The following is a 144,179-nucleotide window of genomic DNA, read 5'->3' as shown; positions in this document are numbered from 1 at the left end:
GTTTTTTCACCTAAACCCAAAACAGTTGAGTCTGCCTAATTTCCTGTGGCTGTTTTCAAAGAATATAATAGCAACAGGCACTGCCAGACGAAAAACGCTAAGTACAAAAAGCAAACTAGAAATGAACGCTGTCAAATCGTAAAGCAACTGGAAGCTGTTCTAATGGCACAGCAGCACTTTTTACGAGACCCTGCGGATCAAATATAAATGCTACAAATGAGAGCTACAAGGTCGCAATGCTCATCGCCAAGCAATGGAAACCTTTCACGGAGGGTGAAGACTGTTCAAAGAATGCCAGGGTGAATAGTTGGCCCTCACACATTTACAGGCTTTCAAACCTTGCCTGCCACCCCTGGGCTAATGTAACCTCCTTGGGGGCCAGATCCAACCTGTGGCCCATATTACTGACATAGCTGTTCCAAAATATTTGTGGCTCCTTTATTGCCTATGCTTTAAAAAGAGAAAAAACAGGCTGATGATGTTTCACTACAGTTGCATTTGACTAATTTTGTGTGCAGAATTCAAGGTCTGTTTCGGTGGCGACCTCCTGTTTGGTAAACGCTCGAGGTTTGCACAACGTCACCTGTAGCACTTAAGAGAATTCCAGTCAATATCACTCCTAATGGAACGCCTTTTATCTGGCTCTGACAGGGCCCCGGCCTTCCCGATCGATGCCCGGTTAAACGATCGTCGAAAACCTGACCAGCGGCTACAGGCGATTGTGAAATATTCGCACGAGACAGGAATGGAATATAAATGTGGTTGCTCCCGCCCTCCCCCGCCTCCCGGACGGGCACTAATGTGTTCCGAAATGGCCTCTTTTCATGGTCGGACGAGCGGGCGGCGGTCGTGCCCTTTTGCTCGCCATTCCCGGCGGGCGACCGCACAAATAAAAGCGCACCTGACAAGCCAGCTGCGACTGTCAGGGATCGGGATGTACTCGGGGCGAGCAGCTCCGGCCTCAACAAAAACAACAGCAGCGGGAGGGGGGTCTTAAAAGTTTGAAGATGAGCTAAGAGATGTGATTGAAAACAGCTGGGTGGTTAGCATGCAGCCCCACGCTGTGGAAGTAATGGTTTGATTCCAGTCACTGCGACCTCCCTGTGTGAGTTTGCATGTTCTCCCTGTGCCTGGGCAGGTTTCCACCGAGCACTTTGGTTACCTCCCACATTCCAAAACCATGCACGTCGGGTTAATTGGCTGGTCCAAATTGTCCCTACTTGTGAATGAGTGAGTTGTCTGTCTCTGTGTGCCCTGTGACTGGCTGGCAATTACTTCAGAGTTAACCCTTCCTTCTGCCAGAAGATGGCTGGGATAGGCTCCAGCACCCCCGCGACCCTCGTGACGATAAGCCGCACAGAAAATGGATGGATAGATGAACACAACTGCAATTGAATAAATAGTTTTCTTGTCATTAACCAAACGTCAAACAAATTTGGACAGATTCTCCTTTTAGTGTAAGAAAGAAATTTAAAGAGTGATTGGCTAGCTATGCGCTAGCATCGGGTGTCCCTGAATGGAGACAGATTTCTGCGATGATTGAAATAAAACCGTCCTGAATGTAGCGATTTCCCACGAGTTGTTGCTCCAAGTCATCTGTTTCATGGATAATGGACCAGGCACAAGATACAGGGTCCGCAGCGGTGGCTTTGAAGAGTTGTTAGCCTAGTCGTAGTAGGCCAGATGAGTCTTTTCCCAGACGCCACCCAAGTTACTTCTGGAACCCGATAATAATAGCATGAAGCACCTGCTGAAGATCACAATCTCGTTGCCCTCTTCTGACTTTCCTTAGAGTCCAATTTAATTGAATAATTTATTTTCACTTAAACAAGCTCCTAAAAGCTAACGGTCGCTATACTTCCTAGATTGTTTACGGAGGCAGCGCCCACCCACTCTCAGTTTACACCAGACTATCAGAGCTTCACACACAGTAAGAACAGCCTATCACAGTAGAAAACGCAGTAACACCCTCCCAACAGAGCACCCTCTCTAACATGTCCCAGTGGTGTGCTGTCTAACAGAACACAATGCACGATACAATGATATTAATGACAATAAAGACAATAAAGACAAAATCAATTCAATTCAAAGTACACGAAGGAGTTAACCAGCATTATAATCAAACCATTTTAACCAAACCAATTCACGTTTTTTTATGGTAAAATAAGAAACAAAATACTTAAAATGATCCAAACAATTTGCCAATGGCATCGCCGCACGGCGCAAATTAACACATAGATCAACAAATAAAACACTCATTTGCGAACTGTGTTCAATCTCAATCGACTACTGCAGCAGTCAATAATGATTAAATTCAAACATAAAACAAAAACATTCTCAGAACAAAACACAATACCTGTATATTGTTCATGGTTCATGGATTCCTTAACCCAGGGGTAGGCAACCCAAAATATGAAAAGATCTATATTGGACCAAAAAAACAAAACAAAAATCAAATTTGTCCAGAGCCACAAAAAACTAAAAGCTTTTTGTAAGCCTTATAATGAATATAAAACATGCCGTACGTATCAATATTAGCTTTGGTAGCCTAGTATCAAAAAAACTTAGTGAGATGCAGAGCATCCTCTGGATAACGATACACCACGTGACACCTTTGTTGTAGGACACAGCCTAAAGTTCAACTTCATTACAATCTTAATGAATTACAGTATGTTTCATTGCTTTAACAACATTTTAAAAATGCAATAAAGAAATCCATCACAACACACAACTCATCACAGGCAATTGAGTATTTTGGCACTGAATGTCCTTGATAGGCTTTTTGGTTATGGTACTTGCCACTTTTTCTTCACTGTTTTGGTGGAAAGAGGCATATCTTTAATTTTGATATGTTGATGCATGACTCTTTCATGTAGTCACCATCTGTGAACGTTTTTCCCACTTTATAATCTGGGTTGCAACAAAACTTGTGTAATTTGGAGAAGCAATCCACTTCTTAATCTATTTTTGCGTTCACCTAATTTCTACATGAGTGATTTTTTTCTCACTTCCAAATAGCCACACCGCCACACATATGGCATGCTTTTCCTGCAAAGTTCTTTCTACATTATTCTTTTTTATTGTTTGAAAAATTCTCGCTACTGTCATGATTACCAATTTGGATGACCTGTGCCTGCTCGCTTGGCGCCAGCCGCTGCGGGCTATCTTATTGGCTCCCTGTCCCTTTTTAAGCCCAGTCCTGTCACTCTCCTTTTGGTCAGTCCGTCTGCGAACCTTTGTTGTTACAAGGCAAGCCTTTTTGACGCTGACTCCCACCTGTCCCGTTTTTGCACCTGTTTTTCCACCTGCCCGTTCCTGATCTCCCCGTCTGTGTCCGGCTACGACCTACTTTGATCCCGACCACGTCTGCTCTCCCGTCCCGGCCTACTACCCATTTTTGATCCCGACCACATCTGCTCTCCCGTCCCGGCTTACGACCCGTCTCCGACCCCGACCACGTTTTTGCTCTCTTGTCCCAGCTATCAACCTGTTTTTCCATCCCTGACACCGGCATGGCCCGCTACGGAAAACCCATTTCCATATTTGGATCACAATCCGATTGCGAGAGCGACTTGCTTCCCGCGTCCAGCGAGCACCGGATCGTGGGCGCAGCCCTTCCTCTTTCTTTCAAAAAAACAGTTAACGTTACGCAATTGGGTCCTGATTCTGTTCTGGTTGTGACATCTACAATGCAAACATTCAGGTGATCTATCCACATTGGCAATAAATGTAATAATTTGGTCCGAAAAATGTTGAATCCTCCGGTTTGTCCTCTTAGAGCAGGGGTCGGGAACCTATGGCTCGCGAGCCATGTATGGCTCTTTCTACGAGTATCTGTGGCTCAGAGACAGATTTGATTGCATGCAAAATTTCTCCATCTTGTCCAAAATTTGTTTCATCTATCCTATTAAGTTACACGCAAAGCCAAACCAAAGCTTACTGACGAAAGATTACTTTGCAGTATATATGGCACGTTTTTCACTACAATTTACAGTCAAGGTGTCACACAAAAAAAATGGGGGGAAAAAAAAACTCGTTTTAGCTGTACAACGCTAAAGAATCCTTTATATAAAAGTTCACTATGTAATCTGTGTTCAGTGTTCAGATACCTTATGATGAATCCACACAACTGTAAATACGCCAAAACACCGGAAGAGAACTTAGTCATTTGATTGGGTGAGTGGGAGGGATGGGTGGAGCTATGCAAAAAGTACAAGCACTCCTTCCCATCTCTCGCCAAAGGTAAGCACATAAGGCTCCCTATTCTCAGAATGTTGTGACGTTTTTACAAAATAAATGCTTGCATCTGGTTTTGAAACCAATATGTATGATAAAAAAGGGTCAAAAGGAGTTTAACCGATCTTGAGTCATTGCAAGAAAGAGACAAGTTTAAAGTGGTATGTTTGTTGATTTTGGGACAGGGGCTCTGGCATTATTCTCTTTTCATCATTTTTATCAAATCATCAAAAATAAATGTGCTGAAGACTAAGCTTTTGTCTGGGGCGCGGGTTTAGCAATTTAGTAAATTTGTCTCATAATATATGGTGTGGCTCTTTCCCCAAATAAAATTAATATTTTTTGCTTTTATGGCTCTTTGAGTCAAAAAGGTTCCCGACCCCTGTCTTAGAGGAACCATATTAATTTTTTTTTTTTTTAATTCAATATGTAAACATTTTTGAAAAGGCACCAGAGAGCCACTCGGCAGCGCTAAAGAGTCGCATGCGGATCCTGCATTTGTGCATCATGATTTTATCCCACTCCTGCATATATGTTAATGACAATTCAGTTAATATTGACTGCTGCACTAGTTGAATAAAATTATTTAATATGTGTCACAATGAGTTACTTTTCTGTACTCGACATTTCAAATATAAGAAATGGACGTGAATCGAGTTCATATTGGTTGTTTAGGAGGTAGAGCGCTCGTATTGAGATCAAGATATCGCAGGTTCGATTCCCAGCTCCTCCGTGTTATATGTCGAAGTGTCCTTGGGCAAGACACTGAATCCCTAATGCCCCCAATAAGCAGGTAAGCACCTTGCATGGCTGCCTGGCCGCTATTGGTGTGTGAGTGTGTGTGTGAATGGGTAAGTGTGAAGCACATTGTAAAGCGCTTTGGGAGGTCTTCATTGACTTGAAAAGCGCTATATAAATGCAGACCATTTACCATTTAAAAATTTTAAAAATCCGGCACAAAAACAAAGTTTCCTTCCTATATTTGCTCATGTGGCTTTTAATCAGACACGCTCTGTAGTCTGGAATTTTAAATGTTAATTTTTTTCTTTTTAACTCAAATATCAAAAAGTTTTGTTCAAACAACATGCTACTGTTTGGCAATCATTGTACCTGTTTTAAAGATGGGCTCCAGTTCTAGGTTCAGAGTTAGGCTAAACATAGATAGGTCCTGCCAGTTTTAGGAAGGAAAGGAAAACAATGAAGTCAGCAAGAAAAGCCGGGTTGGAGATTGGGTAACCTCCCACTCGAGTCGTTTAAATGGCCTGCGCGCGTCCGCCGTCCACGTTGCGTGTTTTTCGGCTCATTTATCAAACAAATGATCCGCATCACGCTACGCTTTGCCTTTATCACTCCCTGAAGAAACACATAGACACACAGGCAGTGTCTTTTTCATCTCACCCATACAGGCTATAAAATAATTGAGACCCTTTGAGTATGGGGCCAGCGTGTGCACGTTAGCCAAGATGGCAGGCTTCGCCTGGGAATACTGACTCTATTTTTTTCCACGCCCGATGGTATCATGCCACATAGCTGGATGGATTATAATGATGATTATTGATTGCACTAACGTTCAAAATTTTGAGGTTTTTTAGAAATGCACTTAGTTTTAAAGTACTGTTTTATTTAAATTAAAATATCATGAAACCAATCAGGATTAACCCGATACATTACAGTTAACCTGGAAAGTGACTATTTTAGTTGTAAATGTCAGGTTATTAATTCAATCTCTACATAGGTGTATAGAAACCCATTTACACAGTACATTGTGTTGGCTAATAGTGTCAGAAGGCTAATGGTTTATTCGAACAGTACAGTTATGATGACACAGCTGAAAGCAGTTTAGCTGGAAAAACAAGTAAACCAACCTTCCTTTGAGCTTGTCGAGTATCTAGAGCATCACATTTGTCGCTGTGATTAAAGGCTGTGAAAACTTTCAGAATGGCCAAATAAAAGAGAGAACATTCACGTAAAACTCGACAGTTTATTGTTGTTGTAAAAGGGAAGGGTATTTTTGCGAGATATTGCCAGGAAACTGAAGATCTCCTTCCATCTAGTGTACTACTCCCTTCTGAGAACAGCACAAACAGGCTTTGGGCAGAGTAGTAAGAGAGGAGTGAGCACAATCGGCAACAGGACAAGTACATTAGAGTCTCTTGTTTGAGAAATAGATACCTTGCAGGTCCCAAACTAGCAGTTTGGTTAAATAGTAAACACAAAACACCAGTGTCAACATCTACAAAGGAAAGGCCAAATTTGAGCCAGGGAGGGGGTAAAAAGCTGGTCTTTCAAAGACAAAGCTAGCTAGTTCTTGCCCCAGAACACAACTAACCCAGATTGTGTCAGTAAAGACAACACTAGTTTTCGAAACAGAATAAGACAAATGTAGCTCAATACGAAGAAAACACATGTGCTCGCATTAGAACTGAAGAAGACTTGGCTTGGAAAAATATGATTCTTAGTGTAGAAGACAACGCTGGTTTTCTGCTATTAGTATATAACATGACAATGCTGTTTTGAGAATGCTCCATGCACAATGGTCATGACATTGACCAATGCAAATTTTTTACTGTCTTACACAAAACAAAAATACATATTTGAACTTGCCTCAGCACGTAAAGAACGTGAACACTTTTATCGTGAACGTACTTCCAGATCACCTCACTTGAAAACAAATGTAATACAAAGTCCGTGGAGATTTCTTGCAACCAAAATCGTTATTCCGAATAGTATGAAGGACAATATGCAACAAACCGAAAAAAACGCAAGTCAGTTTGAGGAGACGCCTTCGGCTGCATCCGTCCATGAAAATCCACTCTGAACGCACCACTAAATTTTGACAATTACACACCTTGTTTGGCCCATTATTGAATCCGCGAAGAGCACAGGTCTGACGCTCCATCATCTGCATCGGGCGGTCATAAGAACTGAATTGTTCTGATTTGGGGGCGATGGACCCATGTGGGGGAAGTAAGAAGTGGAGACAGGGGGGCTCGTGAAGATGGATGTTATTCAATAACAAAATGAGGTACAAAGTGACAGACAAACTAACAAGAGTTTACAAAATGACAAAAGGTCCAAAAAAGAAACTAGAAACAAAAAGATGAAAATGACCCAAAAATGTGTGCTGATCAAAAAGTCCACAGAAATTGGTGAGAATAATTAGGTACATGTGTGTGGATATTGGACACTCTTGTGCCCAGTTTCAAACACGCTGACCGCCCCCTGGTGGAAGGATGCACACCAGACCCTAACTTAATCTCGACCACAGGGGACGGATATCAAACGGCACAAGAGAGAAAACCCATTAAACAGTTTATGGAGGCTGCAGCAATAGAACAGATGATGGTCATTGCCTATTGCCGGCAAGGTAGGAAACCAGGTGCGGCCAAAGAGGCTTTCTCCTCGCTGCCAGAAAACCAGGTGCTGCTGAGACAGGAAACTAAGCGTGGCCGAGGGACATTCCGTCCACAACCGAGACAAGAAAACGGATGCGAACGAGGGCTTTCTGCTTTCCATCAGGACAGGAAACCAGTCACGGCCAAGGAACTTTCTCCTCACTGCCAAGACAGGTAAGAAAAAACTGCAACCGGAACAGGGATTCAGAGGCCTCCTCCTTGGTACCTTGGTGGTCAGGTCATTCTTTAACAATTCAGGGGTTATGGACCCATGCGGGATAAGCAGGAACTAGAGGCACGGGTTCAGGACAAGGGATGGCTTTTAATAACAGAAGAAGGTACAAAGTGACAAACAAACAAAGGTTCACAAAACGCTGTCCAAGGGTCCAAAACAACAAATCAGAAACAAAAGAAAACAGACCTGGCTTTGCAGTGGAATGAAAATGACCCAACAACATGCGCTGTTCAAAATATCCTTATAAAATGGTGAGGATAATTAGGGACAGGTGTCTGGATAATCTACACACCTCTGCCCAGTTCCAAACACTCTCAGCACCCCTTGGTGGAAGCAGGTTCACCAGACCCTAAAATGAGTCTACCTACTCGGACGAGTTCGACATGTGTGTCCTAGAACGCACGTGCCTGCGTCGAAATGCCAGCCAGCTAATGATTTGGACGTTGTGCCTTATTTTCATGCGCTGGTGAAAAAGAAAAGATGAAGGAGGAGGAAGCCTGCACTTGGAGCAGATTGCAGGGTTGTAGATAAGAGGAATGTTTTATCACTTCTTTTCAAGCCAGGGTAAAGCCCCTCCAGTTAACAAGGAGAAACCCTTGTTGGGACAATCCCCCTCCCGCTAAAAAAATGATTATGACAGGTTTAGTGTGGGTACGGCTTGTGAAATTTTAATAAGACTCATACGGCCTCGCTCTGATGAGCGTCTCGTTAACTGCAAGGATCCTAACAAAACTGTCAAAGAAGGCACAAGTATTGACACAGCCATTGATGGATGGAAGACCTAATCAAGTTCAATTGTCCCAAAATAGCATTGGTTTGAGACTTGTTCAGCTGTGCAATGTGAACACTTAAATTATTTTACCATCCATTTCAAGCGTGCATGATTTAAATAGATATGTCGAATGCCATATAATTCAGAATAGCTTGTGTCGCTAGCGTGCTAGCATGATAAAAAAAAAAACATGTATATATACAGTATATATATATATATATATATATATATATATATATATATATACAGTGCATCCGGAAAGTATTCACAGTGCTTCACTTTTTCCACATTTTGTTATGTTACATCCTCATTCCAAATTGTATTAGTTTAATCTCTTATCTCAAAATTCTACACAAAATACTCCATTATGACAATGTGAAAAAGTTTTTATTTATTTTTTGGGGGGGAGCTCTGGATGGTAATCAAAAGGAAGGAAGAAAAATGGGGGAGAAAAAGGGGAAATGATCCAGTGCACAGCTGTGTTGTGACCAGTCAAAAAGAGTGATGGCAATTCCGACTCTTTTTTAGAGAAGTGGGTCTTCGGGATCAAATCACTCAAAAGGTTTTGGCTCCCAAATGGCTCTTTTTTTGTTGCTTTAATTCATCCATCAATCCATTCATTATCTGCACTGCTTATCCTCAGTAGGGTCACGGGGGTGCTGGAGCCCATCCTAGTTATTTTCAGGCAGCGGATAGGGGACACCCTGAACTGGGTTCCAGCCAGTCGCAGGGTACACAGGGACAGACTCACTTGCTCGTTCAGACCTAGGGACAATTTAGACCAGCCAAATAACCTGACATTCAAATCTTTGGAATGTGGGAGGAAACCAGAGTGCCCGGAGAAAACCCACGCAAGTACGGGGAGAACGTGCAAAGGAAGGCTGGTAGCTAGATTTGATCCCATGACCTCAGAACTGTGCCTGAGACGCGCTAACCACTCAATCACCGTGGAGCCATCGAGGGCTGTATAGCGCCATGTAGAGCCATCGCGGCCCGGGCGGGGGGCGCCGGCCTTTGCGCCTAGCGCCCGACCTTCTTGGCTTGTCGCGATGTCGTGCGTATCGCGCCCGAAAGTACCCGCGCCGCGGGTTAGGGGCTCGCTCGCGGGAGCGACCCAACGGCACCTGCGGTGCGGCATAAGTAAAAACCCTGTCGTGAATTTGTCTACGATCGTCCCGGGCGGACGTAAAATCGCCCAGCTGTACGACTCTTAGCGGTGGATCACTCGGCTCGTGCGTCGATGAATAACGCAGCTAGCTGCGAGAACTAATGTGATTTGCAGCTGTGATTGGCTGGCAACCAGTTCAGGGTGTCTCCTGCCCACTGCCCGGAGATGGCTGGGATGGGCTCCAGCCCCCCCGCGACCCTAATGAGGATAAGCCGTGCAGATAATGAGATGAGATGAGATTTTTTTTCTAATGTTTTTTGTTTTTTTTGAAGGGGCGTCGCTACTTCACAGATTTTCACTTTTTGCAGGTGGTTTTGCTCCCCATTAACCGGGTCTAAAAAAAATAATAATTTAAAAAAAAAAATATATATATATATATATATATATATATATTTTTTTTTTTTTTTTTTTTTTTTGGGAAGGTGCGCCACTACTTCGCAGATTTTCACTTATCGCGGGTGGTTTTGGTCCCCATTAACCGCGATAACCGAGGTCCCACTGTACACAATAACCGTGTGCCTCATTCACTGCCATTGGTGGTTATATAAGTCAAGGATTCAACATAATTGGGCTAGCAGTGACCCATTAAAACAATATACCGTATTTTTCGCAATACAAGGCGCACTCTCCAAAAAATTGGCTTTTGTCATTTATTTTTCACATTTTAGGCGCACTGGACTATTCGGCGCATGGAATAAAAACTGCAGTTAGAGCTAGGATAGCACAAAAATAAACGAGCACATTTAAATCCAAATAAAATAGTTCATGGAACACGAATTAATAAATTACATCTGGTTTCACCACTAAAATAATTCATTCATTTATTCTTCGTTCTGATATATTTGCTTTTTTGGCAGCTAGTCCCGAATAACCAGAATTCTTTTTTTTATAGTTAATTTTTATTCTGACAATGGCCTAAACCATTACTTTTATGAGGTCACCGTAAAACTAAAAAGGAAGTACAAAAAAGTCCCGATAGCTTGCTAGCTATACAGATACATTCCGAGCTAAGATAAGACATGAAAACAACAATTAAAACAAGAGTAGGTAATTTTGCACGGTTGAACAGTTATCATAAATAAAAATCTTCATTCAAGCAATCACTTAAGGTTTCATACTTACGGACAATTATTGTCCATAGCTACAACAAAAGAAGATTTACAATGAACGCTATGCGCACCCCATGTGTTTCCATTTCGCACAATTAACATGTTTACTATAAGAGGTGACTCGAAAACCACTCTTTATGTTTCTCAAAGGCAGAACAGTTACTGTATGCTGTATCATTTACAGAGGCCCTTCGCTACTTTGCGCTTGGGGTATCGCTGGTTAATTGATTTTGCAGATTTTGAATTGAATTGTCTTTATTGTCCCCGCGACCCTCAGTTTTTCTTCAGACATACTAGTAAAGTACAGTACATATAAATTGAAATCGAACGTGTGCGAATTATCGCTAAAAGACGTCACCTCCAAAATTCATGGGTTGTGTTAAGGGTCATGTGATCTGTACTTGAAATAAAAAAAACAAAAGCTTCATTATGGAAGGTGGAATCCGGCCTGCTCCAGGCTTTTGTGTATCACTGCGGGCATCGATTGAAATTACATCGCCACGGCGGCAGATTCAATATTTAGCCGTGTATGAATTATCTATTAAACATGAATGAAGCACAATGTAGCGGGCGTGTCGTCGTGACGAGCTAGACGCTTGCACAGCGCTTTTCTTTTCTTCTTTTTCCGTGTTTGAACTCTGCACAATAAGGCGGCCGTGAGGTGCATCGATGCGTGAAAAAAATAACACCCCGTTTTACTGTCACAAGCTATTCGTTAGCCTTCTATTTGGTGCTACTGATAAGAAGACATTACGAGATGATGAAAAGCGCATCAGGCTCAGTCTATTCACACTGTTGCTATGCAAGCTGTCTACACAGAGAGCGTAGATGTCCCCTTGCTGGGAACGGAAAGGTCCTGACTGGCTGCAAAATAGGGGACTTTTTTGGCAGGAATTACCAATCAATGCACAATCGTCAAAAGTGAGAACCATGTAGATCGTAAAACTATCCAGTAGACAAGGCACGTCAAACATACAGCCCAGCCTTTTGGATGATTTAATCCAGCCCGCCTACATTTTTAAGCAATTTCTAACTGATCTTGGAAGCCCCCCAGTGGTCGATGGGCCCTACACAGTTGAGTAACTCGCCTATGCCTTGGGCTGGCTCTGATAAGTATTGGTGTCGATTTGCTTTGTGGTTTATATTAAAAAGGTGCAAAAATGCGTACTCAAGAAGAGGGGATTCCAACCATTTTTAAGGTTGGAGCTACTTATTACTAATTAGCGCAAAGGGCACCCAGTTTATATGCATTTCCAAAACAAGAATTTATGTTGTTACTATGTTATTACAGGCTTAATTCTTGGAAGTACGGTTAAGTAAAGTCTGTCAACCTCTCAAAAAAATCAGTTTACTAGAAAATCATACTGATGAGCTCTTATCAGAACAGGTCTGCGGGCACCTCAGTTTCCTTAGGGGGCACCCTGGTGCCTGCGGGCACCAAGTTGGAGACCCCGACTCTGGGATAGCATATAGGGGTGTTGAAAACTCCCCCACATGTCCCATTGTTCTGAGGTCGCAACATTGTTTTCGGTTTCTTTATTTACCGTATTTTCCGGACTATGATTCGTACTTTTATTCTTAGTCTGGCCAGAGGTGCGACTTATACTCCGGTGACACATATCTGCGAAATGTTTGACACATTATTATATTGTTGATTTTTTTTTTTTACCGATACCGTAGATCACTTCACATGTTATTTTCACACAAAACCGCAAGAGGGCGCTGATGCCTGTCTTGATCATTTCATTTCAACCTTGACTGCGATGTAAAAGAGGAGGGAGGAAGACAGTACCATACTCGTCTACCTCTGTGACAGAGAAGATGAAGATTTGATCAGATTTGGTGATTTGGAGTGATAGTTTGGTAGGAATGTTCTTTATGCTACAGCTATCTGAATAACTACCAATATGTTATTTCGCTGCTGACGAACGTGTGTAAGATAGGCAAGTAAGTGTAACGTTAGTGAACCGTGTTCTCTATTTTATTTTTAGTTTAAATTGCCTTTGAAGAAGTATGTATGGTTAGGTGTTGAATTTAAAACATATATTTTCCCCCAAATTGTGGTATGTACAACTTATACATGTCTTTTCCTTCTTAATTATGGATTTATTTGGCTGGTGCGATTTATACTCCGGAAAATACGGTATGTCAAAAAAAGAACCTAGTCTCTTCTAGGTCGTTTGTATGCAAACTCGTGATTTTTTTTAAATAAGTGCAAACCAAAAGCCCCCTCTGGCCACTAGGGGACAGAAAATGATAAACTTTTAGCTGTGACTGGTCAGACAACACACCGTCATGTCAGATCAACTGCATTTCCACTGCCATGCCAGGTTGGGTCTTTTTTTATTCTAGTTTCTTGTCCAGAAATATTCTTATAGTTAAGTGTCTACTTTTTTGTTTGTTACTTTGTTCCTTGCTTTTCAATTTCAGTCATTTTCTTTTGTTTGGATTATGTAATTTTGGTTTTGTTTGGACATTTAATTTTTTTGGGGTGGCCCCTTGTTTGTTTGTTACTTTGTTCCTTACGTCTCCTTTTCTGGTTTGGACTTTATCAGGTTTGATTTTGTTTGGACATTTTGGTGTTTTGTGACAACTTCTTTGTTTCTGGTTTTGTTATTAAATACCAATTTTTTTCTTTGACCACTACTGCCTCAGTTTATTCTTCCTTTCACATGGGTCCATACACAAAACCTAGCCTAGTCATTTGATCTGATGTAGTCTCATCTTATCTTATTTTTTATTCATTTCAAACCAGTACGACAATGAAGGCAAAAAATATATATTTCTTCAATCCAAGTCAAGGAAAATCTTGTATCAAAAACATTTAGGAAGTTACAAGTTATTGATAGAAAGGTTCCTACTGGTGAAATTGTTTAGCAGATATTACCAATTAATGTAATATTATTTCATGTGAGAATGTGCATCATCAAACATGTGGAATCCCAAAGAAATCATTCTACTCAGTTAATGTATTGCAGACATGACAAGTCGATAAAAATTATTCAACAGAATAACTGAAAAAGAATGTCTTATGAGGGGCTAGAAATTCATTTAATTTGCTGGATAGAAGCTGTTCATAGTGCGTGGAAATCCATCTATCATAAAAAAATAAAAATACATTACAAATCGGTAAATTCATTTGAGAAACTTAACCTTTAGAACGTGTCATTGAGCAATCCCAAAGTGAATATTGAATGATTTAATGATTGTGTTATAGGCCACCTAATTCCAAAAAAATAATTTGTTACAGTTACTAATTATATATTCCAAAAAGTAAATGAGTTTGTAACTGAGTTACTCCATAATAAAAGTAACAAGTTACCAGGGAAAGTAACTATTTACGTTACTTTTTAAAAAGTTGTATGTCAAAGAATTTGACATTTTGTCAGCAGTTTTCGAGTAATTTGAAGAGAGAAAAACAGACAGGTAGGTGAGTTATAGAATTTTGGCATATTTATTAAACTTAGCAAAAGATTTAGCTTTCACTTGAAGTGCAACACAAATAAACAGTGAAAAATGTAATGAAATAACAATCAGCATGTACATAAACGCGCACAAAAACATACACAGAGACGCACAAAAACATACGTAAACACACGAAAACATATATTTGAAAATGTATGTAAAACACACTAAAACATACTCAAACACACAAACGTACACCAAAACATTACATTTACATTAATACACACAAAAACGTATGTAAATACGAAAAACAACGTATGAAACACACACAAAAACGTACGTAAATGCTTGCACGAAAAAGTATGTAAAAACTCACAACAACGTATATTAAGAAGCACAAAAAAGGTATGTAACATTTCGCTTGTGACCCTCCGTTATGGTAATAGCTATGTAACAGCAGGGGAAAAAATTGCTGGATTATCCCATTATTGATAAAATAACACCCTTATATAATTTCATCATTTAGAACAGCATTATTCCCAACACTGGTCATTCGAAGGAATTAAAAGTGGAAAAGGTTGAAACTGACAATCAATCCCTCCAAATCACTTTGGAGCTAGTGAAACCAACCAACTTAAAGACATAATTAGTCGACTGGGAGTACTCAGGATTATACACACCAACAGACCTTACCAGTCGATCGATGGGGATACGAGACTTAGTGTACAGCATGTGTGCGTAGCTAATAAGGTATCCGCTTCCATTATTCAGTATACCTTTTCTTCATTAATCAAACATTTCATGTGGGTTGTCATGTTGACCGGGCCACACAACATTATACGCAAATCAATATGCATCACATGACCATGCACTAATACGCCATATGCGCCGATCAATGTGCATCACATTACAAGCACTCTCAAAGCTATGACGTTGCAGCTTGAAATGAGCACTTTCATTTTTAAAGCGCCATCAATAGAACAACATGAAAGACTTTCTCATCCCCGGGGAAGCTTTTACATTACCACTCAGGTGTGTGCGAGTCTACCGCCGTGTGTGTTCCTTTTCTCTTTGCGTGCTTACCAATCCATAGAAAAAACATCACACCTCTGTAGCATCCACTCTGCAAAGTAATAGACTATCGACTTATTGTTTCATAAATGCGAAACGTTTTTTTTGAGTGAGGTTTTATTTCAAAGTCCTTGTTTGACTTGCTATCAAGAGCTTAGTGGTGTAAGAAATATAGAGGACCATTGCTGCCACATGTAGAAATGAGTGAATAAAATGTATGGTGTAGAAATAAATCTATCTATCTACCCTGGTCATATCCCTCGAGAGGGGGGACCGACAGCAAGACAAACACATACACAAAAACAAAGAAAAGAAAAAGAAAAAAGGAAAAAGTAGCAAAAAAACACACACAAAAATTGACCGTGGCCAACCCAAATGCCCTAACAGGTTAAGGACCTCGGCTCCGAAGTTGGTCATGCTTTCGTCCCTCTAGATGAAATAAACCATTATCTCCCATATACCATTATCTGCACCACTTATCGCGGGGGTGCTGGAGCCCATCCCAGCTATCTTCAGGCAGTGGGCAGGGGACACCCTGAACTGGTTTCTAAACTGGTTTCTAACCAGTCGCAGGGACTACAGGGACAGACAATTCGCTCCCTTATTTACACCTAGGGACAATTTGAACCGGTCAATTGACCCGACATGCATGTTTTTGGAATGTGGGAGGAAACCAGAGTGCCCGAAGGAAAACCACGAAAGCATGGGGAGAACATGCAAACTCCACACAAGAGGTTCGATTTCATGACCTCAGAACTGTGCCGCACACGCACTAACAACTGCGCCGCTGTGCTGCCCATCCAGATGAAATAAATGAACACATAAATCAGGGGTTGTCAAAGTCATTTTAGCTCAGGGACCACATGGTAAAAAAAAACATTCTTATGAGGGCCAGACTCGTAAATTAATGACATTAAAAGTGTGCCTTAGCTGGAATGCTGGAGGCCTTTAGTTTGTGTTTTTATAAGTAGACATCAATGGTAGCTAAGTAGCTCCAAAAGTCTGTGAAAGTCTCTCTAACAGAGAGATACACATTGATACACACAGCACCTGGTACGGTTGTGACAGTGTAATATACTATTACAAATAAGATAATAATAATTGAAAGAATAATTGAAGAACTTCTTATTTAAAAGATAAATATGTCAATACAGAAGTTGACATTTTTGGATGTGTTACAACTGTCCCCGTACCTATCAGCCAACATTGTCTCCAAGAGGTTGTTAGCTAGCATTAGAAAACACATAAAGGATTGAAACCAAAAATATAGATATTACAACCATGTGCCAGAAATGTGTCAATCTTTAGCATAGTTGACATGAAGTTAAAAAAAGAAAGAAAACGTTTGAACTCTTACCTGAATATGTGTATTCTGACCATAAAATTGAGACAGTATTAGTATTAAAACGTTTTGTGTGAGGACAAAATAGAAAGGGGAGTTGCATGAATAAAACTCTCTTCAAATTGGTCAAACTTTGACAGCTACAACTGTCTGTGTGTTACAGATGGTCCTGCTCTACCGTATATTGTGATTACATGGCCAAGATTTTGTGGCGAACAATCGAGAAGCAATAATCACCATAGTCAGGCTCTCCAGAGATGCTCCAGCGTTACCTGGTGGATGTGAGATGCGAAAACATTTGGCAGGAGAAAAAAATAATCCTGTAATGTTGAGGGCCCCAGTTTGAGCGCTAGAGTAGTGTTTCCAAGGTCGGAGTGTGCCCCTTTTTTAGCCCGGGTGTTTTACACCCAAAGCCTCCCCACTTAGCTATGGAGGTGGGATTTGAATGAATAGAAAAGCAGCGATCTCTTATGATGTATTTTTATTGGGAGGAAATTCAGGTATATGTTGATAAGTTAACAGAAAACACCTTGCCATTTTAATTCAAAGGAAAACTCCATAAATATTCTGATATAGATGAAAACATATTTGCCCATGCATATCTTTAGTAATTTAAAATCTAAATTATGTTTTTCTTACCAACAGATCTTTAGGCTTTACACTTTATGAAGTAGCTTCAAGACACACATTTTAAGTAGGCTACCTATAACATCAAAATCCCACTAAGCATTCCCTGCATTTTTTATGACAATGTCATTATCTATAGACGCGAGAATTTCCTTTTTGGTGTACATCAGCATGAAGGCCTCCAAAAGTTCCTGAGTCAGTGAGCTTCACATTTGCAACCTGAGTACAGGAAAGGCTCAACAGAAACTTAAATGGCAGCCCAATGGCATGGTAGGCATTTATGATGAGGTTACATTGTAAGAGGACCTTATTTTTCTTTGGAATTTTTTTTCTTTATTCTTCTTTTTTTTCTTTTTTCACCAAGCCTTTTTTCAAGCATTTTTTCTCTTTTTTACATTTTTTTCTTGCTTGTTCCTTCCTTTTTCCCGTTTTCCATGTCTCCTTGGTTCTTCTAGCCGTTCACTTCATTTTTGTTCCTTTATTATTGCTTCTTCTTTTTTTCTCTCTTTTGCCTGGATTTTTTTCTTCTGTTGTTTCTTTTTTTCAATGTTGTCTGCTTTTCTTTTAAGCTGTATTTGCCTTTGATTGTCCCCCAAATGTAAAGTTGTGCATAATGTTTGATAATGATTTACAGTAGGTGGATTAAAGCAACAAAAACAGTCTGGAGAGGCTTTTGGGAGCTCTTTTTAGTGAGCCGAGCCGAAAGAGCCGCTTCTCAAAAGAGACAGAATTTAGATCACTATGAACTTATTTGAGTAAAAGAAGCTAAGTTACTGCAAAATTCTGCAAACACGTGGCACAACACATCCTGTGAACACAGATGACAGGCAAAAAGTGCAAGATGAGTGAAATGAATGTTAACAGTACATCTTTTGATGCGTTTCTTTTTCTTTTCCGGACTTTTCAGCTCCAGGTAGCACCTTTCTGCCATCCATCGTACCTGATGCATACCATTTGTCCTGTTTTCTGTTAATTTCAAGGAAAAAGAAGAATGGTGGTGGGCCAAATAAACTACACATTTAGGAGGGGGGAATTACTCCAGACGGTAAAACTCCCCATCTTCTACAACATTGGGGTTGCGCTGAATGTGGCCAAACAGCTGACCGGAGAATGAATGCATGAGTAAGGTTATATAGTGACGGATATATGTTCAAATTATTTTTCTCATTCATGCAGCCCAAACTCCCCCTTGACATGAGCCGGCCCTTCGAGAAACCTCCTGTTCTTCCCAATAAGCCACTCCGGCATTGAGTGTTTCTAAACCTTTTTGGAGGCAAGGCACACTTTTTTTAATTGAAAACTCTCAAGGCACACCATCTGTCAAAAGTGTTTAAAAATGATTCCCTGTCCCCGATTCGTGTGTTTTTAAAGCTAAATTGATCATGTTGTGGGCAGCACGGCGGCGCAGTGGTTAGCGTGTGTGCGGCACAGTTCTGAGGTTATGAGATCGAATCTTCCTGTGTGGAGTTTGCATGTTTGCAATGCTTGTGTCAGTTTCCACCGGGAACTCTTGTTTCCTCCCACATTCCAAAAACATACATGTCAGGTTAATTGGCCGGTCCAGATTGTCCCTAGTTGTGAATGAGCGAGTGAGTCTCTGTGTGCCTTGCGATTGGCTGGCAACCAGTTCAGGGTATCCCCTGCCCTCTGCCCCTGCAACCCTATTGAGGATAAGCAGTACAGATAATGAATGAATGAATGATCATGTTGTCTGAATTGACAGTATAACGTTTTTCTTATCATTTTGTGGTCACTGTGGCTCAGGATATCTCATCTCATCTCATTAGCTGCACCACTTATCCTTAGTAGGGTCGCGGGGGTGCTGGAGCCCATCCCAGCAATCATCGGGCAGTGGGCAGGGGACACCCTGAACTGGTTGCCAGCCAATCGCAGGGCACACAGGGACAGACAACTCGCTCGCTCATTCACACCTAGGGACAATTTGGACCAGTCAATCCACCTGAAATGCATGTCTTTGGAATGTGGGAGGAAACCGGAGTGCCTGGAGGAAACCCACGCAAGCACGGGGAGAACATACAAACTCCGCACAGTAAGTCCGGTATCTGGATTTGAACCCACACAGGAGGTTCCCAAGACCGGCTCAGGATGTAATACGGGTAAATTATTTTAGTAAACTTTTTGCTGTATTTTATATTTTATTATGTTTTTTATATTTTTTCAGATTGTATTATATATATTGCTTATCCAGAAAACTTCCACTAAAAATGAAACTATCTGTAAGTGGAACTTTTTTTTTTTACTTCGTTCTAACTATTTTTTAGAACAATAATTAGAATCAAGAAAATATATGCAAGATTATTACTTTAATTGATATATTTTATTTTGCATTGCAAACTGAAACGGCTTCATCAAACAAAACAAGCTATTGAATTTGCTGTACTAACTTATGAATATTTTTAAAATTTATTAAAAGGGAAAACAATCTGCTGTCCCCTACTAGTAGGAATGAATGTTAGTTACATGGCTAATCACTGAAAGAAAGCAACAATTCATACAAGGATAAGATTGTGCAATTATTTGCAGCACATTAAAATAGGTCTCACGACACATTAGTGTGCCCCAGCACACTGGTTGAAAAACGGCAGCTAGAGGAAATGCGGTGAAAAAAAACATATTAAACTAACGCTAAATGTGCACAGCTTTATGTATTAATGTATACGCCAGTGGTGGGTGTATTCACCATCTGCTAAAAAAAGAGAGAGAAAGAGAGAGAGAAAGAACTGCTATTGGTTGTTTTCCACAAACGAAAGAGGCACGCGTGGAACTGCAAAAGGTTAACACTGACATCTAGTGGTGAGCAGCAGAATGACAAGAAAAAGTAATAGAATACATTATTAGTATTGTAATCTATGGCACAAGCAGAGGTGGGTAGAGTAGCCCAAAATTGTACTTGTCATCCAAATAATTACTTGAATAAAAGTTTATTAAAAAAAATATATATAAAAAAAAAACCTTGGCATAATAAACTACTTATGTACTGTGTAACTGTCGCTAGCCATCATGGGGCCCTAAGCAAAAATGGATTTGGGGCCCCCCATTACTTGATCATTTGCATACCTACTACATCCCATTCCATATTCTACTCCGTCATCCCAACTACGCTTAAAATATCATATGTGAGATGTCTATCTTGTAGTTAGATTGTAATCCACAGTGAATAAGGCCATGTAAGCAGACTTGATTTGATTTGCAATTTATCAGAAAAAAAGTATTTCATATTAATATTTGGCAAAGTGAGCAACTTAGATGGTTTCTTGTGAGCCTCTGTGTAGTAGCCATGACCTTTGATTTTTGCAATCCGGAGATGGAATAGGAGCTTGCCCTGTCCACTCCACGCATCGGCCCGGTGGCACAACAACACCTGTATTGCAGTACCTCCGGGAACGGTGCATTCGCAATAATCGCAGCAAGGCTTTAGGGCTAGGACCTTAGCTTGGCCTTTTGGCTGAGAGTAAGTGTCCCGGCTCCTAGGCTTTGTAGCGTATTATGAACTGACTGATAACGGATAATGGATAATGAATAATGAAGATAGAACAATAACCCTTAAAAACCCCTTACTGGCTACACAGGGATCAATACGTAAAACCTCAAAGGGCGCCAAGCATCTTTTACCAATAGTTTATAATATAAATGGTACAAAATTTAACTACAAAAACAGCCTGGGGTTGATCGACACTAAATGCATTAACGTGATATAGTACAAAGTGGGACACTGAAAGTCATCCAGGCCATTTAAAAGTAACAAAATAAACCAATTATTTACTGCAACCACAATCAAAGTATACAAATTTAAACCCAAAAGAAATACTTAAATAAATATATAAATGTACGGAGGTACCTAAAAAGAAGTAGCATAAGTTATTTTGGTTTTAAATTAACTGTGACAACAAATGTACAAAAACTGACTTTAAACTACTGGTAATACTTAATACTTAAATGAATGTGTGATAGCACAGAGGTACATACAGTACATGAAATAATTTAAAATATAAGATTTTGGGGGGAGGGATTAACTGTTACATTAAATGTACAAAATCTCCACAAGGCACATAAAAAGCTCGTGGATTTCTTTATAATTTCTTTACAATCCTAGCCTGCAGACCCTCATTTGCACTTCTCCTGTTTGCGCCGGCGGCATGGCGGCTGAGGAATTAGCGGCCCCTGAGTGCAGTGGTCCAGCATTCAGTTCCAGCTGCCGCACCCATTATGTAGGGAGTTTGCATGTTTTCGCTGTGCCTGTGTGGGCCTTCAAGCACTCCAGTTTCCTCCCACATTCGAAAAACATGCATGTCAGGTTAATTGGCCAGTTCTAATTGTCCCTAGGTGTGAATGAGCGAGTGAGGTATCTGTCTCTGTGTGCCCTGTGACTGGCATGCAACCAGTTCAGGGTGTACCTGCCCACTGCCCGAAAGACAGCTGGGATCGGCTCCAGCACCCCCGTGACCCTACTGAGGATAAGCGGTGCAGATAATATATTTTTTAGAGAAGTGGGTCTTTGGGATCAAATTACTCAAAAGGTTTTGGCTCCCAAATGGCTCTTCAGATTTTTTTGTTGCTTTAATTCATCCATCCATCCATCCATTATCTGCACTGCTTATCCCCAGTAGGGTCACGGGGGTGCTGGAGCCCATCCTAGTTATCTTCAGGCAGCGGATAGGGGACACCCTGAACTGGGTTCCAGCCAGTCGCAGGGTACACAGGGACAGACTCACTTGCTCGTTCAGACTTAGGGACAATTTAGACCAGCCAAATAACCTGACATTCAAATCTTTGGAATGTGGGAGGAAACCAGAGTGCCCGGAGAAAACCCACGCAAGTACGGGGAGAACGTGCAAAGGAAGGCTGGTAGCTAGATTTGATCCCATGACCTCAGAACTGTGCCTGAGACGCGCTAACCACTCAATCACCGTGGAGCCATCGAGGGCTGTATAGCGCCATGTAGAGCCATCGCGGCCCGGGCGGGGGGCGCCGGCCTCCGCGCCTAGCGCCCGACTTTCTTGATATATATCATTATCTCATTAGCTACACCGCTTATCCTCAGTAGGGTCGCGAGGGTGCTGGAGCCCATCCCAGCAATCATCGGGCAGTGGGCCGGGGACATATATATATATTTATATATATATATATTTATATATATATGTGTGTGTGTGTGTGTGTGCAGCACGGCGGCGCAGTTGTTAGCGCGTGTGCGGCACAGTTCTGAGGTCATGAGATCGAACCTCGAGTGCGGAGTTTGCATGTTCTCCCCGTGCTTGCGTGGGTTTCCTCCGGGCACTCCGGTTTTCTCCCACATTCCAAAAACATGCATTTTCAGGTGGATTGGCCGGTCCAAATTGTCCCTAGGTGTGAATGAGCGAGCGAGTTGTCTGTCCCTGTGTGCCCTGCGATTGGCTGGCAACCAGTTCAGGGTGTCCCCTGCCCACTGCCCGATGATTTCTGGGATGGGCTCCATCACCACCGCGACCCTACTGAGGATAAGCGGTGCAGCTAATGAGATGAGATGAGTTATCCCACTCGCATAGTACCTAGATATGACCTCAAAGCGTCTTGAGTAAAGTGGGAAGTCGTGTTTTCCGACCTCAGACCGGAGAAAATATAATTGGAATGACACTAGGGGTGTCCTAGTAGCAAAGTTGGGGTATATAGCTTTTCTCGTGGTCGGAGTTTCGAGATTTTCTGGAATGCAGCATTATTGCCATTGGCCAACTGAACCGGAAACGGCTCTTCGTCACTTCTCCTGCCTTCTGGCGGGGAGGCTTCAAGAGCCATTTCACAACAACGCACAAGGAATTCCCACAGAGTTTTTAAATATGTTTTATCTTAATTCATTGGTCTAATTTCAATGTTCGTGAGGTAACCAAGGCCGTACATCAAATGGAGCGACCAGCGAGGTTTGTTAGCGTGTGAAAGTGAGCCATTTTTGAACTTTTCCACACTGATCGCGTTTCATGTTTTCATGCTCATAGAAAAACAAAGAACGTCAATTATTGCGAGAACAGAGATGTCGATGACGACGGTGGGTACCATTTGTGAAAATGTTAAATTGTCCGAGTAAAGTAGAAGTGTTTCTGTCCCGAGTCCATACCTGTCAACCTCCACGGCTCCATGCCCTTACAAACTGTCGTATTTTCCCTTACAAAATACACAAAAAAATCTTACTCCAAATTTGTTTTCCAAACGTGTTTATTTATGTAGTTGAACGTGTTATATTGTACACGTGTTTCGTTATATCATGTATATTGTTAATTAACATTTTCTTGTAAGTTGCTCGACATAAATTAGGTTTATTATAAAAAAGTTCAAAGATGAAGTAGCTTGGACGTTCACTGTAGAAGGAAAAATACATGCAAATATAATTAAGTAGAATAATACATTTTAACACCATTACATGCGTGTATAGTATTATTCAAATTATAATTCATTTTCTGCATTAAATTATTGTTGGTAATATACTGATTAAAGGGATAAGCACAAACCTGTCTTTTACATTTTCTCATTTTATATTTCCTTTTTTTTCTTAACTTCTTTATACAACAATATTTCGTAATATAATGCATCAAAGCAAGTGAGTCGTTTGAGAGCCGGCTCTCTTTAACAGGGATCAGAATTTTCCGCGGATCCGTGGATTTCCGCTGTTTTTGAACCCCAAAGGCATTCCGACTTTTTCACTTTTTCTCTTGCGTAGCAAACAAATTCAAAATCCGACTGTCTCACTCTTTCCTTTATTGCTCTGGCGCACCCTGGCGGCCGTTAGAAAAATTGGCCGCATTGTTGCTCAAGCTGCAGGGACTGAACTGCATTTGAACTTATCTTGCAGTATTTACTCCGCCCTGCTTTATTCCTGGACCCTGGCTATTTCAGCTGAAAATGAAAATCTCCATTCTGATCCCTGCTTTAATGAGTTGTGCCGAAAAGTCCGGTTCTCTAAAACAACACGGACTTCCTTTCGCTACACAACTACCACGGAATGATGCATGATGGGAAATCCGCAGGTGGCAGACGCATGCGCACAGTAGCATCGAACTGCTGGCTCCGTTTGCAACGAAAAAAATGATACCGAGATAGAGGCTACCGCAGCGAACTCGTTTGACCTGAGTGATTTGCTGTTTCGTGATGGGTGGTGTAAACCTGATAGTACCCATAATTGACAAATTTGCGTTTTTACGTACAGATTTTTCCGTACAAATTTTCTTGTATGTCGTACACGTCTTAAAATGCATAATAAACGTACTTTGTACGGCAAAAACGTACAGGTTGACAGGTATGCGGGTCACTGCTACATTAGCCAGGTAGCTTGCGTCTTTTCCAGCATACGTCATCACCGGATCAGCAGAACAAGTTCGAATAGAGATAGAGAAGATTTGTAGGTGGAGTCGCAATTGACAAAAACAGCATGCCCAGCTGTTGTGTGTATGGGTGCACAAATCGCAATTTTGTATTTCCCAGAGGAAACAAGCCTCCAAAAGCACAAATAGGACAGTGTTTCCCAAACTTTTTGGAGGCAAGGCACATTTTTTTTCCCATTGAAAAATCTCAAGCCACACAGTCCATCGAAAGTGTTTAAATACACTGTACTACCTCACGAGCAGATGATTAGTATATAAAATGAAGAAGAAAAATAATCTTCTGCCACCAACTAATATATATGAATGTCAGTTACCTGGCTGAGAAGGAAATTACATTGAGAAGGAAATTAATTGTTTTTGATATGAAGTGTTTGAGGAGTGTGTTAGGAGTGACAAGATTGGAGAGATTGAGAAATGAAATTGCAAGAGACAGAACTGGAGTAGTAGTGGAACTGAGCAAGCGTGTGGTTAAGAGAGTACTCGGTTGGTTTGGACACATGGATAGGATGGATGAGGAGCGAAGAGGATCTACAGAGCAGAAGTAAATGGAAGGAGACCAAGAGGAAGGCCACGATAGACGTGGATGGATAGTATTATGAGTGCACTGCAGGAAAGATGTCTAAATCTAGTGGAAGTTAGAGCTCTTCTTGTTGATAGGAATTAGTGAAGAGGTGTTGTAAAAGGATAGTAGGATGTTTGGACGTGTTCTAAGGGATGGGCAGGGCTCCTGTATAATGCGGCAGGGGTAAACCAGTGAAAGCTGTCGGGCCCTGCTGTCGGCACAGAAGATTGTGTTGTGTCACCCTGACCCAAGTGACATGGCTGCTTTCTTGTGTCCCGTTTCATCTGGAGGGACGAAAGCATGACCAACTTGGGTGCCGAGGTGCTTAACTTGTTTGGGCATTTGGGCTGGCCAGGGTCCAAAATGTTTGGGTGTGTTTTTTGCTACTTTTTCTTTTTTTATTTTCTTTGTTTCGTATGTGTTTGTCTTGCTGTTGGTCACCCCTCCAGAGGGATATGACCAGGGTAGAGAGATAGATACCTGGCTGAAAGAAAGCAACAATTCATACAAAGATTTGGCAAAGTGCCCCAGCACACTGGTTGAAAAACACTGCCATAGGAGACCGTTTCTGTAGGCCATTAAAATAACTGATTGAACCGAGGATGGTATTAGGAATGACCACGTTTGCGGTGTTCATTTTGCACTGGTAAATTTTCGGCGTTATCTTGAGCAATGATTGATTAGTCAAAAAATATCGCTGACCACATTTGCATGACATTGAACGCAACGGGCATCGAATCAAAAAGTGCCAAATCATAACCGCTAGGGATGTAAGTGACACATTTACCTCGTTATCGCACTACTTTTATTCATGATACCTGGGACAGATAAAAATATGAAAAGTTGGACATCACGGGATCAAAACAGGCAGCAAACCACATTGCTGACCCAAAAAGTCTAACCTTTCCTATTTTAAATCTTCTTTTGTACCGTGATAAAAAATTATTTTGATGAGATGAAATTGGATCCTTTTTCCTTTGTCATATACATCCCATGTGGTCTAGTGATAACACAGTGGATTTAGGCTAATTAGTATTATTAGTGTTGTTACTACCTATATTATTGGGCCGGGACGTGAAAATATTGTTAACCATTTAAATGGTCCATGTTACAGGAGAGGCTGGGGACCACTGCTTTAAAGCAGTAAAGTTTTTTTCTTAAATGAACTAAACTTTATTAGCACTAATGTGTTAAATACACACCGGTGCTTTATATCAAGACAGATAGTTGATATCATTAACACTTTACAAGCAACACCGCAGCGAACAAACAGTGATTTGCTTGTAGTTGACTGACACTGACAGACGAGGACATGTAACAGTGGGGTACGAAGTTTGAGGGGTCCTTAAAAGTTTTAGATTAAGTATTTCTTCTATTAAGTATGTGTTAACAATGCCCAGCTGAGTTCAAAGAGCCATTTTCCCAACGCGCTTATCTGCTCTTATCTTAATTTTTTTCTTGGGTGTTCCGACCACAAAGCGCATGACTGAAGGGAAGGATTTTAGGGGTGGGAGTTGGTTTTTATTCCAGGATGAAAATGGTGAAAGTAAGAACAGTTTATTCGAGCAATTCTAAAAATTTCACATACTTGCACCCGGAACAAAAGGAGCTGCGTTGATGATTTCAGCTATAAGATGGCGTCAGCAAGTAGAATCATTTGCAAGTTGTTATACACCACATTTGAATTCTGTTACTTAAAAAAGATTTTAAGCAATAATTTCACTTTGAGGAGAAACTTGTTCTATACTCTGCAAGTTATATTAGTAGTTCTATGCTAACATAAAATCTGAATGTTTTGTCAAAAGCAAAATGATTTTTGATATCAGATGAAGACTTTGTCTGTGCAAAGCCCCCACCTGGAAAAAAGCTCAAACACAGCGAGCATCGGATTCGGAACACATCAAGCCAAGAGGCCAACCAGGACAACTGCAAAAGCAGGTAAAGCTGGAGCCATAATACACGTTAAAGGTATTGTTTTTGAGGATATAATGTCTTTCAGAAAAACTCTGGATGAAAAGCTGCTAATTCGGGATCTAGAGGCTGCCATTACGCTCTCCTTGCTCAATAACACAAACGCAAAACAAGAACCTTCTGAGGGCAAAGGTAGGATCAAAAGTTATTCGACTGTTTAAAAACAAACAAATTGATTTTTTTTTAAAACTTGGATTTCAGCTGATGAAAACACAGACCCTGCCACGTTGCACCGCTCAAACTGCAGCGTGGACTCGGCGCTCTGGGGTAAATGCTTCTTTACTTTTAAAGCAGGCATGTTAAACTCAATTTGGCTCCGGGGTCGAAACCAGACTATTTTCTCAGGTGGGCCGAATCAGTAAAAAATGTCAACGCCAAATATTCAACCATTACACCTTTTTTTCCCTTCTCTTCAGGGTTCTCCCAAAGACTTAAAATTTTGAAAAAGTCTCAAAATTGATCACTGAAAATTAAGGTATTGAAAGGGTCTAAAATGAGGACAAGTCCTGAATATATTTCTCGAGTAACTTAATTTCTCCCTGTCTTATCTGCCTGATAGAGCTAATAACTGCATGATAAGCAGTGTTGGGCATGCTAGCGTAAAAGGGCTCTACGGGGTTCTTTGTTGTTGCTTTAGCTCAGGAAGCGCTCGTCTTGGGAACAAGAGGTTGCAGGTTTAATTCCCGTCTTCTTCGTGTTATATGTCGAAGTGTCTTTGGGCAAGACACTGAATCCCTAATACCCCCAATAAGCAGGTAGGCGCCTTGCATGGCTGACTCCCTTTTGGTGTGTGAGTGTATGAGAGTGTGTAAATGGGTAAGTAAAGCGCTTTGGGGGTTCTTTATTGACTTGAAAAGCGCTATAAAAATGCAGACCATTTACCATTTTACCATTTACTTCAATCCCTACATTACCAATTAATATGTAACATTATGCACTAAATGACTTATATAGAGGGGAAAATACAGATAAAAAGATAAATAAAAGGAAAAGAAAAATACAAGAACAAAATAAAAAAGAGAGATAATTGTTGTAATTTCAAGTTTAAAAAGCATTTTGGCCGATCATAAAAGAAGAAAGGCGCGTCTCAAAGGGAACCAGCTGTTGATTGGTGGGGACTTGTCTGTAAAAATTTTAACACATTATTCCCGGGTGATAATGTCACACTGAACCTCAAGGGGTCGCTCAAAGTCTGTGTTGATCATTTTAAAATCGCCTGGTTGTCACCTCCCAGCGTATAATGCTAACCTGACACTACCCTCGAAAGTTACCTCTGCCTCCTGCAGCACCTTGGCTCTCTCAGCCAGGTCAAATGCGCGCTGTTTGTGGCTCGAGGCCAACTCTTAGGGCAGGGGTGATGTGGACACTCCATACAATATCGGACCACCTATTGTATTCCTCAAATGACAATTACAGGCCAGCTCTTCAAAGTCATGTTCTCCGACTCCAAAGTTGCCTATACGCTCAACGAGGACAAGTTGGCTGAACTTAGTAACCTGAATAAACCGATATCAGGTAAAATTGATTGATAACATTTCATTAGATATGGTCTTGAAAATGACTTAAAAGTCTTAAATTTGAATGGAAAATCCTGGGGTAACCCTGCTCTCTCATTGCACTCCCGCAATCCACTTGCTCCTGCTGGATCCTAAAACTTGGCATCTTTTTGCATTTAAGTGCATCAATATCGCGTGTCAGATCCTGAGTAGCAGCACATTTAGCAATGACATTCAATTGTTAGTTGGTTAACCTTGAGCACTGTTTTCTTTTATTATTATTCATCACAAAAGAAAACCTTTTCACAAAGATTAGTAGTCACAAACATGAGTAGAACTTTTTCTGGAAATTAATGAATGAATGAATGAAAACTTTTATTTCGAACATAAAAAAAAAAAAACAATGAGTCAACAACAAAATAATGTCACATAACATGTTCGAAAAGGGGTAGTCAGAAGCAGATGCTTATTTTTCCTACCCCTTTATCTTCCCTATTAAATACATTTTATAGATAGCTCCTCTTGTGTCCAATACAACAAAATCTCATGGATATACTTATTACATAGGTCAGATATCAATAATTATAATAGTTACAATAATCACATATTTTATACACTAATAATCAGCTATTTTACACCTTTACTGATCTCCAGAAGCATTTGGCTTGGAATTAAAAATATAATCATAACCTTTGATAGAAATTACCTCGAGCAGTGTTCTTTAACCTTTTTCAAGCAGAGATTTACTTTTTGTTACTAAGTATTGCAAAGAGCACCCTGTTTAATTTGAAAGGTGGTGTATGTTACTTTATAATATTGTACTTGCTGATGCAATCTTTTGGCTAAAATGATCATTGCAGCTCCTTTTGTTGCGAGTGCAAGTATGTGAAATTCCTAGATGCGATCAAATCCACCCTTTCATTTTCATCTCTTTGGGGCTTTTGGGTTGGCATTTGTACTGTATTTGAATCCGTCCTTTTTTACTTTCACCATTTTCATTCTACAATTAAATAAAACCAAGATTATGTGCGTGATATCACTCTGCCCCCAACCCCTCTGCCTCCTTCCCTTCAGTGTAATGCGCTTCGTGGCCGGAACACCGATGATAAAAGAAATATTAAAGCAGATTGGCAAGGTGATGAAAAAAACATAAAGGCTCTTCGAACTCATGCATTGTTAACACATTCTTGATAGAGAAACGTTTTAAGGACTCCTCAAACTACACACCCACCTTGAAATCATAAACAAAAATACATGAATTGTACTATAAAGGTGCATTTTTATAAATGGTCTTAGGCTGAGAAATTTGTGCTTATTCTACATAACTTGATGCCAGAGGGAGCTGACAACATTGTCTGCCATCTTGTTGCTACGGGTACCCAAAAAAAAAGTCTCAAAAATGGCTGGCAAAAAGTGAGTAGAAAAGGGGTCACTTTGAATCTCTGTTGTTTGAATTCTTACTTGTGCTTTTTAGAACTCCACAAACCAGGAACGTCCATTGATCAAAATATACATTAACACTGTCCCTTAAAGATAGAAAAAAACATTGCTTCATTCCATTTTTCTTTAGGCTTGGAAGAAATTTCCGGAGAGAAGCAAAGGAGACGCCCTCACGACGACCGCGATGAGGACTACAAGCCCAAACTGACGCCAGGTAGTTCCTCCGGGTAGGGCTGCAACCAACGATTCTTTTTAAAATCGATGAATCGGATTTTCTTAAAAAAAATACTTTTAATGTCTTCTTCTATTCAAATATTGCAGTTTTGGACAGATTGAAAAATAGTCTACAAAACAACAAAATATAAAACAATAAAAAATCCCAGTGTATGTCCTAAAACCTTAACGATAAACAGTAACGTATACAAATGCATGCTCTACATCTGCAGACATAAAAGATACTTTTTTTTTTAAGTGCAAAAAAAGAGAGGCAACATCAGAGGAGAATGCAAGTACCTAGTCTGATGTCATCCTATTGTACACTGAAGGTTGTTATGAAGCACTACTACAGTACTATCTAAATTTTAATTTAGATCAAGATCAGGGTTTTTCAACTTGTGGGTCGTGGACCTGTTTGAGTGTGTCATGGTCCTTTGCCTTGGCAAAATAATGCTAAGAAAATTATAACTGAGGGTTATTTACACTCCTTAAAGATAAATTGTGATAATTCTTTACCATTGCAAGTTGACCTCCGAATTCCAGAGCACAGAAAAAGATAGTTTGTTTACGCATGTGAGCATGGCCAAATGCAGATACAGTGGCAGATGTAAGGACTATGGATTTTATTGTCCCGAAAACAACGCAACAGAGGTAAAGGTCTATGGATTTCATAAAAATGCAACGAGTTGAGGAATACAGTTTTGCTTTTCATTTTGTTTTTGCTGGTCTTTTTTTAAATGTGAACAATTTTACTATCACTGCTTTGAAATGCACATTCCCTTTTTTAATAAATTTGAGAAGTGGATTTCTTTTCTTGATTTGTATCGCAGCTTGTAATAAGTGGTGAGTCCTTGAGGGGACAGTGTGTAATATTTAGTGCCTCCTAGTGGTACAATAAACTTTCTTTCAGTAAAAACAACAAAATATGGATTTGAATACTAGACGAAAATACATGAACCATCATACCATTTATTTTATTTATTTTTTTTAAATCGAGAAATTTGTACTTATTTTTCATTGTGGCAATTGTTTTCGTTTGCATTAAATGCTAGAGCCATCTAGTGGTGAAATATTAGACATTGGGGCTTTAAGTTGGACCAGTTGAGAATCACTTATCGTTATGCATCAAAATACGGTCTTGGAGCGCCCTGTGGAACAAAGTGTAAAGAGCACAGGAAAGAAAATTCAATACACAATGTAATGCATGTCTCATTAGCTTGTAATTAACGTGCTTACTGCTGCATAATCGCGCGTGACAAGACAAGTCGGTCAAATTTGTTACCAACGCTTTTAGTGATGAATTTTATCGATTGGTTGTTGCAGCCCTACCCGTAAGCATCTTTTTCGGACGTCATTTTGTGTCTCAACGCGAATTTCATCGCAGATTCGGAGAGCGAGGAGAGTTTCGGTGAGGTGGAGGAGTTCACACCCAACAAAAAGTGCCAGAAAACAAAAGCCAGCAACCAGCGCGGATCCTCAATACCAATAGTCGGCAAAAAAGAAAGACAGCCCCCCATATTAAAAGTGCAATCCAGAACAGGTGCAGTTTGATTTCACAGGGTTCGTACAGGTGCTTGAAATCCTTAAATGTTTGAATTGTAATGTGTTTTCAAGGATTGGATTTTGGATGAAGAGCTTGTAATTGCTTTACATTTATGCCATGTTATCAACAAGTCTGCTTAAAAATTAAGCTGTTCTCTGGTCGTTTTGCATCGCATTTCCTCTTCCATCAGTAGCTAAAATTAGTTTGTAGCGCATTGTCCTATAAAGCAGTGTTTTTCAACCTTTTTGAGCCGAGGCACACTTATTTTCATTATTAATCTCAAGGCACACTGTCCTTAAAAATGTTTTTAAAATTAATCGCTGGCACTAATTTCACGTTGTTGTATTTTTAGCTTAAATTATCATTTTGCTTAAATTGACAGTATAAATTACTTTTTTTATCTTTTTGGGTTACCTTGGCTCAGGAGGTAATAGTTATTATCCATTTTATTGTGAAATGATCCTGTCATTTTGGATTTTTTGTTTTTCAGATAAATCCTGTTGAACTTTTTTAAATTTATTTTTACTATATATTTTTTTGCATATAAAACAGGAATAGAATAAAATGGCAAAATCATGTGCAAGGTTTTTACATTATTTTCTGTGCAGACTTAAATGATTAATAATAAAGGGCTCAGTGGAAGGCCTTTAAAGCAGATTGGATTTATTTTGAAGCTTCTCTCCCTGTTCTTGCATGTTCAACATCCATTAATATCTTCTTATTTTGAGAGTCTTTTAAAGTTTAAACTTATTTTTATTTTTAAAAAAAAAGTCACTATGAAACGTGTATTAGTGCAAGGATTGTGGGTTGGTGGATCCCCTTAACCACTAAAGTTGTTGGGGCACGATTCCTTGTGGCGTGTCTTGATTAAGTACAGCCTGGTGGCCCCACCGCTCTCCAGCCAATATGTTTCCACCAGGTCTCGAACAGGGGACTTTCCGCGAATTAGGCGAATGTGCTAACCACAGCACATTGAAAGTTATGTATAATTCTGGACATTCATTATGAGACATACAAAATTTTAAGGTAGCGTTTCCCTGTAGTAAATTTTAATGGGAAGAACTTCCTGCAACTGAAAATGTAAGTTACATATAACTGACTTTTACCCATAACTGTCTCAGAAACAAATGTAATTGCGATTTACTTCAGAAATGCTCATGCAAGATTAAAAATCGCATATGTAAATTGCAGATATATTTGTGGCTCGGCAAAATACCTGATGCACATTAGATTTTTCTTTTAATGGTACTGGAGAAATACGAAATTGAATGTCCTTAAAATGTGCTTGAATTTGGCCATGAAAAATGTGTAGAAACCCCGGTCACAGATTCGGAGTGCGAAGAGAGCTTCAGCGAGGACGAGGAAGTTACACCCCACAAAAAATGCCAGAAAACAAAAGGCAGCCACAAGTGTGGGTCTTCAAAACCTACAGTCAGCAAACATGAAAGGCAGCCCCCTAAATTAAAAGTGCAGTCAAGGACAGGTAAGGTTTGATTTCAGTTTGTTTTACAAACAAGAATGACAACAGTTATTTTGTTAAAAGCACCAGGTTCATCTACAACGAAGGCTTCTAAAACACCCCCGATCCTTAAACCTGCTGTGTGCAAGCCGCTTCTCAGTCCGAAAGAATCAAGGATACCCAAATGGAACCCACCAGGTTTAAAGATGAATGCCATTTAACATGTGGAAGAGGAAGAGTGTCCTCAATTTGTTTTTTTTGCTTCAACTCGTAGGTCAAATTGGAAAAAGTTCACCTTCATCGCAGAGTCCAACCGCCAAGTCTCCCGGTTCAGGCCTTCTTCGTCTTGGACTGTCCCGGCGAGTCAGAGTCAAGTCGCTGCACCCAAGCAGCGCTCTCAACTGACTGCAGTTTTATTTAATGACATGTTTTATAACTTTATATTCATTTGAAATGATCCATTTCACCTCTCCGTCTTTTGCTGTATGTGTAAATTCCCTTAAAATAAACTGAGTTTTTATTCTTTGCTCGACACATTGTCTAAACATTGGGGAACCGTTCCAAAAAGGATGCTTCTATACCAACGAAATGACCTAAAACTTGGAACTATGCGTGCACACTTTAGATGCTAATGGCGAGGGTTGTCATTTAGGCCCTACATCAGGGGTCGGTAACAAATAGCCATAAAAACAAAAATATTTTGGTTTTACTCTTGCAGGGAGCACACAATATATTTTAAGACGATAATAAACAAAAAGCCAAACCCGCTCTCCATACAAAAGCTAAATTTTTAAGCACATTTTATTTCACAATGTAACGTTTGATTTAAGTCATGTTTATTTGTATAGCCCTTAATCACAAAGAGTCTCAAAGGGCTGCAAAGAAGGAAACAACTCTTCTGTGTACCTGATGATGAATCAGACTTGAGGAATATTAAACACATTGAAAGCTTTATGTTGGTATTGTGTTTATAGTTTATATTGTCAATAAATGATTTTTAATTATGGCCAAACGTATTCAACATTTCGACATGGCTAAAAAATTGTGCCAGGTTGATTAGTTTGAGCTGAGAAAAAAAAATGAAACGAAATCTTATACCAATTTTTAATAAAAAAAATACACAAATATGGTAGATCTGCGAAAAAAGTTTTTGATCAATGATTTGATATAAGCTATAAAGTTATAATAATGCTAGGCCCTGTGTCCCATATTATACCACTTAAATTTGTTCTCCCTCCTGCACTTACTTAGTGTTGAGGCTCTTTTTGACTCATTGTCCTTAAAAATGGTTTTAAAACAAGGTGCGAACAAAGTTCTTTTGTAAAAATGTTACAAAATACTTTAAACAAGGATGCAATTTACTGACGTACTTACCTTCAGTGCAGGCAGGGCGAGGGGCAAAAAAAGTGCGTCCGATGAGTGGATTGCTCCGCCCATTCTTACTTCTCACCCAATCAAATTGTTCTGTGTGTTTTGCTAGTTTTGGGTTGTTTACTGTTTGTTCTGTGGGTTCTCAACAATGAACATAGATTATTTAGTGAGCTTCCATATAAATGATTCTTTAGCAATTTATATCCAAGACAGGGTCTGTTGGTGTGAAACCTTGACTGTAAATTGAAATTGAGACTATGCCCTATACATACTGGACTGACTCATATAGTCGATGTTGTCTTGGCTTTGCAGTAAATAATTGCACAAGTATCTCCAAGCTAGATGTACTCAGAAAAGAGCCATAGGTTCTCAACCCATGCCTCTACATGTGCAGTGCTAACAGTGACATACAGGCCTTATGTGGATTCACGTCAAACTCACCTAATAGCTCCCCTTACTAATGATTGCAATTCCCATTACTAAGCAATAATAAACCTGTCAAAAACACATTCAAATAGCAATTTAACAATAATAGAGTAATAAGACAAATAAGATAGTAACCCCCTAACATTCCTGCAAATTTCACCTGATCCAAGACATACCCAAAGTAAATTGAATGCTGTTCTTGAACAGTTTGGAAAATATGGACAGTATTTTTCTCTTTTGAAAGATAAGAAGTTTTGTCCCAAACTGAAATAATCATTGCAAGTGCTACTAACATTGAGCAATCTAACTTGGAACACACAGAAATAGAAAGTTTTTATTCTCGCCCGAATTTTTTTTTTTTTTTCATTCATACCTGCAGGTATGTGTGTAGCATGGGCATCTTAGATGGAAAACACATTTTTCTAAAGGTATGTCAAAGCATTTGAAAAATGGCCATTTGGAGACAACTAATTTACAGCTCTAAAACCTCTGCAACCATGTATTTTACTTGGGTCTGCTTTTATTTTAATTTACATTGTGAGAATTGTAAATGTTTGACTTCTCTTTCCCGAAGTGAACTGAATTGTCCACACGTGCGCGTGATTATCATGCGTAAAAATGGATCCAGAGATGCATTACGATGCTGAAATGCTTTTAGTCGTTTTTTTTTTTTTTAATCTGGCGGCAGTATCGTGTTTTTGAGTCAAAAATTTACACTGATGGATTTACTGGACTCTCATGAATATAATGCGATGGGCAGGGCACCTGTATGATGCGGCAGGGGTAAACACGTGAAAGTTGACGGGCCCTGCTGTTGAACAGAAGAGTGTGTTGTGTCACCTTGACCCAAGTGACATGGTCGCTTTCTTGTGTTCCCGTTCAGTCTCGAGGGGGGAAAGCATGACCAACTTGGGTGCCGAGGTGCTTAACTTGTTTGGGTGATTGGGCATTTGGTTTGGCCATGGTCCAAAAATAATTTGTACCGGTACATGTTTTTTGCTACTTTTCCCCTTTTTTTTAATTGTCTTTGTTTTTGTATGTGTTTGTCTTGCTGTCGGTCACCCATCTTGAGGGATATGACCAGGACAGATAGATGTTTGCGGGGAATTGTTTCACAAATGGAATATTACAAAACATTCAGGTGAGTTATACCGGCTTTATAGTTTTTGGGTAATATTGTTTCAGACGGATCGTGATGTTTCTGTGATGAGTACATTTTTAAATGGCTAGCATTTTTTAAATCCAAGGAGTTTAAACTTTCCAATGAGATGATGCATAACATATTTCAGCGACTGGTGACATCAGGAAATCACACCTTTGTCTTTCAACAAGCCGATGGTCTGCAGGTGGGCCGGCGGAACGCATAGGGGTTAATGAAATAAAATGAGAGTTTATTATTAGCACTTACCACGGAGGGAGTCGGTGTGAGGGGGTTCTTATCTTACTTTTAGCAGAGCTTTTTGTGGCGGAAACTTGAGGTTTCAGAAATGGGGGCTGGCAGGAGTTTTGGAGAATGATGTCATACTCGCCCCTGCAGGTTTTATTTGTATTTGTTAGTGTAGCATAAAAATGGTGAAAGTAAGAAAAGAGTATGAGCTTCATGTCAAGAGAGAACTGTATGAGAGTGTGATTGTGCCGACCGAGTTGTATGGTGCAGAGACTTGGAGCCTGAACGCAGATTTGAGAAGGAAATTAAATGTTTTTGAGATGAAGTGTTTGAGGAGTGACAAGATTGGATAGATTGAGAAATGAAATTGTGTGAGAGAATCGAGCAGTTGAACTGAGCAAGCGTGTGGATAAGAGAGTACTCGGTTGGTTTGAACACATGAGAGGATGGATGAGGAGCGAAGAGGATCTACAGAGCAGAAGTAAATGGAAGCAGACCAAGAGGAAGGCCGCGATTTACGTGGATGGATGGTGTTATGAGTGCACTGCAGGAAAGAGGTCTAAATCTAGTGGGAGCAAGAGCTCTTGTTGGTGATAGGAAGGAGTGGAGAGTAGTTGTAAAAGGATAGTGGGGTGCTTGGACGCGTTCTAAGGGATGGGCAGTAAAGGCTGTCGGGCCCTGCTGTTGAACAGAAGAGTGTGTTGTGTCACCCTGGCCCGAGTAACATGGCCACTTCCTTGTGTCCCGTTACATCTGGAGGGACGAAAGCATGACCAACTTGGTTGCCGGGGTGCTTAACTTGTTTGGGCATTTGGGTTAGCCAAATTTTTGTGTTTTTTGCTATTTTTTCATTTCTTCTTGTCTTTGTTTTTGTATGTGTTTGTCTTGCTGTCAGTCACCCCTATTAAAGGGATATGACCAGGGTAGATAGATAGAAGAAAAGGGCTGCTTCATGTAGAATCCAAACGCCAACCAAAACACAAAAAGTTTATTTGAACACGTCCATGAAATGTACATACTTGCACGTGCATCATGAATGAACTGGCCGGGGCTGCAAAAATAGTGCAAGCCATAAGATGGCGGCAGAGAGAAACACAATTCCATATTCTGAACAGCTCCTTCAACATTCATCCAGTGTTCAAAAAGCAACCATTGTCCACTCATGAGTTAGTCAAAACAAAGGCGTCCCAATTCCTCTGCCACGTGGCCCGTCCTGCCTCCTTAAGGGATACCGGCAGCGAGCTGTACCTGCAGGGCCGCAACAAAACATAAGTCAGTCGGAGCCATCAGACCGTTCATAATCTGACGTCGGTGTCACCTAATGGAGTTGAGTGCCAGTTCCTTCAGCGTGCCCAAGTTAGCATTCAGACCCCCGATGCCCACAAACGCCTGGTAGAAGTCGTAGGACAAGCCCGAAGTGCCGAACATTGATGGATCGTCCGAGCTGATCACCATCGGGTGGCCCTCAGACATCAGCACCGCCGCAGGGTGGTTGCGCATATCCGACACTAACTTCAGGACCTACTGGACATGTTTACCAAGCATATCATTACTATGATTACAATTATACATGTAGTGCCATGAAAAAGTATTTGCCCCCTTCCTGATTTCTGTGGTTTTTACATATTTATCGCAAAGGTTTCATATCATCAAACCAAGTTTAATATCCCACAGAGACAACCCAAGAGAATACCAATTGCAGAAAAAATGAAAAAGTAATTGCCCCAAGAACCTATTCGAGAGTTGGGCCACCTCTGGCAGCAATAACAGAAATCAAACGTTATCAATAATCGGCAATGAGTCTTTCACAACGCTGTGGAGGAATTTTGGCCCACTCTTCTTTTCAAAATTGTTTCAAATCTGCCATATTGGAGTATATTCTAGCATGAACTGCCCATTTAAGGCCACATCGTAGCATCTCAATTGGATTTAAATCCGGAGTGTGACTTGGCCACTCCAAAACCTTCATTTTGCATTTTTTTTGAGCCATTCAGAGGTGGACTTACTGGTCCTGCTCCAGGATCCATTTTTTTGTGCCTTGAATGAATGAAATCAACATTTCAAAACTGTTTTTTTTTTTTTAATTATTTGGAGTCGTCTCTGTGATATTAAAATTGGTTTGAAAAGAAACTGTTTACAAAACTCGAGGTTTAAGAAATTTGCATTTATTCATTCATAAAATGACCCTCACCTAAAGCTGACATTATTTTCCGCCACCTTGCTGCTACGGTCACCCTAAATCTAAAAGCAAAACAGTTTCGGTCCCGTTGAGTCTTCATAGTTTGTATTCTTCCTTCTGTTTTTTTTAGCACTCGTTTTCGGTCGCACTACACCATACAACATTTTATGGTCAAATAATACAACACTGTCCCTTCAAATGTTGCCTAAAATATTGTAAATTCCCATTTATGACAAAGCACAAATAACTGTTATAATAGCTCGAAACAATGTTGACAAATTTTGTGACAGAAAATGGGCCATATCTGATGTCACCCAATGTTTTAGAAGATTTGAAATTTTGCTACAATGTTTAAAAACGAAGGGGGCGGGGGTGCTTATTTTTCAACCAATTCAAAATAATGAAAACAGAATGATAGTGTACGAGACCTGGTTGGATATTGGGCACACCTCCACAGCCACTTTCCTTAGCCTGGACAGTTCCCTGGCAAGCGGGTGACGCGCCAGGGCGTACCCGTGCCCAATACGGCTGGTATTGAACAGCAGAGCGTCCAGAAGGTTCTGATCTGCCTCCATGCCCTCTTTGTCTGCCAAGTACCAATGCAATAGTATCAGAGGAGGGTAGTAACGGGTTACATTTACTCCATTACATTTACTTAAGAACGTTTTGGGACATTTTGTACTTCTAGGAGTATATTTAAATAATTCACTATACTTTTTACTTTTACTTGAGTAGATTTGTGAAGGAGATACTGTACTCTTACTCTGCTATATTAGGCTACATTGATCCCGTTACCTAAATCCCCTCCATGTAAGTACGCGTTTGTCTCCACTGAAGGCGTGTTTGTTTTGTCAGAGACCTTGTTTCTTTTAGAAAACAAGGGTTAGGAACGTTTTTCATTTTTTTTACTGGATTGCCGGACAGTCCCTCATTAAATGTGAATTGAAAACGTACTTATTTACTGTATCCAAATATTTATTCATTTATGTTTTTTTAATCGAGCCATTTTATCAAATTATTTATGTATTTAGGGAACTTATTATATGTTAATATTCAGCTGACTACCGGGGGGGGAAATGCTGCCCAATCAAATTCATTGTGAAATTCCCCAATAAGTGGACATCGGGATCCCAATACACGGGAAACAGAACTTTATTGTTAAATAGTCCAAAAAAAGTATCAAAAAGGCAGCTTGACAAATTGTTCAACATAGACATGTCCATCATTGTTTTACTTTTGTTTACATTATGCTTATTTGTTATGATACTTTGGTGGCACGGCGGCTGAGTGGTTAGTGCGTTGGCAGCACAGTTCTGAGGTTATGAGTTTGCATGTTCTCCCCTTGCTTGTTTGTTTCATCCAGGCACCCCGGTTTCCTCCGAAATTAATTGTTTGTTCCCCCCAAACATGCCTGATAAAAGATAGAAGCAGATAGGTGCAATTGAAAAAAAAAGCATAAGGGTTCTTTGAACTCGGTTGGGCATTGTTTACACCTACTTAATAAAGAAAATATTTAATTTAAAACTTTTAGAGGACACCTCAAACTATGCGCCTTACCTTTAAGTGTGCCTCTACAAGATTGAATACAAATAAGTTCTGGACCTCCTAAAAAGACTTTAATACAAAATTATTTATTGCTTATTGGGGAAAAAAAGATGTGAAATGAGCAACCTACCAGTCTCCCCAGCGTGAAAATAGTAAGGCAGGTCGAGTCCTCGTTTTGCCGGCAGCATCAAAGCTTCCCTGAAGTACCAAAGCGGCCAGCCGCTGTCCTCCCTGCCCACCTAACAATACAAAAATCTAAACAAAGGGTGCTGGTACTTATACAACAAGCCAGCTACTAGAAAATCACCAAAAATTATTTACACATCACGAAAAAAATTCTATACATATATATATATATATATATATATATATATATATATATATATATATATATATATATTTTTTTATTTTTTTTATTTTTTTAATATATTGGACGATTCTTTGTACATATAATTCATTTAATAAAATGAATTAAACTTCAAGGTCAGTCTAGCACAGCGGTTGGGAACCTATATTTTCCCTTCGACTCCCTTCGCATTTACAATAATATCCACTACATCCCGAGGGATATACAGAGACCACCGGAGGCGTGTTCAGGAGAGTGAGTGATTGCTATCGCGAGCTATCGCTAGCTTCTGAACGGCCAGTGATTATTGAGCGCTCGCGTGCCCGAGTAATCACGGGAGAAAGACCGCTTACTTTGATTTCCAACATAGCGTCGACAGTGCAGAAGATGGAGGATCTCACCCTGACGAGTGCTGTTGGCGATGTAATATATTGTCTTACATTGCCTGAGGTCGGGACAATGTCCTCCACATAGTTTGTGATGCGGCCAGTCCCCAAAGCCTCTTCTTGACTGTTAGATGCACTCCCTTCCACTGCGTTTAGGATAACCTTAACTGTGTCAATATGCGAACTGTCGCTCATATCAGCCAACTCGCTCAAAGCAAGCTGTAGAACGAAATCCATTGTACTGTCGTCGGCCATTTTGGATCAGTAAGGCAATCACAGTGAGCGATTACAACCGTTCAGCAGTGCGCGGCAAGCGATTAACAAGAGACTACATGTCTGATCACTCTCCTGAACACGCCTCGGATCTCCATGGAAGATTTGCCGCCTGCCGACAATGACAACGACGGAGAAAAGGCTGAGCTAAGCTAAGAAGGCGACCACACAGACCAGCGCTCCCAAGCATGTTCAACCAACGCCAGATCCATCCGTCCACAATGAGTGAATTGAGCTGCGGATCGCCACCAACAACGTCCGGAATTGGAGGACTTTTTTTTGCCATCACGGAGTGTTGGCTTTCCCGACGCCGCATTACATCACCGGCTCGAACGAGACGAAGACTCCAGTAAAAACAGGGGTTGGAGACTACGCGCTACAATAATAGCGGAACCATTGACACACACTGCTCACTCGATATGGAGTTCTAGCTATGTACCGGGAGTGTTAACTGTGGTCTTTGTGTTTGCTGTATACTTTCCACCGCTAACAGTTTCACCAGATGCTAACGTTAGCATAGCGCGAAATCTTCTGCCCGCTGCTAAACATCAGCACTACCCCAACGGAGCTTTATCGTCGACGGCGACTTTAATCGGGCATGTTTATTGACTGTACTCCCAAATCCTTTCAATTGTGGACTCCCAAATCTACTAAATTGTGGACTGAGCAATTCGGAAAAACGCTGGACTGTGTAATGTAAGATCAAACATTCGGTTGTGTCCGGCAACTCTGTTCGACCCTTCAAATATATTTTACCAAAATAGATGTTGTGATCAGTTTCAGTCTTATCATTGCCAATGTTTTTTTTTCCCCGTACGGTGCTATTACAAGAAAAAGCGGTTTGAATCGTAAAGATTAAAATGCTCAACACATAAAATGTTTTTTTAGCATTTGCAAAAAAAAATGCTGAAGTTCAATATCAGAAATTTGAAGACATGTAAAAAGTTCATGCAAATTATGATATTACGTTGAATTTGACATGTTAATCATTAAATATTCAGTGAGTAAAATTTAAATGTCATTTTTAAAACATATGTGAAATTGTGATAGACTATTTCATAGCCTACGTCACATGTGATGTCGAAGCCGGAGGCAAAATAATACTCTGCGCTGGTCAAAACACTGAAGACACCAAGCTTTCGTTTCTGCTAATTCAGTGTTGAAATGTCATCATAGTGTGAGTTTGTGTGCCAGAATCGGAGAAAAAAGGTTAGTGATCGTGAATTGAAATTTTACCTGATCCCAGCTGACACTCCTGATCAAAGAAAAAGAGGTGAGTTGTAGTAAATATAACAAGGCAAAAAGATTGGGACGAGGAACTCATAAAAAATGCTTGGCTTTGCAGCGTGCATTTTATATCAGGTAAGAGAAGTTAAACGTTTATGATTGTTGCTATCGAGTCCATCTTCCTCAGTCTTCTCCCAGCTGGAAAATAACATCAGAGCCTCATGTTTTTGGTATAAAATTGTTTCGATGACCCTGACAACTATTATATCAGCAAAATGTATTGTTATTTTCTTAGCTTCAGCTAACTGTTAGCGTGTAGCCTAAAGGCTAACGGTAGCCTTGCAAACACCGCGGGGTTGACCATGAAAACAGGCATGCATTGCAATCAATCATTGAGCACACTATCGAAGTCATTTAATGAAATATCCATTATAGTTTCATATTAAAGTACGTATTAAAGTATAAATGACTTGGATTATGTGCCCAATGATTGTTTGCAATACGTGCTTGGTTTTTATTTTCGACCCACGCAGTGTTTACAAGGCTATTGTTGGCACTTACGCTACACGGTAACAGTTTGCTGAAGTCATTTTTCAAATAAGATAAGTAATATGGACTCAATAGCAACAATAATAAATGTTTAATTTATCCCACCTGATATGAAGTGTGTGCTGCAAACCCTCAAGAATTTTTGACGAGTGCCTCGGTCCAATCTTTTCGCTTTAATGCACAAGTCTCTTCTTTTTCTTTGATCAGGAGTGTTTGGTGGGATCCGGTAAAACTTAAATTTCCGTTCCCTATCGTCTTTTCTGTAATTCTGTCAAAGAAAACAAAAAACATGACAAATATTAGCGGAAACAAAAGCTTTATTTTCCTGTCTTCTGGCTAGCGCTAGTATTATTTAGTTTCCAGGCTAAGCCCTGCGCACCTGATATTTCACAATGTTTACAAACAAATGGTCTATTAATTATACCTTTTATTTCAAACATTTGGAGGTCTTACATTTCTTAATTTTAATGTTCATGCTGACATGGTGCATGGCTGTGTGTCCCAAAAAACAAAGGACTGAAAACACATTCCCAAGATCAACCAGTGCTACCTCTATGATCTACCAGTAGATTGTAATCAACGTGATGAGCACCCCTGATCGAACAGCTGTATCGCATCGCTAAGCCATAAATCCTGAATATCTACCAGGTCAAATCCAGCAACCACATCCGGGAAATCCTTTCGCAGTGCCGCCGCTTCCTGGACGGCTGCCTTCACCTCGGACGCACTCCACGCCCTAGAGATAGTTGACGGTTTCAGTGAGCATCCAAATAATTCACTCATATTTGTGTACCTGTGCACGGCTATTATCAGGCGAGCGCCAAGGAAGTCAGAATGGTCAGATACAAATTTCTTGGTAACTTCCTGGAAAGTCCTCAGCGTCCAAATTTTGTCATGGATGGTTCCATCCAGCTCGTACGTCTGAAATGCGACACCAGTAGGAAACAATTACCGCATTTCGCCCTCTAAATTTGATTGCACTGACAATAAGCATTATTTTAAATGAGGGGTGTCAAACAGACGGCCCACAGGACGGATAAGGCCTACCATTGGATTTATTCCAGCTTTTGAGAGAATGCTGAGAGAAGATCACGAGAAAAATGAGCACGTCAAACAATGACCTGTAGTTTTAAATATGTTCACTGGATTCCAAAACCAGACTCCCAAAGAGGACCACCCACTGTAGCTGTGTTTGTTGACTACCATTTATCAACCAGAGATCATTTGAAGAAATGCCTACACCATTGCCGTTTTACTTAAAATAAGTCACAGACTTGTTTGTAAAGCTAGTGTATAAAACTTGAAAAATATTCTACTTGCTGATGCTATCTTCTGGCTGAAATCATCATTGCAGCTCCATTTGATGCACTGGCAGTATGTGAAATTCTCTTTTTGGGGTTTGGGTTGGCATTTGGACTGTATTTGAAACAATGCTTATATTACAATTAAAGAAAAGTGTGGGCAGGCACGTGACATCACTCTGTCCTCTGATATCTAACAGCAAAGTTCCCAAATTCACATTTTCATAAAAACAAAAGACAGAAAAAGACTGGTAAAACATTTGCGACACCCTGAGTTGGTCACCGACAAAAAAGGCAAAAAAATAGAGGTGAGATTGGCCTAAAAAAATAGCCCAGCCCAACCTGGCCCTCGGGTATATACGAGCCCGAACATGGCCGAACCCAACCGAATAAATTGATTTGGGTGGCCGAGTCTGGAGTAAAACCGAAGCTTTACTCCGGTGCCGTCCATACTTCGGCACCGAAATGTGCGCTTTGGCTTTACATTTGAGCTGATTCCCTCAAATCAAGTGTGCACTTAGAAGTGGAGGGCCGCAGTGCTCATTTTAGCGAAGTGCGAAAATGAAACTGAACAAAATGGCACCCAAAAGAAACGAAATGCAAATAGCATAAAAATTGGCCGAAAAATAGAAAGAAAATTTGTAAAGCCTGTAAGCTATTGGCAAGAAGCAGAAATTACGTCTGACGTAAGCTACGCAGAAGTGGGAAGAGAATGCAGCGCACCGTGACACCGAGGATGAAAATTTCTTAGGATTTACTTTATGATAGAGTTATCTTAATAATATAACTTTGGCTCCGAGGTGCACATTTTAGTGCCAAACTGAAGTGCCAAAGAGGGTTACTCAAGTATTGTAGCTTCAGAAAAATATTACTCAATTAAAAAGCAGTCTAAAAAATTACTTGAGTAAAAGTAAATGCAGGCTGTGCAGATCATCCACAAAGGAAAAAAGAACGGCGAGAGAAAAGCCTGTCCCAACTTGATTGAAATTTTTAGCCCAAACCTGGCCCGAATACTACAACGATAATAAGATAAGAGCTACAAATGATGTTAACAGGGTTGATAACACCTTTTCATGGACATATTCAAACATTTTTTTAAGGACTTTGAAAGCCAATTTTTCAATTACTCCTGTAATTTTCAAAAGAAGAAATTCAGTGTGAATCATATTTTGCAAATTCACAATTATATCTGCTATTTACATGTGCGATTTTTAATCTTCCGTGTGCATTTATCAAGATATCTGATTTTTAGATCTTGAGTAAATCAAAAATCTATTTAGAATAGAATAGAACATACCTTTATTGTCATTGTTACAAAATGGGTTAGCAAATTGTGACAACGAAATTGGGCATGACATTCCAGTTTGCTGTGATTCAACATGGCGGCGCATGGATGCATGCATGCGGCTAGTTGCTCTCCAGCTAATCTTCTATTTATTGCCGTTCTCTTGTCTTTTTTGCTTTCACTTTTGAACACATGTGTGGCCAAAAACACTTACAGTAGGGACGAACTTATTCGGTTAGGTGGGCGTCTAAATTTCGACTTTTCGGGCACTTTTTATACCGCCTATGATATACCGAGCGAACTTCAAAGAGATCCGGCATCCTTGTGGACAGCTATTCCTCTTAATAAACGACGACAACGGCGCCGTAAGGACAGAAAACAGAAGCGTGGTTGCCGTGCAGGTAGATGTGTGAAGCGTGCGAAGTCTAAGCAGCAAGATGGACGAGAGGATGTAACTAATTTCACCATTCATTCCTCGCCGGACAACTCAGCGCACACGAAAAGCCACAACCGCGGCATCTTTTGAAGATCTCGACAAAGACTACAAAGAGTTCAGCTAAGTCAAATGATTCAGCAAAGCTAAAATTTGGTCTGTTAAATATTAGATCGCTTGCTCCAAAAGCTTTACTTGTTGATAACATTATTCGTGATTATAAACTTAACTGTATGGGTCTTTGTGAAACTTGGTTACGCCCGGATGAGTATTTAGCGCTAAATTATGCTTCTCCCCCAGACTACGAGAGTAGCCATATAGCACGCACGTTGAAAAGGGGTGGTGGTGTTGCGCTAATTTCTGAAAAATCGCTCAAATTTAATCCTCGTACCTCTAATAATTACAAGGCGTTTGAGGCTCTTGTGATGTGGTCCTCTCTATTGTCAATTTATGTAATAACTATCTATCGCGCACCTGGGCCATACACAACTTTCTTAGACGAATTTGCTGAACTTTTGTCTGAACTAGTAACCTATGCAGACAAAATTATAATTATGGGGGACTTTAACATTCATATGAACTCCCCACTCAGTTCACTTACTATTGCGTTTAGGTCTCTAATTGATGCATTTGGTTTTAATCAACTGGTTGATTTGCCAACCCATAAAGATGGGAACACGCTAGACTTGATTCTGACTCGAGGAGTTTTAACCTCAAACATTATGGTGTTACCGTGTACTACCGTTATCTCGGATCATTATTTAGTTACATTTGAGGTGCTAGCTAAATGTAGTGTTAAAAAAGCTGAAGGATTTAGCGGACGCAATATAAGCACTGGCACAGTTTCTGAGCTCTTTGAACTCCTTCCTGGAGCAGTTGCGTCCTTTCCTTCTAACAATGGCTCGATTGACTCACTCATGAATGAGTTCAATACCACCCTGACTAGTGTCCTGGATTCAGTAGCGCCCATAAAGCTAAAATCACGTCCTAAAAGACGCACGCCATGGTTTACTGATGAAACTAGAACCCTTAAACAAGAATGCAGGAAATTGGAAAGAAAATGGCACGCTACCAAGCTTGAGGTTTTCCATCAAACCTGGTGTGACAGCTTGTTAAAGTATAAAGCGGCCCTTGCCTCTGCAAAATCGGCCTACCTTTCGAAGGTGATTGCGTCTCAAAAGAACAATCCCAAAGCCCTTTTTGACACTGTAGCATCGCTTACAAGGCAACAGACTATCGCAGATAGTTCGACGCACTCTGCTCATGACTTAATGGTCTTCTTTACTAAGAAGATTCAATGCATACAGGAAGAAATTGCTAAAGACATTATTAAGACCACACATATTAAAGGGCTGAAATCTACAGATGCACGACAGGGTGGCTGTCCTGGGAAATTGTCCGGTTTTAGTGAACTGTCACTTGATGATCTCAAACAGGTGGTGAATGCGGCCAAACCGACAACTTGCCAGTTCGACCCGCTCCCAGGTTCACTTATTAAAAGTCTTTTTGGCGTCCTTGGGCCTTCAGTTCTAAATATTATAAACATATCACTCTCCTCAGGTGTAGTTCCAGCAGCTTTTAAGTCCGCCGTTATTAAACCCACACTGAAACGACCCAACCTTGATCCAGAAATCTTAAGTAATTATAGACCTGTGTCAAACCTACCTTTCCTCTCTAAAGTACTTGAAAAAGTAGTGGCACAGCAGCTGAATGTTTTCATATCCGAGAAAAACCTTTATGAAACCATGCAATCAGGATTCAGGGCTAACCACTCTACTGAGACAGCTCTGATCAAGGTAACAAATGATCTCCTACTGGCAATGGATTCTGGCGCTTCATCACTTTTGCTGCTGCTGGATCTTAGTGCTGCTTTTGACACAGTGCACCACAATTTCCTACTAGAACGGTTGGAAAAATGGATTGGTCTCTCAGGAACCGTCCTCTCGTGGTTCAGATCCTACCTCTCAGATAGGACGCACTGTGTTAAATATGGTGAAATGACATCTGAGCCCTTTAATGTTACCTGCGGTGTTCCGCAGGGTTCAGTGCTTGGCCCCCTTCTTTTCAGCATTTACATGCTTCCATTAGGTGATATTATTCGCAACTACAATATCAGCTTCCACTGCTACGCAGACAACACTCAACTATATCTTCCGTTGGAGGAATCTACCACACTAAATTGTGGAAATTTGGAGGCCTGCCTCATTGAGATAAAAGAGTGGATGTCACTCAATTTCTTGCGTCTTAACTCTGAAAAGACCGAAATGTTAGTCATTGGTCCATCTAAATGCCGGAACTTATTCTCAAAAACTGCTGTGAACATTGACAAATGTCACATCACACAGAGTGACTCAGTTAAAAATTTAGGTGTCATATTTGACCCTGATCTATCCTTTGAAATGCATGTAAAGAAAATTACTAGAACCGCTTTCTTCCATCTTCGTAACATTGCTAAAATCCGTTCAATACTGTCTCAGTCTGATGCGGAAATTATAATTCATGCATTTGTTACCTCCCGTCTCGATTACTGTAATGCACTACTCTCTGGTCTCCCGAAGTCTAGAATCAAGTTTCTTCAGCTGGTACAAAATGCCGCAGCGAGGCTTTTAACTAGGACAAAAAAGTACGATCACATAACACCGATTTTGGCTAACCTGCATTGGCTCCCAGTTAGCCATAGATGTGACTTCAAGGTTCTCTTAGTATTGTACAAAATCATACATGGACTTGCTACCTCTTATCTTTCAGATCTGATTTGCCCCTATGTCCCGGTCCGAAGCCTACGATCTGAGAGTGCCGGTCTTCTGGTGATCCCAAGAGCAAAGAAGTGTTCTGCTGGTTCAAGAGCGTTCTCCATCCGGGCACCGGTGCTGTGGAATGCTCTTCCCCCTGAGATCCGATCTGCAACCTCAGTGGAAATGTTTAAATCTAAACTTAAAACTCACTTCTACTCCATAGCATATGAATAACCTACTCTTCTCGTCGGCTGAAAAATAGTCTGTGTAATATAGTGTAATAATCTGAGAAGCCCTTTGAGACTCTTCGTGATTTAGGGCTATACAAATAAAGATGACTTGACTTGACTTTCACACATTCACAGTGAGGTAAAAAACAAACAAGAAGATAAAAGGAACAGAGAAAATAAAGTTATAAAACATGGAGGATAAGGTTATAGTTATAGTTGGGGATCTGAATATGTGTGTAAATATTTTTAAGACAAATCTCTCCCCATTTGGGTGTTGGGTAAAATGACGTTAATATGTAGCTTATATTTTCAATAGCAGAAGGTTCTCCAATAAAATTTACCACTGGAAAACACTACATTATTTGTTTTGCATGGCACAGAGTTAATGTCCGTTATGGATACATAATCCTTGCACTAATACACATTTTACAGTGCTCTGTTTAGGTGTAGCATGCTCCTTGTACTCTTGGGCGCGACCTTTAAGGGGCTATGACGCTTACATAGGAGAATGCAATACAAACTAATACCAGCTGCAATTAAGGAAAAGGGAAAAAATTGAAGAACCATTCAAACCTTGAAAACGCTACACTGAAATTCAGGCATTTTCAAGAATTTCAAGCACCCTTATGAATCCTGTGATAAAAGAGAAATGACAAACCCTAGACAGGCCGCTACGCAGCTCCAGGTACATGACGTTATCTTGGTGCAGCTCATGCAGGCCTTGCAGGAGGTAATCCTTCAGTACAGGGGCATGGCTAATGAGGCCAGCACTAGCAATGAAAGCTCTCTCGAACTTGTCCCACACGGCGTCCTGATCTGGGTACTCTCCGTCCGGGTCGTCAGTAAACAACGTGAGATGCTTCATCAAGCTTGAAAGGGAAGCGAGTTTAGTGAACGGCTAAGAGTTCATGTTTTGCGGTTCGCAGGCCGGTACCTAGCATCAAAGGCGTCGGCATCTCCCACCTGGCCTCGGAGTTTGCTTAGGAGCTGCCAGTAGAAGCAGTCCCAGCGTGGGTAGGGCTGCTGCAGAGAGAAGACGAAGCGGACGGAGTTGTCCCACGTGAAACACACGTAGCAATACGGCCGGTATGTAGCATTCTTCACCAGCCACTCTGAGCTCACCAGCGAAGAGCTGTGGATGTGCAGGGCACCACCTGCAAAACATGCATTGAGCTTTTTATTATTATTTTTTAACAGCCGTTGTGGATGTAACATCTATAGCGGGAGTCAAGAACCCATGGCGGCTGTCAAGAAATAAAATTGAACATGCACATTTGTTCACTGCACTGTTACATGCAAAAGTGATTCGAGCACATTCAAAGCCAGGAAAACACTGATAGTGGAAATGGTTCAATCCAGTATATGTTGGACACAGTCTAATGCCCAACAGAGTTCAAAGATCCCCCACTGCGCCGATCTGCTTTCATCTTACTCTTAGCACCGCTGTTCCACAACACATTAGGAAGCAAGTGAGGGTTGACCGATTTCGTGCTCGTTCCCGGGGTTTTTTGTGAGTGTAGCCTGAAAATGCATGAAAATATTGAAAGTATAAAAGGCTTGTTTGTAGTAAAACAGTCCAAACTTCATCCAAAACCCTCCAAAAGATAAAAAAAGGAAGAGTTTATCAGTACTTAAGGAATAAGCAAACTGAACCAGCGATCTTGACTTTAAGCCATGAGATGGTGGCAGAGTAGCAGTGTTTGAAATGCGGACTCCACCTCTAAATGTCAACATTTTCTTAATGTTCTTGTGCTTATTTACATATCAACGAAGGAAAAACATTGAATGTTGGTTATTTATAGCAGAGTATGGTGTGATTTCAATTGTCAGGTGTTCAGAAATTCTCTTACCCAAAGAGAAGTACTACAAATATGCTGATAGCGATTTTCCTATCTATCATATAAGCCTTTGAAAGCGATGAAACATTTAGTTGAAAGTGGTGAGTACTCATGATTTGCCTTTTTATTTCGTCTTATTTGACTCTTTTACTGATTCAAAATACAGTTTTCTGATGTGGCTTTTAAGCCTGGTGTGTTTTTCTGTGGTACCTCTTTGGGATAGCGTTTGTTGACTTTGGTTACTACTCAGTGTATGCATGCCAACCCTATAGGCAGTGTCTGAAACATGGTCTGCCCGGACGCCCGGGGCGTGCATCTTTTACGTCAGGAGCACAACTTACACAACGTCTCTACCTGGGTGGCCGACAACTCTTTCAAGAAAAAAAATAAAAATAAAAAATAAAAAAATATATATATATATATATATATATATATAATATACATATATATATATATGTATATATATATATATTTTTTTTTTAAATCAAATGTTTGCTTTATTCTGATTTAGAAATCTTCGTTCGGTTTGGAAATTTCTATTATATATTCTGATTATCAATTCTTAATACTTTGCAACATGATCTGATGAAATGATCTGCATTTCTATAGCGCTTTTCAAGTCAATGACTTCCCAAAGCGCTTTCCATTGTGCTTCACATTTCCCAATAGCGGCCGTGATCTGTGCAGCCATGTAAGGCGCTAACCTGCTTATTGGGGGTAATGGGGGTTCAGTGTCTTACCCAAGGACACTTTAACATGTAACACGGACAAGCCAGGATTCGAACTGGGATCGCTTAATCCTAAAACGATCGCTCTACCTCCTGAGCTACTGCTGCCCCGCAACAATGTTTCTTTTTGCGATTAGTCGTCTTATTGTGTTTCAAGTTGTGAAAAATGGGGCAGGCAACTTTATGGCTGGGCAGGCAATTTTTTGTCATGAGTTTCAGACACTGCCTATAGTACGAGTTAGAGTTATGTTTGCAATAGTTCTGAGTTTCGGTGTTGCTGGTTTTACTTGATTATACAGAAAACAAAATTGGCGTCGGATCAGCTTCGTTAGTACACCTCGACAGTGTAGAACGTTTCAGTGGAACACCAGCCCACTTGACATCTACCCATGACATATGTGGACAAGAATGGGAGCAAAGTTTGATAACCTGGTTTTTGGCAGCCCGTATAACAATACTCAAACATATTATTTATCCTCTGCATCAAACAACGATACCATATACAATACTCAACTCGAGTCATCGATACTGATATACCACTCGTAGTTACAGCTGTGTTTACAAAAAACTCAAGATTTTAGATGTGTTTCGAACAAAAATATTGCTCACCAGAGAATATCCAAGTTACGAAAATGTCCAGATGTTATTACTCATGACCGCGTACTAAAGACCGCTGACCGCCAGCAGTAGCTCATCCCACTTAGTACATGCATTTCCTGCCATACAGATCCGATTCCACATGCTTGTGTGGTTTTTTTATGTGTTCTCTCGTGCTCCCCTTTTCTTCCTGTACCCCTCTCCCTCATATTTTCATACATGTCAACCTCAGCCAATTGGTCCAGTTATTAATTATTGCAATACCCCTGAGAATGCAATAAGGCATTAATGGATCTTACAAAGACAAGTCACCCATTTACACACAGCAAGACAGATTATGGAGAATAAAAAAAAGATTATTTGTTTAAACAAGTTTGGCTAGGGTGCCGCGACAATGTTAGAAATCTACGATGATGATGTTATTGTAACAGTGTTATTGTTACTGTTTACCTGACTTGTTTACCTGACTGCCCATTATGCACATCTGGTTAGCTGCTCCTCTTGCACTATTGCACTACTGTAAAATACTATACATAGCCATAATTATTTAGTATATTATTAGTACTCAATACTCCAACTCAATACAACATTTTATTTATATCTGTACATTCAAGGAAACTGTGCGGGTCAGATGTATCGACATTTCCTTCTGTATACACGTGTACTAGAATGACAATAAATCCGGTAGAGCTAAAATGGGCAAAATGAGATTGCTGTAACCATTTTTGCAGGACAAAAAGGGACAGTGTTATATTTAGTGCCTCCTAGGGGCACGAAAAAACTTGGGAAAAAAGTGATTTAAATACTTAGGCAATAATACATGAAAAAATATATATATCTTATTTGTTTTACATGGTTGAATACTTACCTAGAAGTCGCTGCCATGTTTGCCTGGCATCTTGCGGCTATGCTGTGGTCTGGCACTGCTTTTCGTTTGCATTAGACAATACAGTGCCATTTAGTGGTCCAACCTTTCTCACAGGGGGTTTAAAAAAATATACAGCGTACACAATTTGACACTATCAAAAAACAACGTATGGGAAGAACATATAAGCAAATGTTTTGCCACGTAAGAGCAACAACGTTAGTGTGAAAACGGTATCTCAGCATTTGCTGTTTTAAATTATTTGAGCCAAGAAACAAAAACTGTCCTGGTGAGGGATTGACACCACCATACCTGAAAACAATAAAGCCAATATAGCTCACCAATTAAGTGCTCTGATAACACGATTCTCCGCATAAATGGTTTTGCTACATTCAAGGCAGTCCAGTAATCCAACACAGTAAAATATTTATCCCAAAACACAAGAAAATGCAGACAGATAAAACAAACCTGCTGAAAAGGATTTCTGCAATGTTTGACGTTTTGTGATGTCATTAGTCTATTTGCCCTTATAATTCCCTTTTACAAGTACCTAAAACTTGTAAGATTTTTTTCTGATATGACGATCACTTCTGACCGTTCGATTTTCACCACTCTAGACCAATTGCAGGCTTCTTTCCACGTTCCCAAGCCACCCTATGAGGGACTGTATTGAAAAAAAACTGAAATGCACTTAGACTCAAAATATCTTAAACCTGTAGTGACCAATTCAAATGACACCTAACAGATTAGCCAATAAAATTCCCAAAATAAATATATACAGTGTGTATTCAAATAAGCTGAAAATAAATGTGCGTAATGCCACTCGTGATCAATTTAGACACATGAATATCAGTGCAAGTAAGCACAATCAGTGATTGACTTCTGGAAAGTGAGGTCAAACATTCACAACTCTTTCACAATGTCTAAACAAACGGTCAATGTCAGATACACAATTGCAGATGTTGTAGTTGAGTACAAGGTGCTCTCTTGCAAAAAATGTTCCAACTTAGATTACTCGATGTAAGTAGCAGTTGCAGTGATTATATCAGTTGGGGACAAAACTCCTTATTTTTACCTTTCAAAAAAAGACCAAAACCATGTATATTCTCTAAACGGTTTAACAACAGCATCCTATTTACTTTGGGTATATCTTCGATTGGAATTTTAGGAAAACTTTACAGGACTGTTAAGGGTAATTTCAGGGTAGATCATTGCATTTTGACGTGAAAATTGCAAAGTTACCTTTGGGCATATCATGCAATAGCTTGAAGATGGGGCTTTTGCGTATAAGGTCCCTGGCCTTAAAGAAATGGACAGCAGGGGGGAAGGGCTTAGCCTCCAGCTCGCGCTGCTTCAGAAAACGCAGCTTGCCATCTAACCTCCGCTCGGCCGACGTGAGGGCCACAGCGCCCCCTGTCTGCCTGGAGGCCTCCTGTCTCATCAGCAGGTTCCGTTGGTCCGGGTCAGGCATCCCAGCTGCAGACGACAGCGACAAGAGAGTCACCAAGGCCCGGAAAAGGGAGGCGGCCATGCCCTATGGAGCCACAATGGGGCTGTTCACTAAAAACAAAGAAATCATTTTTATTCATCTATTTATTCATTTAAGCCAGGGGTGTCAAAGTCAAATGGACGGAGGGCCAAATAAAACATTTGGCTACAAGCCGAGGGCCGGACTGTCCAATCTTTACTGTAACCAAGATTTAACCTACTGAAAACACAACAAATATATTACAATATGATTGTATAAATAAAGCAATATTTTCTTATGACTCTGTCAGTCATTTTTAATTTCAGCAGGCACAAAATACAAATGTCCTTTATATAAAAAACTCATAACATATCTCATAACAACAACTCATAACCATTTTCTATCATTCAATCATCTGAAATTATTAAAAAGAAATATTGCCTCGAAATACAATAAAATAAAGTGCAAAAATCTCTTGTTACTTAAAACCAATAGCAATCAACACACTGGACCTCATCTGTCCTGCTCAAATGTACATTGACTTTCCTTTCTGGGCTTTCTCTGGGTTAGTGTGAAAAAAAGGAATTACTGATTAACAAATAATAACAATCAAAAGTCATTTTCTCTGCTAAATAGGAGACAATTTTACCAAAAGACTGTTGTCCACATCAAGATCTATTTTCCATGAAAAGCCGAAAAACAAGAAACACTCCCAGGACAGAGTCGGCAAACAAAAACAACATAGTCAACATAGACAATAAAGCTTTAAAATTCCCGAGGGGAACAACAAAAAACAAGACCTTCTTTATGTGCATATTTAACTTTTAAACTTGAACGGAGTAAAAACTTCAAATGTGTAATTGCACAGAAAACATTACTGTATTATTACTGTATTTACATACATTTATATACAGTACTGTATTACTACAACTCTACATTACTTGTTTGAGGCGTGTGTTTTGTTTCATGATGCCGTCTAATATTATACTCTTTCATCACCGCCACACTTTCTCCACATAGCAGACACACAGGTTTTCCAGCTACCTCCGTGAACATGTACTCCAACTCCCACCTTGTTTGAAAGCCCCGGTTTTCAGTGTCCACCTTCCGTTTAGCCATTGTTGATGGGTATCTGTGGGCTAATTTTTGCTGTTATGCTAATGACTGCTGCTGATCGACTGCTGAATAAATCAAACCGCCTCCCGCTTTGCTCCCGCTCGGCGCGTCCCCGTTGCATTGTGGGAAATGTAGTATTCATGCGTACTGTGGGCTGCTGGCTTGCAGCGGCCTGCGGGCCGGATCTAATAATATATTGATATCGTCACGCGGGCCAGGTAAAACCCTCTCGCGGGCCTAATGTGGCCCGCGGGCCTTGACTCTGACATATGTGATTTAAGGCATTTACATGACTTGTAAACACATGTAAATATGACTTCAATCATAACGGAATCGCTTTACTAGTGTCGGCTCCAGTCTCAGGACTTCTTCTACATTGTAACAAAATAGTGATAACTAAAGTTGCTACTTTAGAAATGCATTTTCAAGCTTGTAGCCCTTCACTCTAGTAAGTAACACGAAAGTAGCTCTCAGGTTCAAAAAGGTTGCTGACGCCTGTCTTACGCCATTGTACTATTGATTAGTTAGTCCATTTAGAAATGACATTTGAATCATGATAAACCTTATACAGTTCACCCATTTTTCTCCTTACTCTCCAGCAACAATACAATGTATAAAACATGTGTAAATGAAATAATGTAACGTGACATGTGTTTGAGTACCTGAACAAATTTGTTAACTCAATTTCTTGATCAGTTGTGTTTTCATTTGTTATGGGAGACTCCTTTTGTTTCAACAAAAACAATTTGCCATTGAGGTGCTGTGTGTTAGTTCGTTTTTTTTTTTTTTTACATTCATATAAATTAAATAAATATTTTGAATACAAGGTTTCAAGTTTGGTCTGTGAATAGCCAAATCAACACTGACTAATGTCTACTGTATAATGGGCAGTCTTACGTTTACAGTCAAGGTGACACACAAACAGACCCTGTTATGGCTGTACATTGCAAAACGATCTTTTATATGGAAGTAATTAAACAATGTATGTTCACTATTTAGAAACTGATAAAAACCCAAAGAACAAACTACAATTACCCCAAAACAATAGCCAAGCGCACAAAATTTGATTGGGTGAGCAGTAGGTGTGGGAGGAGCTATGCACACACAGCATGCGCCCCTCTCGAAGTGTCCTTGGGTAAGACATTGAACCCCCAATTACCCCCAATAAACAGGTTAGCGCCTTACATGGCTGCACACATCACGGCCGCTATTGGGAAATGTGAAGCACAATGTAAAGCGCTTTGGGAAGTCACTGACTTGAAAAGCGCTATAGAAATCCAGATCATTTCATCTCTCTTTTACAGGCGCCTAATGCGCTAAAGGGAAATCCATCCATAAACATTTTGTTTTTTTGGTGTCATTTTTACAAAATAACTACTTGCATCATCTTTTGAAACCATTATTTACATAAAAAAATGAAGGTTAAAATGAGCCTCAATGATCTTGTCACTGTGGAAGGGAGACAAGTTTAAAGCGGTATATTTGTTGATATGGGACACAGTTGTCATTTCATACATTTTAGGACATAATCTAAAATCACACAAAGAAAGTAAACGCGCCGAGAAAATAGTTTTTGCTGAATTTTGTCTTAAAATATATGGTATGGCTCTTTTTTGGAAGAAGAAAATATTTTTGGATATATCCCTTAGTGTCAAAAAGGTTCCCAACCCCTGCGTTGTAATCAGGTCATGTTCATTTGTACAGCCATTAAATTACAAAACGTTTGTACAGACTACTATTGCACAGTTTATAGCAAATTGTCAAAAATGATACAGAAAAACTGAACGTATATTAATTTGCTCAATTTTTTTAACTTAAAACTCGAACAAACAATATTTATGTAGAACACTTCTTAATGAACTTAAACCCATTAGTAACCTTGCATAATATTTTAAAGGAAGTAAATTTAAGTAAAACAGTTGCCGTAAGGGCAAAGCAGTATCACTGGAACCGCTTCTCTCATTAAAGATCAAAATATTATTGACACACTGCTTTCTCAAGAGCATTTACTACATTGTAAGTGTGACAATGTCATTATACAGCCACTAATTGCGACACTTATCGGAAAATAAAAATAGTTTCATTTTTAATGGCTCTTGACACATGAAAAAGACATTTTATAAAACACAAAAAACAAAATTTTCCATCCTTGCTGAGTAGAAATAGAGTATGAAGTGTTAATAAATATGATACTCTTTGCAGCTTATAGCTTAGGCAAACAAAAAAGGAAACAAAATCGCATCTTGAGAATTGTACTCACGAGAAGCAATGTGTCCGAGTCGTCGACTTTCCCAAAACTGACCTTGTGCTCTCCCTGCCTAGAAACCCCGCAAAATACTGGTTGCAAATAGGTAATTGAGACATTTCTGTCTGACAAATAGCATGTGATTACCTAACGAGTGCAGCATGAATGGACAGTGCGTGTTTGTGTGTCTGTGTGCAATGCGAGGACACACAAGTTGTGCATCATTCTCCATCCGTACATTTTATTAGCATATTGTACATTTACAGCACAGGACATGTTCAAACGTGCATAATTTAGACAGATGATCTCATATACAGACAGTGTTAGCTCTCTGCAGGAATAATAAATTAACTCTTTAAACTTACTTCATGGCGATCGCAATCCAGCAAGTAACGCTGTTCCACGGTCACATATTGTGGCCGTCCTTCATGCTCAGAGGAATACATCAACAACACACATACACAATAATAGTAGCGGCAAAGCACCAACTTATTTTGCAGGAATGTGACCCTAAATAGAAAATAAAAACAATACAAGACGAGAGCAGCTGTGGGATGCTTCTCAGTCCATGAATTTGCGATTTGGGTTGGCGCCGAAAAGAGCCACTCGGATATCGGGCATCATCTGTGGAATTAAATGGTGAATATTAAAATGTGAATAGGACATTAGATGGATTGTTTAAGGAATTTGTTCACGTCACATGACCCGGGGAACAAAATAGCAGGGGAAGAGGAAAAGCTAGTACAAATTTTTATATGCTTACTTTTTCTTACCCAGTTGTTTTTTGTGTCTTATTAGTTACATGTCGTCATAAGAGGTAGGAGGAAGTATTTATCTGTGCAATATGTTGTGCATATAGCATATTTGAAAATAAAGTTGAAAATGACAAAAGGTTTTTAATTCATGAATTTTATTAAACCCACACTCACCTGACAAAAGTTTTTTGAGCGAGGATGAAAAATATATCAATGAATTAATTAGTGACATATTTTCATGTCAGTGTTATGATCAGTATTTTCATAAATAATATCTTAAATGGTAAAATGTAGTTAAATTTATTTAATATTTTGACCCTTCATCCAAACTGAAGCGGACGTTAATCATGAAGGAAAAGGAAATGCAATGGTAAATCAAATCCACCAGGGAGAAGAGTTGGCGTCATTCTTAGACTTGTAACAATGTCAGGTATTTACAAGCATTTCTCCCAAAATCCAAGCACTTTTCAATCCTTGAAAACACAACATTAAAATTCAAAGATTTTGTAATGATTTCAAGCACCCATGCTAACCCTGATAATATACAGAATTAAAGCCTTGATTTTAAGCACTACATTTGATATTTAGTTGTGTAGTATTTTCGTATTATATTTGTGGTAGACCTGTAGGAATCCTGTTAAAAGAAATGGAAGAAAATGTTTTACACATTTTAGTTGCATTTTTCGATTTTAAAATGAGATTCAAAATATCCTGAAAATATTGATTTTTAGTAACAATGGGCAATAAGCAATAATAGGTATAAAATTAATGCAGATACCAGTCTTATTTTAAGGCAGACTATTTTTTACAGAGGGCCACAGGAGCTTAATGACTGTACTTTATAAATGGAAAAAAATGATTGAATGATATGTGAACTAAGAAAAAATATAAAAGATTCAAATCACATATTAAAGCTGCAAAGAAAAAATGTTACACATGTACAATGTTATAAAATAGATAAAGAGATTACATTTCCTTGAATAGCTTTGAGATTTAGGAGCATTTAGGAGCAGACATTTTAAGCCCTTGCAGGCCACATGAAATAATGTTGCAGGTCACATTTGACCCATGAGTTTAACACATGTTGTAAGGTATCATTAGTTACAAGGGTGAGCGATACTAGTATCAGATGCCCCGCAGTGGCAGTTATAAAAGTACTGTAAGAAGTAAAAATTGCAGAATTTGTGTAAAAAGGCTAATTGATTATTCACGTATTCAATGTAACTTAATTTACAGACAATTTGATTAGGAAACCTTTTTTCTTGTAATGTTAACTGTGCACTTTCCTATAATCGGGTCAGAACTGGATGAATTACTCGAACTCAAATGAACCATCAGATTTGCCAAAAATGAACAATAGCCACATTCATCGATTCTTGTTCCTTGCTAAATAATTTAATTTTAATCTAATTAAGAGAAAAGAATAGAACAAAAAAAAAAAAAAAAGAGTTGGCGACCCTTGTCTTAAATCAGCATTACAATAATCGCTTGGTTACCTTATCCATGAAATTATTTTTATTTTTGGTGTGGGTCTTTTGGCATTTTTTCTGCCAATATACCCGTCAAGTTTGATGTTAAAAAACGGTCAGATGGACTTCAAGTGAATTATATGAATAGAAGTATTTTCTGTTGCCTGACTCTTATTTCAGGACAGATACGGATACCAGTTATTAGTATTAAGAGGGGGACGATATAAAATATTTGGAGCTGACAGAAAATAATTGAGAAACAGCGCCCTAATCCAAGAGGAGGTTTCAGAAAATGCATTACCTGCTGAGCCAACAGGTCCAGTCTGCTTTCCAGAGTGTTGGCCACCTTGATTTTGCCATCTCCGTTGTAAAGTTCGATGCCTCCGGATCTGTGTGAATGCTCCGTTACTTGTGTTGGTTTTGAAAGCCCTGAAATCAGTTTGGACTACTTACAAATCAGGTGCGAGGAAGTTGTCCTGGTCGATCCGGACCTCAACGTTGTTCTTTACAGCTGCCTTGTAGACAGGCAGGTTCCTCTGGATCGATGCCTGCAAGAGGGAAAAAAAAAAGCACAAACGCGATGATGCCAACTAGCTATCCCGAAAGCGATGGCAACAAAAAACACTCACCTGCACCAACTGAACGTCTTGCTTACGACACCGAATGGTCACTTTGGGCTCCAGAAGCTGATACAAACCCTGGAGAAATATTGTTTTTTAATGATTTTGAACCTGAGACACTTTTGAGAAGGTGCTGGAGTCGGAGTAGCTCCTCATAAATGTTCATGTTGTGTTGGGGCTGGGCAATAAATCTAACTATTTCCATGGATGCAACACTTTTGAAATGGTCGAATTGTAAATCTAAATCCAGGGTTTGTACACCTTTTTGATGGCCAAATTAAAGCACTTTTTAAAGGACTTTCAAAATCTATTCTTTGATTTCTCCAGTACAATTAAAATGAGACATTGGTGTCAATCATGCATTTTGCATTTTCACAAATGAATCTGTGATCTACATGAGTGATCTTTAATCTTGCATGTGCATTTATTAAGACATCTTACTTAACATCTTAAGTAAATCGCGATATATATTTGTGGATCTGAACACTGCGTGTGTAAATATCTTTAAGACAAACCTCTCCCCATATAGGAGTTAGGTAAAATGACAGTACTATGTAGCTTAGCTTTTCAGTTGCAGGAAGTTCTTACCATTACAATTTACCACTGGAAAAAGCTACCTTCCTTTTCTAAAAATAAAATGCCCATAATTGATATGTAATCGTTGCACTAATGCACATTTCATAGTGTCCTGTTTAGAGGTAGCCTGCACCTGTCCCATAGAGGGCGATGACCCTTCATAGGACAACGCCCTAAAAACTAATGCCAGCTGCCATTAATCACGAGGAAAGAAATGCAATAGCAAAGTGAAGCCACCTGAGAGCAGTGGCATGGCAGTAATTTTAAGCATATTCCCAAAAATTCAAGCATTAAAATTACAACACATGCAATAAATAGCCATCTCGTCTTGTTTTTTGCGTTTATGTCTTTCAGGACAACTTTCGTTTTTTTCCATTCAGCATTCGTCTCTGGTACGGTAAAAAATAATGTGATCATCAAATAAAATTCAATGCACGTACACACAAAAAAATACAGTACTCTTGCCCGTACTGATTTTAATTCAAACGTTCCACCTCAAATGCCTGATTCACTCAAGGATATCTCAATGCCCCCCGCCAAATCATAAAACATTTTCTCCTCAGATCTATACAATTCAACTAAGTCACCCTTTTTGACTTCATAAACAGTGAATTTCTCCTGAAAGTTAGTTTTTCATGCCTGAATACTTTATTCTTTTCAGAAATAATATACAAGGTCCCTGTTTTTAAACCAGGGTACATACAGCTGAAGGCAAGTTAAATTCAAGACTTTTTTTTGTCTGTTGAAATCAAATTTAAGACCAGAAAAACAATTGGGGGAAAAAAAAAAAAAAAAAAAAAAAATTTATATATATATATATATATATATATATATATATATTTCTTGCACACAATGAAACGTGCCTCGTATACATGACCTTGCACAGCTTTTAGCCATTGCGAAAAATGTTCGTCGGACAGCCACTTTTCATTGAACTTACTCTTCCTCACTGTCCAAAGTAGACGTCTCTGTCCAAAAGTTGCTATGTGTATTTGGGTAAATCTACCACATGCGTCTGCTCTGTAAGGCCCGACTGAAACCACATCACCGTTTTGATATTTATTATGGTCACATCATGTTTGCCACGAAAGTAAATCGGTGAATATTTAAAAAGACCATTGATAAATGTTACTAAATTGTTGTAGTTCAAACAAATACAAATCTTATCAATTTTAAGACTTTCAAAAATTGGATTTGAGACATTGTAATGCCAATTAAGGTGTTACTTTTTGAATAATGAATTCAATGCTTTTTTAAGACTTTCATGGATCCGCAGGAACCCTGTAAACAAAAACGTAGATATTCAGGTTTTGGGGGTATTTTTTGTTGTATTTGTGGTGTAGTGTTTTTTTAAAACACACAAAGGGACAATGAGGACAAAACAGACACCTCAAAAATTTATTTAACTTAGTCCTTAATTTACGATTATGTATATTCGTAATATTTTTTTTAACTTTTTGTTTGGCGGGCCGGATTAAAATGCTTGGAATATAGTTTTGTTTTTTATTAGTTTAAAAAGATAAATAAAATACAGTCCCCCTAAATGAATGGTGAAAATCTTAATTTTCGTGTAATTTTGCCCAGCTCTATGTAGGTATAAATACATGACTTTATGGAAAGTTGTAGTCGTGGGTTTAAAAACCGTTCCCTGACCTGGAGAATCAAGCCGTCAATCAGAGCGGAGTACCTGGCCGGGTCTCGCGCCACGTTGGCGAGGCGCTGACGGGCCTCGTTCAGCATGTCCTGAAAGGCAAAAAAATAACATGTCACCAGCAGCCAAATACAAGGTTTGTACACCTTTTTCATGTCCAAATTTAAGCATTTGCAAGCCATTTCAAGGGGAATTTTTTCAGAACCTTGAGAGAAGGAAATCCAGCACCGATCAAAAGAACATGTTTTTGTTAACTGATGACTTAATAAAAGTTGTCATCTTACTGCTAGCCCATACTTTGGGCTATTTTGAGCTGCTCCCATCTATGATCTATGATCTTTTTGTTTCAATGGGCTGCTATAAACTGACAAATTTTGCCATTCTGCGTCAACAATGTAAGCAGAGCTTGGCTACATCATTTGTTTACAAACACGGAAAGGGCTCCGTAGGTGTTTGGTAATAATAGAGTTCAATACGGAAGACAAAAAAATTACCGTATTTTCCGCCCTATAAGGCGCACCTAAAAGCCTTTATTTTTTTCAAAAGCTGACCGTGCGCCTTATAATACAGTGTGCCTTATGTATGGATCAATATTAAGTCGCAAAGTCTTTCAACTAAGGCAAGCAGCCGCCGACTAGATATTCCCCCGAAGGCGAAGTAGTCCGCGGTGTATGCTGGGATTTATATACTGGCGTTTCATTTCCTAACCAATGTGTCAATCATCATTTTAATCAGTCACTATTTGCTAAAGTTATTCAGAGGTAAAGGGGGCGGATCCTTTTTATCATTTACAGGCTCGCATAGGCTAAAGGGGCGAAACAAAGCCTGCAATTGGCCGAAAAAGATGAATGTGAATCACACGTTGGGTTGCACTACGGCATAGAGAAAACATTTTTTACTATTCTGTATTTGTAAATATTTTACTCTCCTGGATTTACTACACTCACGGTTGTAAGAAGACCATGGTTACGTATCATTATTGAACGTGTTGGCTGCAAGAGAACTTAGGTGAGCTATGCGGATTTATATTTTCCCGGTATCTTGTTTTAGAACGATCTTGATGTTTCTGTGATGAGTCTATTTTAAACTAAATTCAATTCAAAGTGTTTATTGTCATATGCACAGTAAAGAACCATGTTTCCCTGCATAATAAAACTCTTACTTTGCTGTCCACACAGTTGCCAGAAAAAAAAACAAAAAGGAAACTAAGAAATGTTTGTTTGGTGACATCGTACGGACACCGCATCCGCACGTGTCCATGACACGTATTTGCTTCTCTGCAAGCTTTGGGAATGTTAAGGGGGTAATGAGTTTGACTGAACTATCAGACTGTTTTGTCGACGTTCCCATTGTAGCGCCTTATAATCCGGTGCGCCTTATGTATGGAAAATATTGGACCAAAAACTATTTTTGGGGGGTGCGCCCTATAACCCGGTGTGCCTTATAGTGCGGAAAATACGGTACTGTGTATCATGAGCATAAAAATTAGCCAAATTTGGACTCATTTCAATTATATTGATTGCCCAAAGCATAGTGCATTCAATCTTTCAAGCTTAGATCTTTTCATTTTTGTTCACCTTATTTTTTTATTTTATTTTTTGCGTGTTTTTCAGAGGATCTGTGTCTAAGTTGGTCAAAATTCAATTAGTTTTTTTGCACTTTATCATTTATTTATAGCACTGAAGAGTAATACTTTTAATTTTTAGTTCATTGTTTTGAATTTTCAGGAATTTTGTGTTGTTCAACTTTGAATTTGTTCAGAGTGTAAAAAATTAAAATTGGTTTGTATTTTACATTTTTTCATGGATCTGTGAATATTTTGATCTATACTACATGTATTTTCAGGAATCCCCAGCAAAGCAGGAAATTTCTAATCATGAAATAATTTGGGGCATTATGTATTATTATTATTGATAATACAGTGGAACCTCGGTTTTTGACCGCCTCTCAGTTCAAACAAATCGGAGTCCGACCAAAAATTGAGAAATTCTTGCTTTGCTGTTAGGTCAAAAAAATTCGAACGCCGGGGTGGATGTTTCACATCACATTTCTTTACTCCTTTTAATTTTCTCAGGTGCAATTGCACCTCCAATACACTAGGGGACGTCCGAGATTAAACCAATGTGTAGCAAATGGGCCGAGTTACAGAATTTCACCACACCGATGAAGCTGCAGCCACCAGAGTCATCATGACTTTAATGACACTGTCATGAACCACTTCCGAAAAGTGCTAAAAAGAAGGCAGAAGCAAGTGTCATTGGATAGATATTTTAAGAGAAAAGAACATCCTGTAGCCAGTCATCCGTAGCAAAGAGATTTGAAAATGTGAGCACCCCTCAGACAGAAGAGCTCCCCGAAGTTTTTATGGAAGGGGACTCTCCTTCCAAACAATAATTTTCCTTCCTCCATCCCTCTCACCGTCCATCTGCGCCTTCTGCTGACCACCACAAAGGTAAAAAATCATATTCATAATTCTTTTCTAAATCCTTTTTATTTTTACACGTTCATGTTAGCGTAATCTTTCGTATGGAAGATTACGCTAATGCGAACGTACGATTAGCCTGGGTTACATTTATGTTATTTGTGTCTTAAGGGTAAACAGAGGTAAACATTCAGGGTGTTGGAACGGATTAAAACGATTTACATTATTTGTAACGGGAAAATTGATTTGTGTTTGAACAAATCGCTTTTCGAACAGGGTTCTGGAACGGATTATGGTCGAGAACTGAGGTTCCACTGTATATCATTGAATAAAAAATCTGATGAGCCGTTTAGAAGCCAAAAAAGCCAGCTCTTCTCAGTAAGCCAAACCAAAAGAGCGGATTTTCTTAATAGAGCTGTCCTCTTGGGTGCCACGAGTAGGGGGACAATGACGCTTCACATGACAGAGCCATAGTACCAAGCCGCTAGCGGAGGCGTGTCGGCGTCATTTTCATGCATTCTTTTTTTCTTTATTAATTGCTTGGTTTATAGAGTCAGACCTAGAAACATGGCAATGGAGACAATTTCAAGCATTTTTAAGCAATTAAAAATTTTCCTGACATTGAAACATTAAAATCCAAGCATTTGAGGATTCAAGCACCTGTGGGAACCCTGTAAATAACAATTCAGCATCGAGCAAGAGAGCGTGACTTACCGAAATCATGTCGTCACGGGCCTTGAGTACCTTAAGCCGGGCCTGGTTCATCAGGTTAGACATTTGGCTGTTAAATGGATAAATGACAAACACATTGACTCGTTATAGTGCCTTAAGTGGCCGTTGTCATGCATGAGTGTGGACAGAGTATGTTACAGGGTAGGTCATTGTACCCAAAAAAAACCAACCCCTAAACGCAATCACGCTAAGTGTCAGACAAGAAACTCTGAGCACCACTCACATTTTCTTCTGCTGCTCAATCTGCTTTTCTTTCTTCTCGTAGTACTCCATGATCTTCAGACGTTGCGTTTGCACCAGACGGCCCTTTTCAATGTTAAACTCCTCCTCTGCCTGCAGACGGGAGATATAATATGGTTTTTGTACAAATGTGTCATAAAAACTTGCGGGGGAATGTATTCTTTAAACCATTATGTCAAAAATACGGCCCACAAGCCAAAACCAGCCCAGTGGGAAATTTAATCTGGCCCGCCATAAAAGAAGCGAGTCTCAAGGTCATTTCTATCAAAGGTATGATTTTTAAAACAAATGCAAACAAAGAACTCCCTCTAGCCACAAGATGACAGTAAAGGATACTAAGCCCAGCTTAGTAGTTTGATCTAATGTAGTCGAATCTTATTGCCGATGCATACAACTTTTATTTTGTATTTTCTTTTTACATTTCAAATAGGGCTGCAACAACAAATTGATCAAATCAATTAAAATTGATTATTAAAAGCGTTGGCAACTAATTACCTCATCTATGAGCTGCGTTGGGCAATTTATGAGTCACTAAACACGTCATAAATACAAATAAGTGTACAGTATTGGAACACGTTGTGAAGTTGTAAAGTTGTAGTGCCACTTTGGTACAAGAGAAGGCGCCTTGAAACCGTTTTTATAAAATTATCTGGTTTGTTGGATCCCTTAACCACTAGGGCCATAGGGGCACAATTTCCTTGGGTGCATCTTAGGCAAAAACAGCCTGGTGGCACCCATGCCTCCCCAGGCCAACATGTTTCCACCCGGGCATGAAACAGTCAAACACTACAAAGTTGACAAGGAACAGAAAGTGCTGCAGAAAAATAAATAAAAAATTATTGAAATATTTAAAGAAAAAAGATGAAATGTTTATCCCAACACAAGGAGCAGCTTTGAAAAATATTGTATATTACTTTCACATTGGGAAGGTTGATCACATTCAAAGATTTAACCCAAAAAATAAATTTGTGGACAACAGTTTTAAAAGGGGTTGACATTTATCATATTTTTTATGCACAAAAAAGTTTTTAATATTACACTATAGTTTTTGTTTTATGTGATAAGTCTAAATGTAATATGATCTTTGGTTAATGGATGTAGGAAAATTTATATATATATATATATATATATATATATATTAGAATATTCTGTTATGAACTATTTTTTCTATCTGCCCAAATCTCCAATTTTTGAATATAGGATGAAAAAAAAAATATTATTTTTTTTAAAATCAGATTCATCGATTAATGGTAAAAATAATAAACCAATTCATCAATCATAAAAATACAAACACATGTACATTATAACATGTTAAACTACATAAATAAACACGTTTGAAAAAAATATGGTGCAAGATTATTTTGTATTTTGTAAGGGAAAACACGACAGTTTGTAAGGGCATGGAGCCGTGGAGGTTGACAGGTAGGAATTTTGGAGCTAACAATCTAGCTCCCTTTTAGTTTCATACCCGTTTACCTTTCTAGCTAACTATCAAGTAATTTTGTAGCTATTCAGCAAGCAATTTAGCTAATTTGCTATTGTAGAAAGAGTCTCCGGCACTACAATGTACAGCGACATCTAGTGATCAAATAATACACAATGTCACTTTAATAATTGATTGCACCTGCGCATTTATTAAAAACAGAACAATAAATGCTAGGGTTTGTTGTTTGCTTTATGACAGATGATCAGTGAACACCATTTCCCACCCCAATTTTTTGTAGGCAAGTAACACTTTTAGTGGCTTCATTATGTTTATTCGTCAATAACGATTGTACCTTAGCGTCAATCTCTTCTGCCTTCTCATTGGCCTCCTGCTCAATGAAGGCCATCATGTGCTTGATCTGTGGACATACACAAGCAAAACCTTCATGAAAACGAATGATGACAAAGCCGCTGATTTTGTCACAAGCATGGGGAATGCTTGCATCCATTCCAGTCACTACACACGAACAGCAGATTAAATAGCAGTGTAGAGTGAATCGCTTTTCGAATGAAACATTTTGTTTTATTTACAGCAGTTCCTCATTCGACCTCACGTGATTGCCATAAGACTACTTTTCAAGACGACTCCATCCTTATAAGTATATTCTCAATACAACCACACGAATACATTAGTATTAAATATGTACACACACAAGGGGATATGCTTTTTATTTACCTCGTGAAACTATTTCAATGTCATTGAGCAAGACCAAGATGCTAATTGTTCAAGGCATAAAAGACAGCAGCTTAAACGAATCACTGTTTAAAAAAAACTTTTATGCGTGTTATCATGTGAAAATAAAAAGGGTTTTGTTACCTGTTTCTGAACGTCGGCATCGCTGAGGGCCATGGTCGCCGCTGCTACTGCTACTTGCTAGCTAGGCCTGCCATTCGACATACAAATAACAATAAAACCTCAGGAAAATGCAACATTCCTAAACAATCAAAAAAAATTGAGGAATAATAACCCAAAAATGTTTTATTTACCTGTAAAAAATATGTGTGGAGGACGCAACAACCTGTTATTGCGACAGTCGTGACCGGGGAGAAGGGTCTACCGTACGGATTACGGGTCAGGTGATTTGCAAGATCACGTGACGTTAACTTCCTGCTCTTTGACCAATCAGTACTGATAGTGACGCAGAAGGGAAATAGTGACGTTTGTGAATTAAATTAAAATAAAAAACAAAATATGCACAACTATATAATTGTGTTGCAAATAATAATTACACAAATATAATATGATCTTGTTTTATGTTATATTTGTATTATTCAATCAATATCTTTGTACGGCCTGCGACCCTAGTGAGGATAAGCGTTACTGATAATAGATGGATGGATGCATGGATGGATGGACGAATGGATAAATGGATGGATAAATGGATGAAGGGATGGATTTTGTACAGTTTTATAATTTTACACCAATTGTACAGCTAAAATGAAACGATTATTTATTCTAACACTTCTAAATCGATGCATATTTGTGAATTTCCGTACGGGGATGAATAAAATATTTATCTATCTCTCTATAATATTTATATATTGCACAACTTGAATTTGTATGTGCCCTGTGACTGGTTGGCAATCAGTTCAGGGTGTCCCCTGCCCACTGCCCGAAGATAGCTGAGATGGGCTCAAGCACCCCTGCGACCCTACTGAGGATAATCGGTGCAGATAATGGAGGATGGATGGATGGATGGATGAATTTGTATATTTGTGACGGGGTGGCAACTACAGCACCACAACGCTGTTGGTTTTGATGAACGGGTGGATCGCAGATGTTTGTCTTTTTATATTACAATTGGAACTCAAGTGTGACAAACATGTACCCGGTAGTAAAAAAGTTTGCCGTCTTATCAATCTACATGCGGTCAAATCGAACTGACCAGAAGCTAATACAGCCATGCTAGTCACACTGTGCCACAGTGTGTCACTACCGCTGTAATTTATTAATGTCTATAACACTCCGTTACATATTCACAAAAAAACTGACAATTCTATGTCATACCAGATAATTATACTAAGATAAGAAAAGATAAATACGGTAAAATAGCATTGTTCTTACTTCACAATATAATCTACATATGATTCTACTTTTTTACAGTGACAAATGAACCATCAATTTGACATAAACTTATAACAATTATCCACAAGTTCACACTCCCTCTTTGTGTTTCAAAGGTTTATTTGAAATGACAATGCAGTAATTTTGTCTCCGTAGTGCAGTGGTTAGCACTTACAACTAACTTGCCAAAAGTCCCCAGTTTGAAACCGGGTGGAAACATGTTGGCCTGAAAAGGGCTCGGCACTACCAGGCTGTTCTTATCCAAGATCTAACCAACCAACCATGTTAATATAAAAAAAAACACTATGTAATTTGCCTCGTTTCATCATTATCCATATTAATTGTTTTTCATGCATAGCATAACCCTTACACATTTTTACAGGGATCATAATCATTGAAAGTGGGCTCCATCATTTGAGGTTTGCTTAAAAAGTGGAAAGTTAAAATATTTTCTCTATTAGGTAAGCATGTGTTGAAAATGTCCAACTGAGCTCAAAGAGTCCTTATACTTTATTTTCACTGAGTCTATATGATCTTGTTTTATCTTATTAAAGATGTTCAAGATGTTTATAAGAAATGAATAGAGGGGGAGGGTAGTGCTGGAGAGGGACGTGATTAAATCAAACCTACTTGTAAAACACTTTTCCGCTAATACATTTTCACTCAAAGTACTGTATTAAAACATTTGGTATACAATTAAACAATAAAATCCCCTCCTTTATCCCCGCCCAACAACCCAAAACACGTAATATAAACAGACACATACAATGGTTGCTATACAATAAAAACAAAATAAATGATAATAGAAATATAATGTGATTATGGCAAGGCACACACTAACCATGTGAATTGGACCCAAGGGAGGTTTATCCACGCTGATAGGGATGGCCCTCAGGATTTTCACCCATTAAAGCACACCCCCAGCGTGGGCTCCCCAAATGAGGAAACACTTGAATATAAAAATCTAAATATAAACAACTGCAGAACAAAACATAAATGTGGACTAAATACTAATGTATCATACAGTAATAGATTAAAAGTTAAACAAATCGAAACAAAATAAAAATAATCAATTAAAAGCGACATTAAAAAAGTGAGTCTTGAGCCTCCTGTTAAAAATACCAACGATCCCAGCAAGACCTGATGTCTTTCGGCAAACTGTTCTATAGGTGAGGACCAATGTGGCTAAATGCTCTTCACCATAGGTTTTGGTCCTCACTGGTGAAACAGTCAATAAACCTCTGCCAAAGGAGCTCAGATATAATCAAAGCAAATCAGACAGATAGGACGGCCCAAGACCATTAAGACATTTAAAGACGACAGTATCCTGAAACACACAGGGAGCCATTGCACCGATTTTAAAACCAGTGTAATGCGATCCGTCCCCCGGCCCCACCTACTGCTGAATTTTGAAAAAGCTGCAAGTTGGCAATGTTCTTTTAGGGAAGGCCGGAGAGGAGGGCATTACAATAATCCAAACGAGAAGATATAAAAGCATGCATCAGTAACTCCGTGTTTGCCTGAGGGTGAAATGGGCGTACTCTGGCTATATTCTTGAGAGAATAAAACCAGGTTTTAGCTATATTTTCAATATGTGGAAAAAAAATGAGCCCAGTGTCAAAATAACGCCCACATTTTTAATGAATTTAAGGGTCTAAAATTTTGCAGTTCTGGTAAAAGTTTCTCTCTCTGACTTTCAGGACCAATGACTAAGACCTCTGTTTTTTCCTGGTTGAGCGGTAGGAAGTTCTCTGCCATCCATGACTTAAAATTTAAATACATTTTAAAAGGGAATCTACAGGATTTTTCTCATCGGGGGACACAGCAATGAACAGCTGAATGTTGTCGTGATGCTCGTTTCAGCATGGTTTTTTTTTGTCAGTGTAGAATTAAAATGGTGAAAGTAAAAATAGGCTTGCTTCAAGTACAGTTGAAACGCCATGCAAACGACAAAAAAGATGAAAACTACGATTTTATTTCGGCATGTCTAAAAAATTCACATACTAGCACGCACATCATGAACGAACTGACTGAGGCTGCAATGACACAAGCTAGGAGAGGATTGCAGTCGAGTTAAAAAGTTCCAAATTCTGCACAGCTCTTTCAATGTTGAGGTGTGTTATACATACCTGTCAACCTGTACAGTTTTGCCGTACAAAGTACGGATTTTAAGACGAGTATGACGTACAAGGAAATATGTACGGAAAATGCAAATTTGTCAATCGCATGCGTCTGCCACCTAGGGATTTCCCATCATGCATCATTCCAAAAAAAACAAATATTGTGTACGAATATTTTGTATTTTGTACAGGAAAATACGACAGTTTGTACGGGAATGGAGCCGTGGAGGTTGACAGGTATGGTTATAACTGCTTTAAAGGGACATTGTGCATTATTCGGAACCTCTAGGACGCTTCACGCAGACAACAACAGCGACCATATGGAGAAGGTGCTGTATCTGAGTCAGATAAGGGGGCTTCTCCTGCTGATGGTATCCATGTACCCCAGTACTATCCCTTTCATGTGGGGGAGCAAAGTCCAACCCATTAAAAAAGTCTAGAGAGGGATGTACCCCACTCTACTTGCCCAAGACACACCAAAAGAAGTGGTTCCACAAAGATAATAGGTGGTTAGGTTATCTGTGAACCGTGGGTAGCAAAAAAAAAACACCATTCTTTTAAAAATATGTACTGGTATATATATAGATTTAAATGATAAGCAAAAATACCTGAGCCATCCTTTTCATACATATTTTCAAATACTCGAAGGTTGTGAAATTTGTATCTATTTCACATGATTGTGTGCCATGTTGCAAACAAGGGCACCCCAAAAAAGCAAAAGCCTTGTGAAAGACTGGGCAAAAAAAATAGAATAATGATGCATTATGGTCACTTTTAGTGTTTCCCATACATAGGAATATTCTGACAGGTCGCCAGGGATTGATTGGACCTGCCAGAGTCTTGTCATTTCATTCCACCACCACGCCAGGTTTGTTTCTTGTTTCCTTTATTACTTTGGTCATTGCAGTTTCCATAACCAGTTCCGGTCATTGTTTGTAGTTTTAACTTTGTCAGTTTTTTTTTTCTGGGTTCTCGTTTGGATATATTTTGTTGCTCTGTGCCTACTTATTTATTTACTACTTTGGTCTTAGAGTTGTAATTAAATACCGCCTTTGTTTTGATCACCCCTGCCTCTGGTTTCTGCTTCCTCCATGGGCCCATCATCCACAAACTCAACATTATGATTCAATAGCTTACAAAGGCACATATTCAGGGGCGGCAATAGCTCAGGAGGTAGAACGCTCGTCTTGGGATCAAGGGATCCCAGTTCAAAACCCGGCCCGTCCGTGTTACATGTCGAAGTGTCCTTGGGTAAGACACTGAACCCCTAATACCCCCAATAAGCAGGTTAGCGCCTTACATGGCTGCAAGGCCGCTATTGGGAAATGTGGAGCACATTGTAAAGCGCTTTGGGAAGTCATTGACTTGAAAAGCGCTATATAAAATGCAGATCATTTCATTTCATTTCATTATAGATCAATCATTTTTATTTTCCATCAGGTCGATGTGTTTGAATTTAAGATGTACAAAACTTTCTTCTGGGGTAGCCCTCGACTGTCCCCCCACCAGGGTCTCACAAAATTTGATTGGAAACACTGAGTGTGTATTCTTTCTTGTGCTTTCTAATACTAATTTTCAGTTGCACTTCATAGTAGTGACACCTAGTGGTAAAAGTACACAGTGTCCCTTTGGCTCACAATTGGTTTTACACTAAGGTTAAAGTCTAATTAGGGCCTCGAAACCAACGCCTCAACCTCCCTACACAAAGTGACCCATGGCAGATCCACAGCCAAGTGTTATGTCACGGATTTGGAAGGAGGGCAGGGTGAAACCGTGAGCGCTTGAGCATTGTGTTATTTGCGAAACAGATACCTTGCGTGCATGTCTGCCTGCCTGCGGTTTGCCTAGTGGGACTTTGTGTCTCAATTCACATCGCAGACTGCTCACCAAACACTCGTCATCTAGCAGCAAGCCAACGACAACCAGGTATGCCCAGTGTTTTTCAAAGTAGTTTTCTTTTTGGACTGTCGGCCTTGACATTAAGCTTGTCAGCCTTCTTTTCAAATGTGTACTGTGCGTGAGTTTGCATAGGGTCACTATTGGTCTTTGAAGGGCAGAGGTTAATCTTGCACTTGATAGAGCGAGAGAACCTCTTTTGTAGTGTAACTGAGTATGTACATTTGAACAGTTTCTCTTTCTCTCAGCAATGGGACCAAGGAGAATCCAATTAAAGTCAAGGAGGATCACAAAGTGAGCGGGTCTAGATTAGTGTGAGCGTGTGTACCTGTGTTCAATTACAATGATTAAATTTGGGTGCAACTGATGTCAACTATTTTAGGGACAATACACACTTTGTTTGAAAAAGTTTACAAAACAGGATTTCCAGCATTGATTAAATTGACGTCTCAAAAAGGAAAACAATACCCTTTGATAACCAAAATAGCAAAACAGCCAACATGTATTGTTTTGAGTCGTCTTGCTAGGGATCATCTTGCATTAGTTCAGTGCTTCTCAATGATTTTCTGTCACAACCACCCCCACCCTTCAGTCCCCCCACATATATTTTTTTACTGATCACATACTATTGGTGGGGAGAAAAGGATTGCTCAATATTTGTTGTAACATGTGATCTCCGCCATGCCTAATCTACGCCTTCCGGGACAATTTCACAGGAAAAAAACTTGAGTGTCTTATCAGAGCCATTGGGTTGTGATGTCTTTAAGTGACAGTTTAACTTATTTGGCTTCGTGCTGTCCGCTGCCAACATTTTTAACATAGCAAGCTCATCTCCCTCCTTGGTCGCAATGGAGTGCTATGTTCGCTTTGTCAAACTTAGTCTTCATAGGTTTCGGGAGGAAACTTGTTTGTTTGTTTACCCGTCTCTCTTCGCCTGTCCCTGCATCCGTGTTAAATACTTTTTTCATGGGGACTCTTAACACTCTCCCCTACACTTCATGTCTACACTTCATATCCAATGCTTATACTTTCTGCTAAATGCACTGCGTAGAGGCTAAATGTACACAAAACACTCTGCAATTGAGAACACCATTGCTTCCTAGTGCAGTGGAGGTGCAATTGCACTTTCTTCTGGGAAAGGTAAAAAAACCCTAACCCACTATTTAAGAACCGCTGCATTAGGTGGACATATCATTGACTGAATATTTGATTAGCATTGCAGTGCAGCTTCAGTTTGATACCAACAAAAAAGCAAAAAAAGTCCTTGGCTAACCTGTAGCCGAAGAGGCCTACCCATTCGGGTAACTCCAGAAATTTCCGATAGTCATCCTGCTTTGGAGAGGATTAATTATTCAGTTAACTCCAGTTATTTCCGAGTGTCACCCTGCTTGGAAGGATAATTGCCGAGTTTGGTAACTCCAGAAATTTTAGATTGTAAATGGTAAACGGGCTGAATTTCTTCAACCAGTCACCGAGGACCTCCAAAGCGCTTTACAATGTACTTCACACTTTACCCATCTTTACCCATTCACACAAACACTCACACACCGATAGCGGAGTCAGCCATGCAAGGCGCCTACCTGCTTATCGGAGGCATCAGGGGTTTAGGGTCTTGCAAGTCAACATTATTTTGCGGAGGCCGGGAATCAAACCTGCGACTTCTTTGGCCTCAAGACCACCGCTCTACCTCCTGAGCAACTGCCGCCCTTGCTCTGAAGAGAACTAGCCATTATGGTAACTCCAGAAATTTTAGATGGCCACCCTGGTCCCAAAAGGACTTGAATTTTCAGGTAACTCCAGAAATTCCGATAACCAACCTGCTCCAAAGAGCATTCTAAAATACTGGGCAATACAAACATTTAGTACAGATCTATATATAAAGACTTCCCCCAACTGATAATACCCCTAAGACAATCTGTTGCTGAGGTAAATAAAGTGCATAAGCTCACAACTTTACAGTTTATTTTTTCCCTGATTCAATATCTAACAAGCTAAGCCAAGTGATGATGATTCCGATACAGGGTTGATGTTTATTTTGCTCAGATGCCAAACAAACTCAAGTAGCGAACAGTGTTTGAACGTGAACCCTGGCGTCTATTCCTGGCATAGTCCGGCTAGCGAATGCTTTCCACAGTTGGCGGCAGAGTCGCGACACCTTCGTGTGACATATAGGAAACTTTGGGGAACGTCCTAAAATAACTTTCACGTTTCCCCGGATCAAAAATAAAGGCAAGTTGCTCCAGGTCATCGACATGTGAAAGGGCTTTGGTGACAAATTGATATACTGCATATGGTCCTAAACTTAGTGCAACATGTAAGCTAAGGCATACATACTCATAGAGAGGGTACAAGAAATGATTTTAGGTGACAGAAAACAGCAAGATACATTTATTTTTTAGAACTGCAATTGGCTTATTCAATAAAAAGGGTTAATTAGTTGCTTGATGTTGTGTATTAGAATTAGAATTTGAAATGTTTTGATATCAACGTTCTGAAACATTGTATGCAACGAGATAAGACATCGGCACTCAAGGGTAAAACGTAATACAAAGACTTTAAGACAAAAAAGATAAAAGACTATCAGGATGAATAGGCAAAAAATAATTCCAACGTAGTCCTTTGAAAAAAAGAAAAAAGTTATAAAAATAAGTATGCAATGCAGAAGAATAGAACACTGTAAAATTAGTGCAACGAATAGGTGTAATAACATTTAGCAGCAGCAATGTTTTAACGTTTTTTTTTGCATCAATTTAGGGTTGTGATGGCCCTGGGGAAGAAACTGTTTCTGAGCCTGTTTGTCCTAGTTTTGAGGGACCTGTAGCGCCTATATAGAATTATTTTAGGTGTGCAAAATGATTTATTGAACAATCGGGAGAAAACAGCTGAATGTATTTTTTAGACTGTATTTAGCATATCCAACAAAAAAAGGTTAATTTGTCACGTGGTCTTGTGTATTGCTATTGATTTTCATCCATTCCTCATTTGCACCGCTTCTCCTCAGTAGGGTCACAGGGGTGCTGGAGCCCATCTTAGCTGTCTTTGGGCAGTGGATAGGAGACGCCCTGAATTGGTTGACAGCCAGTCGTAGGGCACATAGACTACTCACTCGCTCATTCACACATCGGGACAATTTGGACATGTTTTTGGGATGTGGGAGGCAACCGGGGTGCCCGGAAAAAACACATGCGAGCACAGGGAGAACATGCAGACTACTCACAGGAAAGCTGGCAGCTGGATTTGATCCTATGACCTTAGAACTGTATGTCTGACGTGCTAATCACTTAGTCACTGTGCCGCTATTGTTTTTCATATTTTTTTAAATTGAATCCTATTATTTTATATTCATAAACTGGTTTACATTTTTTGCTATTGTAATTCATTGACCAATTAATAATAAGGTCATAAATCCTGTTGGTTTACGTTTGTTCAAAAATTCCATTGTTCATTTAGTTTTTTTTCATGTGTTAAAATTATTTTTGCAAAATCTTTACGCTTGCATATCAGCTAGGCTCTCTCACTGTCCATTTTTAAAACTAATCTTAAAATGCATTTTTATTCATTGGCTTTTGGCCCAACATGAGACTTTGTTCGTGTTCCATTATTGTATTATTTCTATACTTTCTAAGTGTTTTCATTACTGTATGGTCTATTTGAAAAAAATGTTAACTTTGTTTTTAGCTCTGCCTGTCCAAAGGGCCTTACAAATAAAGATGAGTTAGTTGACTTGGGTTTTGTTTGTTAAATGAGGAAAAACAAATGTGTCATATTCAATTGTTTGTATTTTCCTTTCTTTTTTTTCCATTTCATCGTTTGAATAAAAAAAAGAAGTCTTCAGTGACTTGAAAAGCTCTATGTAAATGCAAACCTTTAATTATTTTACACAGTGGAATACTTACCGTATTTTCCGCACTATAAGGCGCACCGTGTTATGAGGCGCACCTTTAATGAATGATATATTTTAAAACTTTTTCCATACATAAGGCGCACCGCATTATAGGGCGCTACAGTAGAGGCTGTAGTTACGTTATGCAACCATTAGATGGTGCCGCGCTAAAGGGAATGTCAACAAAACAGTCAGATAGGTCAGTCAAACTTTATTAATAGATAACAAACAAGCTTTCCACAACTCCATTCACTCCCAAAATGACAGCTGTTTTATTATTTTCTCTGAGGTAAAGCATTTTCGTGACACATCTTCAACATCTTTGAACAACAGCAAGGCATAACATTTTACTTTTCCTCCATTTAGTCAACACGCAAAAAATTGTCTGATACTGTTATGGTAAATTAAACGTCAGTGCAATCGCAATATAGTGACACTCGTAATGTGCAAAAACAATAACAAGTGCAAAACAACAACAATAAAGCAATAACAGAATAACTGTAAAATGTAAAACGTAAACACACAAAAGAAAAACACAAAGCTCACTCTATCAGCTCCTCATCTAGGAATCCCTCGTATTCTTCTTGTGCAGTGTTCGAATTGACCATCTCAGTGAATGGGCCATCCAACACGTCCGGCTCCGTCTCCGTCCTCTATTTTCGTGTTCTACTGCGTGACTGATCGCCCTGAGATTAAACTCTGCGTTGTAAGCGTGTCTCTTAAATGGAGCCATTTCAGGGTCTTTATACAAACGCACAAATAAAAAAGAATCGTTGTTTAATATTTCCCAGTAGTCACAGCGCACTTCTTCTACGCGAAAAATGGAGTCGGTGGCTGCTTACCGTAAGTTGCGAGACCTGTCGCGGCTCAATATTGATCCATATATAAGGTGCACTGGATTATAAGGCGCACAGTCAGCTTTAAAAAAAAAAAAGATTTTAGGTGCGCCTTATAGTGCGGAAAATACGGTACTTAGCTCGCCGCCATGTTCGTCCTCTCTTGCACTGGCCCTCGCTTGCACCAGACAACACAGTGCCATCTGATGGTCAAATATTACACATTGTGGCCTAATCAATGCACAATGTCCCTTTTGATATTTGAGTATTGATTCCAGTGCGAAAAAAGTGAAATTGAACACCTGTGAGCTATACTTACTGCATATGGTCACTGACGTTGGTTTAAGGTTTTAGCTTTTCACTAGAATATTCTTTTGTGTCCTCTCAGTCGGCATTCTGGAGGGGAACGCCCCAGTCGAGTCCGGTGGGGGGTCCACGGGTGCCATTCCCTCCTTGCCATCCTTGAGTCCCGGACCATGGCAGACTGAAAGCTCACTGGCAGAATCTTGGTCCACCATGGGTGACGCAGACCCTGAGGACACCAAGAGCTTAGATGATAGCGACGGCGCAGTCACAACAGAAAACCTCTCAGTCAACTCCGACATGGTGCACCTGGAGGAGGAAGAAGATGATGAGGAGCTCCAGACCAGTGTGCTGGACCATCAGGCACTAGAGACTGGGGAACTCCTGGTGTCATCGGAAAAGTCTAAGGCCGAGTTAATGCAAATGCTGCCCCCTATGGCGTTACCCCCGCTACCTGTTTTTAGGCTTGAGCCCCCTTCCGCTACCTCCACGCCAACGCCCTCCATGACAGCCACTGAGGAGCCTTGGGATGCTGCGCCTGGCCTGATCCCACCCTCGTCCATCCTGCCTCCTAAAGTCACCTCAGATGTCCCCTCGGAGGAAGTGTCCAAAGAAGGGGCGCTGCATGGTATTCCTGTGGAGCTGTGCGGGTACGCCGCTCTGGTGGTTGTAGTAGGAGTAATTGCATATGGTGCTGTAGTTTACTGTAAGAAATAGAATTTGACTGTCTTTGGAATCCATACCCATCAACCTCATGTGATTGTTCCCCTTATTAACAGTGTTGGACACGTTACTGAAAATAAGTAATTAGTTACAGTTATTAGTTACTTCATTCAAAAAGAAATTGCGTTACCCCCCAGATTACTGACACCCAAAAGCAGCACGTTCCTCAGAAATTAACTAGTTAGAAATTACCTTACATACTCACATTAAAGCCGACCCCCTAAAACTGATTAAAGACTGCCACATGAGTGGAATGGCTAGGCTCCATTACAGCATAACCCCATTGAGATGAGAAACCATTTTTGGTAACTTATCTCGGTTCCCGGTGTTGATATTCAATGTTGTTATGGGCTTGGAGTGGAATGCCTGTATGGGAAAAAACGCTTAGTCAACAAAACAATAAATGGGTGAGTCAGGTTTTTGGGCACAAGCTACCTGACTTCCTGTTAAGTTTGAAAGATGGTGGTCATATCTAAACTCATTCCCCCTTTTCTTTGGTGGACAGACAAACAGACACACAGATATATAAATATACTCAGATCCCAGACCAAAACATTACAGCCACTCTTGCTTTGCTCGCGGGTGATAATAAAAAGAAATAGACCAAAAGGTATACACCAACCTATGGAGGTGGTAAAGCCTTTCTTTTTCTTGGCTTGTGCAATATTGAAAACTTGCAAACTAACAGCTGAGACACTCCATATCCATTTTGTCTTTTTGTCTTCAAACCGCTATAATATTTCCTTCTCCATTTCTGGGTAATGTCCAAGGGTTTTTTGTTTTTTTCCTCAGGCATGGTGCATTACAAAAATATTCTCCACGTAAAAAGACCAAATTTCAGCACTGTTTTACTAAATTCTAGGCTTACGTTTGTCCTATTGATATAATCATTCATGTATTGGCCACACCCGCGCACCACACGCTGCCTACTATTTACTATGGGTGACACACAACCAATACATATGCGCATATAAAGTGACCACCTGATTTCAATATTTAATTTTAAAATTGTAAATGTGGCTTGGATGCGAGTATATACGGTAGGAATAAAATCAGAATACGGCAGGACTAATTTAATGTTCTACTCGGTCATTATGAATACACTTAAAATACCAGATGTGAGATGTCCCTTTTGTAGTTAGATTGTAATCCACAGTAAATAATAACAGATTTGCAAATTTGCAGAAAATAATCAAATTAATATTTGGCAAAGTGAGCCACTTCCCCTACTGGCCACACAGGAATCAATACATAAAACTTCAAAGGGCAGCCAGGCAAGTTTTACCAATGGTTTATAATGTGTAATGGTACAAAATTCAACTACACGAGCAGCCTGGGTTTGATTTACACTAAATGTTCAAAGTGATATAGTACAAAGTGGGATGGTGTGAGTCACCTAGGCCATCTTAAAGTAACAAAATAAACCAATTATTTAATGCAAGGACAATAGAATTTATTATTTGGGTTTTAAATTACCTGCACAACAACTGTACAAAGACAGACATTTTTAAATAAAATTCATTTTTAAACAATCAAATAAATACTTTCGGAGCAAAGAGCCTGCAAGAAACAACTCTCTGTTAACATATATATATTTTTTTTTTATTAAGGCATATTTGATAGTATATATCAAAAATTATCACTCACACACAAACACAACTACAGTATATGTATATTTATTTATTTATGTATAAGTTAAACGCTCTTGGGGGCCTCCTAGTGGTCGCATGGGCTAAAGCAGCCGGTTGGTTAGTTTATGCCTTGGGCCAGTTTGTCCTTATGCAAGATCACACAAAATCCATTAAATCTAAAGCATTATAAATTGAGTAATCAAGTTTGAAACTACCGAATGCAACTTTTAAGCTTTGTACTTTGGAGAAAAATTGAAAACCATTAATTTGTTATTAGCAAAATATGTCATGGGATATGCTGCTATGTAAGTGACCTCTTATAATCGAGTCATTTTGAGAATTTCACAGTAGGCACACAGGGGAATCTATTATTTTGCCTCACACAATGGTAAATTAAGTTAGAGGTTAGGGAATGATTCCAAACACAGACTCTTTTCTTTGGTCTTCGCTATTCCATTCAGTCCTGAAAATTCGGCAATACCGTTTAACACGTGGCCGTCCATTGTGGTTGGTCGCTGGGGGTCGGCAATCCGCGGTTCGGGAGTTGCATGCGGCTCATTGGTGTTGCAGAGTGGCTCCCTGGAGCTCTTCCAAAACGATGGGGGGAAGGAAATCTATTTTTGTTTTAATATGATTTATTTAGGAAGACAAACATAACATAAACATTTTTAACGTTTTCCAATTATGTAAAAATGCGTAGAATAAATATTGCATTTCTACTAGGAGTGTAACCATGAGACGAGAGGGAAATTTGTACGAGCGCATCTCTCCTTCGCTAGTTTTCTTTCCCCTGTCTTGTGTCGCCGCGGTCCAAGTGCCCACCCTTTTTAAAGGGGCAGGTGGTTGTTTTAAGGGAGCATGAAGGTTTAAAAGAGAAAATAAAACTGCATAGAAATGCAACTTAAACTCTATTAATGTGATTTGATTTATTTCACCTTTTCAACGGTCGCTGTCTCATTTTTGAAAACGCATCTTTTGTTGCACACATTAGGTTGATTTTTCGAATCTTCGAAACAAAAATGGCATCAGAAATTGCATTTATTTAATGCATTGCTTTAATTTTCAACAAGCAATGAAACATGCTGTAATTAATTAATATTGTAATGAAGTTAAGTTAACTTGAGGCGGTATCCTTACACACAGTAGTCACGAGGTACATTATTCTCCACATGATGCGCAGTATCCAACTTTGCCATTTTGATGGTAGGCTAATATGGTTAATATTTTAATAAAAAAATAATTTGCCTTTTTTGTCTTTGATATCAACGTATTACACAATTGTATGCAATGACATAAGGCATGGCACTCTAGGGTTAGCATGTAATAAATACAGGGTACATGTTCAACAGGATAAAAGACTGCAGTCCTTAGAGACTATAATAATGGTACAATATTTGTGAATGAAAAAGAATACTGCATCCTAACAATAGTGCAATAAAAACAAGTGCAATAACATATAGCAGCAATAAAAAGCCAAAAATAAGTCCCAAGGTGTATATTATCCCAGTTTTGTAACATACAGCAGCAATGTTAATTAGATAAATAGAGCATGTGCTGCATTCGTTATAATGCTTATGTAAGGCTTTTAATTTTGCGGCTCCAGACAAATTTGTTATTGTTTTTTTGTTTTGGGTTGCCGACCCCTCTGTTAGTGCTACGTCAGCTCACAGCCAAGCTCCTAGCCTTGACAGTTCCAAACCACGTTGTTGTGTGACATTTCCTTAATAAAAGCATATCACAAAATGTTTGTTTTCTTTTATTACTAAAAATACATTTCTGGTGATGGATTTCAACAGGACAAATGTGTTTATTGCACTTTAATTCACAGACTGAATAAAAATATGTGTCAACCTTTACTTTTTGATCATATTTTTTACTAAATTGTTTTAATCTGACTGTGTGAACATGATCTATTTATTTACATTTTCTTTTTTTTGGGTGGGCGTCATTGTTTATAAAGTCTTCTGTGCACGTTGGGTCCTTTACGTGATTACTGGTGCTGGATCTGGGCTGAATAAGTAGCTGAAAAAAGAAATACAACTAGTAGATCTGGATTTTGTAAAAGTGCAGAAGATATTAAGTGTCAGAACCGACGGTGGACCCAGACGCGTAACGTTTTCACACAAGCTTTATTTTACGAAAATGGGGGGGTCATGCGCGTGAACACAAACCCCAGTAATTCGGCGATTGCTGGGCGGAAGAAGTGAGACAGAAAAGTCAGGCGCGGGAAAACAGGAAGCCAGAGGCAGACGAGATCGAAACCAGACAGGACAAACGGGATCGATACCAGATACAGGATACACGAGCAGATACCGGACAGGACGGAAAAGACGGGATCGATACCGGATGCTGGAGCAAGATACCGGGCAGGATGGGACAGACGGGATCGATACTGGATGCTGGATACACAAGCAGGATACCGGACAGAGTCAAAATACACGTCTTGCCAGTGCGGAGGTTCGTTGACGGAATGACAAGGAGTGAATGGGAGCACTGAGTTTAAATAGGAGGGGAGCCAATCAGGCAACGAGTAGCAGCTAGCGCGAAATGAGCGGGCCCAAGTAAGGGCAATGGGCAATCGTGACAATTGAGAAATGGAACAATGAGTGCAAAGGCTGGTTAAGTCATTAAAATGACACTAAGTGTGACAAGAGCCTACAGTCCTTGTAAGAATATTGAACATACCGTATTTTCCAGACCATAAGTTGCTTTGGAGTTTAAGTCGCACCAGCTAAAAAATGCATAATTAAGAAGGAAAGAACAAGTCACTTTTTTGGGGTATATTTATTTGATAAAACCCAGCACCAAAAACATACATGTCATCTTGAAGGGCAATTTAAAATAAAAATAGAGAAAAACAGGCTGAATAAGTGCACGGTATACTACTATTATACGTATGTGCATATCTTAGACATGCTCAAACATGTTAGTAACAATGACAAAAAAACTCAATAATATAATGACGTGTTAATAATTTTACATATAAGTCTTACCAGAATGTAAGTCGCACCACTGGCCAAACTATGAAAACAAAAACATGATATCTAGTCCAAAAAATATAGTAAATAACAAAACCAAAAAAAAGTGAGAAGGAGTTTTCAACCACCCTATATGCTATTCTAGAGCAGGGGTGCCGCCTAAGGAAACTGATGTGTCCGCGGACCTATTCTGAAAATAGCTCACCAGTGCTGGGTCATTGTGATTTTCTTGCTAAAAGGTTGTTTTAGAGCAGGGGTCGGGAACCTATGGCTCGCGAGCCATATATGGCTCTTTCTATGAGTATCTATGGCTCAGAGACAAATTTGATTGCATGCAAAATTTCTCCATCTTGTTCAAAACCGGGATTGTCTATCCTATTCAGGTACACGTAAAGCCAAACCAAAGCTAAATGCAGAGGAAACACTTCGCAGTATATATAGGGCACGTTTTTCACTACAATTTACAGTCAAGGTGTCACACAAAAAAAGGGGGAAAAAAAACTCGTTTTGGCTGTACAACGCTAAAGAATCCTTTATTTAAAAGTTCACTATATAATCTGTGTTCAGTGTTCAGATACTTTATAATGAATCCACAGAACTGTAAATACGCCAAAACACCGGAAGAGAACTTAGTCATTTGATTGGGTGAGTGGGAGGGATGGGTGGAGCTATGCAAAAAGTACAAGCATTCCCTCCCATCTCTCGCCAAAGGTAAGCACATAAGGCTCCCTATTCTCAGAATGTTGTGACGTTTTTACAAAATAAATGCTTGCATCTGGTTTTGAAACCAATATGTATGAAAAAAAGGGTCAAAAGGAGTTTAACCGATCTTGAGTAATTGCAAGAAAGAGACAAGTTTAAAGTGGTCTGTTTGTTGAATTTGGGACAGGGGCTCTGGCATTATTCTCTTTTCATAATTTTTATCAAATCATCAAAAATAAATGTGCTGAAGACTAAGCTTTTGTCTGGGGCGCGGGTTTAGCAATTTAGTAAATTTGTCTCATAATATATGGTGTGGCTCTTTCCCAAAATAAAATTAATATTTTTTGCTTTTATGGCTCTTTGAGTCAAAAAGGTTCCCGACCCCTGTTTTAGAGGATCACCGAGTATATTGTAGAGTATTCAACGTTTGGTCAGAATTCCGTTTTGCAATGTCAGAAAATGATCAAACAATGTCAAAACATGTGAATTAAATACCTGTACTGTGTTTTAAGTCAATCACATATTTATATGTTATCTGACTGATACTGCTGGAAAGTGAGGTTGGGAAGGGCGGAATATGGCTGGTAAAATAATTTCTGGTATGAATCATTCTTTTGCACATCAAAGGTAGCCGTCACAACTCCACCACAGGGATCCACCCCTCCCGGGAGACCGGAAACCAGAGTTGGTACACGTCTCACCTCGCAAGGGCAGTCTGATCTTGGCCAGCCACAATGCAAGAGGGATGTCCTAACAGGAAAAAGCCAGACCAAGGCCCTGGTTGGTCCTGGCCAGGTCTCAGCTCAACAGGCAACCGGCGAGCCTTGCCAGGTCGGCAGCCAAGCTTGATTAAGCTAGCAGCAAAACCAGTGGGACAAAGCCAGCGACCTCAAAGAAGCCTCCAGCCGCCAGCAGTCAACCTCTCCTTCAACACTCTGCATCCGGTGGTCCTCGTCCAAACCGGCTCTCAAGCCTACCAGGATTCCTCATCCCTTTACAACCGGGGACACAAAGACGGGGCCTTCATCCTCATTGACGCAGAACAGGTCGTTGTTGCTAGGTATTGGTATTAGCGTGACCCAAAAGAGGGAACTCGATCCAAAAGGTGCCAGTTTAAGTTGTCAACTTCTAGTTTTGTCTGTTTTATTTTCTTATTATTGTTTTGTGTTCTATTCAAGCTTTTTCAGTAGATGATTAGAAAAAGGAAAGTCCATAAATCCAAGAGTGTGTGTGTCTTGATTAAAGCATATTGAACTATCAAAAAAGTAAAAAGAATTCACCTAAAGTGTGTGTAACCACCCTTCAGATTAACTGAACAAAGTTTTTCATCCGTTTTCCTGGCACAATGATCTAAAAACGTATGTGGTGCTCCAAAAAGACGAGATGAGTTTTAAAAAGAATAAACTCGGCTCTTTAATTCAATTGGTCAATAAATTGTTTGTTAGAAAAATTTATTAACCGCCGTATTCGCTACAATATTTATCACTACGGTTTAAAAATAACTATTTACACTCAAGGTATTTTGACCATTAAATGTTCATTTAATGTCTACAAGTTCTTCATCTCCATTTTTTACCTACAATCAGTCAGAATGTTACCAATGCTTACACATATGCCTTATTTAAGGCCCACCGTGGTGGATTTTTTTCTCGATGTTTTTTGTGTGATGAAAACTCATCCAAACCATCAAAAAGACATTATAAGGAAAATACATCCTGAGGGCTAACCGTACTTCCAATGATGAATCTGGTAATAACATAGTAACAACATAGTAATAACATGATAAGTTATTTTAGAAATGCATACAAAACTAGGTGCCCTTTGTGTTAATTACTAACAAAAATTAGCTCTCAACTTGAAAAATGATAGAATCCCCTGTTTTAGTGTATGTATTTCTTGCACCTTTTGACAAAGGAAAAATAACAACATTATAATACATGATTCCAGTGTTTTGCTGGGTGTTTCATGATTACCTTCCTAAAAATTGGATTAGTTTATTTTAGTATATTTAGTATATAAATATAGTTTATTCGTTGTTGCACTGTAGTAAGACATTTTGTTGTGTCACACAGAGATCCTAGTTGCTTGACTTTAAAGATGCTAAGAATAAAAAGGATCAAAGTTTAAAGAAGAAGTTTAGATAAATTAAAAGTTCACTGGATTGTGAAAAAGTAAATGCTAATATAATTTAGTTGAATAATAGACTTTTAAAAATATGAATCTCTTTTATGCATAACATTCCATTATGATTGGTAAAAAACTGTATTTTTTCCGTTTTATAAGCGTGATTTTCTTTTTTTATTCTCCGTTTTCCTTTTTCGCATACGTACACCATTTTAAATATGCAATTATCAATGCTGAATTTGTTTTTCACCCCCCTTTTTGCACTACATTCTATAGCTTATGAATGACCTATATTTCATGTTGACAATGTCTGTGTATTGCTTGTTAATGCAACATCCTGGAAGGGGGATAACCTCATGTGCGGTCCCTTCTCAAGGTTTCTTCCTTTTCCTCATGCTGAGGTTTTTGAGTTTTTCCTTGCCCTTATGTAGGTTTTAGATCATATGGTGTAATAACAAGCTGTAGGTTTTTATAGTCCGTGGTTTTTGCAGCCCTTTGAAACTCTTTGTGATTAAGGGCTATACAAATAAACATGACTTGACTTTCTTTTTTTCCTTTAGTTTCTTTTAACCTATTTCATTTTGCTTTTTTATTTTTATGAATGCATGCTGCGTTTTATTGCACTCTTTTTGTAGCCCTTTGAACTCCTTGTGATTAAGGGCTATACAAATAAACATGAATTGACCCAGATAAACACGTTCATTTTTTTTCTTTCGAATTCTCGACATAAAAATAACATTAAATTGATTGTGATTTTTTTTTAGCTTGATCTGTACGATTTGTAGTCACTCAGGATTGACAAGTATGAATTAAATTAGTATCTCAAGTCACCAATCTATTACCTCTTATGACGTTCGAGAACAGCGTTTTGCGTGAAACATGGAGCTATTTCCTGCCACCTGCGGGCCATTCTTTCACGTAACAGCCTTAAGACAAACATGTTTTCATCTTTCCCATCACAAAGAGAATACAATTCAGTTTTTTTCTTCATGTGGGTGCAAGTATGACTTTCTGAGATTGACTTTCACTTCTCCATTTTCACTCCAGCTCACCGTAAAGTGATTAAAGAAGAACAATGATGTGGACTGTGCGGTCGCGCAAGCAGCCATTGAATAAAGAAGAGGAAGGAACGTGCTCGCTTCATTGTTTGGACTGATAGAGGCTGGCGGGGAATAACCCCACAAAATTGAACACAGTAGGCAAACACATGCACACACGTAATCTACTACAGTCCAAGCATTTCACAGATATAATGCGATGGTGGTACACAATATATTTAATAAATTATAGTGCAAGCAATACACTAATACATTTAAGCATGTCAACCCGGCCCTCGTTTTTAACACGCACCCAAACTTTTGATTATTTATTTGGCAAAAAAAGTTGTGTTGCAATTTTGCAGTGGACCAAAACGCAGGAAGCAGAAACATGGCACGGTGCCCCAAAAAGATTGTATTTAAGAATAAAGTGTTCAACAAAGTAAAAATAACAATAAAACTGTCCAAATCAAAAAAGAAAGCAGAGTGGTCTGGAAAAAGGTGACAGTGGAGAATGATTGTGGAAAATGAAAAATGACCCCGCAACGGGCTCTGTCCAAAAATTCCATATGAAGGGTAAGGCTAATTAGGGACAAGTGTAGGGTGATTGGTGACAAGTGTCCCAAATAGAAACCCATTATGCGCCCTCTGGTGGACGGAGGTTCGCCAGGCCCTAACATAATCTTCCCTACAAGGGACAGATACCAGACGGCCAAAATGAAAATAATAATAATCATATTTTAGAGGCCGCAGTAGCGGGACGGCTGAGGGTCTTTCCTGGAGCAAAAAGCCAAAGCGGCCGGGGCATGGGAGCCAAAGCGGCCTAGGACTCTACCAGTAGCTGAGGCAGGAGCCAAAGCAGCCAGTGACTATGCAGTCGGGGCAGGGAGCCGACGAAGCGGCCAGGAATTCTCGTTGCAACCAGGAACTCTCCTAGCACCCGTGGACTCTCCTCACAGCTGGGGCAGGGAACCAGAGCCACCGGGGACTTTCCTCGCAGCCAAGGCAGTGAGCCACAGCGGCCGGGGCCAGGACAGGGAGCCAAGGTGGTCAGGGACTATCCTCGCAGCCTGGGCAGAGGGTGCCTCCTGCTGGGTCCTTTCATGATGGGGGCAATATATTGAGATTTTGTGGTGTTAAATAATAAAGACATCAACAAAGTAACAAATAAATGGTCAAACAAAACAATAAAAATGTCTCAACAAAAAAACAAACTTCAGTAAACAGGATGGAGGAAAATGATTTTGGAAAATGAAAAATGACCCCACAACAGGCTCTGTCCAAAGTGTCCTTAAAGAGGGTCAAGCTAATTAGGGACAGGTGTGTAGTGATTGGACACACCTGTCCCAATTACAAACCCATAAGACGCCCCTCGGTGAATTGTGTGTTGTATACGATAACCATCTTATATAAAACAATATTAACATTTATTATTTTTGTTTGGCAGGCCTGATTAAAAAGCCTTTATGGCCGTATGTAGCCTGTGGGTCGTAGTTTTCCTACCCCTGTTCTAGTGTTTGCTCTCTGCTCTATAACTTACGGGCAACAATCTACGGGTGTCCCAAATGAAGTGGCAACTTTCCCAGAAAGATATCAGTTCGACGCGGCAACACCTGCACTAAGCCGTCGTGCTTTAGCCTTCACCTGACACATTGCGGTCACTTATTTATGGGGGTTACCCTCTCCTATAACCGCACGTGAACCTTGCACACACACATACCTCCCCTAAATGGAAAGTGGGAAAGACGTATTGGTAGCAAGTTTTGCGTTTTTGTGTTATCAGCGGTGACAGGAAACACACACGGACATTTGCATGCCTGCACAAACACACATGCACAATAGGAAGACATTTTAATGAGTAAACACGACAAGAGCGAGTCACCTGTGACCTCCCTCCTCTCCCGTAATCGCCTTTATTTATTTATTTATTTATTCCAAACTTGCGTTTGAGACCCGGCCGCAGATTAAACGGACTCGAAAAGGGAACTTGAACATCAGGTCGGTTGATATTTAAAACACCGCGGGATGGGAGATAAATGAACTTCTCGAAAAAGCAGGGGAAAAAAATGTTTATTCGGAGAACGCATTCTGGTATGTTTTACGCGATAGACTGTGTTAACCATTAAACTAAATAAGCTGCGAGCTGATTAGCCTGAGTTGAGAAAAAAAACACAATAAAATAAAATAGGGCAGTATGTTTCCTTTTCCTTTTTATGTTATATTTGCTCATGATCAGTGCAGCAGGGTTTTCAACCTTATTTAGGCCAAGGCTTATTCTTTCATTGAAAAAAATCCAGCGGAATTTCACCAATCGATGGCGTTGCATCTCCAGTAAAAGTAAATCCAAATGAAAGATACTTCTGACTAGACCGTACAGGCGCATAATTTTGATAATTTCTCAAGGCACAGTACGACAATTAATTACTGTTCCGGGGGACACTGGTAAAACAGTGTGCACATAGTGGTTGAAAAACACTGTTGTACAGTATGTGTAACACGACTTTTTGTTGGACGAAGCGTGTCATTGACTTTTATGAGTGAGTGTTTTTTTAACGAGCCATTTTTCTTTTTGTTACTTGTTTCGTAGTGTCTTAGTGCCTTCTCCTCTATGTGTGTTAGTTATTCAAACTTTTCAAACTCTTTCTGTGTACTGTTTTTCTTTGCAAATACCTCACGTTTCAACCTGGGCCTTTGCGGTCTGTAGTGCAGGTGCGGCTTATGTTTTTTTCTTTTAAAAAAGTATTCTGTGCGACTTATAGTCTTGAAAAAATATATAGGACATATTAAAACATTGTTTGTGGTTTCTCTGTTCCATGCATTTTCCAGTTCCAGTTTTTGTCTTTGTTTGTGGTTTGGACATTTACTTGTTTTGTAAACCCATGTTTGTTTGTTAATGCAATTATTATTATTATTATTATTTTTTAACTAAATACATTGAATACGCTAAATGCAATAATACACAATGTTATTTTAAGTCACTTAAAAAAACATGGACTTTTACATCTTGTACTTATCAATTAAATGCAGTATTATGAACAATGGATTTTTCCTCAACCTGTTGTTTGATGGTTTTTACTCAATGAAGAGCAGCAGTGAGTGGTTGAATTGCTCATGCAAATATATTTGCAGCCGTTACAGGCAACAAAGAACTAAATGCCTTACATCAATTGCAGGCTTCCAATCCAAACACAGAAAAAGATTAATTGTTTTCTTTTAACCTCGATGCTGGCATATCTAATGTATCTCTGTCTCCCTACAACACACTCACGCATGGTTCAGAAAAAAAGAAAAAAAGAGAAGTGTATCATGGTTAGGTTGCATTGTGACGTTAACGAATTTAAATGAGCGTCCTCTGACTATTTATGCCAGTGGACAGTTTGCAGAAAATGATTCACACCTCCTGCAAAATGGTAAGTGTACACATTAGCTGATAAACAGGGTTCCCCCAGGATTTTTCCATTTAAGACTTTTTTTAAGACCTTTTCAAGACCATATCTGATAAAATTCAAGACCAATCTCGCACCTATTCTGGCATACAGACGCGGAGTCGTGACGGACTCTGGCGCCCGACGCCACCCGGCTGCGACGGCGGGTACTTAAAAGCCCTGCTCCGCGCCAAAAGAGCAAAGCGGGTATTCCATACTAGGCGGCTGAAGTTTGGTTTACGAGGGCAGCCGGACCGGACTGGAACCGAGGTGGGACTGGCCCCCAAGCCGGCCGCAGCCAGGCCTGGAGTAAGGGTGGGACTGAGGCTGCCGTGAGCAAGACCGCTCGGTGGTCAGGGCTGGGGTTTGGTACAGGTATGAACCGGACCGGGCGCCGAGCCGACTCACGAGTGGCAGCTGTCGAAAGGACGGGGCAGAGTAAAGGGAGGTGGGTTTTTGTGGTAATTACGCAGTGGAAACTAACCACGCAATGAAACCGAACTCCCTCCCATTCATTCCCTGATACAGAAAAACTCAGTTATACTTGAAATCCCTCAACCACAACGGGTTAAAACTACGCTTTCCTATCCCAAATTTACTCCGACAACTGACTGTACGAAAAGCTCCAACGTACTGCATTTTCGAAAACGTGCAATTCTGGATTTCCTGACCAACACATTCAATTTATCAGTCCGAGATTGATAAAGTCGGAGAAAATGATAAATAATTTTACGACACAACGTTACGTACTTTTGTTAGCTTCCTTATTATACAGTTGTTAGCTCTATCACGCAGATATGACAGGGAAAAATGAAGATATTTGAGAGTTAAATTTAAGACATGTAGACAAAATATAAGACACATCAATGCTTTAATTTGCAGTTATCAAATTCAAGACTTATTCAGGTTTTTAGGACCTTGGGGAACCATGTTAAACAACACATTTCGCATTTCGCATTTCCAAAAAGGTAAACGGTTATGTTGCAGTACTGCTTGGATGACATCAACCAACACTTCCAGGATGCCATTGACGTCATCCAGCAGCATTCCAATTATCCCTACTACGACTCAGGTATCTAGGGACATGCACATTACATGCTATAATTTTTTTTTTAGATTTTAGGACAGTCTTGATTGATTTATGTGTTCTTAGAGTATGTGTACTACGACACTCTGGGCGCTCAACAGTGTCAAGTATCCTACTGCCTGGTCGGACCTCATGACCCTGACGTGCCAGCCAACGCGTACAATTGGCCCGACTCCAGTGGTGTAAGTTGAAGCCGCTATATCTGGGGTGGGCAAACGACAGTCTGCAGGTCAAATGTGGCATTGTTTGTACTACACTCAAGGCCTTGCTATTTTTTTTTAATATAATATCAAGTTTTTTAAGGTATTTATTACATAACATAAAAAAGCCCTTCTGAGCTAGCCCTATTGCACTTGGAGTGTTTTTTGTGTTTATTATTAAATTTAGTACTTCAAAAATGGACCAAATAAATTGTTTTGCTTTAATGCTTGAGTGTTTCAAAACACACACACACATACAACCTCTATGTCTGAGCAAAATTAACGGTACGTCTATATCATTGGCGATAATGACATTTCAATTGAAAATCCACAAAGCAGTGAACCAGCGATAACCCAAGCGTTAAATGGCGAGGGGTTTCTGTATTTACTCTATACCTATGTTTTGCAGCAGCAGACATTGTCCCAGGTATTACCCGAAGTATACTCGGGCCAAAGTGAACCCGCTCACTTTTACTCAAGCCAACGCCTCACATCGGCACAGAGGAGCAGCAGAGGTAATGCACAACAGCACAGCAATCTAATCTCGGTCTGATTTCTGAGCAGTTGTTCAGACATTGTTTAAAATGTAGAATAAAAGCAAAATCTTGTCATCTGGAATTTATAATAGTTTGTCATTTGAATAATCTTTCATGATGAAGAAAATGGCTGCTTGTTGTACCTGGTGTGATTTCGGTATCTGACCCCTGGTATGCAGGTCGCAAAAAGCTGCGCCTGTACGAATACCTGCACGAAGCTCTCCATGACCCTGACATGGGCGACTCCATACAGTGGAGTGACATCGAGAGCGGTACTTTCCACTTCGTGTCCAAGAACAAAGAGCGTTTAGCCAAGTGTTGGGGCCAGCGCAAGGGTAACCGCAAAACCATGACCTACCAGAAAATGGCGCGGGCACTGCGGAACTACAGTCGCACCGGTGAGATCGTCAAGGTTCGCCGCAAACTCACCTACCAGTTTAACCCGGACGTCTTACACAGATTGAACTCAGGGCAAGCGCCGAGAGTCAATCAGGCCGGCACGGTGACCGCAATGGGCTGCTGCAGCCCGGCGGCGCCCGACTGGCAGAGCTGGTACAGGCCGGTTCAGGACTATCAACGCAATGCTGGTTTCAACGCCATTTGTTGACCTATGTTTAGACTGTTTGCAAATGTAAACGGACCCTTTCGAAATCTGCCAACTCGAGCAAAAGCCGAAATTATATAAGTATCCTTTGTTGCGAGAAACAGATCTTATTGATCCATTGCAGCTTTTGAAGTTTTAAAACATTGTCCATTATTTCTATATAGAATAAAGGTATGTTTTGTATTATAGACCCTTTTATACCCTACATCACATGTCACGTCATGGACGAAGTTGCAGGCAGAAGAATACTCCACGCTGATCAATACATTGAAGAAACCAAACATTCGTTTCTGCTTGTTCTGTGTTAAAATGTCATGATATGTCTGTGTGGCAGGATGGAAAAAAGTGATTTTAAATTTAAGTTTTACAGGATTCAAGGGGACAATGAATAAAGAAAAAGAGGAGAGTTATGGTAAATGCATTAAGGCGGAGGCACTCATCAAAAATGCTTGAGTTTGCTGCGTACTCTTTATATAGGGTAAGATGAATTAAACTGATTGTTGCAAAGTATCTTGTTATTTTCTTAGCTCCAGCTAACTGGTGTACTATGTGCTTAATGAACTGGGTGGAGGCTAAATGTAAACAAAACACTCTACCAATAGGAACGCCATTGCGCCCTAGTGTCGTGGAGGTGCAATTTTGCAATTTTTTTTTAACCTTATCAGAATAAGGTGCAATTATTCTGGTAAATATTCTGGCAAAATAATTCCCGAAGTCAAACGAACCCGCTTCTTCCTTAACGGAGCCTCACGCCCCTTTCCAGGAGGGCTCGCCCAACTATTTGAGAATCACTGTTATAGAGTAATACTACTTTTAAAAAAGGCCCAACCAATCAATCAGATTTTCATATCTATTTTCTCTTTTCTGTACAGTCTAACAAATGTTATTTTTACTTGTAAGGATTCCGACCAAGACAATCTACAACAATCCTAATGATCTGTGTTTTATATTCATTTCAAGAATTAGTTCACTGCGTGTATGAATGACATTTTGCGGATAATCAACCATTGTAATTATTAGAATAATTATAATCAACAAGTTGGAGAACTTTATTTTGAAAAGCATCAACAGGACCTCACCGGTCACAGGACCTGCCTCAGTTACCTGATTCCACTTTAAAAGACACACACACAGCTTTCTTCTTCTCTCTTCCTGCTCCCTTCACACCAGCTCGAAGGGGAGGCCTTACCGGCCTGGGCTGCCTGGGGACAATGGCGACCAAGAAGGCCGAAAGCCACAACATTGTATTCCCAGCCGGGAAACATGTAAAAAACAATCCATGGTTCTCCCTTTCCATATTCTTTGGCTGAAAAGGGTACGAGAGATGCGACAAATGGGATAGAGAGACTTTTCTGAGGAGAAGGGGGGTGGTGGGTTCACCATGCGGCCAACCGGATTCCTGATCATAAAATGTTTAGTTTGAGAAATTTACTGACAGGCGTGTCTAGTAGAAAACTTACTATTGCCAACCACATTGTGAGTTTTCGTTGTTTTAATCAAATCAAAGTTCTACTCCGAAGGCCCGCAAAGGAAGAGGGGAGATGGTCAAGGTCCTCCTCCCCCCTCAATCTCCACCCACTTGGATGGGCTCAAGTCACGCTATAAAAGGTGGAGGCTCCAATTCCTTCCTCTTTTTCCGGCGGCTCTTTCCTGCCGGACAAGACGCCTAAGCTCGGGCTAAACCAGGCACCCCATTTCAGGGAGATCATTGGATCACTCGGGGGTCCCCAAATGCTTCCTGCACAAGGTTGGCCTCATTCATCAATGTAACTTGAGCGCAAAACAGACAATATGTTGGCTGGTTTTTGGTTAGGTGTGGGGCTAAGCAAAAAGTTGTTCGGAACATTTTGGGCACAACAATACAGAAATTACAACGTTATCTTTATCCACCTGCCTTCTTCCTTCTCTCCACATGGTTTCTCCTTTGTTTTTTAGAAATGTGAGTTTTTCAAGTCAACAAAGTTTTTTTTTTTTTAATTCTGTCATTTCATCCAATTCTCCTTTTTCATGTAAATAAATGCAATTTGTTAGTATCAAACATTATTTATTTGTCTGTCTCTTCTGTATTCCCTTTGGACTGATCAATCATTATCCATATCAATAAACTGAAAAATCAATATTTAATGGTAAAATTAAAATATGTTTAGAGCATTGCTTCCTTTATGATAAATGCTCGACACAATATGAATACTACCTGCTGGCCGAATAGGTAACCCCTGAATTAGATTCCGAACCAAATAATTATAATTTAAATCAATTTCTCTCCATAAGCCTCAGATGCAGAAAAAACTCTACTTTCTTTGGTACTAATCCTCCCCTCCCATTCTCTTCTCTCCTTGCTACCCACCCCGCACCTTCTGATTAGATAAGCAAATGGGGGCGAAGCAGGAACAATAACGTTAGAGCAGAAGCTCAGCTAACTATGTGAATTTTCCTACGGGGATGAAGAAAATATCTATCTATCTATCTATCTATCTCGTCACGACATGCCCGTGAATAAAGACAGCTGATAATATTGAGATTTTAAAAGTCTGTGATAGAAAAGCATGTTTGCGATTAAAAGATTGCGTAAAAAGTGCAGTTAACTTGGTGGCCTTGGGGGTAGGGCGCCTTGGTGGCCTTGGGAGGTTGCTGGTTCAAGCCTCGGCCGGGTCATACCTAAGACTATAAAATAATATTAAACAATATGATAAAGTAACAATCCTCATTTACATAAACAAGCACAAAAACGTATGTAAGTACACACAAAAATGTATGTTAACAAACAAAAAACATACGTAAATACACACAAAATGTATATAAAAATGCACAAAATGTACGAAAATACACACAAAACGTATGTAAACACGCAGAACGCACCTCTTTTGACCACCAGTAATGGTAATGATGTTGTAACCGAAAAAAAAGGTGTTGAACATTATCGCCAAACGGAAGAGCAGCTTCAGTGACAGACTGGTGTCACGTCTTGTTCCACGGACAGACTGAGGAGATCATTTATTCCTCATGCCATGAGGCTCTTTAACTCCACCCGGGGGAGTAAAAGCCCACATTAAACCACACCTACACATTGCATATTACCCTATTTTTATTACAGTGTGTATTTTATGAAGCACTATTTAAATACTCTATATCAACACGTTGCATTGGGTATTTATGTATTATATTTCTTTTACTTTATTATTGATTTATTTTCAACACAAGGATACTGCTGGAAGTGTGAATTTCCCTACGGAGATGAATAAAGATCTATCTATCTATTTATCTATCTATCTATCTAGATTACACCGTTATTGAAAACATAACGCCGTTAACTAACAGCATCATTTACAACGGCGTTATTCTCAACACTGGTTACGATGTACAATTGTTTTTCATTAGTTTACATTGCATTACTGATATAACTTGGGCCAGTCTCTAAGCACTACGTTGTAAATATTTTTTTCATATTTTTAACCTTCCGAAAACGCGACTTCAGTTTCAGGTCCCGACACCAGTTTAGAACACAACCGTTATGACTTTCTTGACACATCCTGTGAGGAAAAATATGGCCGCAAGTGTGTTTTTCCTGAGAGTAGCGACCGGTTCCAGACATGGCCTTATCTGGCTCAGAGGGGGAGGATGTGGTCAACTTTAGGGGGGCCTTATTGGCGGGCTGACTGCTTGCTGCTGCCGTTATTGCGGCGTTATTGCGGCATGAAGCCTATTGTTACTGCCGAGCTCCCGAATCCGGATTCCCAATGAGGGAGGTATAAGAACAGCACCGCAACTCACTTTTTAGACATTTCTCGAACCGACTTGATGAGCAGCAATGGTAATAAGCAATTAATAATATAATATCTCCTTCACAGAACATTACATATTGACTTTTGAATCTCCTTCAGACTTCTGTCCAAGAGGCTCAGTCTGACTTGGAGGTGATTTTAGAATTTCTGGAAGAGTACCACAGACAAATCCCGGGAAACAACGGTAAAATAAAAAGTACTGCTTTGTGTGAGTATGCATATAGAGAAAGTAATGAGATGGTGTATTTGACTGCAGGACTGCAGGAGGATGCAACCCGTGTGGAGAACGATCCTTGGGAACAATGCTGGAGACCTTGCGATCCACCTGTAAGCATTGCATTATCTAAAAATTAGGAATCGTGTTTGTAATGTTTTGGAATGTTCCTTTAGTATTTTTGTTTACTTTTACTAATTAATTTTCTGATATTCATTTCTGTATTCCTTTCACGCTTTCTATTCCCTTGAAAATTGTTAACTTTATAGTGTTTGACTGTGCCCCCACTTCCTCGTGTCGCTTGGCTTCCTCTATCCCGGTTGTTCCCAACCTTTTATGAGACGAGGCACACATATTTTCAATGAACATTTTTAGATGTTTCAAAAATGATTTACTCGCACCAGTTTAACATTTTCTTTTCTTTTTTTTTTAGCTTAAATTATCATGTTGCATAAATTGACAGTGTAAAGTTTTTTTTATAAAACTAACCAAACATAATACTTAAAATAAGCAAAAACTGTCTGCCAGTGGCACATCTTTTTAACCAAGTTTTAACTTTTTCCGATTTTTGTTATCCTGGAAAATAAAAATTTAAGTAAAATCAGAAAAGTTATTTGAAAAGTTTTTTTATTTCATTTATTGTATTCAAATTTTTTGTTTTGCAGTGCAATCTTAAACATCCTCTTGTAACAAATGAAGTAAATAAATATATTTCCCTGTATGTACTACTTCATGAGTAGATAATTAGTACATAAAAAAAAATCTAGTCTGCTGCCACCAACTAATGGATGAATGTTACAGTTAACTGTCTTATCACTGGAAGAAAGCAAAGATATTCAACAATGGCATGTCATGGTTGCCCATTGCCCTCTTTTGGCCCATTTGGAGCCAGCTGCGGCTCGTTGCCAAATAGGCTTCCCTCCTATTTAAACTCAGTGCTCTTGCTCACCCCTTGTCAGTCCATCAACGAATTTCTGCTCCAGCAAGACGTGTGTTTTGACTCTGTCCGGTATCCTGCTTGTGTATCCTGTCCGGTATCGATCCAGTCTATCTCCCCAGTGTCTGGTATTGATTCATCTGTCTCGTCCTGTCTGATATCGGACTCCAATCTCCAGTATCGAGTATCGATCCCGTCTATCTCATCCTGTCCGATATCTTGCGCCAGTATTCGGTATCGATCCCGCCTGTCTCGTCCTGTCTGATATCTGACTCCTGTCTCCAGTATCTGGTATCGATCCCGTCAGTCTTGTCCCTTTTTATATCTTGCTACAGTCTTCGGTATCCGGTATCGATTCCGCCTGTCTCATCCTGTCCGATATCTTGCGCCAGTATCTGGTATCGATCCCGCCTGTCTGATATCTGACTCCTGTATCCAGTATCTGGTATCGATCCTGTCTGTCCCGTCCTGTACGGTATCGATCCCGTCTGTCCGGTATCTGCTCGTGTATCTGGTATCGATCCTGGCTGTCCCGTCCTGTCCGGTATCGATCTCATCGGCCTCTGGCTTTCTGTTTTTCCACGCCGGATTTCTGTCTTACTTCTTTTGCCCAGCAATGGTCGAATCACTGCTGTTTGTGTTAACGCGCATGACTGCCCCATTCCAGTAAAATAAAGCTTGTGTGAAAACGTTACGCATCTGGGTCCTCCTCCTGGTCTGGTTCTGACATGGCATGCTTTTTTTGCAGACAAAAGACAAAATCTGTAAAATATCTACGGCACACTTGAAAAGGTCTCACGGTACTTTAGTGTGGTTAAAAAACACTAATCTAACCAGTGAGAGTGTGTAGGCGCCCCTATGTGAAAAGGTGCTGAAAAGGTCAATGCAAAATTCATGCACCGCTCATGCATAGGTTCAGTCTTCTTGCAATAAAATGTTATTTTGCAAGCAAAGTGCGCTTGTGTTTATGGAAAGTATTGTTTAGATATTGGAGGTACCACAAATGCAAAAAAAAAAAAAAGAAGCCAAAGTTCTGCTTGAAATGCATACTTTTTTCTAATTTTATTTGAAAACCACAAGTATTTTCAAAAAACTTAAAAATGTTCAACTACTGTTTACTAAAAAATGGTAAACGCTAGAAACATACTTCTTCCTAATGAAAAATGAGGGTTGAAGCTTTCTTTTGATATGTCATTTTCCTTAATACTGCAGCTACAGAATTAAATATTCTGTCGGCCTTCAAAAAAGAGTAAAAATAGAAAGAAATATCTGGCATCGGCTCTTCCCATTTGAGAAAAACATCTGGCATTGAATGAGTTCATATCACTTTGTCTTTGCAAGAGTATCTCATGCGGCCCTGAAGCGGACCCCTGCGAGATGTCAGCTGCCTCCAAAACTAAAGGACAATTAAAAAACCATCAGGCCAGAGTGGCAAAAAACAGTACAGGAAGCGGTGAGTTCTTGTTTTTGTCTCACCTCCGCGGTTAGTGCCATAGGAGCAGGCCGCAACAATACCAAGAGAATTATTTTTACACATTACGTAACCGCAATGTTTGCTGCGCTATCAGGTTATTTTCTAGGAATTGTTACTTTTGAGAAAATGATCAACTATAAATGGTGTGGCGCTGATGTGTGCTGTCACACTTACAAGAAACTGTTGTGAATTAACTGTAAAACCACAAACGTTTGTTTCTTATTGTGCCACCGAGAGCCGGCTCAAGGCTAGGTGAGCTAAGCAGCTGCAACCACTAGGGGGCCCCCAAGAGTGGTTAACTTATATATACAGTGGAACCTCGGTTCTCGACCATAATCCGTTCCAGAACCCTGTTCGAAAACCGATTTGTTCCATCACCGAAAATCGTTTTTCCCATTAAAAGTAATGTAAAATCGTTTTAATCCATTCCAAAACCCTGAATGTTTACCATGAACGTGAACATGAAGCTAACCCAGGCTAAACGTACGTTCGCTAACATGAATTTGTACAACTAAAAAAATCAGGTCGTTTACACGTCATTTAGCACCCGGGTCTCCACAAAAAGTGGTGAGCGGTTAAAGGATAAAGAATAGAATTATGAATAGGATTTCTTACCTTTGTGGTGCTCAGCAGAAGCCATGCTGTATGTATAGCAAGATCGGAAACTCGCACACCTTCTTCATATTTTGCTATTATCTCTTTCTTAAATGCAATAGTTGTACGCATTACTCTTGTTTTTTCACCTGTAGCAACTTTGCTGCTTGCACCGACCTTCTTCGGAGACATAATTAGGGGCTAAAACACTGCGTTCACCGATATTTAAAGCGAAAGCGGAAAGAAGTGCGCGTGCACGTCATAACAGTTCTTCACGAGGGGTGGGGGCAATCTACAACCGTACGCCGCTCAGCATCGCACCCAAGCGTACCAGCGTTCGAACTCCGATTTTTTGAACGAAAAGCGAAGCAAGAAATTCTCGAAATTTTTGGTCGAGAACCGATTTGTTCGAACTGAGAGGCGTTCCACTGTAATTAATTTACTAAAAAAAGATCATGTTGTGTTAACAGAGAGTTGTTTCCCACAGCCTCTCTCCTCTTAATCTCAGAGCTCAGCGAGTGAAGTGTGCATTTAGACTTGCAGTGCGCACACAAATTCTGCAAAAATACAACTAGAGATATACAACAAAAGTTCTACTATATAAATACTACAGAATACAAAAGAAATACTAAAAAAATACTAAGAAAACAAATATTTCAGGAATAATACAAAATACTAAAATCGTAAAACTACAAAAGTACAACAAAAAATACTACAGATATACAAGAAAAATCCAATATCGAAATACTACAAAAATACTCAAAAAATACTAAGAGAATACTACGATGGAAATAATACAGTAAACTACAGCATAAGTACTACAAATACACTAAAAAAGTAAAACTACAGTAATACTACAAAAAAACTATAGAACTCCAACAAGAACCGACTGCAGAAATATTCAAAAATATACTCAACAAAACACAACTACAGTAATACTTCAAAACTAAATATCTAATTTGCTTCAATTGTGATTGTTTCCTAACCAATTTGTTTAAACTAATCTGTATCAAAAGAATTAGGACATGTAGATATCTGCATGTATATTTATTCATAAAAAGTGCAAATACATTTCTGGATCCGAACAATATGTGTGTAAATAATTTTGAGAAAAATCTCTCCCTGTATATGCGTCTGGTAAAAATGACGGTAATGTGTACTGTAGCTTACATTTGGAGTTGCAGGAAGTTCTTTACATTACAATTTACCAGTGGAAAACGCTAAGTTAATTTTCTGCATGGTCCATAATAAATGTCGGAATTCTTGAACTAATACACATTTCATAGTGCTCTGTTTAGATGTAGCATGCCGCTGTCCTCTTGGGTGTGACCCAGAGAGTCTGATGATGCTTCATATAACAACACCATACAAACTAATACCAACTCCGTTAATTAGAGGGAAGGGGAAATGCAATGGCAAAGCGAAGCCACCAGAGAGCATTTTCGGCATCATTTTTAAGCAGAGTTGTTGTAAAACATGCCAACAATTTCAAGCATTTACAAGCAGTTCACCCAAAGTTCAAGCACTTTTCAATCCTTCAAAACACGACGTTAAAATTCAAGCATTTTCAAGGATTCCAAGCACCCTTAAGAACACTGTACTTGTTTTGGGGGCGACATACCTATCAATTTCAACGTTGCCAAGTAACGTGTTCGGTGGATGAATTTTAGGCCTCCATTTGAGGCCCGACTTAGAGGAGTTAATTGTGTTTTAATAGTGAGTAAACTACACTGACAGTTACCCACACACATGCCATGCAAAAGTTGAGGCCCAATACCAATTTCTGGTATCAGTAGTTGACAACCCCTATAAATGAGAATTGTGTTGATATAGTTTGGTTACTGGACACTGTTTGATCACTGGAATGGTCAAAACAGTCACTTCACACCAATATGGCTGTGTCTTCTTAAATATGGCTTCTTGACATTTATGCATAGATCCTGTTCGTGGTAGATATGCCCGCCATGTTTCACATTGGTTAAGTCAGGCATGTCAAACATACGGCCAGCAGGCCGGATCCGTTCCCTCTGAAGATTTATTCCGGTACGCCATAAATTTCTAAATATGTCAAAAAAAAGAAGCGAGTCTTGAGGTTATTTCTATCAAAAATGTTTTTTTTATTTTTTATATGAAGGCAAACCAAATGCTATACACAACCGCTAGATTTTGAGTTTGTATGGAGCAGTGATTTGGTTCAGGTATAAAACTGCATTCACTCTACTGTTAAAATAAACCAGTAAACTGTTAACATATCCAATGCTATAGTAAACATGAAAATATTTTTCCCATTGTTTGTAAATAAATGTGTTTACAAAAGATCTATTGTCATCCGTAGGGTAGGTTCCTAATATAGGCTGAATTATAAGGCTTAATAGGGAAAAAATGAGAGCAGAGAGTCTGGATCCAGCCCGAGAGACAAACTGAGTTTGACATCCCTGACTTAGGTCAAATTGGCCTAAACATTATTAAGTGATAAGAATATTGCTACTTACGTTTTGCAGGAAGGAAAGTTCGTCTTTTTCACTTCCTGTTTGAGATGCTGGAGGACCCCGCCATGGCGCACTGCTTGTCCTGGGTGCCATCGTACTCAGGTGTCTTTCGCTTTTCTGCTCGCAACAAAGACCAACTGGCGGCACTATGGGGCCAGAGGAAAGGCAATAAGCGGCCCATGACATACCAAAAGATGTCGCGCGCCCTAAGAAACTATGCTCGCTCTGGCGAGATTGTCAAGGTGAAGAAGAAGCTCACGTATCAGTTCGGAGAGCACACACTGATGCTGCTCAACAAGCTCTACCGTCGAGTTCTGTAACGCTCACCAGAATTGATGTACTCAATTATCAAAGACTGAGGTTAACTATGTTGTTTTTATCAGCACAAATAAAAAGACAACTTTATTGCTTGAAACACAAGGTGTCACTAGAGTCCATCAGACCTTCCGCAGACCCCCCCTTTACTTCAGCCATGAGTTTGTGTCCTCATGGGAAATCACATCCACCGCCCACCCCCACCCCCCTCGTGATGTGCACTGTCAGTGCAGCCGAAAATACCAAATAGTTTAAAACTCTTTGCAGGTCCATGCCCACATAACACCCGCCCCGTGAGACTAGGTTTTCAATGCCGGAGACAACCACTGCACTTATAAAAGGGCCAACTTGAGGTGGCGAGAGCCTGCTACCATGAAAGACCATATGCTGTTAAGTTAATAAGTGCATATTAAGTTTGACATTTTGAACTGGTCCTGCTTGTTTACGTGAAAATGTCATCATTGCCTTCTAAAATTAGTTGGAGTGCCAGGGGTCCACTCTTAGAAGTATAGTACAAGGCTATGCAAAGTGGCTTCATAATCGTTTTTAACATGACTCAGGTGCCTTTTTCTTTAAAAGCTTCAATGGGTGATATAATTGCCTGTTTCTTATATCGGGGAGACACCTCAAACAAGTAGCTTTCTATAGAACAGGGTCCCAGGCCTGTCTGTCGTTAAATTTTGATAGAAAAAAAGCATTTCCACAGGGAAGACTGATACCAGGTGCCATTGCACTCTCAAATGTTCACTTTATGATAAATCCACAATTTTTCCCAACTGAGTTGCACAATAGAGGGCGCGATTGTCATAGAATGACCCCCTTCAGTTTCTCTGTCCAAAACTGTCTCCTTGATGATTGTTTCTCTATGTAAATACTTCAGCAAATGATCAGCTAAATGAATTACAATTACCACTGGTGCAACCATGGTGTTGTGCTGCAAGGGCGGGTCAGTTTGGGTACTGTAGTTTATTTTCAGTTGATCGCTCATACGCCATCCACAGGCTATAAATAATCACTAAATTTGAGACTGAAAGTAATCCTCGACAATACTCTTTAAAGAACCATTTGGGGTGCATGTAAAAGGAATATGAGAGAGCAGATGATTTAGGAAAAAACGTCTTGTCAAAGCTGGCAGTGAAAGAAGAGAAGGCAAAGTCTTGCAATGATCTTTGATGACAGAAATATTTAAGAACATTTTGGTAAGACTGTCAATCAAATGTGGACAACTTTCATCGTTCAATACCTTGGAAAATATTTTCCTAACTTATGACAGGTGGTGCAAATTGGAGGAAAAGCTCCAACTTATCTTAACTCTAACTGGCTGAATTTAATCCCAAAAAAACATCATGGCAGTGGAGCGATGCTCTCTGTGGGCCAGACAGAGCTTGACTTTTGACAAGAGAGGAGAGGAGGAGCGTGCCATCTATCTATATAAGGTCTGAAAGCCATGTCCCTTCTGGATCTGTCAATGTTCCTCGTCTCCTCCCCCCACCGAGACTCCCAAAACGTAACCCCAGTGCTCTCCGTCTCTCCCATCACTCGCGTCCGAGTACACCGACGTCCTCTCGCCTCTACCTGCAGCCCCCCTACCGTGCTGGTGGACTTCCCGCGCCTTGTCCCGGCGACCTCCCGTTGAGTCCCACAGTTTGGAAGCTTTTGTTGACTGCCTGATAATCGTATTGGACCAGGCTCAAGATGCCGGAGCCGGAACCGAAGCAAGGTAGTGGTGCGAAAGGCATGATGTTTGAGTAACGCTCAAAATGAATTAGAAAGGATATACTATTTGGGTTTGAGTGTTGTATAAATATTGCATGTATGTAAGAAATGATACATTTGAGCAGCCCAAGTTTTCTTATGAGGTTGGGGCCTGTCCTGCAGAAACAGTAGCTGGACATTGGATCCATGTTAGAAGTTGTGCCAGTTGTCTCTCAGATGATTAATGACAAAGTCCATGTAAAACTGGACACCTCGTCTAAAACCAACGCATTGGCCCGCCCTCAGTTTGGAACCAAGACATCTGTCATCTGCAATATAATGTCCATCAACATTCCTGTTTGATCCACGCCTGTCTGTCATTATGGGATGCTATTACACCTTCATTCTCCATTAACAGCTTAGACATGTCCACAAAAAGCACAGTTTCAACTTTTTTGTTGGATGCTTGAGTCCCATGCACTGATAGTTTATTTTTATTTATTTTTGTTTTATTTTTATTTTTTTTCATAAAACCGCCATTGAGCCGAAACGAGAGGACCCTTTGCTTTATCAGAAGAGCTTCCTCATTATTGTTTCCGTCAAAGTGACATATTGGTATATTTTCCTTCCAAATGATAGTGCCAAAATATGAGGGGTGTTATGAGCTGACCAAGCAACCAACTACCAGTGCAGATTCCTGTTGAGTGACAAGTAGTTATTTAAGCGCTACTAAAAAGGGATTGCAGTAATGAAGCCGTACTTTAAGCTTTAAGGTCACATTAAGGAAACAAACTGTTGATTTCAATGAAACATCAGTTTTAGTTAAGTTAAGTCAAGTCAAGTCATGTTTATTTGTATAGCCCTTAATTACAAATAGTCTCAAAGGGCTGCACAGACCACAGTTGTGTTAAGTCTAGGTTCATATTGTTTTCAAAAAATGTTGATATGTGAGGATCCTTTTGGAAATGTCAATCTAGACTGGCCAATGCTTGATTGTATAATATGCCTGTACAAGGTCTTGATTGAGAATTTTGGACCACAATGTCTCTCCAGCATGGGGAGTAGTTTCCATTAGCATGTACATCCACTGATCCTCCCAGAGACACCCGGTGCCGAGCATTACACAAAAATAGCTACACATCCCCCAGGAGATACTGTAAATGCGTGCAGAAAAGTATTGTTCTTCAAATGCTTGGGACCAGCTGTTGTTTTAGGCACCCCCACACTCCTCTTCTCTTCAACCCCCGCTTTGGATGCCAAACAGGAGATGATAGGTTGCCGCAGTACCTCCCGAGGCCAAGATTCTTGTCCCTGGAATAGTTTGGAATGAGCTCACTTCTAATCCCCATCCCTTGTTCCCTGCCATCTCTCTCCACTGACACCCAAGCCCCCTCTCTTCCATTGACCAGTCACCAGTTCTGACAACCCCACAGCTACTTTATACATCATTCAAAGGGCACGCACCCCTTTAAACCCCACACCCAGACGCCTTCCACTACTGTCCTCACCACATGCAGCTTTGTCTTGGGTTTCACTTGAGGAGATGCCCACAACGTCTGTACCACTTGATACAGTATTTTTTTGTAATAGAGTTTAGACACCCTCCTTAAAACCCTCCAGCAACTCTCATCCATCTCATGTTACACAATAGGCCCTTAAAACTGTCAGCAGTATAGAAACGTCATCCATGTCCAAAAAAAGTGAAACAACAGGAGAGGGGGTTTTGACAAACATTTTAATTCACACACTAAAGGTGTATGTGAGGCAGTAGCAACAGTTGGAGCCTCAAGGGCTCCTCTGTCTGTGTGCCAGTACAGGCGACAGCTGAAAATACCTGCAACCTTGTCAGCTGAACTGAGAGAGCTCAAAAGTAAAACAAAACTTTTCTGCGCCCTCATTACCTCAGTGGCCATGAGAGCGAGCCCCATTCTGAGCTACATGATGTGACCCCGCAGGCCTGCGCTGCGGTGTCCAACAACACATTGTTTGCTAGCAAGCGTTGCGGCTAATTTTGGGATCGGGAATGCTAAGAGGAAACCATGGCAAAATTCAGGGGCATCCAAAAAAAAAACAACATTAAAATTTGTGCATTAACCAGCTGCAGACAGTTAACTCCAAACATAGGCTATCTCTGGCTCTCAAAGAAAACAATTAGGTGTTTTTTTTATCCAAGTAGTGCTGAAGGCATGCCGAACAAAGGTCACCAACCCTTATGCTAATCCACTTCATCACTTCGCAGGTGTTTATCTTTTCCACTAAATCTGACTGGCACACTAAGATCACCTTCCACATCACCTTCCATGCATTAGGCCATTTATGATGCCCCTTTAAACATGTTTGTAAACACCTTGAGAAAAGGTTAAAAGTTATATGTTACAACAGACTTAAAACACGTCCCGTTTGTATTCTAAAAACCCGAACCTTGTTTTGCATGTTGTACCCTACTAAATTTGTGTCAGAGTTGTGGTTTATTTAGTGTGGTTAGACAAGGCAGAGTTTGAACAAGTGGTATATCACAGGGCATTCCACCCAAATCTGTTAAAACTGTATGGAGTCAGGAAAAAAAATATGTCAGTGTGATGAGCATCAAATACTTACAAACAGTTTTGTATTGGATATCTCTGTTCTTTTCTCCCTTCAGATGAGACGGCGCCTGCACAGCCGGAAGGTGAGTGGCCAATGACATGTCACTTGTTCACAACCTCTAATAAATGATGAGAAGGGTCAGACTTGTCTCTTCTTAGGGACAAGTATAGAGTCGGACCATAAATCACATTTAAGGTGGTAAAGATAGCAGGACAAAGATCCTGCAAAAAAACCCAAACCTCTCAGGAAATCTCAGGAAAAAAAAAACCTCCTTTCAACTGCTTTACAGGGTCAGATGAAAGCTGAACCCTTCAATTATGTGATCTGGTCACCGGTTGATTTGATTACTGGACTCATGTAGACAACTATATAAGATAACAACAGTTTTTGCTCTATCTGAGAAAAGCTCTACAAAGCACTAAAAGAAACAAAAAAAACATACAAAACCGTTCAAAAATTAAAACCAAAAACTCGCTGCGAAAATGTGCTCCGTTGTGTCATCAGGCCTGAATGGAACAGGTTTTGAATCAACATTTGGCCACAGCTGACCCAGGACAAAAATGGCATTATGAAAAAGAGGCGTAATGATTCAATTGTTTTAACAGTTCTAATGCCTTGACTTAGTGTGCACAGACAGAAATGGACGCCAGCCACATCTGATTTAGCAATAGACGACTAGCCCAAACTTCTCAAAGAGTAGCTTACACAACCTGAAGAGAGGTTTATCCTTGTCGACAATATGGACTTGCTGCTGCGCCTGGCAGTGACGACCATCAAGCAGTCAGCATCTTTGACATTCCTCTCCCTCGCCAGCTGATCCCTCACTGTTGTTTCAGCTGACATACTGGACCGCCCCATGTGAGGGCAAATGAGTTGGGGCAACGGGCGGCAAGCAGCTAGCTTTTTTGCCGCCGTCGGGATTTGACCTTGGAGCCACAGCATCTTGAGGCTGACGCAGGGAAAAATGATCCAAAAGCCTAACTAAGAATACCCCAAATCACCACAAAAGTGGATTTAATAGGCAACTGGAATTTGACTTACCGGTGTTAACATTTGCAAGATAGTGAAGTAGGTAGCAAGTTTGTAAGTTGTAGTGAACTTTGAACAGGGTTCGTACACCATATTCATAGCCTGATTCAAGCACTTTACAAAGATATTGAAAGCCAATATTCCATTTTCCCCAGTACAATTAAAAGAATGAATCTGATGTGATTCAAATCATAGCTGTGTCGTTTGAGGTCACTGAGTGTTGCGTGTAGGAAAAAGAACCAGAAAATGTGATAAATTATAATGCAAATATTAAACCAGGAGCTATCATTTACATACATTAAAAAAAATGTATGTATCCTATTTTATTAGTGTTTGCTGCCGTCTTTGTTTAGTCTATGTTGTATGAATTTTTCTCACTGTATGACAGTAGAGCTATGGATTGATTCATGCCATACTTCTCCTTGTAAATTGCATAATGTCATACCAATTCAGGCACTTAAAAAACATATTCAATTCAACTATTTAAGACAAAACTGCTCCATATTAACAGAAGATATATAACTTAATCGCAAGGGAAGAAGACATTAAATGGCAGAGCAAAGCTACCAGAGTAGGCGTGTCGGTGTGATTTTTAGGCAGACTATTTTGCTTCATTTAATGCGAGCTAGATCGAGTCCAACTGCCAAGAAACATGGCAACAATTTCAAGCATATACAAGCACTTCACTTTTTCAAACCATGAAAACACAACATCATAAATCAAGCATTTTAAAAGATTTAAAGCACCCGTACAAAAAAGATGAAGATGTAAGATGATGATGACATTGTTGCTGTTTGTCTTGCGAGAATGACAGTAAAAAAATAATTATGTGTACTGTGAGCATGTGTGGGTAAATGTGCGTATTTGTATGTTATGGTCTAATTGGTGGGTCATTCTTACTATTCGGTGCAAAAACAGCATGGTAACCTTCACTCCAAAAATGAGATGAAATATTATTAGTAATAGTTGGGGCGTTATACGCTTAAGTTAGCCATTACTTATAATGTGTTGAAAAAGAAGCGAGTACACGGTGATCTGTAAAGGATTTTTAACATGTTTATTAACCATTTTATCAAAATAACGAAAGAATATTGGTTCTCACGATAAATATGCGTAACGGGGTGGACGTGATGTGCTTTTCCTCAGCAGTAACCCATTCTAAATCATTGAAAAAGGTTCATTAAAGAGTGGTACTTACTCTTATTTTTATTGAAAGTAAGTTCTGTGACTAAAATAATAGCCAGCAGATGTTTTCTATGAAACTTTTATCAGAGTAACAGGGGGAACAGCTCACAATGGGACCCAACATATTTGAGAATTTTTCGACATAAAAAAAGTATTAATAACTGAAAGTGAGGGCAGTAAGGTATACAAAAAATCTTTTAAAAATAAGTATATTCCCATTTTACACAAAATATACAATTTGATGTCACTGGGACTCAAAAGGCACCGAATAACAGGAATGACCCCGGTGTATATGAGACTGGAAAAAGGCACAAGACACATGGCTTGATGCGCTTTGTACTTATCCAAACTTTATGCATCACTTTGTTACAATATGTTTAGAAAATGTTGCAACAAACAGTAACGATGCCCCGGTCGCTCCTGCGGTTTCCAAGGATGTTACTCCAGCCAAAGGTGTGTAATGTCAGAGCCCCCATCCTAAAGTCCTTCCCTCTCTCCCACAACCCCGTCACATTTTGGCTTGAGGTGTTTTGTCAAACGTGTTCATTTTGCAAAGCTTGAAGCTTCTTTGTGGAGGAGATATGATGTTGTTTTGTGGTTGTTGTTTTGCTGAGCCACCTTGCAATTTTGTGAAAGGTTTGTGATATGGATGCTGTGGTTGCACCAGAATGGTAGGAGTGTAAAGTAGGTGTGTAAAAAACAAAAGGTAGGTGTGGTAGGTAGGCGTCAGATGGAGAGTAATCAAAAGCAACTATCCTGAGAAATGTGCGGATGGAATTTTTTTCTAATACATTTCTGTTTTTGTCAACAGTATTTTATGAAGGTATATCTAAAAAAAAAAAGAATTTAATGGAAATTCAAATTTATTTCAGAAATTCATTGGACTAAATGCTGAGAAAGCCATGTATATATATATATATATATATATATATATATATATATATATATATACTGGACTGTCTCAGAAAATTAGAATATTGTGATAAAGTTCTTTATTTTCTGTAATGCAATTAAAAAAAATAAAAATGTCATACATTCTGGATTCATTACACATCAACTGAACTATTTCAAGCCTTTTATTATTTTAATATTGCTGAATTTGGCCTACAGCTTAAGAAAACTAAAAAAATCCTATCTCAAAATATTAGAATATCATGAAAAAGTATACAAGTAGGCTATTCAACTAATCACCTGAATCATCTAATTAACTCGAAACACCTTGCGAGGTTTCCTGAGCCTTAAAAACACTCAGCTTGGTTCAGTAAACTAAATCACAAGTATGGGGAAGACTGCTGATCTGACTGCTGTCCAGAGGACCATCATTGATACCCTCCATCAGGAGGGTAAGACACAAAAAGAAATTTCTCAAAGAGCAGGCTGTTCACAGAGTGCAGTTTCAAAGCATATCCACAAAAAGTCTGTTGGAAGGGAAAAATGTGGCCGGAAACGCTGCACAACCAAGAGAGATGACCGCAGCCTTAACAAAATTGTGAAGAAGAGCCGCTTCCAGAATTTGGGGGAGCTTCAAAGACAGTGGGCTGAAGCTGGAGTCCAGGTATCAAAAGCCACAGTTCACAGACGTGTCCGGGAAATGGGCTACAATAGCCGTATTCCCATGGTCAAGCCACTTCTGAACTCAAGACAACGGAAGAAGCGTCTGACTTGGGCTATGGAGAAGAAGCACTGGACAGTTGCAGAGTGGTCCAAAGTCCTCTTTTCAGACGAAAGCAAGTTTTGCATTTCATTTGGAAGTCAAGGCGCCAGAGTCTGGAGAAAGGCTGGAGAGGAGCAAAATCCAAGTTGCTTGAAATCCAGTGTGAAGTTCCCACAGTCAGCAATGGTTTGGGGAGCCATGTCAGCTGCTGGTGTTGGTCCACTGTGTTTCATCAAGTCCAGAGTAAATGCAACTGTGTACCAAGAGATTTTAGAGCACTACATGCTTCCATCTGCTGAAAAGCTCTATGGAGATGAGGATTTCATTTTCCAGCATGATCTGGCACCTGCTCACAGTGCCAAAACCACCAGTAACTGGTGCACTGACCATGGCATCACTGTCCTTGATTGGCCTGCTAATTCCCCTGACTTGAACCCCATCGAGAATTTGTGGGGTATAGTTAAGAAGAAGATGAAAGACACCAGACCTGCAAATGCAAATGAGCTGAAGGCCGCTATCGAAGCATCCTGGGCATCAATAACACCTCAGCAATGCCACAGGCTGATTGCCTCCATGCCACGCCGGATTGATGCAGTAATCCGTGCAAAAGGATTCCCAACCAAGTACTGAGTGCATCAATGGACATTTTCAAATGTTTGATTTAGTTTTGCTGTTATAAGATTATTTTTTTACTTGGTCTGAAGAAGTATTCTAATATTTTGAGATAGGATTTTTGAGTTTTCTTAAGCTGTAGGCCAAATTCAGCAATATTAAAATAATAAAAGGCTTGAAATAGTTCAGTTGATGTGTAATGAATCCAGAATGTATGTTTTTTTAATTGCATTACAGAAAATAAAGAACTTTATCACAATATTCTAATTTTCTGAGACAGTCCAGTATATATACACAATGAGCCCACAGCTACATATATACATTGCGCTCACAGTAAATTATTATTATTATTACAAAACAAAACAAAAAAGTCTCACCTGGTGTATGGGTCAGTGGTGAAATCAAATATAAGAAACGAGGTCCCTGGCAAAATAAATATGCCTTAGCATACCGTTACCTCAACAGGGGATTGAGGTAACGGGTTTAATGTAGCCTAACGTAGCGGAGTAAGAGAAAAGTTTCCTCTTCAAAAATCTACTCAAGAAAAATTAAAGAGTATTGTGATTTAAAAATACTCCTTAAAGTACCAAATGTCACCCTAATAAATGCAACCGTGTAAATGTAACTTGGAACAACATAGTAATAAAATAATAAGATATGCATAACAACTGGTAGCCCTTAGTGCCATCTATTAACAAAAAATAGCTCTTAGCTTGGAAAAGGTTGGAGACCGGTGTTTTAAATAATAAGCAAAAAATCCCACTAAAACATTGGAAACTATTATTCATATTTGTTTCATTTTAAAATGTGGAAAAGGAATCGTACAATGGGAATTTATCTCTTGAAAATAAATATACTTTTTTTTATTGAGCTGTTCTTGAAGTGGAAAGAAGTTTTTTCTTGTGGGTAATGTCACACGCGCTTGCCACTTGCTGATTTCAGAAGCTTGCAGAAATGAGCATAAAAATAACTCATTTTTGCTGCTCCACATTTTTGTCCATTTTTGAACCTGCTGCTTGAGGTTTGCATGGCCATTAAAAGTCAGCCATCTTGCTTGCGATTGGAGGATTTGCGTTAGGTTGTAAGGTGGGTCAATTTTGTCAACCAACACTTGTATTGCAGATGGTGATGCAGTTCCCGACACTAAATCGCCCCCACCAGCCCCTGCAGGTTGGTACCCAAACTATAGCCGTTATTTATAATGATGCGGCGACTAAAGGATGAGCCGAAGTTCCTAGTGAGACACTTTAGAAAAGGGGTGCTGAACATGTGGCCGACATGCCGAATATGGCCCACCAAGGGTTTTTATCCGGCCCACAAGACAACCCCAACCAGGGTCACGGGTTTCTATATTTCTATATTTCTTCCTTTTCTCTCACTCTCTTTCTCTCTAGTTATATTTCTCTCTTTATCTCCCTCTCTTTCTTTCTCTGTTTCTCATTTTCTCTCCTCCTCTCCTCCTCTCCTCCTCTCTTCCTCGCTCCTCTCCTCCTCTCCTCCTCTCTGTCTCTCTGTCTCTCTGTCTCTGTTTCTGTCTCTCTCTTTACTTTGATTGTTTTTATCCCATTCCCCAATGCTCTCTCTCTCTTTCTCTCTCTCTCTCTCTCTCTCTCTCTCTCTCTTATTTCTTTTCTTTTGTTCTTGCTCTCTTTTTGTTTCTATGTTTTTCTCCTTAGCTCCCTTAATCTCCCTCTCTCACTCTCTTTGCCCCTCTCTTTTTTAAATTGTATTTTATCGACCAACTTTTTCTCTCTCTCTTTTTTATTGACGAGTCCAACACCCGTGAGACTTTTTATTCAACTGTGCGGCCCTTGAGCTAAAATGAGTTTGACACCTCAGGTTTAGAACGTCCCAGTTAGCATCTTTTATACAAGGTAGACAGTTTCTACAAAATTATGATGTCAGTGCCCTAGCAACAGCCTTTACTTTTTAAATGAACTTGGGATTTAACCTTTGAGCCAAAACATCTTCAAGTTCATGCCGGAAGAAATTATCATAAACCCTAACTCAAAATACCTCATGGGCTTTTGCGGAAAAGCTGCAGCAGTGGCTCAAATACAGAAGTTGTCAACCATTGGATTTGCAGGCCACGCTGGGCTAAAAAATATGGCCAATGAGCGGATCCCTGAGACTTATCCAATATTTTCATTCATGAGTGAATATTCATGCAGACATCTACAAGTTGTAATTCTTTATGTTGGTTTTTAAATAGATTAGTTTCATCAAAAGGTTTTTGAAACGATCACAATTAATGAAAAAATAATATATTAGGTACAAGTTTAGAGAACTTAATTTAATGTTAGTTTTGTTGTGTATTAGCATAGTTTATTTTGTAGTATATTAGTCGTACATTTCCGCATATATAATTTTTTTGTATTTCCATAGTAGAATTTTTGTAGTATTTTTGTAGTATTTCTTTAGTGTTTTTGTAAATATTTGTAGTTAGGTTTTTGCATTTTTTATGGTGTAATATTTCTGTAGTAGTATTTTGGTGTTATAGTATAGCAAAATAATATATACGGCTCTTGTTTTTAAGAATTAAATTTGACATTTAGTTTTGTAGTAATTTTGTAGTATTTTTGTAGTAGACACGTCAAGGGATAATAGGTACAAAGTTACCACCAAAAACATTGTTTAATTAGTAGTGCTTTGTTTTTTTATTATATATAGTGTAATTGTATTTTGACCATTTTTCTTTGTTTGTCCACCCCTGCTAAAATAGGTGACCTAAAGAAAATTTTGGGATTACTAGGATGACCATTTTGTAGCTGGGAAGGAATAATGCGATTGTAATCTGGTGTTAACTCAGAAACCGACACATGTTTGACCATCATTTATTCAATTCAACACATGCTCAGTCCTTAAATGAAAACAAAATGGTTGGTGGTTGTTTTGCAAGAATGGTCTGTAACAGTATAATTGTGTGTTAGCCTATGAAGCTTGTATGTCTACGAACTGTCTTTACATGCAGGCATTGAACCCAAATATTGCTCATATTAAGGTTTTGCAGGCTAGGTAACATTGCATGCTCTTTTTCGGGTTTTGGTTAACTCCATGAGGGAAATTGTGTTACCCCTTTCATAAAAGGAAATCTTGTTTCTCTTAACTGACAGATGGCTTGAGTGCAAATTTTTCTTTGTAGCAAGTAATTACACTTTTAAATCAAGAAGGAATGAACCTAATTTAAGTGAGTGTAGTGAGTAACAAAATAAAATCGTTTTTTGTTTAATGTATACATTTATGGGTGGAAACAATGTCTACACTGGGGGTCAGGAACTTATTGCTATTCCTAAGTACTTCTGGCGATAAGATATAACATGCTATTTAGTGTATAGATACATAGAGAGCTGATCGTGCCACATGTAAAGCCGAGACAACACTAATCATTCCTTGGGTTCGGTCCTGTATATATTGGGCACGTTTTTAAATCCAGTTAACAGTCAAGGTGTCACACTAATAGATCACATTTTGGCTGTATATTACTAAATAACCCATTATTGAGACACTTTATGATGAAAAGTCGCATAACAAACTGTAAACACCCAAAAGCTCTCGCAAAGCACCAAGAGCTATTTGTTTGGGTGAGCGGTGGAAATGGACGGGGCTTTACACACAGCACGCACATTCCTTCTCCTCGTCCAGCACCGTCTGCACTGAAGATACGTTGGTATCCTCGTTTGCGGTACTTTGTGACATTTTTACAAAAGAATTTCGCTCGCAACTTGTTTTAAAACCATTATTTAGGACAAAAATGATATTTAAAATGAGCCCCAATACTTAATAACTGCGGAAGGTAGACACATTTTAAGAGGTACTGTATATTAATATTGATATGTGACACGGGTTCTGGCATTATTATCATTTTATTGATTTTATCAAATCATCAAACATCACACAGTGAAATAAAATGTTCTGAAGAATTAGCTTTTGTTTGTAAGGGGGTTTGGCCGTTATGTTGAATTTTGTTTTAAAATATATCATGTGACTCTCTCTCCCAAAAAAAAAAAAATTGCTTCATGGCTCTTTGGGTCAAAAAGGTTCCCGACCCCTGGTCTACGGTATTCGAGTCATGATATTTTCTATGTGCCTCTCCTATGAACAGAATATTCAAAATCAAAATAAATTGCTCTTAAAAGTAGATGAATTAGTCCAATTGCTAAGAAACCACAATCCTGACCTGAACTCAAGCAATGCCTGCATGTAAATATAGTCACTCTCTTTTTAGTGTACAGTACAAGAGGAACATATAAAATGCCTTGAAAAACGTTCTGCTCATCCAACTCCGTTCCTCGATTTTCATGATTTGTTCAGAAAATGTACCAGAGAGTAAATATGCACCCCCTCCTCCTGCAGTTCCTCAACCCAAAGGTGGGTAATCTTACTAAGCATCCATTCTAATATCCTCCATGCTCCCTACACATTCACGTCACACATGTTGCTTTGGGGTGTGCTGTTGTTCAGAAAATGTTTCACCAGAAAGTGAGGATGTCCCTTGCCCTCCTGCAGTATCCCTGGAGGTTTCTCCACCCAAAGGTGGGTAATCTTACTGAGCCCCAAATCTCAACACTCCTCCATACTCCCGTCACATGTTGTTCTGGGGTGTGCTATTGTTCAGAAACTGTTGCACCAGTGAGTAAAGATGCCCCGCCCCCTCCTGCAGTTTCCCCAGAGGTCTCTCCACCAAAAGGTGGGTAACTGTACTGAGCCCCATCCTTAATTCTTGCCCCTTCCTCAAATACTCGTGACATGTTGGTTTGGGGTGTTCCGTCGTTCAGAAACTGTTGCACCAGTCAGTAAAGAGGCCCCACCCACTCCTGCCGTTTCCTCAGAGGTCTCTCCACCAGAAGGTGGGTAACCTTACTGAGTCCAGATCCTCAATTCCTCCACCCTAAGCACATACTCAAGACACATTTTGGTTTGGGATGTGCCGCCGTTCAGGAAAAGTTACAGCAGAGAGTAATGATGTCAAGCCCTCTCCTGCGGTTTCCCAGAAGGTCTCTCCACCAGAAGGTGTGTAACCTTACTGAGTCCCCATCTTCAAATTCCGCCAATCTTCGCACACACTCATTAACATTTTCACTCAAACACATTTTTGGTTTGGGGTGTGCCATCGTTCAGGAAAAGTTGCACCCGGCAATAAAGATGCCCCAGCCCCTCCTGCGGTTTCCCGGGTCTCTTCTCCAAAAGGTGGGTACTCTCACTAAGCATGCACCCTCATTTCCTCAACCCTCCCTACTCACTCACATCACATCTTGGTTTGGGGTGTGCGGTCGTTCAGGAAAAGTGGCACCAGAGAGCAAAGATGTTCCGCCAGATCCTACGATTTCCAAGAAAGTCTCTCCACCTAAAGGTGCGTAACCCTACCGAGCCTCCATTCTCAATCCCTCCACTCTTCTCACACTCACATCACACCTTGGTTTGGGGTGTGCCGTCATTCAGGAAAAGTTGCACCAGAGAGCAAAGTTGCTCCGCCCCCTCCTGTGGTCTCCCAAAAGGTCCCTTCACCTAAAGGTGGGTAACCTTACTGAGCCCTCATCCTCAATCGCTTCCCTCTACCCCACATCCACAACACATGTTGTTTTTTGATGTTTGTTTACACCTGTTTACTCTGCAAGGCCTGCAGACTTTCTATGGAGGAAGTGTGATGTCGTTGTTCTGGGGTTCTTGTTTTGCTGCACTGTCTTGCAATTGTCCTTCGGCTAGTTACTTTGCACAGTAAAAATGTTTGTGAGACAAAAACTGTGGCCGCAACAGGGTTGTAGCAGTGTAAGGTAGGATTGGTAGGAACAAAAGGTAGGTGAGATTCAGGTTGGAGTGAAATGGGTACATAAAAGGTGTACAATATAAATTTTAAAGATGGACTAAACCTAATAAGGTAATAGTTCATCAAAAATGAGAATTGAATTTAAAGAAAAGGTAAGTTTTCCAGGTGCAAGAATTTGACAAAAGAAGATGTTATAGTTTCTTGAAGTCTGATTTGTTGATGCAGGTGCGTCTCAATACATTAAAAAATCGTGGGGATTGCAACTTAATTCAGCAATTAAGTTGATGAAGTGAAACATGTACATATGATAATAAAACAACCCTCTATATACTGTATTATTGATATTCAAATTATTGAACAGTCAGTGTTTCACTAGTTTGTGTAATACCAGTTTCACTTTTTGAACTGAACTACTGAACTAAATGAACTTTTCATGACTGGAAATTATCCGGATGCGTGCTTCAAACATCTATTGAGGTGGAAAGAAACATTTGTATGAGGTATTGTTTCACGTCACTTGCTGACTTTAAAACACTAGCTTGAGGAACTAGCAGGAATGAGCGCAAAAAAGATCTGCTTTAGGTCTCAGGGTGACACGGATTTTAGGCTTGCTGCATATCCATTTTATGTCACCCATCTTGCTTGCGATTGAAGGATTTGCGTCATGTTGCCTGGTAAATAATGGAGGTGGTTTTGTCACCACTAATTCCCCAAAGTCTATCCTTTTGGGTTGGCACACAAAGTATGCCCCTTATTTATGAAGATAGGCGCGACTAAAAGATGTTTCCAAGCAGTAGGTTTAGGGAGTCACTTGGTTCTTCTCTTAGCAAGTCTTTCACCTTAGATGTATGTCTATGTTGTGACATACATGCAGGAACAGTGTTGGATGCCTAGCATCAGCTTTTACTGTTGGCTTTGACCTTGAGCTTCAGCATCATAAGGTTAATGGTTGGAGAAATTATCCAAAACTTCACTAAAAATACTTAAATAACTGACTCCAAAATGACTTTGTGATTCCTAGCGCAAACATTCGCAAGTAGTTTGGTGCTCTGCAGTAATAATTGGAAAATAATTCAGAAAAACAACTACATTTGACAATGATTTATTCAATTGCTTCAATGCGTTTTAAAATTAATATGTTGTTAGATGTAATCGACTAGGTTGGTGCTGTAGAAGAAATAATTTTGCATTAGCCTTTAAATAATTATATGTACATTTTTGCACAACTGACCGCGCATATCACGGCTAACTTACTGCATGGGTTGTCGCGGCACCAATGAGGACGCAACTCTGGACAGCCATGTCCACTATTGACGGTCTCTGGTCTGTTCTTGGGTCGCCAGTCCATTCCTTAATGTTGTCGGCCCAGTTTTTTTCGGTCTTCCTCTCCTCCTGCCCCCTTCGACTGTGCCTTGGAGGATTATCTTGGTCAGTTCTAATGATCTTGTTACGTCACCATACCACTGAAGTTTCTGTCTGTGTAGTTAACAACAGTTCTGCGTAAGATCCAATGTGCCCTCTGATGATGTTGCGCACCGTTTTGTCACGTGGGCTGAGCAGCTGATGCCTCTCAGAAGTTTCCTGTAGCATTGCATCTCTATGGCATGGATTTTCTTTTCCAGTTTTGCTGTGAGAGTCCATGTTTCGCAAGTGTAGATAGAGGAAGATGGAAGTAACCATCGCTTGCATGAGCATAATCTTTGATTTCACTGCCACTTTCTTGTCCCCTCCAGATAAGTTTAAGACTGACACGTGCGGCTGTGGTTTGAGCTATCTTGGCCATGATTTCCCTAATCTTTCTGGTTTTCTGATATGACTCTCTATGGTTGATGGTGATGTTCATGTGGGTAAGCAAACCCCAAGCCAAAATGAAATGAAATGATCTGCAATTTATATAGCGCTTTTTAAGTCAATGACTTCCGAAAGCGCTTTACAATGTGCTCCACATTTCCCAATAGCGGCCTTGCAGCCATGTAGGGCGCTAACCTGCTTATTGGGGGTATTAGGGGTTCAGTGTCTTACCCAAGGACACTTCGACATGTAACACGGACAAGCCGGGATTCGAACTGGGATCCTTTGATCCCAAGACGAGCGCTCTACCTCCTGAGCTACTGCCGGCCCAAAAGAAACGGTCTGGAGGGATGGGCGCTGCTAGGCTGTACTTCCCCAAGAAACTATATTATAGACCACTGTATATACATACAGGCTATAACCCATTTGAAGCCAAATGGTGTCGAAATGTATTTTTAGTAAAGCCATGTAAACAAGAACAGAAACAAAAAAAAATCAACGTTTTATTTACCCCATTTATTAAAATAATTCTCGTTCACGTATACACAATTAAAAAACTTGAATTGATCGATGCCTTAAACCGGGGGTCAGCAACCTACAGCTCTGGAGATGCATGTGGCTCTTTAGTGCTTCCATAGTGGCTTCCTGGAGAATTTTCAGAAAAAAATGAAAATGGAAAAAGATGGGGGAGGGAAATATATATGTATTTTTTGGTGTGTGTTTATTTTCTCTAGAACAGTGTTTCTCAACTGGTCTGACTTGAAGACCCACATTCCACCTTAATTACAAATTGCAACCGAAACAAAAAACTATTTTAATTTCTCAAATTTATCCAATTAAAAAACAATGCAGTTTAAAGCAGAGATAGTTTACTATATTCACCTCTTTTCAAGAAACAAAATGACCAAAAAACGACAACCCACTTTTGGGTCCTGGCCCACCAGTTGAGAAATTATTTTTTAGATTAATTATTGAATACTAAGTGACTAACTTTTTCTCTATGAGTCACCTTTGCTTTTAATATAAAAACAGGTTTTTATAAGGCTTTTAATTTTTTGCCGCCTCCAACCATATTTTCTCTGTTTTGTCTTTTGGCAGGTTATGGCTCTTTCAAAATGTTAGGTTGCTGGCCCTTGCCTTAAGCATATGCTCAGATTATTTGTCAATTATTAATTTTTCATTGGAATTGCAAAGAATCGTTGTCTTTGTAGTACGAGAAAAGCTTATAGTGCTAATACTGTTTAATTCGCTGCACGAAAATATTTAAATATTTTTGCTGTATTTTCACTTTATTTTCTGTCCCTACAGTGAAAATTCGACAGTGGAATATTAAACTATTTGCGTGAGCCAATATTTATGGAGAACAAGACACAGACACACACTTTGAAACAAAACGGAAACAACCTGTATTCAGTGTGGCAAGTGACGCGGATAAAATAATCTTATATTTAATTTATAAAGTTGAAAGTGGAAATGACAAGTATTTGCAAAATTGCGTTGTCAGTACAGTATATCGCTCTTTCGGAAGGAATACACGGATATCAGGGCTACTATTTCCATTAAAACGGATTATTATGATTGCTCCAGAAAGCCGAGTTCTGACCTTGACACAAATATTGTCTGCATGTACACGTAGTGACTAATATGTGTATGTTAGAGTAAAAAAGACAAATCACAGCTTTGCACTCACCCAAATCCATCACAATATGTTCAGAAACTGTTCAGAGTTTCGGCAAAGGTCTCTCCACCCAAAGGTGGGTACATTACCAGGGCCCAATCCACAAATGAACCTACCCCCCAAAACTCACGTCATTTGATGTGCGCGGCCACACTTTGCAAAGACGAGGAGGTATGATTGTGCTATTTTGTGGTTCTTGTTTTGTTGCGCTACATTGCACTTGTCCTGTTGCTTTATCACTTGGCAAAGTGAAAAGATTTATGAGATGGATGATATAGGCACACCAGGGCTACTATTTCCATTAAAACGGATTATTATGATTGCTCCAGAAAGCCGAGTTCTGACCTTAACACAAATATTGTCTGCATGTACATGTAGTGACTAATATGTGTATGTTAGAGTAAAAAAGACAAATCACAGCTTTGCACTCACCCAAATCCATCACAATATGTTCAGAAACTGTTCAGAGTTTCGGCAAAGGTCTCTCCACCCAAATGTGGGTACTTTACCAGGGCCCAATCCACAAATGAACCTACCCCCCAAAACTCACGTCATTTGATGTGCGCGGCCACACTTTGCAAAGACGAGGAGGTATGATTGTGCTATTTTGTGGTTCTTGTTTTGTTGCGCTGCATTGCACTTGTCCTGTTGCTTTATCACTTAGCAAAGTGAAAAGATTTATGAGATGGATGATATAGGCGCACCAGGATGGGAGGAGTGTAAGGTAGGAGTGGCAAGAGAAAAAGGTAGGTGTGTCAGGTAGGAGTGAAATAGGAACAGAAAATAATCAAAATCTCAATGCTGAAGATGGACTAAAACAAATAAAGTAATAACAAGAAATAATCCAGCATAATGTGAATGGTATTTATTTAAAGGCCTGGGAGAAGGTGGACAACATACAGTAGTGTGGTGAAAACAAAGCCATAGATAGTTTTTAAGCTCAAAGCGTGCATTACCATTCTTGTTTATAATTTAGGTATGTGCGTCATGTTGATATGTGGGTGTCTTTGTCAACGAGCACTTGTATTGCAGATGACGAAGTGTTGCGGGCACTAATTTGCCCCCAACAATCGCTGAAGGTCTGTAACCAAAACTAAGCCTGTTTTTTTTCATGTGGATGGCCATGAAAACAATGAGACACACCACAATCTCCAAGAGATTTGTTTCTAATTAATAGGGCCATAGTTAGCATATCTTTCAATAGGGATATGGGTCATTCCTGACGTTCGGTGCCATTTAAGTCCTAGTGACATAAAATGGTATATTTTGGTTAAAGTGGGCTTATACTTATTTTTAAAATATGATATTGTATGCTTAACTGCCCTCTACCATAGGACACAATGATATATCTGCAGAACGAATTAATTTTAAATAAATTACACTGATTGTAGTACATGTACACTGAAATGTTTGGTTGACTTCTATTACAAATATAAGAGAACACTCTAAAAGATGTATGGTTTTACATCATTTCTGTATTGCCTTAATGATAAAATAACTTACCTAATGTCATATTCAGTTAATAGTGCATTTTTAATGTTTAAAATCTTTAAGATATGTTGTATCTCAGTGTGAACTGTCCCTCCGTTACTCTGATATGAGTTCTGCTGGGTATAATTTTGGTCACATGTAAAAGTATTTAGGAGATAAAACATTCAGGGAGAAGAAGAGTAACTACCACTCTTTAATTAACCTTTTTTAAATATTTTAATATGGTTTACTGATGAGGAAAAGCAAAACACGTCCACCCTGTTACATTCATTTATAATTGAAATTTTGATAATATAGTTAATGAACTTGTTAAAAAACCTTTCCACTAATCATTGTGCACATGCTTGTCTGTATCACATTAGTAGTAATGGCTCACTTGAGCATAAAATTTCATACCTATTAACCAATACAGTTCTTGCATAATTTAAAAGTCTATCTTTCAGATGAAATGTTGAAAACATTGAATATTTTACATTTTTTGAGTGAAGGTTACCATGCTGATATGGCACCGAATAGTAAGAGTGACCCATGTACAGTATTGTTTTCTTCACATTAAGTCAGTGCTATGACATACACTAAGGAACAGTGCATTTAATGCACAAGCATCAGCCTTCACTGGAAAAAAATAGCACAAGGAGGCAAAACTGGTATTTCACACAAATAAAAGCATTGTCGAGGAGGGTATCAGTTGCGCTTGAGTAAATTTTACTAAACGTCACCCAATTGACTTATATTTTTGATAAGACATCTCTTGTCTGAAGACACGGAGTGTGATTTTGAGTCTATTTGCAATTCATTGCCCCTTAAAATGTTACTAATAAAAATAAAAATTTAAACCTTAGAGCATCTAATAGCAAGTATTCTCTGGTGGGCATCTAGGGTGAGTTGAAATCACCTTTCATATATGAGCCCACGCTGATCATTTTCCGTGATGACTGTGCTTTTTTTCACAGAGGAAGCCAATTCACCCAAGAAACTCTCAATTGAGCTGCCTAGTAAGATGCCTCTGTTCGGTCCCACTACAGTGTTTCTGACCAACGCGGTCGCCTTCCCTAAATCACTAAATCAAAACAAAACAAAAAGAGATAGAGCGTAGGAAACTGGCAGATGTTTTTGGTGTGTTTGGTCAACCTTTGGTAGTTCAACAGTCAGAAGTGGGGATGTCTCCTTGCTAACAGATTAACGGCCACCTTTTAACTCAAGATTAAAAATTCAATTTTACCCTTACAGCATTTCCCTTCAAATAGAATATTCCATTTATTGCCAATACTGCCCTCTCCCAAAAAACTAATGGCTCGACTTTTTTTGTGTTGGCTTGTGCTTGCACTAGCGGAATTTACAGTACTATTTCCTGCCAATGTGCTGTAAATCTCTCTTTGTCTTTATTTAGATGATAGCGTCCCTGTTACCTCCATGGGGAGAAAAGACTCAGGTAATTCAGTGGTAGAGACTAGAAAATGTTTATAATGTTATAAGTAGGGAATCAAGAATAGTGTTTTTTGATACAATCCTCCATCACCCCCTGTTGGACATCAAATTAAGTAAGTTTTTTGTTCCTTTATCTGTCTTTCATGCTTTCAATGTCGCTTAAACTGCTGCTGCATGGGGAGAGTGAGAGAATTTTCAAGTGTGTCTGTCTCTGTGTACGTGAAAATGTGGTAGGACTAAAAGTGTAAAAGGTGGGTTGTTGTAACATGGTAGTGACCAATGACATTTAATTGTGTACATTATGATTCAAGTTTTTCTTTTTTAAATGTGAAACAATATGTGTTTTTCTGCCATGTGATCCAGTTTGGTCTTTGGGTGAATCCCAGCCCCCGGAAGAACTGGAAAAGCCTATCGAGACTCCAACTCCTGTGGGACCAGAAAAGCCCGCCGACACCCAACCGACATCCACTCTGCTAACAGAAAGACCTGTAAGCGGCACAGTAACTGTTGGTAAGTAATACGTATGCTAAAAATAAAATTGGTCCAACCAAAGTTTTGTATTACTTTAAAATAACGTATTATTAAACAGACTTCCCCAAACTTAGGTTTGATATGCAAAATTATCCTATTTTCGTTCTCTCAGGTGATGTTATTGCAATACCCAAAGCTTATATGCAAAGTCTCGGAAAGGAACCAATATCCCTAGTAATAGACACAGCATACCTGACAGTAACAGCCACGTTTCTCGTTTTGGTTGCCAACTAAGGTGGGGACATCATCTTTGTTGCCAAAGTGGAAGCAAAAGATCTTCTCCGCAAACCCACAGTCAAGTGGTTTAAGGGGAAATGGATGGACTTGGCAAGCAAAACAGGCAAGCATCTGCAACTCAAAGAGACCTATGATCGCAACACCAAGGTAAAATTGACCCTTGAGGCTCCATTCAATTAAAAAGAAAATAGTTGACTGTTTCTCTCTGTACTGTGTGTCATCGACAGGTTCACACATTTGAGATGCACATTATCAAGGCAAAGGAGAATTACGCTGGCAATTACAGATGTGAGGTCAGCTACAAGGACAAGTTTGACAGCTGCTCCTTTGACCTGGAAGTGAAAGGTCGGTTAAAGCCTGGTTAAAGTTCTGTCAAGGCACACTGGCAAAGAATGAGTTACTGGGAACCTCTACCCTGTCTTCCAGAAGCTGGGGGATCGCAAAGCATTGATATCAGAACCGCTTTCAAAAGGAGGTAATGCAAAAAAACACATTTATACTGTGGAGTGTGTATTCAGTATGCAACACAAAGGTAAAATCTTGTATATGCATACAGTATGATAAATGATATGATTGATAAGTTATATCATTACATCCATGCCTTCAAAAGCCTTTACACAATGAAGGCCAACTTTGGTGTATTAAATCACACCCCAAACAATGTGCAATGAAAGCAATACAAAGCATCCTCCTGTCATTGCAGTGTGACGGACTGTGCAAATGTCACAGGATGCAACTTACACAAACCGCCTATTTTCAAATTTAAAGACTGTGTCTTGTGTAAGCACCACTCATCTGTTAGCTTTCAGCTAACTGATTGAGCGTTAGCTTTGTTCTGCTCTTTTCACATTGTTTTTCCTGACACTGTTTTGTTAAATCTTTATTAATCTCTTCCTGTTAACAACAGCACTGAAGGCCAAGAAGATGCAGGGGAGCTTGACTTTAGTGCTCTCCTTAAGCATAGGTGAGAATCATATTCCCACCCGCTGAGTGGATGTCACTCCTTCATCAAGTGTTGGTTTCATGTGCTTCTTTTGGCTTCCTTTAAAAAAAATGACACATATGATGCCACCCTTGGAATGGCGAGCCTATGTCAAGCACGCTTCTCTTGGTTGCTCAAAATAAACGCTATGATGCCTATTGAAGCTAAAGCTAAAAACAGAAATTACCAGACAAATTATACATTTATTTTGGGCTTGTCTCTTTTTCTCCCCTACCTATTCAGAAATCAAAGGTTAGTAGAGTGAAATCCATAGGTATTAAAAGCATTAGACCTTACTTCAGGTGAGTACTGTAATCTTGTAGAGTCCCCAGCATGATGGGAGGCTAGCAAAGAGTGATGGCGTACAGTAGCTTGGTAACACTTTATTTAAAGGCCACATTCTGAACGGTTCCCGTTTGCTGTCGGTAACAATGGAAATGGTATTGAAGCACCGTTTTTCATTGGTAAAGATGTGCTACGGAGCCAGAGAAATGATGCGCTAAAATAGTGTTATCGCTACATTGTCATTCTATTTCTAGTGAGAAATACAAGGCAAATACAGTACCGCCATGTTTATTTCGACTTTCCGCATTATGTTTGACTGAAAGTAAACAGAAGGAAAGAATGAAATAACGTTTGGGGATGCTTTTTACCTTGCTAACTTTCTAAAATTTGGAAGAACGTCCACAATGAATGAATTGAATTGAGTGTTCTTCTAACTACTGTTCTAACACCGCCCACATGCAGGTCATTGTTTTTACAAATCTAACCCGAAAAACCACCTTCAATATATTTTTTTTATACGAGCTTTGCTGCCTGTATCAAGTGAACTAGCATAAGGAAAAGAAGGGAAGGAGCAAAAATCAGTCAAACAATTTTTGTTGCAGAGTAAAATAAAGTAGCTAGATTCTGAAAAGAAGTAAGGTTGCATGATCTATTTGAGAAAAAGTGTTTCAAATTCTATCTTTATAGCAACATGTAAGCAGGCACCGACAAGCTTTTATTTGATCCTTTTTACAGCTGTAGGGCAAAAATTTAAGTTCTCTATAGACTTAATGTAGAATGTGCATGAAGCCCTTCCCTTTGTTTGAAGTATCCTGAGGAAATTAGGCAATTGTATTGTTATCAATTTTTGTCTTAGTTAGAATACCTCAAGACATGTTACAAACACCACTATAACTCTAGTCCTCACACAATATCCAACACCACCAGGGAACACAAACAGCAGGATGACACTCCAGAGGTGGACGTGTGGGAGATCCTGAAGAACGCCCGTCCGGATCAATATGAGAAGATCGCCTTCATGTACGGCATTACAGATCTGAGAGGCCTGTTGCGCAGAATGAAGAAGATTCCCAAAGAGGAAAAAAAGAGCGAAGGTAAAGTAGAGCATTTGCACCTTTGTAATTACAGAAACAACAATGATCACATAAATGTGTCATCTTGCAGCTTTTGCAAAGAAACTGGATCCTGCATATCAGGTGGACAAGGGAGGCAAAATCCGCCTTGTTGTTGATCTTACTGACCCCACTGTTGACCTGAAGTGGTACAAAAATGGACAAGAGATCCGTCCAAGTCCCAAGTATGTGCCAATGTCGACTGCTGGCTCTTAAATGCTATCAGCCTTACACACAAATGAAGCACATTATATATGATGCCATTCATTTGTGGAGATGTCATTCTAGATATGTTGTCTCACTGACTTCTTCTCGACTTCAATGTGGCTCTTATTATTTTCCACAATTGCAGAGCTACATTTGAGTGATAGTGAACTGTGGTATTTATTTGCTTCTTGTATGCCTGTATACGGGGGGAAAAGTGATAACTCCCATACAGGTCTTTAATAAGTATGGCATTGGTTAAAGGGAGATTTTGAGAACAATGTGATTTTTAATGAAATGCATTTCTTGAAAGTGAACTTAAATCACTTCAAATATGCACCCATGACTGCATACTTGAAAAGACACCTTATTTGGATTCAATATCAAAGCCATACCAAGCTAAAGCCATTTGGGAGGCTATTGCTGTGTTCTGGTTTCATCGCCAGAACTTCCTGTAACTTTCTGGTTGACTACAACCTCAGGCATGATGTCTCTCTGTCTATGTCTATTTGTCATGCCATGTCATGATGCTCCTTCCTGTCTGCAATAATTCCTTCGTGCACACTCCGTGTGCTCTGGTCGTGTTCTGGCTCTGCACCTTAAGTCAAAGTGTAAGAAAGTAAGTTGATTTGTCTGTCAAACTACCTATTTCATGTTCAGTGTTGCAGAGTTATCTCTTGTCTGGTTTGATGTGCATGATGCATGCTAAAAACATTATACACATCTCTTAAGAACAGAGATGGTAAAATAATTGAATTGAGAAAAGCTAATTAATGGGTTCATGATTAGGTACATATTTGAGCACAAGGGCACACAAAGGATCCTGGTCATCAACAACTGTGCTCTTAACGATGATGCAGCTTATTCTGTGGCGGCAGGAGATGAAAAGTGCTCCACAGAATTGTTTGTCAAAGGTAGGTCAAGTAAAACTTTCATGTAGAATATAAATAAATGGTGAACAGTTTTCTCTTCACCCCTTTTAACATTTGAATACAGAATTACCTGTCAAGATGGTTAAAGGTCTTGAGCCTGTCACAACCACAGTGAATGAGAAGATTGAGTTGGAATGTGAGGTGACTGAAGAGGGCGCCCCGGTCAAATGGTAAGACAACAATGTAAAAAAACAAAAGAGAACAACGATGAAATTTACTTTTTCCAGAACCACACAAATGCCCAGTTTTATTTCAGGATGAAGAACGGAGTTGAGATTCCAACAGGGGTTCGATCCAGGTATCGAGTCAAATGTGAAGGAACGAAACATTACCTGGTAATTGACGACGCATCCCTGGAAGATACTGGAACTTACTCAATCATGGCTTCTGGTGGCTCCTCGGAAGCCCACGTGCAGGTTGACTGTATGTATAGACAGATGTTCACTTCACATGCTGTTATCTTTGAATGGCTTTGTTTGTCTGTAAGATTGAATTAACATTGGTCAACAGTGAAACCACTGAAGATCCATCAAGATTTACAAGATACAAAAGTAAATCTGGGCAAACCTCTCAAGCTACAATGTGAGATCTCTCCAGGAAACGTCCCAGGCCGATGGTATCGAAATGGGCAGCTGATCCAAGAAACTGACCGCATCAAAATTGTACACAAAAATAAGTATGACTTTATTGATAGGCTTAAGAAATGTATACACATAAGATTTTAATGTTCACTAAATTGGGGATTTTTTTGCAGATATCATGAACTCTCAATTGAATCGGCCACTCTTCACGATGCCGGTGATTACACGTTTGTACCTGAGGGCTACTCACACAGTTTATCTGCTAAGGTCAATGTCATAGGTGCGTTCCAATAAAACTTACTGACTTAAAATTGCACACAAATAAAATACAAATCTAATTTATCTTATAATTTTCTGTAGATCCTCCTAAGGTGCACCTGGAGGGTTTGAACTTCATTGACAACACAGTGACAGTTGTAGCTGGAAACAAAATGCGCTTGGAGATCCCCATCAGTGGGGAACCAGCGCCCAAGGTGGTGTGGATGAAAGGTGAAAGGGTCAGTATCTCATTTAAGTTGGAAGCATGAGTTGTACCTCAAGTGATTTGAGAATAAGGGCTTAAACATTTCTACCTCAGGTTATTGTTGAGTCGGGTAATCGTGTCCGGGCTGAAACATATGTAGACCAGACTAGCCTAACAATTGACATAACAGAGCGGGAAGACTCAGGCAACTATAAACTGGTTCTTCAAAACGAGGCTGGTGAGGCCTCTGCATGCATCAAATTGAAGGTTGTAGGTAAGACATGACTCAACCCAAATTAAAAAAGATGCGTCTTGTGTCATTTTAAAGAATATCTTCACCTTCAACCAGTTTTCTTTTACTGCAGACATCCCAGATTCTCCAGATGCTCCTCTGGTCCCTGTGGTTGGTGGCGATTGGTGCTCTATGACATGGGAGGCACCCAAATATGATGGGGGCTCACCAATTTTAGGTAACTGTGAAAATACTTATCCCATATATTTACTGTGCGAAAAAAATGACATTTCTTCAACAGGCTACTATATTGAGAGAAAAAAGAAGCAGAGTTCACGGTGGATGAGAATTAACTTTGACCTGATCAAAGAGACAACATATGAGCCCAAAAAGATGATTGAAGGTGTGCCATATGAGGTGCGGATATTTGCAGTCAATGCTATTGGTGTGTCCAAGCCCAGTGAACCATCCAAAGCTTTTACCCCACTTGGTGAGTCATACAAATTATCCTTTCAAATCCCTTCCATGACAATAGGTATGCTTTCCACTGACACTTTGCTATGTGCTTCATCCGAACACAACAATGTCACTTCACCAGTATGTAATGTGTCTTAAGGGGTTGTCATTTTTTTGGGAAGAGTTCACAATTTAATATAAGTGTGTGGTGTGCCCTTGTAACTCAGGCACACAGCTGTTGCCTCCCGTTTCACCACCATCCAAAGCATGTAACTAAGACTTTTACTGGCCACGCAGGAGCTTTAGAAGATATTAAAAATGTCTTTATAATGACTGCCAAACCATCTGCGGATTATAGGTTTAGGAGATTAGGTCCATGAGAGTTCGCTAAGAGTGAAACGATTCCGAGTAAAGAATGGGCAGAGATCAGAGGTTGCCAGACAGTGAGGTGCCTTGCTCATTGGTTTGCGTGTTGATCTTGTTCACGCATGTGGTCCCAAAAGAAATGTCTGACAAACTATATTTGCATCCTGCAAGCTGTGACCAGTGAGCCAACAATGCTGGTCGTCGATGACGTGACTGACACAACTGTGACCGTCAAGTGGCGTCCTCCAGAAACTATCGGAGCTGCTGGTCTTGACGGCTATTTAGTCGAGTACTGCCTTGAAGGATGTAAGAAAGACTTCTCATCTAAAAACAATCTTTCAGTATGTCCTTGATTACATTTGAGAAAGACACAATGTTTCTTTGCTGACAGCTGAAGAATGGGTACCAGCCAATACTGAACTTATAGAAAAGACCAGATACACAATCACCGGCCTGAAACCTGATACTAAAGTCTTTATCCGAGTCAAGGCTGTCAATGCTGCGGGAGCTAGTGCCCCACGGAATACTCAACATGCGGTTCTTGTAAGGGAGGTTATTGGTAAGAAAAAAATGTGCTGGTAGAAAACAAAACAACTCGTTATTGAAGCCATGGAAAGATAATTTGTGTTTTTCATTTTGGTATATTCATTGTTTTTAAGAACAACCCAAGATTCGTGTTCCCCGGCACCTGAAGCAGACTTACACTCGAAGGGTTGGGGAAACGGTCAACCTTGTCGTGCCATTCATGGTAAGGCGCACTCACTGTTCAAGTTGCTGTTTTACCTCATCACTGAATTTGTTTCATTCACTTTTCTTATGCTAATCTACACATAGGGCAAACCGAGACCAAAGGTCACTTGGCTGAAGGACGGTCAACCTATAGATCCTGCCCATGTTAGCATCAGGAACACAGACAGCGACAGCATCATCTTTATCCGTAAAGCTGAGCGTAGTCACTCCGGGAAATATCAAATGAGGGTAGAGGTGGAAAGCTATGTGGACTCGGCTGACATGGACATACAGATCATAGGTGAAGGGAATGCAAAGAGTAAATTTCGATTTGACGGATAAACATTCAGCTGATTTTTTCCATTTTCACACTGTTAGACCTCCCCGGGCCTCCCCAGATGGTGACAATTGAAGATGTCTGGGGAGAAAATGTATCTTTGTCCTGGACCGCCCCCAGCGATAATGGCAATGCTGCAATTACAGGTTACACCGTTCAAAAAGCCGACAAGAAGACAATGGTAAACAATGAATATAAGCTAATCTACAAAATGTTATTTTTGTCACAGTTACACATTTTGAATGTTGCTCATGTAGGAATGGTACACATGCATTGAGCACTATCATCGTTGCTCCATCGCCATCACCGAACTAGTGGTCGGTAACGAGTACTACTTCAGAGTGTTTTCTGAAAACATGTGTGGTCTTAGTGAGTCGGCCACCCAAACCAAGAAAAGTGCCCTCATCGTCAAAGAAGGTATGAGTCAAAACTTCTCTTTAATATATGGAGGGGTTTTGTAGGACAGTTGAATAAGCTTGGAAGAGGAAATGATCTATATAGGAAAAAGTACACACATACAGTGCTGTGAAAAGGTATTTCGCCCCCTTCCAAATGTCTGTCATTTTTGCATATCTATCACTCACAGAGGTTTTAGATCGTCAATTTAATTTTAATATCACACAGAGAACACCTGAAAAAATACAAAATGCAGTTTTAAAATGTTGATTACATTTATTGAAGAACAAAAATAAATCAAAACCTATTTGGCCCTACGAGAAAATGAAATTGCACCCAAATCCTAATAGTGAGTTGGGTCAACTTTGGCAGCGATTACAGAAATCAAACAATTACGATAATTGGTAATGATTTTACACAAAGCTGTGGAGGAGTTTTGGTCCACTCTTTTTCACAAAATTGTTTCAATTCTGTCATATTGGGGGATTTTATAGCATGAACTGCCCGTTTGAAGGTCACCCCACAGTATCTCAATTGGATTAAAATCCATACTTTGACTTGGCCACTCCAGAAGCTTCTTTTTGTTGTTGTTTTTTCGAGACTTTCAGAGGTGGACTTGCTGGTGTGTTTCGGATCGTTGTCCTGCTGCGGGCACAAACTGATGGCCGAATGCTCTCCTTCAAGATCTTCTGGTAAACACCAGAAATCATTATTCTGTCAACCACAGAAAGTTATTCTGGTCCTGATGTAGCAAAGCAGATGCATCACACAGTAACTACCATACTTTACTGGGGGCATCATGATCTTTTTGTCAAATTCTCTGCCATTTTCACACCAGAGATAACTGGCTGCACACCTTCCAAAAAGTTAATTTTCTGACTTATCAGTCAACAGAATGTGTCTTCACAAGTCTTGAGGATAATCAAAATGTTTTTTGGCAAATGTGAAAGGACTCTTTGCGTTATTTTGTGACAGCAGTGGTTTTTGCCTGGGAACTCTTCCATGGATGCCATTTTTGGCCAGTTTCTTTCTTAGAGTGGAGTCTTGAACACTGACCTTAACTGAGACCAGCGAGGCCTGCAGTTCCTTGGATGTTTTTTGAGATCATTTTGCAACCTCCTGGACGAGCCTTCCTTGCACTTAAGGAGTAATCATAGTTGGCCGACCACTCCCGGAAAAGTTTGCCACAGTTCCCAGTTTTCTCTATTGGTGGATAATGGGTCTGACAGTGGTTTGCTGAGCCCTGCAGCTTTTTGACCTTTTCCGGATTGATAGATTTTTTCCCCCCAATTTCTTCTGGAACATTTCGGGATTGTGGCATGTGAATTGTGTTCTTGAGATTTTGTATCCTACTCCAGTTTATGTAGCAGGTTCAATTTAAGTGATTTCTTAATAAAACACAGGCAGTGGCAATGAATTTTGGGTGTGGCCCGTGAAATTGAACTCAGCTTTCCTAAAACTGTGGTTAGTCACAGTTACTTCAAAGGGGGGGCATTGACTTTTTCACATTGGGCGGAAAAATGGAGGAAAAATTTCAAAACTGCATTTTATATTTGCCTTGTGCTATCTTTTTGTGTGATATTAAAATTGGTGTTATGATCTGAAACTTATGTGAGTGATGTGTATGCAAAAAACACAGAATTCAGGAAGGAGGCAAATACTTTTTTGTGGCACTGTAAGTGAATGCGCAAGATCCCTATATTTTTATATTAAATATATTAATATTAGAATTTACTTTATTTATATTCACACCTAATCCCCCAAAAACAGAATTAGTGATAGTATTAGCTGGCTAACAGCAAGTCAAGCCATTTAGTAATTTTTTCTTGTTGTAGCGACTTCTCTCATAATGGAGGATTAACTATTTTTTGGTGATTCATTCAAAAGTAACAGTATGTAATGTATTACTGAATTGAGCGTCTGCAGAGTGAAGCACGCAATAATTTTGATTCATGGCAGATGGCGATAATGAGACCAGGATTCTGATTTGGTGCACACCTCATCCCCAAATAATAGAATTAGTGATAGTATTAGCAAGCTAACAGCAAGTCAAGCCATCCAGTATTTTTTTCTAATTGCATGGACTTTTTTCATAAGGGATGATTACCTCTCTATTGATGTTTTTTGTTTTATCCAAAGTAGCAGTATGTAACTTATTACTGCGCTAAGCATTTGCAGATGCAGAGTGAGGCACGCAATTCTCTCCCCTCGTGGCAGTGGGCTATAGTTAGACAATTAATTGTGATTTAGGGCACAACTCCACCCCAAACAATAGGATTAGATATATTACTAGTACTTGGATGGAAGACCGCCTGGGAATACCAGGTGCTGTAAATCGGTCATAAGTTGCACACTCTACTGAAACAGCACTGACTGTAACACCCCCCCCCCGGTACAGTCGGTAAAAATGGATGTCCCTAAGATGACCAAATAAATTAATAGTAATAACAGCGATTCAGTTAATATATTGCTTTCTTAATCTGCCAATATAATTATGAATAAGATGTAGGTTAATTTATTTGCTGATTGTGCCTCACAAGACACAAACCTCACCGCACGTCACTGCTTTCAAGTACCAATCTCCCCCTCCCTCCCCAGACGTACTGACACTGACAGACAACTGCCTACCTTACTTTTTCACCCACAGACATGAAGATGAAAATCTTTGAGTTCAACGACCACAACTTCAACGAGGCCCCAACTTTCACGCAGCCGCTCATCAATACATTTGGCATTGCCGGCTACAACACCACTCTCAACTGCAGCGTGCGTGCCAACCCTAAGGTAGGAACGGGACAAGCTGTAACACAGTGGGCCGCAAGACTATTGCCCACTGAACAAAACCAGAGAGCATTTTTTTTTCACAAACCATATTTATTCTTGTAGACCTGACTTTTTTCTACCAAAAACAAGAACTCTTTGTGCACATTTTTCGTTATGAAGGATACAAACAAGGGTCACGAAATTGAGAGTACTAAACTCTTACCACTGGACTACCAGTTATACAGATGCCGTTTATAAAGGCTTTGGGGTTTTTTTGTATTCATCACACTATCTTAAGGCACTGTAACAGAAACGAATGTTAATTTCGTTATCTGATTCACAGGTTGCATTGACAATAAATGTGACAAATTTATTGTTATTGTAAAATTTTAAACACACAACAAAATTAACATTCGTCTCTAGTACTGTGACTAAAAATAGTGTGATAACAAGATAAAATCTACTGGCTTTTCACGAGTCATCTACACCAGTGTTTTTTAACACCAAGGCACATTTCTTGCAGTATCTCCGGGATCGGTAGATCTGGATTTGTGTGGGCTTGCGTTTGTGTCCCTAGTGGCCTAGCAGATAAAATCATGGGAGCCCTAGCACCTTGCTCATGAGCTCATACACACATTAGGCTTTGATGCTAGATCCTTAGCTTGGCCTTTTGTGTACTTTCTATGAAGTCACTATCTTTGATTTTTGCATTTCGGAGATGGAATATGAGCTTGCTCTGTCCACTCCACGCATCGGCCCGGTATTGCAGTACCTCCGGGAACGGTGCATTCGCAATGATCGTAGCAAGACTTTAGGGCTAGGACCTTAGCTTGGCCTTTTGGCTGAGAGTAAGTGTCCCGGCTCCTAGGCTTTGTAGCGTATTATGAACTGACCGATAATGGATAATGAATAACGAAGAAAGATCAATAACCCTTAAAAACCCCTCATTGAAAAAATCCTGAAGAACACCACCAGTCAATGCCGTTGCATCTCCAATAAAAGTAAATGCAAATGAAAGAGCTTTCACTAGACCACACAGTCTGTCATTTAAAGACATCACAACCCAATCACACTGATGAGATGCTCGAGTTTTTCTTTAGAGAAAATGTGCTGATAGGCGCAGATTTGGCATGGACGGAGGTGACATGTTACCACAAATATCAAGCAATTGTTGTTTTCTCCCCACCAATATTATGTGATCAGTTAAAAAAAGAAAGATAGGGCGCGCGAGAGGATTCGTTTTTCCGAAGAAAGGCGTGACAGAAAATAATTGAGAAGCTCTGGGTTACAATTGATTTCATTAATAGTGTTGAAGATATCCGAATGGTTATTCCCTTCACAGTAAAAAGTTTGAGGACCCTTGCTGTAACACATCAAAAAGGGAAAGTGAATAAATAACTCTATTAATCCCGATTCTATGTTTATCTGTCTGCTTTAGCCCAAAGTCACCTGGATGAAGAACAAAATGATCATTGGAGATGACCCGCGCTACCGCATGTTTAGCAACCAAGGCGTGTGTACACTGGAGATTAGGAAACCCAGCCCCTACGATGGCGGCATGTACACCTGCAAAGCCATAAATGACTTGGGGGAAGCTCAAGTGGAGTGTAAGCTGGAGGTCAAAGGTAAGTGTGGACAGAGCGGACTGCCATAATCTCCTTGCACCACTTGGTAAAGTTTGCCAAAGTAACCATTTATAAAATTACCCAATGATTTTAAAAAAGTGCTCCGGGAGGCCGATAAAACGAAATTTTTAAAATGTGTGTCACGTTAAGTCCTAAGGTCTGTCGTGATAGGACATGTAAGTATCTGTTCTTCCTGTTTGTTGCTAAAATAACCATTTCTAATTTTTAATTACTGCACATCTCCTTATATATTCATGAATACACTTCAGTTATCCTTAAAACCCTTCAATGGACACGGTGGTTTAAGGGCTCATTTATGCTCCAAATCTGTTACACGCACAGGTTGAAATTAAGGACGAGATTGAGCTGCAGTACCTCCAATAACTGTGTGAGGGTAGTCTTTGCTAGGGTGAAAACTGTGTACATTTTATATTCAAACGCATCAATCTGGTGGGATGCTTGTTTACGACCATACCACCCTGAGGATGGCAGATCCTAGGAAACTGAGCAGGGTCAGGCCTGGTTATTACTTGGATGGGAGACCGCCTGGGATTATCAAGTGCTGTCTATAGGTCATTTGGTGCATGCTCTGCTGCGACAGCACTGACTGTACCCCCCAAAGTTCAGTGGGTGAATTTCACTAGGGGGACTTAATGATTTGATTTATTATATTAATTATTTTTAGAGCAAAATATGGAAATCTGATCCATGATGAATGTGTGCCCTTGTAAAATATTTAATCATAAATGCACTAGTTATGAAGGGCAACAACAGAGAAAATAAGTCACACCCACAAAGCATGGTAAACATTTTAACTGGAAAAAAGAATCTGCTCATCATCTAATTATACTAAAATAACCAATCTTGTCCCAATGTCAATGCTAAACTATTTCAAGGTATCGTATTGGCGAGTAAACTGACTAAATGATTAAATGAAACACTTGTATTGGTGATTTGGTAAATTACAGTTTTAAATATCAGAGGGAGGTGCTGACTGATCAAATACACACCATTGTGTTTGCAGTCATATATAATGAAATTTAATAGCTAGAGCAGTACCAACTGACTCAACTTATGCAATGGTGTGAGGAAAGTAAAAGGGTGAGCGTTTGCTATACAACAGACATGAATGAGCCTTTAATCATAAAAAGAACCGAGCAACAAATACAATGAAAAGCATATATCTCCACTTTGGTTGTTTTTCCCCTGATCTTTCATGGATTTGGAAAAAAACTACTTTGAGATACATGTATTCATTGGTTGACAATGACTTCTTCTTTGAAATAAAGATGGTTAACCTCACGCTAACTTCATTTATGTGTATATTATTACAACATTGAATGTTTTGGCCAACATTAGCATTTCGAAGTCGCTAATGTTAGATTGGTAAGGGTCAGATAACGACACCAGCAAATAATGTACACAATTAAATGTCATTTCATGTCAAATTTCACCTTTAAAAGTTCCATTATCACTTCTTTGATGACGTTGTCCTAAAAACTCAGCCACTTTTCCTTGTTAACTCCTCATATAAAAATAGATCAGTAATCACTCAGCAGTACACCCTCTGGTGCACACATATAACCCCATGTAAACATTTTGGTTAACCCCGATTCTCTTCTCTCTCCCTCTAGTCCAAACTCAAGAATCATGAATGTTTTTTCTCATATAAGGTAAGCTTTCATATGGATCTGGCATATGAAGCTTATGTCATTCATTATGCATCCCGCCGTCAAGCCTGCTTTCCTAATTGTGAGATGTTGGTTGGGACTGGCCGCTATTGCCTTTAGCAGGACGCCCCCTCCACTTGGAGAGTACGCCGGCGGTTTTAATGAGACGGGACATGCATGAAACATCATAGCTGGACTCCTTTACAAGTCTGTTTTTTTAATTTTTCACTGGTTGCCATATTGTGACTCTTGCGTGTTTTGTGCAGACAACACAAGGTGAGTAAATTGCTTGCTAAACGGGACTCCATTTTATTTATTCTCTGTTAACGGCTGCCATCGAATTATTTTATCTTTCAGAATGGCAAATTAGCTATAGCATGGGTCAGGAACCTTTTCAACTCAAAGAGCCACGGAGGCAAAATCGTTTGATTTTTTTTTTTTTTTTTGGTAGAGAGCAACACCATATGTCTAAGACAAAATTCAACAAAACCGCCAAAACCCGCTCTCCAGACGAAAGCTAATTTTTCCCTCAAATTTACTTTTACTGAGTGACGTTTGATGATTTGATTAAATCTATGAAATCATAATGACGCCACAGACTCCGTCCTATGTCAATATAAATATACAACCTAATATGTGTCTCCTTCCTGCAGTAACCAAGGGGTTTGAGGCTCATTTTGACTGTCATTTCATGGTGCGAGCAATGTTGTGTTGTAAAAATGACTCAAATACTGCAAACAAGGATACCGATGACTATTTACCTTGGGCGCGGATGGCGCTGGGCAAGAGACATCCCTACCGCTCACCCAATCAAATTGATATTAGTGTTTTGCTGGCGTTTTTAACTGTTTACACTTTGTTTTGTGGGTTTTCATTATAGAGTGTCTCAATAGTGAACATACATTGTTCAAAGAGCTTCCAGCCAAAACGGGGGTATGTTGATGTGAAACCTCGACTGTAATGTGTGGTTAAAAATGTGCCCCATATATACTGTACCGAGCAAAAGATTTCATTTGTTTGGCTAAATGTGTAATACAATTGACTTCACTTAAACTAAAGACCAAACGAATTTGTCTCTGAGCCTGATGTAAACATAAAAAGAGCCATACTTGGCTTGAGTCATAGGTTCCTGACCTCTGAGCTATATTTTCTGTATTCTTTGGTTCATATTTTTGTGGATCTTATCTGTGCTGGATGATTTTGATTTTGGCAAAGCGGCTGTACTTTACTTGCAACGCCTCAGCTTTTGTCCTATGTCAGTTCTTCTTCTGTTCACAATACATTAAATTGGTCTATCAACTATCAAAGAAAAAAATACATTTAAAAAAACTCAAAAACTCACATTTGATGGAATCTTCCGCTGTTCTGCATGCTCCAGAGTAGTAGGTGTGGGCAATGCCGGGAATTTTGGTATCGATCTGGTCCGAGTAAAACAGGGTTGTATAAAACAGGGTTGTATTGATCGATACCGATCCAATACTATACCTTTTGCTTGAAAATGTCGGGATCATTAATTTTTCAAAACCCTAACCCCTGGAGCTTGTTTATATTCATGATAAACACATCTCAAAGATTTGAGGCCTTATTTTTTATTTACAAATACAATAAAATAAAGTGCAAACATTAACCGAAAACAACAATTTGAAAGACATAATCTATAGTTCAGTAAAAAATGTGACTCATTGGTGTATGAAGACTCAAGATCATCTAAGGGGCTGTAGAAAACCTTCTTGCGAGCCAGATGTGGCCTGTGGGTCTCGTTTTTCACATATAGTATGTGCCTTGGATGTAGCACATGGTGGGGAAAAGACTAGCTATTGGAAAAGACAACGAAGTTGCGTTGTCATTACAAATTGACCAATAGAGTAGTTAAACATATGCCACTGTAGACAGATAAACAAGCATGAAGTCTTTATCTTCATTGGAAAACGAATGGTGTGTCTTACTTTGAAACAAACTCTTACTTTAAAGGTTATCCCAAATTCTTAAACATGCAAAATGTGCGGAAATAGTACATGTATTTTGAAAAATATCTATAAATATTTCACTGGTATATTACAATTATTTACTGATATAATTCATTTTGAGGACAGTATGTTTTATATTTGTCATCCAGAACCGTGACGTCATCAAAGAAACACCAGCATCCTGGCAAGCTAGTCACCATATTGTTTTACCTTTTATTAGTCGAAGAGGTTAGTGTTTTAAGTGAAGTGTTAGTAGATTTTGTGGAGAATGGCTAGATGTGTCTCGGGTGGATGCAGTAATGGTACAACAAACGGCGGGCAGCCAAAAAGGGGCCAGCTGGCAAAAAACAACACACAGAGAGTTTCCAATAGGAGGCTAACCGGGACCGATCAACTAAAGCCAGCCGCAGCCTTGGCAGAGAAAACGCGAAGCTGGCCAACCAAAAAACTCCCAGTGAGCAGTCAGGCTTACCTAGCAAGCTAGGGATTAAAAAAAAAACCTGGGAACATGGCAAACCCGGTCCTAACGCCAGACAGCCAAAGAGCGCCATCCGCGAGGAAACAAAGCAGAAGGTCTCTTGGCATCCAAAACGCTAACGGGTAAGCAATGCCAGAAATTAAGCAAGGGACACGGCAAAACGGACACTAATGCCAGGCTACCTGTCCAAACAACGCACATTGGACAGCCAGAGCACCAACCGTGAGTAAACAAAACAGGAAATCCCTTGGGATCCAAGATGCGAGCAGAGAGATACCCTGACAAAATCAAACCAACCCCAACACTTGTTGTGAAAAACACAAAGAAAAAGCCCCAATTGCCTAATTCCAAGCAGATATGAGTTGTATGCATTTGCTGTTTACTACTATCGCTTACTGTTTCAGCGTTGACCTCACATGATGTGTTAAAGAAATTCGCCTTTTTGAAAGAGTGCTGTTCTTCTAATCACGGCACAGCTCTGCACCAAAGAAGATGGGTCAATTGAAAGCCTTAATTACTCGAGGGACCCAGCTCGTGTAATATTTTGCAACATACAGTAATCCCTAAGTTATTGCTGTTAATGGGGACCAGAACCTCCCGTGAAAAGTGAATATCCGCTAAGTAGCGACAGCCCTTCATAAAAGCCCCTAAGAGTCAAACTTACCACGAAATGACACCAACTGAGTGTGCAACTCTAACAAAATAACACCTATAGATCTACAAATACAAACACGCAACATAGAATTGCAATTAAATGAATGGTCATATGTCATTATACCAAATTGAAGGGCTTCTCCTTTCAGTGTAAGAAATCAATTTAGACAGCGTCTGGCTAGCTGCACGCTGGCATCAGGTAACCTTGGCTTCAGCCAGGTCTCCGGGATGATTAAAATACAACTATCTTGAATGTTGCGGTTTCACACGAGTTAGCTCCAGGTCATTTGGTTCATCTGTAACAAATCTGGACTTGGTGAGATACAGGCTCTGCATGGGTGGTTTATGAGAGTTGTTAGCTTAGCCATAGAAGTAGGCCAGGCCTGCAGCCTTGCTAATATCTTCTCTCCCAACGCTGAAACTAATCCACGGAGCACCTGCTCATGATCACCATTCCTTCGCACTCTTGAGACTATTTCAGAGTCCGATTAAATCGATGAAGTTCTTTTAAATGTAACGAGACGCTCAAAGCTAGTTGTAGTCGTGCATTTGCAGTTTGTTTTGAGTGGGTGTTTTAGGTTGGGGTGATGAACCCATGTGAGGGAGGCAGAAACTAGAAACAGGGTTCTTGAAAAGAAGGTTGTATTTAATAAAAAACCAGGATCAAAGTCGCAACAATGAAGTGGGCACAAAGCAACTAACAAAATGTCCAAACAAGAAAACAGAAACAAAAACAAAAAAAAACTGAAAAGGTCTAAACTAGAAAACTGAAACTGTAAATGGAATAACGCATGGAACAAAGAAACCAGAAACAAACAAACTGACCTGTCATGAAGCTAGGTATAAAAATGTAAACCAGGATGACAATGGCAGATGAAATGGAAAATTACACAGACAAGGACTCAACCAACATGTGCAGATTAAAATGTCCTTTTAAAAGGGTGCAGAATAATTGGGCACAGGTGTGTGGTGGACACATCTGTGCCCAGTTAAAACCTGTGTTGGGGCTCTCCTGTCGTTTGATGTGTGTCAGACCCTAAGAGGGTGTACACATTAAGTTACAACATCACAACAAAGTTGCGCACACATTCACGTCCACCCAACACAATAAACCCTCCCTAACCTGCCCCTGTTCTAGCATTTGCTGTGTGCTGTCTGCTCAGAACAAAATGCACGATAGGTTGATAGCAATGACAATAGAGAAAAATTATTTCAAAATCCGCGAAGCAGTAAACAAGCGATAACTGAAGTGCAAAGAAGCGAGAAGTCTCTGTATTTCTGTTTGGGAATACCTTGAAGTGCATTTCTCCCATTATTGCTGCTCATTAGAGTTTTTGGAAGATACTTTCAATGTGAACAATACTCAAATTCAAGGGGGAACTTATATAGGACAAAGACCATATTGTTTACATCGATACTACTTTTGAATGCTCCACCTTACCTGATCATAAATATCACCTCTTGTTCCCCACTTTGGCCATAGGAGGGTTCACCTTCTACGAACTCATGCAACGTGGTGTGCCCCTCCACCTGATTGACAAGTACATGACGGAGACAAAAGTTGTCGAACAAGAAAAGTAGAGACTATTTGAGCTTTAGTTGCAAAATGTGCTGCCACGAGTGACGCCCCACTTCTCTCACCTCCACCTAACCACGACGGGAGGCCAGCAGCCTGGAGTTGGATGTGGGATGGAAAGGTGGAAGGGGAGGAGAAGGATGCACTGGTCTTTGTGTGGCATGCTGTGTCACCCAACCCACTGTTTTGATTTGTACGACTCAATCAGCTCGGATGCATGTCAGCAGCTCTTTTTGTTTTGCTTAAATTAGAAAAAAAAAACATTAAAGTTAGGACCCTTCTTTTTGTCGGGGGTGGAGGTGCGCTGCAAGGGCATGTATAAAAAATATTTGTTTTCTTTGTATGGTGTCTCTGAAAAAAAAACAACCTGTTGGATTAATGAACGTGTTGATGACTTATCATCTTAAGGAGAAGGCAAAGTGGATGGGAAAGAAATGTAGTTGGTTCAGCATGAAATCTAATCATTATTCTGGAATAATATTGGGGACTTCAGCAACAACTGAACCTCGGTCAAATGTGCATGCCTTTGTAATTATGGCCCATGGATTACAATAAATGGCAATTTTAAGTTACTATGGCACTTTTTCTGGGTACAGTATATAAAGAGCCGTCTTGGAGACTTTACTTTAAAAACTGATTGGTTATAGTTACTATTTATTCTAAAAAGTAACTGAGTTAGTAACTGATTTACTCTATAGTAAAAGTAACAAAGTTACCAGGGAAAGTAACTATTTCAATTACTTAAAGAATAAGTTGTATTTCAAAGAATTTGACATTTTCTGAGCAGTATTTGAGTCAGTTGAATAGAGAAGAACAGATAGGTAGTTGTGTTAAAGAACCT

The 144,179-nt window shown here is 39.7% G+C and overlaps 7 protein-coding genes and 2 pseudogenes across 16 annotated transcripts; 7 read left to right on the top strand and 2 right to left on the bottom strand.

Annotated features, from left to right (window-relative positions):
• The first annotated feature begins 9,843 nt into the window (after positions 1-9,843).
• Positions 9,844-9,990, top strand: LOC148357245 (5.8S ribosomal RNA; annotated as a pseudogene).
• A 13,105-nt stretch (positions 9,991-23,095) lies between these two features.
• On the top strand, positions 23,096-33,946 carry rad51ap1 (RAD51 associated protein 1). 2 transcript variants are annotated; one of them, XM_088347307.1, is made up of 10 exons: positions 23,096-23,272; positions 23,348-23,397; positions 27,116-27,227; positions 27,289-27,392; positions 27,462-27,527; positions 30,327-30,410; positions 31,797-31,952; positions 33,283-33,438; positions 33,499-33,612; positions 33,689-33,946. In XM_088347307.1, exons 1-10 carry the CDS (start codon positions 23,256-23,258, stop codon positions 33,817-33,819), a joined length of 990 nt encoding a protein of 329 aa, XP_088203433.1. In that variant the 5' UTR covers positions 23,096-23,255; the 3' UTR covers positions 33,820-33,946. The 2 variants fall into 2 exon arrangements, with proteins under 2 accessions (XP_088203433.1, XP_088203432.1); XM_088347306.1 differs by having other exon boundaries at positions 33,268-33,438.
• Positions 33,947-37,571: 3,625 nt separating this feature from the next.
• On the bottom strand, positions 37,572-58,027 carry ada2b (adenosine deaminase 2b). Of its 5 annotated transcripts, none has more exons than XM_088347153.1 (10): positions 57,960-58,027; positions 54,358-54,675; positions 50,022-50,241; positions 49,746-49,956; positions 43,897-44,024; positions 43,749-43,839; positions 40,453-40,561; positions 39,206-39,363; positions 37,917-38,119; positions 37,572-37,846 (listed from the first exon to the last, which is right to left on the bottom strand). In XM_088347153.1, the coding sequence occupies exons 2-10, from the start codon at positions 54,644-54,646 to the stop codon at positions 37,759-37,761; spliced, it is 1,497 nt and encodes a 498-aa protein (XP_088203279.1). In that variant the 5' UTR covers positions 54,647-54,675; positions 57,960-58,027; the 3' UTR covers positions 37,572-37,758. The 5 variants fall into 5 exon arrangements, with proteins under 5 accessions (XP_088203279.1, XP_088203278.1, XP_088203277.1 ...); XM_088347152.1 differs by lacking the exon at positions 57,960-58,027 and adding an exon at positions 55,525-55,841; XM_088347151.1 differs by lacking the exon at positions 57,960-58,027 and adding an exon at positions 55,656-55,841.
• Positions 58,028-58,168: 141 nt separating this feature from the next.
• Positions 58,169-69,018, bottom strand: atp6v1e1b (ATPase H+ transporting V1 subunit E1b). The gene is made up of 10 exons (XM_088347157.1): positions 68,882-69,018; positions 68,712-68,778; positions 68,188-68,253; positions 66,393-66,502; positions 66,152-66,218; positions 63,018-63,107; positions 60,798-60,866; positions 60,622-60,716; positions 60,470-60,557; positions 58,169-58,568 (listed from the first exon to the last, which is right to left on the bottom strand). The coding sequence occupies exons 2-10, from the start codon at positions 68,742-68,744 to the stop codon at positions 58,506-58,508; spliced, it is 681 nt and encodes a 226-aa protein (XP_088203283.1). The 5' UTR covers positions 68,745-68,778; positions 68,882-69,018; the 3' UTR covers positions 58,169-58,505.
• A 4,829-nt stretch (positions 69,019-73,847) lies between these two features.
• On the top strand, positions 73,848-83,246 carry LOC148357241 (uncharacterized). Its single transcript, XM_088348270.1, has 2 exons — positions 73,848-74,005; positions 79,083-83,246. The coding sequence occupies exon 2, from the start codon at positions 79,211-79,213 to the stop codon at positions 79,712-79,714; it is 504 nt and encodes a 167-aa protein (XP_088204396.1). The 5' UTR covers positions 73,848-74,005; positions 79,083-79,210; the 3' UTR covers positions 79,715-83,246.
• A 2,519-nt stretch (positions 83,247-85,765) lies between these two features.
• Positions 85,766-96,039, top strand: spic (Spi-C transcription factor (Spi-1/PU.1 related)). The gene is made up of 7 exons (XM_088347536.1): positions 85,766-86,077; positions 89,152-89,287; positions 91,562-91,602; positions 92,605-92,689; positions 92,771-92,886; positions 93,314-93,419; positions 93,620-96,039. Exons 1-7 carry the CDS (start codon positions 85,766-85,768, stop codon positions 94,045-94,047), a joined length of 1,224 nt encoding a protein of 407 aa, XP_088203662.1. The 3' UTR covers positions 94,048-96,039.
• On the top strand, positions 95,729-103,895 carry spi2 (Spi-2 proto-oncogene; the record flags this gene model as incomplete). Its single annotated transcript, XM_088347535.1, has 5 exons — positions 95,729-95,791; positions 97,926-98,010; positions 98,083-98,153; positions 100,319-100,430; positions 103,547-103,895. Coding segments are annotated over 5 exons (639 nt in total), but the record flags the coding sequence as incomplete, so codon positions are not given.
• Positions 103,896-105,339: 1,444 nt separating this feature from the next.
• Positions 105,340-143,915, top strand: mybpc1 (myosin binding protein C1). 5 transcript variants are annotated; one of them, XM_088347037.1, is made up of 35 exons: positions 105,340-105,569; positions 108,186-108,212; positions 110,726-110,797; positions 113,733-113,780; positions 116,922-116,978; positions 117,072-117,143; positions 117,226-117,297; positions 124,288-124,329; positions 124,725-124,766; positions 125,126-125,272; positions 125,529-125,677; positions 125,758-125,875; positions 125,960-126,005; positions 126,438-126,494; positions 127,725-127,891; positions 127,962-128,094; positions 128,718-128,732; positions 128,903-129,027; positions 129,110-129,215; positions 129,302-129,468; positions 129,556-129,721; positions 129,800-129,906; positions 129,987-130,123; positions 130,204-130,363; positions 130,455-130,559; positions 130,623-130,811; positions 131,315-131,449; positions 131,535-131,702; positions 131,803-131,891; positions 131,978-132,173; positions 132,251-132,390; positions 132,467-132,626; positions 135,253-135,389; positions 136,807-136,993; positions 143,246-143,915. In XM_088347037.1, the coding sequence occupies exons 1-35, from the start codon at positions 105,545-105,547 to the stop codon at positions 143,341-143,343; spliced, it is 3,861 nt and encodes a 1,286-aa protein (XP_088203163.1). In that variant the 5' UTR covers positions 105,340-105,544; the 3' UTR covers positions 143,344-143,915. The 5 variants fall into 5 exon arrangements, with proteins under 5 accessions (XP_088203163.1, XP_088203162.1, XP_088203160.1 ...); XM_088347036.1 differs by lacking the exons at positions 110,726-110,797; positions 113,733-113,780; positions 116,922-116,978; ... (2 more) ...; positions 124,288-124,329; positions 124,725-124,766 and adding an exon at positions 138,628-138,666 and having other exon boundaries at positions 125,957-126,005; XM_088347034.1 differs by lacking the exons at positions 110,726-110,797; positions 113,733-113,780; positions 116,922-116,978; ... (2 more) ...; positions 124,288-124,329; positions 124,725-124,766.
• Positions 136,026-136,162, top strand: LOC148357238 (U2 spliceosomal RNA; annotated as a pseudogene).
• Positions 143,916-144,179: the final 264 nt, after the last annotated feature.

The sequence above is a fragment of the Urocampus carinirostris genome, chromosome 11, assembly GCF_059441175.1.
Source record: "Urocampus carinirostris isolate Australia breed hairy pipefish chromosome 11, RoL_Ucar_1.0, whole genome shotgun sequence".
Classification (NCBI taxonomy): domain Eukaryota; kingdom Metazoa; phylum Chordata; class Actinopteri; order Syngnathiformes; family Syngnathidae; genus Urocampus; species Urocampus carinirostris.
Note: the sequence above shows the minus strand (reverse complement) of the source record. Positions and strands in the feature narration are given on the sequence as shown.

What these genes read in the sequence shown, in the direction of transcription:
- rad51ap1 (XM_088347306.1), top strand. An exon ending in AAAAGTGCAGTCAAGGACAG is followed by an intron (nt 33,439 to 33,498) that starts GTAAGGTTTGAT and finishes TTTTGTTAAAAG; the next exon opens with CACCAGGTTCATCTACAACG. An exon ending in ACCCAAATGGAACCCACCAG is followed by an intron (nt 33,613 to 33,688) that starts GTTTAAAGATGA and finishes TTCAACTCGTAG; the next exon opens with GTCAAATTGGAAAAAGTTCA.
- ada2b (XM_088347153.1), bottom strand. Translation starts at nt 54,646, where the DNA reads ATGGCCGCCTCCCTTTTCCGGGCCTTGGTGACTCTCTTGTCGCTGTCG. An exon ending in TGCGTAGCGGCCTGTCTAGG is followed by an intron (nt 44,025 to 49,745) that starts GTTTGTCATTTC and finishes GTCGCATTTCAG; the next exon opens with ACGTACGAGCTGGATGGAAC. An exon ending in CTGGCACTCAACTCCATTAG is followed by an intron (nt 37,847 to 37,916) that starts GTGACACCGACG and finishes GCGGCCCTGCAG; the next exon opens with GTACAGCTCGCTGCCGGTAT.
- atp6v1e1b (XM_088347157.1), bottom strand. Translation starts at nt 68,744, where the DNA reads ATGGCCCTCAGCGATGCCGACGTTCAGAAACAG. An exon ending in ATGCCGACGTTCAGAAACAG is followed by an intron (nt 68,254 to 68,711) that starts GTAACAAAACCC and finishes GTATGTCCACAG; the next exon opens with ATCAAGCACATGATGGCCTT. An exon ending in AACTTCCTCGCACCTGATTT is followed by an intron (nt 60,558 to 60,621) that starts GTAAGTAGTCCA and finishes GCATTCACACAG; the next exon opens with ATCCGGAGGCATCGAACTTT.
- LOC148357241 (XM_088348270.1), top strand. Translation starts at nt 79,211, where the DNA reads ATGGGTGACGCAGACCCTGAGGACACCAAGAGCTTAGATGATAGCGAC.
- spic (XM_088347536.1), top strand. Translation starts at nt 85,766, where the DNA reads ATGCAAGAGGGATGTCCTAACAGGAAAAAGCCAGACCAAGGCCCTGGT. An exon ending in TCCTCATTGACGCAGAACAG is followed by an intron (nt 86,078 to 89,151) that starts GTCGTTGTTGCT and finishes CTCTCCTCACAG; the next exon opens with CTGGGGCAGGGAACCAGAGC. An exon ending in TTCACACCTCCTGCAAAATG is followed by an intron (nt 91,603 to 92,604) that starts GTAAGTGTACAC and finishes GTTATGTTGCAG; the next exon opens with TACTGCTTGGATGACATCAA.
- mybpc1 (XM_088347037.1), top strand. Translation starts at nt 105,545, where the DNA reads ATGCCGGAGCCGGAACCGAAGCAAG. An exon ending in GGAGCCGGAACCGAAGCAAG is followed by an intron (nt 105,570 to 108,185) that starts GTAGTGGTGCGA and finishes TTCTCCCTTCAG; the next exon opens with ATGAGACGGCGCCTGCACAG. An exon ending in TGCCCTCATCGTCAAAGAAG is followed by an intron (nt 132,627 to 135,252) that starts GTATGAGTCAAA and finishes TTTCACCCACAG; the next exon opens with ACATGAAGATGAAAATCTTT.